This window comes from Dendrobates tinctorius, unplaced genomic scaffold (assembly GCF_039654945.1).
Source record: "Dendrobates tinctorius isolate UK_male_01 unplaced genomic scaffold, ASM3965494v1 ptg000204l, whole genome shotgun sequence".
NCBI lineage: Eukaryota > Metazoa > Chordata > Amphibia > Anura > Dendrobatidae > Dendrobates > Dendrobates tinctorius.
This window is the reverse complement of record NW_027361871.1, coordinates 2,060,017-2,188,744: the sequence shown is the minus strand read 5'-3', so window position 1 is coordinate 2,188,744 and position 128,728 is coordinate 2,060,017. Positions and strand designations below refer to the sequence as shown.

General features: G+C 38.0%; 38 non-coding genes across 38 annotated transcripts; 14 read left to right on the top strand and 24 right to left on the bottom strand.

The window, feature by feature from the left end:
• Positions 1-8,391: 8,391 nt before the first annotated feature.
• TRNAS-GCU (transfer RNA serine (anticodon GCU)) lies at positions 8,392-8,473 on the bottom strand. Its single transcript has one exon. It is a non-coding gene; the product is annotated as a tRNA-Ser (tRNA).
• A 17,609-nt stretch (positions 8,474-26,082) lies between these two features.
• On the bottom strand, positions 26,083-26,164 carry TRNAS-GCU (transfer RNA serine (anticodon GCU)). The gene has a single exon. It is a non-coding gene; the product is annotated as a tRNA-Ser (tRNA).
• A 3,460-nt stretch (positions 26,165-29,624) lies between these two features.
• Positions 29,625-29,706, bottom strand: TRNAS-GCU (transfer RNA serine (anticodon GCU)). The gene has a single exon. It is a non-coding gene; the product is annotated as a tRNA-Ser (tRNA).
• Positions 29,707-33,166: 3,460 nt separating this feature from the next.
• Positions 33,167-33,248, bottom strand: TRNAS-GCU (transfer RNA serine (anticodon GCU)). The gene has a single exon. It is a non-coding gene; the product is annotated as a tRNA-Ser (tRNA).
• A 3,460-nt stretch (positions 33,249-36,708) lies between these two features.
• On the bottom strand, positions 36,709-36,790 carry TRNAS-GCU (transfer RNA serine (anticodon GCU)). Its single transcript has one exon. It is a non-coding gene; the product is annotated as a tRNA-Ser (tRNA).
• A 1,689-nt stretch (positions 36,791-38,479) lies between these two features.
• TRNAS-GCU (transfer RNA serine (anticodon GCU)) lies at positions 38,480-38,561 on the bottom strand. The gene has a single exon. It is a non-coding gene; the product is annotated as a tRNA-Ser (tRNA).
• A 4,097-nt stretch (positions 38,562-42,658) lies between these two features.
• On the top strand, positions 42,659-42,732 carry TRNAT-AGU (transfer RNA threonine (anticodon AGU)). Its single transcript has one exon. It is a non-coding gene; the product is annotated as a tRNA-Thr (tRNA).
• A 1,690-nt stretch (positions 42,733-44,422) lies between these two features.
• On the top strand, positions 44,423-44,496 carry TRNAT-AGU (transfer RNA threonine (anticodon AGU)). The gene has a single exon. It is a non-coding gene; the product is annotated as a tRNA-Thr (tRNA).
• Positions 44,497-47,326: 2,830 nt separating this feature from the next.
• TRNAS-GCU (transfer RNA serine (anticodon GCU)) lies at positions 47,327-47,408 on the bottom strand. Its single transcript has one exon. It is a non-coding gene; the product is annotated as a tRNA-Ser (tRNA).
• Positions 47,409-52,603: 5,195 nt separating this feature from the next.
• TRNAS-ACU (transfer RNA serine (anticodon ACU)) lies at positions 52,604-52,686 on the bottom strand. The gene has a single exon. It is a non-coding gene; the product is annotated as a tRNA-Ser (tRNA).
• Positions 52,687-66,178: 13,492 nt separating this feature from the next.
• TRNAS-GCU (transfer RNA serine (anticodon GCU)) lies at positions 66,179-66,260 on the bottom strand. The gene has a single exon. It is a non-coding gene; the product is annotated as a tRNA-Ser (tRNA).
• Positions 66,261-71,310: 5,050 nt separating this feature from the next.
• On the bottom strand, positions 71,311-71,392 carry TRNAS-GCU (transfer RNA serine (anticodon GCU)). The gene has a single exon. It is a non-coding gene; the product is annotated as a tRNA-Ser (tRNA).
• A 2,327-nt stretch (positions 71,393-73,719) lies between these two features.
• TRNAT-AGU (transfer RNA threonine (anticodon AGU)) lies at positions 73,720-73,793 on the top strand. Its single transcript has one exon. It is a non-coding gene; the product is annotated as a tRNA-Thr (tRNA).
• Positions 73,794-74,853: 1,060 nt separating this feature from the next.
• Positions 74,854-74,935, bottom strand: TRNAS-GCU (transfer RNA serine (anticodon GCU)). Its single transcript has one exon. It is a non-coding gene; the product is annotated as a tRNA-Ser (tRNA).
• A 1,687-nt stretch (positions 74,936-76,622) lies between these two features.
• On the bottom strand, positions 76,623-76,704 carry TRNAS-GCU (transfer RNA serine (anticodon GCU)). Its single transcript has one exon. It is a non-coding gene; the product is annotated as a tRNA-Ser (tRNA).
• Positions 76,705-79,031: 2,327 nt separating this feature from the next.
• Positions 79,032-79,105, top strand: TRNAT-AGU (transfer RNA threonine (anticodon AGU)). The gene has a single exon. It is a non-coding gene; the product is annotated as a tRNA-Thr (tRNA).
• A 1,051-nt stretch (positions 79,106-80,156) lies between these two features.
• On the bottom strand, positions 80,157-80,238 carry TRNAS-GCU (transfer RNA serine (anticodon GCU)). Its single transcript has one exon. It is a non-coding gene; the product is annotated as a tRNA-Ser (tRNA).
• A 2,318-nt stretch (positions 80,239-82,556) lies between these two features.
• TRNAT-AGU (transfer RNA threonine (anticodon AGU)) lies at positions 82,557-82,630 on the top strand. Its single transcript has one exon. It is a non-coding gene; the product is annotated as a tRNA-Thr (tRNA).
• Positions 82,631-87,966: 5,336 nt separating this feature from the next.
• Positions 87,967-88,040, top strand: TRNAT-AGU (transfer RNA threonine (anticodon AGU)). Its single transcript has one exon. It is a non-coding gene; the product is annotated as a tRNA-Thr (tRNA).
• Positions 88,041-89,228: 1,188 nt separating this feature from the next.
• On the bottom strand, positions 89,229-89,310 carry TRNAR-GCG (transfer RNA arginine (anticodon GCG)). Its single transcript has one exon. It is a non-coding gene; the product is annotated as a tRNA-Arg (tRNA).
• A 2,309-nt stretch (positions 89,311-91,619) lies between these two features.
• On the top strand, positions 91,620-91,693 carry TRNAT-AGU (transfer RNA threonine (anticodon AGU)). Its single transcript has one exon. It is a non-coding gene; the product is annotated as a tRNA-Thr (tRNA).
• Positions 91,694-93,519: 1,826 nt separating this feature from the next.
• On the top strand, positions 93,520-93,593 carry TRNAI-AAU (transfer RNA isoleucine (anticodon AAU)). Its single transcript has one exon. It is a non-coding gene; the product is annotated as a tRNA-Ile (tRNA).
• Positions 93,594-95,624: 2,031 nt separating this feature from the next.
• TRNAT-AGU (transfer RNA threonine (anticodon AGU)) lies at positions 95,625-95,698 on the top strand. The gene has a single exon. It is a non-coding gene; the product is annotated as a tRNA-Thr (tRNA).
• Positions 95,699-97,390: 1,692 nt separating this feature from the next.
• TRNAI-AAU (transfer RNA isoleucine (anticodon AAU)) lies at positions 97,391-97,464 on the top strand. Its single transcript has one exon. It is a non-coding gene; the product is annotated as a tRNA-Ile (tRNA).
• A 2,031-nt stretch (positions 97,465-99,495) lies between these two features.
• TRNAT-AGU (transfer RNA threonine (anticodon AGU)) lies at positions 99,496-99,569 on the top strand. Its single transcript has one exon. It is a non-coding gene; the product is annotated as a tRNA-Thr (tRNA).
• Positions 99,570-100,623: 1,054 nt separating this feature from the next.
• TRNAS-GCU (transfer RNA serine (anticodon GCU)) lies at positions 100,624-100,705 on the bottom strand. The gene has a single exon. It is a non-coding gene; the product is annotated as a tRNA-Ser (tRNA).
• A 1,689-nt stretch (positions 100,706-102,394) lies between these two features.
• TRNAR-GCG (transfer RNA arginine (anticodon GCG)) lies at positions 102,395-102,476 on the bottom strand. Its single transcript has one exon. It is a non-coding gene; the product is annotated as a tRNA-Arg (tRNA).
• Positions 102,477-103,032: 556 nt separating this feature from the next.
• TRNAT-AGU (transfer RNA threonine (anticodon AGU)) lies at positions 103,033-103,106 on the top strand. Its single transcript has one exon. It is a non-coding gene; the product is annotated as a tRNA-Thr (tRNA).
• Positions 103,107-104,166: 1,060 nt separating this feature from the next.
• On the bottom strand, positions 104,167-104,248 carry TRNAS-GCU (transfer RNA serine (anticodon GCU)). The gene has a single exon. It is a non-coding gene; the product is annotated as a tRNA-Ser (tRNA).
• A 1,689-nt stretch (positions 104,249-105,937) lies between these two features.
• Positions 105,938-106,019, bottom strand: TRNAS-GCU (transfer RNA serine (anticodon GCU)). The gene has a single exon. It is a non-coding gene; the product is annotated as a tRNA-Ser (tRNA).
• Positions 106,020-106,575: 556 nt separating this feature from the next.
• Positions 106,576-106,649, top strand: TRNAT-AGU (transfer RNA threonine (anticodon AGU)). The gene has a single exon. It is a non-coding gene; the product is annotated as a tRNA-Thr (tRNA).
• A 1,060-nt stretch (positions 106,650-107,709) lies between these two features.
• TRNAS-GCU (transfer RNA serine (anticodon GCU)) lies at positions 107,710-107,791 on the bottom strand. The gene has a single exon. It is a non-coding gene; the product is annotated as a tRNA-Ser (tRNA).
• Positions 107,792-109,338: 1,547 nt separating this feature from the next.
• On the bottom strand, positions 109,339-109,420 carry TRNAS-GCU (transfer RNA serine (anticodon GCU)). The gene has a single exon. It is a non-coding gene; the product is annotated as a tRNA-Ser (tRNA).
• A 1,973-nt stretch (positions 109,421-111,393) lies between these two features.
• TRNAS-GCU (transfer RNA serine (anticodon GCU)) lies at positions 111,394-111,475 on the bottom strand. The gene has a single exon. It is a non-coding gene; the product is annotated as a tRNA-Ser (tRNA).
• Positions 111,476-113,156: 1,681 nt separating this feature from the next.
• Positions 113,157-113,238, bottom strand: TRNAS-GCU (transfer RNA serine (anticodon GCU)). The gene has a single exon. It is a non-coding gene; the product is annotated as a tRNA-Ser (tRNA).
• A 2,309-nt stretch (positions 113,239-115,547) lies between these two features.
• TRNAT-AGU (transfer RNA threonine (anticodon AGU)) lies at positions 115,548-115,621 on the top strand. Its single transcript has one exon. It is a non-coding gene; the product is annotated as a tRNA-Thr (tRNA).
• A 3,212-nt stretch (positions 115,622-118,833) lies between these two features.
• TRNAS-GCU (transfer RNA serine (anticodon GCU)) lies at positions 118,834-118,915 on the bottom strand. The gene has a single exon. It is a non-coding gene; the product is annotated as a tRNA-Ser (tRNA).
• A 7,552-nt stretch (positions 118,916-126,467) lies between these two features.
• Positions 126,468-126,549, bottom strand: TRNAS-GCU (transfer RNA serine (anticodon GCU)). Its single transcript has one exon. It is a non-coding gene; the product is annotated as a tRNA-Ser (tRNA).
• Between the last annotated feature and the right edge of the window lie 2,179 nt (positions 126,550-128,728).

Sequence of the window (128,728 nt, the reverse complement as noted above, 5' to 3'; positions counted from 1 at the left end):
GGCATTTCTTCAATCTGTCTATTCTGTGTCATAACTTGGAAGCAAAACAAGTCCCAAATTTCAGCTGTGCTAAAAGATGGCTCATTCAATTGCAAAACTTCAAAGCCTTTGTCCTCGATACAGCTTCTGTAAATTTGTCAGTCTTTTAAATGAATGCTCTTCAAAATTTACTTGGCTTCTTAAGTGTTATGACTGAGATTGAAATCTTATTCCATGTTTCTGCTCTACGTGGAATGGAACTCAAGCTCAATATTGTTTTGCTGCGCTAACCAGTTGAATGTTCGATTGGTGCTTCAATCTTCCTTGGATTTCAAATGCATGCCATCTTCAGGTTCTGTGGCTTAGTTGGTTAAAGCGCCTGTCTAGTAAACAGGAGATCCTGAGTTTGAATCTCAGCAGTGCCTTGTTTTCATCTCCTCACAAAGAAGCTTCCTATCTTAAAAATAGGTGTTTCACTTGCGACTGATAGTGCAATTGTGAGATTAAAAATCTCTTCTATCTATGAGATATAAAGGAAGAAAGATGGCTTCAAGCTTGACAATTAGTGTTGAGCATTCCGATACCGCAAGTATCGGGTGTCGGCCGATACTTGCTGTATCGGAATTCCGATACCGACTTCCGATATTTTTTCAATATCGGAATTCGGCATCGGAATCGGAAGTTCAGTTGATTGACGGCCTGACGTCATCATGATGCGCGGTGTGTGCGCATCATGATGCGCCGTCATTTCGGGCCTTCCGGGGGTCTCTGCCGGCCTGCCGGGGGGCTGTGCCGGCCTGCCGGGGGGCTGTGTGGACTGCCCGGGGTCTCTGCCGGCCTGCCGGTGGGCTGTGCCGGCCTGCCGGGGGGCTGTGCACCCTGTGGGGGTCTGTACCGGCCTGCCGGGGGGCTGTGCCGGCCTGCCGGGGGGCTGTGCTGATGTCCGGGGGTCTGTGCAAGCATCGTCCGATGGGACTACAAGTCCCATCGGGCGATGCCTGCTACCATGACAGTGATTGACACATTAGCCAATGATGGGACAGTAGTAGTCCCATCATCCGGCTAATGTGTTAAATGTTAAAAAAAAAAAAAAAAATACTACATACATACTACATGCTACATACATACTACATGCTACATACATACTACATATATACTACATACATACTACATGCATGCTACATACATACTACATGCTACATACATACTACATGCATGCTACATACATACTACATACATACTACATATATACTACATACATACTACATACATGCTACATACATACTGCATGCTACATACATACTACATACATACTACATACATACTACATGCATGCTACATACATACTACATGCATACTACATATATACTACATGCTACATACATACTGCATGCTACATACATACTACATATATACTACATACATACTACATATATACTACATGCTACATACATACTACATGCTACATACATACTACATATATACTACATACATACTACATACATGCTACATACATACTGCATGCTACATACATACTACATACATACTACATACATACTACATGCATGCTACATACATACCACATACATACTACATGCATGCTACATACATACTACATGCTACATACATACCACATACATACTACATACATGCTACATATATACTACATGCATGCTACATACATACTACATATATACTACATGCATGCTACATACATACTACATACATACCACATATATACTACATACATACAATACATACATAGACATACAGTACATATAACATAGAGTAACATACTTACCAATACTTGTCACATTGTTCCCCGAAGCCATTGTCTTTCCGGAATAAATATTAACATAACAAACCACAAAAATACTCACCCACGATCCGAAGCAGTCCACGAGTGTGTCCCACGACGATCTTGGGTAGAGAACTGCAGCATCAGATGATGCTGCCGTTCTCTACGGGCTGCAGGAATCCAATGACGGAAGGTAGGTATCCTTCCGCACTGTATTCCTCCGCCACTTAAAAAAAAAAAAGTCCCTAGTCTCACTTTATGCCATTGCTGCGTGGGAATTTCCCACACAGCAATGGCATAAAGTGAGACTAGGGACTTTTTTTTTTTTTAAGTGGCGGAGGAATACAGTGCGGAAGGATACCTACCTTCCGTCATTGGATTCCTGCAGCCAGTAGAGAACGGCAGCAACAGCTGATGCTGCAGTTCTCTACCCAAGATCGTCGTGGGACACACTCGTGGACTGCTTCGGATCGTGGGTGAGTATTTTTGTGGTTTGTTATGTTAATATTTATTCCGGAAAGACAATGGCTTCGGGGAACAATGTGACAAGTATTGGTAAGTATGTTACTCTATGTTATATGTACTGTATGTCTATGTATGTATTGTATGAATGTATTGTATGTATGTAGTATATATGTGGTATGTATGTAGCATGCATGTAGCATGCATGTAGTATATATGTAGTATGTATGTAGCATGCATGTAGTATATATGTAGTATGTATGTAGCATGTAGTATGTATGTAGCATGCATGTAGTATATATGTAGTATGTATGTAGCATGTAGTATGTATGTAGCATGCATGTAGTATATATGTAGCATGCATGTAGTATGTATGTAGCATGCATGTAGTATGTATATGGTATGTATGTAGTATGTATGTAGCATGCATGTAGTATATATGTGTTATGTATGTGGTATGTATGTAGCATGCATGTAGTATGTATGTTGCATGCATGTAGTATGTATGTAGTATATATGTAGTATGTATGTAGCATGTAGTATGTATGTAGTATGTATGTAGCATGCATGTAGCATGCAGTATGTATGTAGCATGCATGTAGTATATATGTAGTATGTATGTAGCATGTAGTATGTAGCATGCATGTAGTATATATGTAGTATGTAGCATGTAGTATGTATGTAGCATGCATGTAGTATATATGTGTTATGTATGATGCATGTAGCATGCATGTAGTATGTATGTAGTATATATGTAGTATGTATGTAGCATGTAGTATGTAGCATGCATGTAGTATATATGTAGTATGTAGCATGTAGTATGTATGTAGCATGCATGTAGTATATATGTGTTATGTATGATGCATGTAGCATGCATGTAGTATGCATGTAGTATATATGTAGTATGTATGTTGCATGTAGTATGAATGTAGCATGTATGTAGTATGTAGTATGAATGTAGCATGTATGTAGTATGCATGTTGTATGTATGTAGCATGTAATTTTTTTTTTTTTTTTTTTTTTTTTACATTTAACACATTAGCCGGATGATGGGACTACTACTGTCCCATCATTGGCTAATGTGTCAATCACTGTCATGGTAGCAGGCATCGCCCGATGGGACTTGTAGTCCCATCGGACGATGCCTGCACAGCCCCCCGGCAGGCCGGCACAGCCCCCCGGAGCCTGCACAGACCACCGGCAGGCCGGCACAGACCACCGGAGCCTGCACAGACCCCCTGGCAGGCCGGCACAGCCCCCCGAAAGGCCCGTACAGACCCCAGAGAGGCTGTACAAGGGCAGGAAAGGGTTTTTCTTATTCCGATACCGGAAGTCCCATAGACTTGAATGGGACTTCCGGTATCGGAATCGGCGATACCGATACTTTTTTTAAAGATCGGCCGATACCATCCGATACGATACTTTGAAGTATCGGACGGTATCGCTCAACTCTAATGACAATGTAAAACCAGTTGCTTTTGTTTTGAAATGCCTCCTTTCTATGCATCTCTAATCCGTTTATCCAATGTCTCTCACCTTTATGTCCTTTGGCTTAGTTGGTCAAAGAGCCTGTTTAATAAACAGAAAATCTTGAACTTGAATGCCAGCAGTGCTATTCTTTCTTTATGTCAGTTTGGGGCTTCTTAACTCTCTATGCAGGCTTTCTAATGTATCACACCTGTTTGTACTTTGTCTTAGTTGGTCAAAGAGCCTGTTTAGTAAACAGAAAATCTTGAATTTGAATGCCAGCAGTGCTATTCTTTCTTTATGTCAGTTTGGGGCTTCTTAACTCTCTAAGCAGGCTTTCTAATGTATCACACCTGTTTGTCCTTTGTCTTAGTTGGTCAAAGAGCCTGTTTAGTAAACAGAAAATTTTGAATTTGAATGCCAGCAGTCCTCTTCCTTCTTTATCTCATTTTAGGGCTGTTTAACTCTCTAAGCAGGCTTTCTAATGTATCACACCTGTTTGTCCTTTGGCTTAGTTGGTCAAAGAGCCTATTTAGTAAATGGAAAATCTTGATTTTGAATGTCAGCAGTGCTTTCTATTCTTCATCTCATTTTGTGGGTTTTTACCCCAAAAAGAGGACTTTTACTCTTGTTTGTCATCAAATATTAAATTCCCACAGCCCTAATATAGTGCAATTGAGAAAAAAAATTCTCTGCTGTTGAAACACTTTAAAAGGAATTAGAGGATATAATTTTCTTTACAGAATATAGGATGGCATCAACCTTTAAAAATTAAAACCAGTGGATTTACAGATCTGACTCTGCAAAGTTTGATAGCAGCACAGGAGTATTGTAAACTTTCATGCTTGAAGTGTCCACCGCTTGGGTTAAAAATGAAAACCAAACCATTCAGAGCACAATGGATTAGCAGTCCATCGCCTTAACCACTCGGCCACCTCGTCTACATAGCACCTGTGCGTTTAGGTGGGAAGATGTTGAGAGGGTTTTTACCAGTCAGTGTTTTTTCACTGAAGATTGTATGTTGGCTTTTGTCAGAGTTGCCTTATCTCGTCAACTACAGTGCCTGTTGTTTGAAGTTAGCTTGGGGAAAACTCTATCAGAAATGAACCAGTGCTGAGGTTTTTAATATCAATTAGTCATAATTTTTCCTCCTTTTGGTTTTGCCATGGCATTTCTTCAATCTGTCTATTCTGTGTCATAACTTGGAAGCAAAACAAGTCCCAAATTTCAGCTGTGCTAAAAGATGGCTCATTCAATTGCAAAACTTCAAAGCCTTTGTCCTCGATACAGCTTCTGTAAATTTGTCAGTCTTTTAAATGAATGCTCTTCAAAATTTACTTGGCTTCTTAAGTGTTATGACTGAGATTGAAATCTTATTCCATGTTTCTGCTCTACGTGGAATGGAACTCAAGCTCAATATTGTTTTGCTGCGCTAACCAGTTGAATGTTCGATTGGTGCTTCAATCTTCCTTGGATTTCAAATGCATGCCATCTTCAGGTTCTGTGGCTTAGTTGGTTAAAGCGCCTGTCTAGTAAACAGGAGATCCTGAGTTTGAATCTCAGCAGTGCCTTGTTTTCATCTCCTCACAAAGAAGCTTCCTATCTTAAAAATAGGTGTTTCACTTGCGACTGATAGTGCAATTGTGAGATTAAAAATCTCTTCTATCTATGAGATATAAAGGAAGAAAGATGGCTTCAAGCATGACAATGTAAAACCAGTTGCTTTTGTTTTGAAATGCCTCCTTTCTATGCATCTCTAATCCGTTTATCCAATGTCTCTCACCTTTATGTCCTTTGGCTTAGTTGGTCAAAGAGCCTGTTTAGTAAACAGAAAATCTTGAATTTGAATGCCAGCAGTGCTATTCTTTCTTTATGTCAGTTTGGGGCTTCTTAACTCTCTATGCAGGCTTTCTAATGTATCACACCTGTTTGTACTTTGTCTTAGTTGGTCAAAGAGCCTGTTTAGTAAACAGAAAATCTTGAATTTGAATGCCAGCAGTGCTATTCTTTCTTTATGTCAGTTTGGGGCTTCTTAACTCTCTAAGCAGGCTTTCTAATGTATCACACCTGTTTGTCCTTTGTCTTAGTTGGTCAAAGAGCCTGTTTAGTAAACAGAAAATTTTGAATTTGAATGCCAGCAGTCCTCTTCCTTCTTTATCTCATTTTAGGGCTGTTTAACTCTCTAAGCAGGCTTTCTAATGTATCACACCTGTTTTTCCTTTGGCTTAGTTTGTCAAAGAGCCTATTTAGTAAATGGAAAATCTTGATTTTGAATGTCAGCAGTGCTTTCTATTCTTCATCTCATTTTGTGGGTTTTTACCCCAAAAAGAGGACTTTTACTCTTGTTTGTCATCAAATATTAATTTCCCACAGCCCTAATATAGTGCAATTGAGAAAAAAAATTCTCTGCTGTTGAAACACTTTAAAAGGAATTAGAGGATATAATTTTCTTTACAGAATATAGGATGGCATCAAGCTTTACAAATTAAAACAAGTGGATTTACAGATCTGACTCTGCAAAGTTTGATAGCAGCACAGGCGTATTGTAAACTTTCATGCTTGAAGTGTCCACCGCTTGGGTTAAAAATGAAAACCAAACCATTCAACACGAAAGAAGAAGCAGATTAATCCGACGAGGCTGGGATTCGAACCCATGCATTCAGAGCACAATGGATTAGCAGTCCATCGCCTTAACCACTCGGCCACCTCATCTACATAGCACCTGTGCGTTTAGGTGGGAAGATGTTGAGAGGGTTTTTACCAGTCAGTGTTTTTTCACTGAAGATTGTATGTTGGCTTTTGTCAGAGTTGCCTTATCTCGTCAACTACAGTGCCTGTTGTTTGAAGTTAGCTTGGGGAAAACTCTATCAGAAATGAACCAGTGCTGAGGTTTTTAATATCAATTAGTCATAATTTTTCCTCCTTTTGGTTTTGCCATGGCATTTCTTCAATCTGTCTATTCTGTGTCATAACTTGGAAGCAAAACAAGTCCCAAATTTCAGCTGTGCTAAAAGATGGCTCATTCAATTGCAAAACTTCAAAGCCTTTGTCCTCGATACAGCTTCTGTAAATTTGTCAGTCTTTTAAATGAATGCTCTTCAAAATTTACTTGGCTTCTTAAGTGTTATGACTGAGATTGAAATCTTATTCCATGTTTCTGCTCTACGTGGAATGGAACTCAAGCTCAATATCGTTTTGCTGCGCTAACCAGTTGAATGTTCGATTGGTGCTTCAATCTTCCTTGGATTTCAAATGCATGCCATCTTCAGGTTCTGTGGCTTAGTTGGTTAAAGCGCCTGTCTAGTAAACAGGAGATCCTGAGTTTGAATCTCAGCAGTGCCTTGTTTTCATCTCCTCACAAAGAAGCTTCCTATCTTAAAAATAGGTGTTTCACTTGCGACAGATAGTGCAATTGTGAGATTAAAAATCTCTTCTATCTATGAGATATAAAGGAAGAAAGATGGCTTCAAGCATGACAATGTAAAACCAGTTGCTTTTGTTTTGAAATGCCTCCTTTCTATGCATCTCTAATCCGTTTATCCAATGTCTCTCACCTTTATGTCCTTTTGCTTAGTTGGTCAAAGAGCCTGTTTAGTAAACAGAAAATCTTGAATTTGAATGCCAGCAGTGCTATTCTTTCTTTATGTCAGTTTGGGGCTTCTTAACTCTCTAAGCAGGCTTTCTAATGTATCACACCTGTTTGTCCTTTGTCTTAGTTGGTCAAAGAGCCTGTTTAGTAAACAGAAAATCTTGAATTTGAATGCCAGCAGTGCTATTCTTTCTTTATGTCAGTTTGGGGCTTCTTAACTCTCTATGCAGGCTTTCTAATGTATCACACCTGATTGTACTTTGTCTTAGTTGGTCAAAGAGCCTGTTTAGTAAACAGAAAATCTTGAATTTGAATGCCAGCAGTGCTATTCTTTCTTTATGTCAGTTTGGGGCTTCTTAACTCTCTAAGCAGGCTTTCTAATGTATCACACCTGTTTGTCCTTTGTCTTAGTTGGTCAAAGAGCCTGTTTAGTAAACAGAAAATTTTGAATTTGAATGCCAGCAGTCCTTTTCCTTCTTTATCTCATTTTAGGGCTGTTTAACTCTCTAAGCAGGCTTTCTAATGTATCACACCTGTTTGTCCTTTGGCTTAGTTGGTCAAAGAGCCTATTTAGTAAACAGAAAATCTTGAATTTGAATGCCAGCAGTCCTCTTCCTTCTTTATCTCAGTTTAGGGCTGTTTAACTCTCTAAGCAGGCTTTCTAATGTATCACACCTGTTTGTCCTTTGGCTTAGTTGGTCAAAGAGCCTATTTAGTAAATGGAAAATCTTGATTTTGAATGTCAGCAGTGCTTTCTATTCTTCATCTCATTTTGTGGGTTTTTACCCCAAAAAGAGGACTTTTACTCTTGTTTGTCATCAAATATTAATTTCCCACAGCCCTAATATAGTGCAATTGAGAAAAAAAATTCTCTGCTGTTGAAACACTTTAAAAGGAATTAGAGGATATAATTTTCTTTACAGAATATAGGATGGCATCAAGCTTTACAAATTAAAACAAGTGGATTTACAGATCTGACTCTGCAAAGTTTGATAGCAGCACAGGCGTATTGTAAACTTTCATGCTTGAAGTGTCCACCGCTTGGGTTAAAAATGAAAACCAAACCATTCAACACGAAAGAAGAAGCAGATTAATCCGACGAGGATGGGATTCGAACCCATGCATGCAGAGCACAATGGATTAGCAGTCCATCGCCTTAACCACTCGGCCACCTCGTCTACATAGCACCTGTGAGTTTAGGTGGGAAGATGTTGAGAGGGTTTTTACCAGTCAGTGTTTTTTCACTGAAGATTGTATGTTGGCTTTTGTCAGAGTTGCCTTATCTCGTCAACTACAGTGCCTGTTGTTTGAAGTTAGCTTGGGGAAAACTCTATCAGAAATGAACCAGTGCTGAGGTTTTTAATATCAATTAGTCATAATTTTTCCTCCTTTTGGTTTTGCCATGGCATTTCTTCAGTCTGTCTATTCTGTGTCATAACTTGGAAGCAAAACAAGTCCCAAATTTCAGCTGTGCTAAAAGATGGCTCATTCAATTGCAAAACTTCAAAGCCTTTGTCCTCGATACAGCTTCTGTAAATTTGTCAGTCTTTTAAATGAATGCTCTTCAAAATTTACTTGGCTTCTTAAGTGTTATGACTGAGATTGAAATCTTATTCCATGTTTCTGCTCTACGTGGAATGGAACTCAAGCTCAATATTGTTTTGCTGCGCTAACCAGTTGAATGTTCGATTGGTGCTTCAATCTTCCTTGGATTTCAAATGCATGCCATCTTCAGGTGCTGTGGCTTAGTTGGTTAAAGCGCCTGTCTAGTAAACAGGAGATCCTGAGTTTGAATCTCAGCAGTGCCTTGTTTTCATCTCCTCACAAAGAAGCTTCCTATCTTAAAAATAGGTGTTTCACTTGCGACTGATAGTGCAATTGTGAGATTAAAAATCTCTTCTATCTATGAGATATAAAGGAAGAAAGATGGCTTCAAGCATGACAATGTAAAACCAGTTGCTTTTGTTTTGAAATGCCTCCTTTCTATGCATCTCTAATCCGTTTATCCAATGTCTCTCACCTTTATGTCCTTTGGCTTAGTTGGTCAAAGAGCCTGTTTAGTAAACAGAAAATCTTGAATTTGAATGCCAGCAGTGCTATTCTTTCTTTATGTCAGTTTGGGGCTTCTTAACTCTCTATGCAGGCTTTCTAATGTATCACACCTGTTTGTACTTTGTCTTAGTTGGTCAAAGAGCCTGTTTAGTAAACAGAAAATCTTGAATTTGAATGCCAGCAGTGCTATTCTTTCTTTATGTCAGTTTGGGGCTTCTTAACTCTCTAAGCAGGCTTTCTAATGTATCACACCTGTTTGTCCTTTGTCTTAGTTGGTCAAAGAGCCTGTTTAGTAAACAGAAAATTTTGAATTTGAATGCCAGCAGTCCTCTTCCTTCTTTATCTCATTTTAGGGCTGTTTAACTCTCTAAGCAGGCTTTCTAATGTATCACACCTGTTTGTCCTTTGGCTTAGTTTGTCAAAGAGCCTATTTAGTAAATGGAAAATCTTGATTTTGAATGTCAGCAGTGCTTTCTATTCTTCATCTCATTTTGTGGGTTTTTACCCCAAAAAGAGGACTTTTACTCTTGTTTGTCATCAAATATTAATTTCCCACAGCCCTAATATAGTGCAATTGAGAAAAAAAATTCTCTGCTGTTGAAACACTTTAAAAGGAATTAGAGGATATAATTTTCTTTACAGAATATAGGATGGCATCAACCTTTACAAATTAAAACAAGTGGATTTACAGATCTGACTCTGCAAAGTTTGATAGCAGCACAGGCGTATTGTAAACTTTCATGCTTGAAGTGTCCACCGCTTGGGTTAAAAATGAAAACCAAACCATTCAACACGAAAGAAGAAACAGATTAATCCGACGAGGATGCAGAGCACAATGGATTAGCAGTCCATCGCCTTAACCACTCGGCCACCTCGTCTACATAGCACCTGTGCGTTTAGGTGGGAAGATGTTGAGAGGGTTTTTACCAGTCAGTGTTTTTTCACTGAAGATTGTATGTTGGCTTTTGTCAGAGTTGCCTTATCTCGTCAACTACAGTGCCTGTTGTTTGAAGTTAGCTTGGGGAAAACTCTATCAGAAATGAACCAGTGCTGAGGTTTTTAATATCAATTAGTCATAATTTTTCCTCCTTTTGGTTTTGCCATGGCATTTCTTCAGTCTGTCTATTCTGTGTCATAACTTGGAAGCAAAACAAGTCCCAAATTTCAGCTGTGCTAAAAGATGGCTCATTCAATTGCAAAACTTCAAAGCCTTTGTCCTCGATACAGCTTCTGTAAATTTGTCAGTCTTTTAAATGAATGCTCTTCAAAATTTACTTGGCTTCTTAAGTGTTATGACTGAGATTGAAATCTTATTCCATGTTTCTGCTCTACGTGGAATGGAACTCAAGCTCAATATTGTTTTGCTGCGCTAACCAGTTGAATGTTCGATTGGTGCTTCAATCTTCCTTTGATTTCAAGTGCATGCCATCTTCAGGTGCTGTGGCTTAGTTGGTTAAAGCGCCTGTCTAGTAAACAGGAGATCCTGAGTTTGAATCTCAGCAGTGCCTTGTTTTCATCTCCTCACAAAGAAGCTTCCTATCTTAAAAATAGGTGTTTCACTTGCGACTGATAGTGCAATTGTGAGATTAAAAATCTCTTCTATCTATGAGATATAAAGGAAGAAAGATGGCTTCAAGCATGACAATGTAAAACCAGTTGCTTTTGTTTTGAAATGCCTCCTTTCTATGCATCTCTAATCCGTTTATCCAATGTCTCTCACCTTTATGTCCTTTGGCTTAGTTGGTCAAAGAGCCTGTTTAGTAAACAGAAAATCTTGAATTTGAATGCCAGCAGTGCTATTCTTTCTTTATGTCAGTTTGGGGCTTCTTAACTCTCTATGCAGGCTTTCTAATGTATCACACCTGTTTGTACTTTGTCTTAGTTGGTCAAAGAGCCTGTTTAGTAAACAGAAAATCTTGAATTTGAATGCCAGCAGTGCTATTCTTTCTTTATGTCAGTTTGGGGCTTCTTAACTCTCTAAGCAGGCTTTCTAATGTATCACACCTGTTTGTCCTTTGTCTTAGTTGGTCAAAGAGCCTGTTTAGTAAACAGAAAATTTTGAATTTGAATGCCAGCAGTCCTCTTCCTTCTTTATCTCATTTTAGGGCTGTTTAACTCTCTAAGCAGGCTTTCTAATGTATCACACCTGTTTGTCCTTTGGCTTAGTTTGTCAAAGAGACTATTTAGTAAATGGAAAATCTTGATTTTGAATGTCAGCAGTGCTTTCTATTCTTCATCTCATTTTGTGGGTTTTTACCCCAAAAAGAGGACTTTTACTCTTGTTTGTCATCAAATATTAATTTCCCACAGCCCTAATATAGTGCAATTGAGAAAAAAAATTCTCTGCTGTTGAAACACTTTAAAAGGAATTAGAGGATATAATTTTCTTTACAGAATATAGGATGGCATCAACCTTTACAAATTAAAACAAGTGGATTTACAGATCTGACTCTGCAAAGTTTGATAGCAGCACAGGCGTATTGTAAACTTTCATGCTTGAAGTGTCCACCGCTTGGGTTAAAAATGAAAACCAAACCATTCAACACGAAAGAAGAAACAGATTAATCCGATGAGGATGGGATTCGAACCCATGCATGCAGAGCACAATGGATTAGCAGTCCATCGCCTTAACCACTCGGCCACCTCGTCTACATAGCACCTGTGCGTTTAGGTGGGAAGATGTTGAGAGGGTTTTTACCAGTCAGTGTTTTTTCACTGAAGATTGTATGTTGGCTTTTGTCAGAGTTGCCTTATCTCGTCAACTACAGTGCCTGTTGTTTGAAGTTAGCTTGGGGAAAACTCTATCAGAAATGAACCAGTGCTGAGGTTTTTAATATCAATTAGTCATAATTTTTCCTCCTTTTGGTTTTGCCATGGCATTTCTTCAGTCTGTCTATTCTGTGTCATAACTTGGAAGCAAAACAAGTCCCAAATTTCAGCTGTGCTAAAAGATGGCTCATTCAATTGCAAAACTTCAAAGCCTTTGTCCTCGATACAGCTTCTGTAAATTTGTCAGTCTTTTAAATGAATGCTCTTCAAAATTTACTTGGCTTCTTAAGTGTTATGACTGAGATTGAAATCTTATTCCATGTTTCTGCTCTACGTGGAATGGAACTCAAGCTCAATATTGTTTTGCTGCGCTAACCAGTTGAATGTTCGATTGGTGCTTCAATCTTCCTTGGATTTCAAATGCATGCCATCTTCAGGTGCTGTGGCTTAGTTGGTTAAAGCGCCTGTCTAGTAAACAGGAGATCCTGAGTTTGAATCTCAGCAGTGCCTTGTTTTCATCTCCTCACAAAGAAGCTTCCTATCTTAAAAATAGGTGTTTCACTTGCGACTGATAGTGCAATTGTGAGATTAAAAATCTCTTCTATCTATGAGATATAAAGGAAGAAAGATGGCTTCAAGCATGACAATGTAAAACCAGTTGCTTTTGTTTTGAAATGCCTCCTTTCTATGCATCTCTAATCCGTTTATCCAATGTCTCTCACCTTTATGTCCTTTGGCTTAGTTGGTCAAAGAGCCTGTTTAGTAAACAGAAAATCTTGAATTTGAATGCCAGCAGTGCTATTCTTTCTTTATGTCAGTTTGGGGCTTCTTAACTCTCTATGCAGGCTTTCTAATGTATCACACCTGTTTGTACTTTGTCTTAGTTGGTCAAAGAGCCTGTTTAGTAAACAGAAAATCTTGAATTTGAATGCCAGCAGTGCTATTCTTTCTTTATGTCAGTTTGGGGCTTCTTAACTCTCTAAGCAGGCTTTCTAATGTATCACACCTGTTTGTCCTTTGTCTTAGTTGGTCAAAGAGCCTGTTTAGTAAACAGAAAATTTTGAATTTGAATGCCAGCAGTCCTCTTCCTTCTTTATCTCATTTTAGGGCTGTTTAACTCTCTAAGCAGGCTTTCTAATGTATCACACCTGTTTGTCCTTTGGCTTAGTTTGTCAAAGAGCCTATTTAGTAAATGGAAAATCTTGATTTTGAATGTCAGCAGTGCTTTCTATTCTTCATCTCATTTTGTGGGTTTTTACCCCAAAAAGAGGACTTTTACTCTTGTTTGTCATCAAATATTAATTTCCCACAGCCCTAATATAGTGCAATTGAGAAAAAAAAATCTCTGCTGTTGAAACACTTTAAAAGGAATTAGAGGATATAATTTTCTTTACAGAATATAGGATGGCATCAACCTTTACAAATTAAAACCAGTGGATTTACAGATCTGACTCTGCAAAGTTTGATAGCAGCACAGGCGTATTGTAAACTTTCATGCTTGAAGTGTCCACCGCTTGGGTTAAAAATGAAAACCAAACCATTCAACACGAAAGAAGAAACAGATTAATCCGATGAGGATGGGATTCGAACCCATGCATGCAGAGCACAATGGATTAGCAGTCCATCGCCTTAACCACTCGGCCACCTCGTCTACATAGCACCTGTGCGTTTAGGTGGGAAGATGTTGAGAGGGTTTTTACCAGTCAGTGTTTTTTCACTGAAGATTGTATGTTGGCTTTTGTCAGAGTTGCCTTATCTCGTCAACTACAGTGCCTGTTGTTTGAAGTTAGCTTGGGGAAAACTCTATCAGAAATGAACCAGTGCTGAGGTTTTTAATATCAATTAGTCATAATTTTTCCTCCTTTTGGTTTTGCCATGGCATTTCTTCAGTCTGTCTATTCTGTGTCATAACTTGGAAGCAAAACAAGTCCCAAATTTCAGCTGTGCTAAAAGATGGCTCATTCAATTGCAAAACTTCAAAGCCTTTGTCCTCGATACAGCTTCTGTAAATTTGTCAGTCTTTTAAATGAATGCTCTTCAAAATTTACTTGGCTTCTTAAGTGTTATGACTGAGATTGAAATCTTATTCCATGTTTCTGCTCTACGTGGAATGGAACTCAAGCTCAATATTGTTTTGCTGCGCTAACCAGTTGAATGTTCGATTGGTGCTTCAATCTTCCTTGGATTTCAAATGCATGCCATCTTCAGGTGCTGTGGCTTAGTTGGTTAAAGCGCCTGTCTAGTAAACAGGAGATCCTGAGTTTGAATCTCAGCAGTGCCTTGTTTTCATCTCCTCACAAAGAAGCTTCCTATCTTAAAAATAGGTGTTTCACTTGCGACTGATAGTGCAATTGTGAGATTAAAAATCTCTTCTATCTATGAGATATAAAGGAAGAAAGATGGCTTCAAGCATGACAATGTAAAACCAGTTGCTTTTGTTTTGAAATGCCTCCTTTCTATGCATCTCTAATCCGTTTATCCAATGTCTCTCACCTTTATGTCCTTTGGCTTAGTTGGTCAAAGAGCCTGTTTAGTAAACAGAAAATCTTGAATTTGAATGCCAGCAGTGCTATTCTTTCTTTATGTCAGTTTGGGGCTTCTTAACTCTCTATGCAGGCTTTCTAATGTATCACACCTGTTTGTACTTTGTCTTAGTTGGTCAAAGAGCCTGTTTAGTAAACAGAAAATCTTGAATTTGAATGCCAGCAGTGCTATTCTTTCTTTATGTCAGTTTGGGGCTTCTTAACTCTCTAAGCAGGCTTTCTAATGTATCACACCTGTTTGTCCTTTGTCTTAGTTGGTCAAAGAGCCTGTTTAGTAAACAGAAAATTTTGAATTTGAATGCCAGCAGTCCTCTTCCTTCTTTATCTCATTTTAGGGCTGTTTAACTCTCTAAGCAGGCTTTCTAATGTATCACACCTGTTTGTCCTTTGGCTTAGTTTGTCAAAGAGCCTATTTAGTAAATGGAAAATCTTGATTTTGAATGTCAGCAGTGCTTTCTATTCTTCATCTCATTTTGTGGGTTTTTACCCCAAAAAGAGGACTTTTACTCTTGTTTGTCATCAAATATTAATTTCCCACAGCCCTAATATAGTGCAATTGAGAAAAAAAAATCTCTGCTGTTGAAACACTTTAAAAGGAATTAGAGGATATAATTTTCTTTACAGAATATAGGATGGCATCAACCTTTACAAATTAAAACCAGTGGATTTACAGATCTGACTCTGCAAAGTTTGATAGCAGCACAGGCGTATTGTAAACTTTCATGCTTGAAGTGTCCACCGCTTGGGTTAAAAATGAAAACCAAACCATTCAACACGAAAGAAGAAACAGATTAATCCGATGAGGATGGGATTCGAACCCATGCATGCAGAGCACAATGGATTAGCAGTCCATCGCCTTAACCACTCGGCCACCTCGTCTACATAGCACCTGTGCGTTTAGGTGGGAAGATGTTGAGAGGGTTTTTACCAGTCAGTGTTTTTTCACTGAAGATTGTATGTTGGCTTTTGTCAGAGTTGCCTTATCTCGTCAACTACAGTGCCTGTTGTTTGAAGTTAGCTTGGGGAAAACTCTATCAGAAATGAACCAGTGCTGAGGTTTTTAATATCAATTAGTCATAATTTTTCCTCCTTTTGGTTTTGCCATGGCATTTCTTCAGTCTGTCTATTCTGTGTCATAACTTGGAAGCAAAACAAGTCCCAAATTTCAGCTGTGCTAAAAGATGGCTCATTCAATTGCAAAACTTCAAAGCCTTTGTCCTCGATACAGCTTCTGTAAATTTGTCAGTCTTTTAAATGAATGCTCTTCAAAATTTACTTGGCTTCTTAAGTGTTATGACTGAGATTGAAATCTTATTCCATGTTTCTGCTCTACGTGGAATGGAACTCAAGCTCAATATTGTTTTGCTGCGCTAACCAGTTGAATGTTCGATTGGTGCTTCAATCTTCCTTTGATTTCAAGTGCATGCCATCTTCAGGTGCTGTGGCTTAGTTGGTTAAAGCGCCTGTCTAGTAAACAGGAGATCCTGAGTTTGAATCTCAGCAGTGCCTTGTTTTCATCTCCTCACAAAGAAGCTTCCTATCTTAAAAATAGGTGTTTCACTTGCGACTGATAGTGCAATTGTGAGATTAAAAATCTCTTCTATCTATGAGATATAAAGGAAGAAAGATGGCTTCAAGCATGACAATGTAAAACCAGTTGCTTTTGTTTTGAAATGCCTCCTTTCTATGCATCTCTAATCCGTTTATCCAATGTCTCTCACCTTTATGTCCTTTGGCTTAGTTGGTCAAAGAGCCTGTTTAGTAAACAGAAAATCTTGAATTTGAATGCCAGCAGTGCTATTCTTTCTTTATGTCAGTTTGGGGCTTCTTAACTCTCTATGCAGGCTTTCTAATGTATCACACCTGTTTGTACTTTGTCTTAGTTGGTCAAAGAGCCTGTTTAGTAAACAGAAAATCTTGAATTTGAATGCCAGCAGTGCTATTCTTTCTTTATGTCAGTTTGGGGCTTCTTAACTCTCTAAGCAGGCTTTCTAATGTATCACACCTGTTTGTCCTTTGTCTTAGTTGGTCAAAGAGCCTGTTTAGTAAACAGAAAATTTTGAATTTGAATGCCAGCAGTCCTCTTCCTTCTTTATCTCATTTTAGGGCTGTTTAACTCTCTAAGCAGGCTTTCTAATGTATCACACCTGTTTGTCCTTTGGCTTAGTTTGTCAAAGAGACTATTTAGTAAATGGAAAATCTTGATTTTGAATGTCAGCAGTGCTTTCTATTCTTCATCTCATTTTGTGGGTTTTTACCCCAAAAAGAGGACTTTTACTCTTGTTTGTCATCAAATATTAATTTCCCACAGCCCTAATATAGTGCAATTGAGAAAAAAAATTCTCTGCTGTTGAAACACTTTAAAAGGAATTAGAGGATATAATTTTCTTTACAGAATATAGGATGGCATCAACCTTTACAAATTAAAACAAGTGGATTTACAGATCTGACTCTGCAAAGTTTGATAGCAGCACAGGCGTATTGTAAACTTTCATGCTTGAAGTGTCCACCGCTTGGGTTAAAAATGAAAACCAAACCATTCAACACGAAAGAAGAAACAGATTAATCCGATGAGGATGGGATTCGAACCCATGCATGCAGAGCACAATGGATTAGCAGTCCATCGCCTTAACCACTCGGCCACCTCGTCTACATAGCACCTGTGCGTTTAGGTGGGAAGATGTTGAGAGGGTTTTTACCAGTCAGTGTTTTTTCACTGAAGATTGTATGTTGGCTTTTGTCAGAGTTGCCTTATCTCGTCAACTACAGTGCCTGTTGTTTGAAGTTAGCTTGGGGAAAACTCTATCAGAAATGAACCAGTGCTGAGGTTTTTAATATCAATTAGTCATAATTTTTCCTCCTTTTGGTTTTGCCATGGCATTTCTTCAGTCTGTCTATTCTGTGTCATAACTTGGAAGCAAAACAAGTCCCAAATTTCAGCTGTGCTAAAAGATGGCTCATTCAATTGCAAAACTTCAAAGCCTTTGTCCTCGATACAGCTTCTGTAAATTTGTCAGTCTTTTAAATGAATGCTCTTCAAAATTTACTTGGCTTCTTAAGTGTTATGACTGAGATTGAAATCTTATTCCATGTTTCTGCTCTACGTGGAATGGAACTCAAGCTCAATATTGTTTTGCTGCGCTAACCAGTTGAATGTTCGATTGGTGCTTCAATCTTCCTTGGATTTCAAATGCATGCCATCTTCAGGTGCTGTGGCTTAGTTGGTTAAAGCGCCTGTCTAGTAAACAGGAGATCCTGAGTTTGAATCTCAGCAGTGCCTTGTTTTCATCTCCTCACAAAGAAGCTTCCTATCTTAAAAATAGGTGTTTCACTTGCGACTGATAGTGCAATTGTGAGATTAAAAATCTCTTCTATCTATGAGATATAAAGGAAGAAAGATGGCTTCAAGCATGACAATGTAAAACCAGTTGCTTTTGTTTTGAAATGCCTCCTTTCTATGCATCTCTAATCCGTTTATCCAATGTCTCTCACCTTTATGTCCTTTGGCTTAGTTGGTCAAAGAGCCTGTTTAGTAAACAGAAAATCTTGAATTTGAATGCCAGCAGTGCTATTCTTTCTTTATGTCAGTTTGGGGCTTCTTAACTCTCTATGCAGGCTTTCTAATGTATCACACCTGTTTGTACTTTGTCTTAGTTGGTCAAAGAGCCTGTTTAGTAAACAGAAAATCTTGAATTTGAATGCCAGCAGTGCTATTCTTTCTTTATGTCAGTTTGGGGCTTCTTAACTCTCTAAGCAGGCTTTCTAATGTATCACACCTGTTTGTCCTTTGTCTTAGTTGGTCAAAGAGCCTGTTTAGTAAACAGAAAATTTTGAATTTGAATGCCAGCAGTCCTCTTCCTTCTTTATCTCATTTTAGGGCTGTTTAACTCTCTAAGCAGGCTTTCTAATGTATCACACCTGTTTGTCCTTTGGCTTAGTTTGTCAAAGAGCCTATTTAGTAAATGGAAAATCTTGATTTTGAATGTCAGCAGTGCTTTCTATTCTTCATCTCATTTTGTGGGTTTTTACCCCAAAAAGAGGACTTTTACTCTTGTTTGTCATCAAATATTAATTTCCCACAGCCCTAATATAGTGCAATTGAGAAAAAAAAATCTCTGCTGTTGAAACACTTTAAAAGGAATTAGAGGATATAATTTTCTTTACAGAATATAGGATGGCATCAACCTTTACAAATTAAAACCAGTGGATTTACAGATCTGACTCTGCAAAGTTTGATAGCAGCACAGGCGTATTGTAAACTTTCATGCTTGAAGTGTCCACCGCTTGGGTTAAAAATGAAAACCAAACCATTCAACACGAAAGAAGAAACAGATTAATCCGATGAGGATGGGATTCGAACCCATGCATGCAGAGCACAATGGATTAGCAGTCCATCGCCTTAACCACTCGGCCACCTCGTCTACATAGCACCTGTGCGTTTAGGTGGGAAGATGTTGAGAGGGTTTTTACCAGTCAGTGTTTTTTCACTGAAGATTGTATGTTGGCTTTTGTCAGAGTTGCCTTATCTCGTCAACTACAGTGCCTGTTGTTTGAAGTTAGCTTGGGGAAAACTCTATCAGAAATGAACCAGTGCTGAGGTTTTTAATATCAATTAGTCATAATTTTTCCTCCTTTTGGTTTTGCCATGGCATTTCTTCAGTCTGTCTATTCTGTGTCATAACTTGGAAGCAAAACAAGTCCCAAATTTCAGCTGTGCTAAAAGATGGCTCATTCAATTGCAAAACTTCAAAGCCTTTGTCCTCGATACAGCTTCTGTAAATTTGTCAGTCTTTTAAATGAATGCTCTTCAAAATTTACTTGGCTTCTTAAGTGTTATGACTGAGATTGAAATCTTATTCCATGTTTCTGCTCTACGTGGAATGGAACTCAAGCTCAATATTGTTTTGCTGCGCTAACCAGTTGAATGTTCGATTGGTGCTTCAATCTTCCTTTGATTTCAAGTGCATGCCATCTTCAGGTGCTGTGGCTTAGTTGGTTAAAGCGCCTGTCTAGTAAACAGGAGATCCTGAGTTTGAATCTCAGCAGTGCCTTGTTTTCATCTCCTCACAAAGAAGCTTCCTATCTTAAAAATAGGTGTTTCACTTGCGACTGATAGTGCAATTGTGAGATTAAAAATCTCTTCTATCTATGAGATATAAAGGAAGAAAGATGGCTTCAAGCATGACAATGTAAAACCAGTTGCTTTTGTTTTGAAATGCCTCCTTTCTATGCATCTCTAATCCGTTTATCCAATGTCTCTCACCTTTATGTCCTTTGGCTTAGTTGGTCAAAGAGCCTGTTTAGTAAACAGAAAATCTTGAATTTGAATGCCAGCAGTGCTATTCTTTCTTTATGTCAGTTTGGGGCTTCTTAACTCTCTATGCAGGCTTTCTAATGTATCACACCTGTTTGTACTTTGTCTTAGTTGGTCAAAGAGCCTGTTTAGTAAACAGAAAATCTTGAATTTGAATGCCAGCAGTGCTATTCTTTCTTTATGTCAGTTTGGGGCTTCTTAACTCTCTAAGCAGGCTTTCTAATGTATCACACCTGTTTGTCCTTTGTCTTAGTTGGTCAAAGAGCCTGTTTAGTAAACAGAAAATTTTGAATTTGAATGCCAGCAGTCCTCTTCCTTCTTTATCTCATTTTAGGGCTGTTTAACTCTCTAAGCAGGCTTTCTAATGTATCACACCTGTTTGTCCTTTGGCTTAGTTTGTCAAAGAGACTATTTAGTAAATGGAAAATCTTGATTTTGAATGTCAGCAGTGCTTTCTATTCTTCATCTCATTTTGTGGGTTTTTACCCCAAAAAGAGGACTTTTACTCTTGTTTGTCATCAAATATTAATTTCCCACAGCCCTAATATAGTGCAATTGAGAAAAAAAATTCTCTGCTGTTGAAACACTTTAAAAGGAATTAGAGGATATAATTTTCTTTACAGAATATAGGATGGCATCAACCTTTACAAATTAAAACAAGTGGATTTACAGATCTGACTCTGCAAAGTTTGATAGCAGCACAGGCGTATTGTAAACTTTCATGCTTGAAGTGTCCACCGCTTGGGTTAAAAATGAAAACCAAACCATTCAACACGAAAGAAGAAACAGATTAATCCGATGAGGATGGGATTCGAACCCATGCATGCAGAGCACAATGGATTAGCAGTCCATCGCCTTAACCACTCGGCCACCTCGTCTACATAGCACCTGTGCGTTTAGGTGGGAAGATGTTGAGAGGGTTTTTACCAGTCAGTGTTTTTTCACTGAAGATTGTATGTTGGCTTTTGTCAGAGTTGCCTTATCTCGTCAACTACAGTGCCTGTTGTTTGAAGTTAGCTTGGGGAAAACTCTATCAGAAATGAACCAGTGCTGAGGTTTTTAATATCAATTAGTCATAATTTTTCCTCCTTTTGGTTTTGCCATGGCATTTCTTCAGTCTGTCTATTCTGTGTCATAACTTGGAAGCAAAACAAGTCCCAAATTTCAGCTGTGCTAAAAGATGGCTCATTCAATTGCAAAACTTCAAAGCCTTTGTCCTCGATACAGCTTCTGTAAATTTGTCAGTCTTTTAAATGAATGCTCTTCAAAATTTACTTGGCTTCTTAAGTGTTATGACTGAGATTGAAATCTTATTCCATGTTTCTGCTCTACGTGGAATGGAACTCAAGCTCAATATTGTTTTGCTGCGCTAACCAGTTGAATGTTCGATTGGTGCTTCAATCTTCCTTGGATTTCAAATGCATGACATCTTCAGGTGCTGTGGCTTAGTTGGTTAAAGCGCCTGTCTAGTAAACAGGAGATCCTGAGTTTGAATCTCAGCAGTGCCTTGTTTTCATCTCCTCACAAAGAAGCTTCCTATCTTAAAAATAGGTGTTTCACTTGCGACTGATAGTGCAATTGTGAGATTAAAAATCTCTTCTATCTATGAGATATAAAGGAAGAAAGATGGCTTCAAGCATGACAATGTAAAACCAGTTGCTTTTGTTTTGAAATGCCTCCTTTCTATGCATCTCTAATCCGTTTATCCAATGTCTCTCACCTTTATGTCCTTTGGCTTAGTTGGTCAAAGAGCCTGTTTAGTAAACAGAAAATCTTGAATTTGAATGCCAGCAGTGCTATTCTTTCTTTATGTCAGTTTGGGGCTTCTTAACTCTCTATGCAGGCTTTCTAATGTATCACACCTGTTTGTACTTTGTCTTAGTTGGTCAAAGAGCCTGTTTAGTAAACAGAAAATCTTGAATTTGAATGCCAGCAGTGCTATTCTTTCTTTATGTCAGTTTGGGGCTTCTTAACTCTCTAAGCAGGCTTTCTAATGTATCACACCTGTTTGTCCTTTGTCTTAGTTGGTCAAAGAGCCTGTTTAGTAAACAGAAAATTTTGAATTTGAATGCCAGCAGTCCTCTTCCTTCTTTATCTCATTTTAGGGCTGTTTAACTCTCTAAGCAGGCTTTCTAATGTATCACACCTGTTTGTCCTTTGGCTTAGTTTGTCAAAGAGCCTATTTAGTAAATGGAAAATCTTGATTTTGAATGTCAGCAGTGCTTTCTATTCTTCATCTCATTTTGTGGGTTTTTACCCCAAAAAGAGGACTTTTACTCTTGTTTGTCATCAAATATTAATTTCCCACAGCCCTAATATAGTGCAATTGAGAAAAAAAAATCTCTGCTGTTGAAACACTTTAAAAGGAATTAGAGGATATAATTTTCTTTACAGAATATAGGATGGCATCAACCTTTACAAATTAAAACAAGTGGATTTACAGATGTGACTCTGCAAAGTTTGATAGCAGCACAGGCGTATTGTAAACTTTCATGCTTGAAGTGTCCACCGCTTGGGTTAAAAATGAAAACCAAACCATTCAACACGAAAGAAGAAACAGATTAATCCGATGAGGATGGGATTCGAACCCATGCATGCAGAGCACAATGGATTAGCAGTCCATCGCCTTAACCACTCGGCCACCTCGTCTACATAGCACCTGTGCGTTTAGGTGGGAAGATGTTGAGAGGGTTTTTACCAGTCAGTGTTTTTTCACTGAAGATTGTATGTTGGCTTTTGTCAGAGTTGCCTTATCTCGTCAACTACAGTGCCTGTTGTTTGAAGTTAGCTTGGGGAAAACTCTATCAGAAATGAACCAGTGCTGAGGTTTTTAATATCAATTAGTCATAATTTTTCCTCCTTTTGGTTTTGCCATGGCATTTCTTCAGTCTGTCTATTCTGTGTCATAACTTGGAAGCAAAACAAGTCCCAAATTTCAGCTGTGCTAAAAGATGGCTCATTCAATTGCAAAACTTCAAAGCCTTTGTCCTCGATACAGCTTCTGTAAATTTGTCAGTCTTTTAAATGAATGCTCTTCAAAATTTACTTGGCTTCTTAAGTGTTATGACTGAGATTGAAATCTTATTCCATGTTTCTGCTCTACGTGGAATGGAACTCAAGCTCAATATTGTTTTGCTGCGCTAACCAGTTGAATGTTCGATTGGTGCTTCAATCTTCCTTGGATTTCAAATGCATGCCATCTTCAGGTCCTGTGGCTTAGTTGGTTAAAGCGCCTGTCTAGTAAACAGGAGATCCTGAGTTTGAATCTCAGCAGTGCCTTGTTTTCATCTCCTCACAAAGAAGCTTCCTATCTTAAAAATAGGTGTTTCACTTGCGACTGATAGTGCAATTGTGAGATTAAAAATCTCTTCTATCTATGAGATATAAAGGAAGAAAGATGGCTTCAAGCATGACAATGTAAAACCAGTTGCTTTTGTTTTGAAATGCCTCCTTTCTATGCATCTCTAATCCGTTTATCCAATGTCTCTCACCTTTATGTCCTTTGGCTTAGTTGGTCAAAGAGCCTGTTTAGTAAACAGAAAATCTTGAATTTGAATGCCAGCAGTGCTATTCTTTCTTTATGTCAGTTTGGGGCTTCTTAACTCTCTATGCAGGCTTTCTAATGTATCACACCTGTTTGTACTTTGTCTTAGTTGGTCAAAGAGCCTGTTTAGTAAACAGAAAATCTTGAATTTGAATGCCAGCAGTGCTATTCTTTCTTTATGTCAGTTTGGGGCTTCTTAACTCTCTAAGCAGGCTTTCTAATGTATCACACCTGTTTGTCCTTTGTCTTAGTTGGTCAAAGAGCCTGTTTAGTAAACAGAAAATTTTGAATTTGAATGCCAGCAGTCCTCTTCCTTCTTTATCTCATTTTAGGGCTGTTTAACTCTCTAAGCAGGCTTTCTAATGTATCACACCTGTTTGTCCTTTGGCTTAGTTTGTCAAAGAGCCTATTTAGTAAATGGAAAATCTTGATTTTGAATGTCAGCAGTGCTTTCTATTCTTCATCTCATTTTGTGGGTTTTTACCCCAAAAAGAGGACTTTTACTCTTGTTTGTCATCAAATATTAATTTCCCACAGCCCTAATATAGTGCAATTGAGAAAAAAAATTCTCTGCTGTTGAAACACTTTAAAAGGAATTAGAGGATATAATTTTCTTTACAGAATATAGGATGGCATCAACCTTTACAAATTAAAACAAGTGGATTTACAGATCTGACTCTGCAAAGTTTGATAGCAGCACAGGCGTATTGTAAACTTTCATGCTTGAAGTGTCCACCGCTTGGGTTAAAAATGAAAACCAAACCATTCAACACAAAAGAAGAAACAGATTAATCCGATGAGGATGGGATTCGAACCCATGCATGCAGAGCACAATGGATTAGCAGTCCATCGCCTTAACCACTCGGCCACCTCGTCTACATAGCACCTGTGCGTTTAGGTGGGAAGATGTTGAGAGGGTTTTTACCAGTCAGTGTTTTTTCACTGAAGATTGTATGTTGGCTTTTGTCAGAGTTGCCTTATCTCGTCAACTACAGTGCCTGTTGTTTGAAGTTAGCTTGGGGAAAACTCTATCAGAAATGAACCAGTGCTGAGGTTTTTAATATCAATTAGTCATAATTTTTCCTCCTTTTGGTTTTGCCATGGCATTTCTTCAGTCTGTCTATTCTGTGTCATAACTTGGAAGCAAAACAAGTCCCAAACTTCAGCTGTGCTAAAAGATGGCTCATTCAATTGCAAAACTTCAAAGCCTTTGTCCTCGATACAGCTTCTGTAAATTTGTCAGTCTTTTAAATGAATGCTCTTCAAAATTTACTTGGCTTCTTAAGTGTTATGACTGAGATTGAAATCTTATTCCATGTTTCTGCTCTACGTGGAATGGAACTCAAGCTCAATATTGTTTTGCTGCGCTAACCAGTTGAATGTTCGATTGGTGCTTCAATCTTCCTTGGATTTCAAATGCATGCCATCTTCAGGTCCTGTGGCTTAGTTGGTTAAAGCGCCTGTCTAGTAAACAGGAGATCCTGAGTTTGAATCTCAGCAGTGCCTTGTTTTCATCTCCTCACAAAGAAGCTTCCTATCTTAAAAATAGGTGTTTCACTTGCGACTGATAGTGCAATTGTGAGATTAAAAATCTCTTCTATCTATGAGATATAAAGGAAGAAAGATGGCTTCAAGCATGACAATGTAAAACCAGTTGCTTTTGTTTTGAAATGCCTCCTTTCTATGCATCTCTAATCCGTTTATCCAATGTCTCTCACCTTTATGTCCTTTGGCTTAGTTGGTCAAAGAGCCTGTTTAGTAAACAGAAAATCTTGAATTTGAATGCCAGCAGTGCTATTCTTTCTTTATGTCAGTTTGGGGCTTCTTAACTCTCTATGCAGGCTTTCTAATGTATCACACCTGTTTGTACTTTGTCTTAGTTGGTCAAAGAGCCTGTTTAGTAAACAGAAAATCTTGAATTTGAATGCCAGCAGTGCTATTCTTTCTTTATGTCAGTTTGGGGCTTCTTAACTCTCTAAGCAGGCTTTCTAATGTATCACACCTGTTTGTCCTTTGTCTTAGTTGGTCAAAGAGCCTGTTTAGTAAACAGAAAATTTTGAATTTGAATGCCAGCAGTCCTCTTCCTTCTTTATCTCATTTTAGGGCTGTTTAACTCTCTAAGCAGGCTTTCTAATGTATCACACCTGTTTGTCCTTTGGCTTAGTTGGTCAAAGAGCCTATTTAGTAAATGGAAAATCTTGATTTTGAATGTCAGCAGTGCTTTCTATTCTTCATCTCATTTTGTGGGTTTTTACCCCAAAAAGAGGACTTTTACTCTTGTTTGTCATCAAATATTAATTTCCCACAGCCCTAATATAGTGCAATTGAGAAAAAAAATTCTCTGCTGTTGAAACACTTTAAAAGGAATTAGAGGATATAATTTTCTTTACAGAATATAGGATGGCATCAACCTTTACAAATTAAAACAAGTGGATTTACAGATCTGACTCTGCAAAGTTTGATAGCAGCACAGGCGTATTGTAAACTTTCATGCTTGAAGTGTCCACCGCTTGGGTTAAAAATGAAAACCAAACCATTCAACACGAAAGAAGAAGCAGATTAATCCGACGAGGATGGGATTCGAACCCATGCATGCAGAGCACAATGGATTAGCAGTCCATCGCCTTAACCACTCGGCCACCTCGTCTACATAGCACCTGTGCGTTTAGGTGGGAAGATGTTGAGAGGGTTTTTACCAGTCAGTGTTTTTTCACTGAAGATTGTATGTTGGCTTTTGTCAGAGTTGCCTTATCTCGTCAACTACAGTGCCTGTTGTTTGAAGTTAGCTTGGGGAAAACTCTATCAGAAATGAACCAGTGCTGAGGTTTTTAATATCAATTAGTCATAATTTTTCCTCCTTTTGGTTTTGCCATGGCATTTCTTCAGTCTGTCTATTCTGTGTCATAACTTGGAAGCAAAACAAGTCCCAAATTTCAGCTGTGCTAAAAGATGGCTCATTCAATTGCAAAACTTCAAAGCCTTTGTCCTCGATACAGCTTCTGTAAATTTGTCAGTCTTTTAAATGAATGCTCTTCAAAATTTACTTGGCTTCTTAAGTGTTATGACTGAGATTGAAATCTTATTCCATGTTTCTGCTCTACGTGGAATGGAACTCAAGCTCAATATTGTTTTGCTGCGCTAACCAGTTGAATGTTCGATTGGTGCTTCAATCTTCCTTGGATTTCAAATGCATGCCATCTTCAGGTGCTGTGGCTTAGTTGGTTAAAGCGCCTGTCTAGTAAACAGGAGATCCTGAGTTTGAATCTCAGCAGTGCCTTGTTTTCATCTCCTCACAAAGAAGCTTCCTATCTTAAAAATAGGTGTTTCACTTGCGACTGATAGTGCAATTGTGAGATTAAAAATCTCTTCTATCTATGAGATATAAAGGAAGAAAGATGGCTTCAAGCATGACAATGTAAAACCAGTTGCTTTTGTTTTGAAATGCCTCCTTTCTATGCATCTCTAATCCGTTTATCCAATGTCTCTCACCTTTATGTCCTTTGGCTTAGTTGGTCAAAGAGCCTGTTTAGTAAACAGAAAATCTTGAATTTGAATGCCAGCAGTGCTATTCTTTCTTTATGTCAGTTTGGGGCTTCTTAACTCTCTATGCAGGCTTTCTAATGTATCACACCTGTTTGTACTTTGTCTTAGTTGGTCAAAGAGCCTGTTTAGTAAACAGAAAATCTTGAATTTGAATGCCAGCAGTGCTATTCTTTCTTTATGTCAGTTTGGGGCTTCTTAACTCTCTAAGCAGGCTTTCTAATGTATCACACCTGTTTGTCCTTTGTCTTAGTTGGTCAAAGAGCCTGTTTAGTAAACAGAAAATTTTGAATTTGAATGCCAGCAGTCCTCTTCCTTCTTTATCTCATTTTAGGGCTGTTTAACTCTCTAAGCAGGCTTTCTAATGTATCACACCTGTTTGTCCTTTGGCTTAGTTTGTCAAAGAGCCTATTTAGTAAATGGAAAATCTTGATTTTGAATGTCAGCAGTGCTTTCTATTCTTCATCTCATTTTGTGGGTTTTTACCCCAAAAAGAGGACTTTTACTCTTGTTTGTCATCAAATATTAATTTCCCACAGCCCTAATATAGTGCAATTGAGAAAAAAAAATCTCTGCTGTTGAAACACTTTAAAAGGAATTAGAGGATATAATTTTCTTTACAGAATATAGGATGGCATCAACCTTTACAAATTAAAACAAGTGGATTTACAGATCTGACTCTGCAAAGTTTGATAGCAGCACAGGCGTATTGTAAACTTTCATGCTTGAAGTGTCCACCGCTTGGGTTAAAAATGAAAACCAAACCATTCAACACGAAAGAAGAAACAGATTAATCCGATGAGGATGGGATTCGAACCCATGCATGCAGAGCACAATGGATTAGCAGTCCATCGCCTTAACCACTCGGCCACCTCGTCTACATAGCACCTGTGCGTTTAGGTGGGAAGATGTTGAGAGGGTTTTTACCAGTCAGTGTTTTTTCACTGAAGATTGTATGTTGGCTTTTGTCAGAGTTGCCTTATCTCGTCAACTACAGTGCCTGTTGTTTGAAGTTAGCTTGGGGAAAACTCTATCAGAAATGAACCAGTGCTGAGGTTTTTAATATCAATTAGTCATAATTTTTCCTCCTTTTGGTTTTGCCATGGCATTTCTTCAGTCTGTCTATTCTGTGTCATAACTTGGAAGCAAAACAAGTCCCAAATTTCAGCTGTGCTAAAAGATGGCTCATTCAATTGCAAAACTTCAAAGCCTTTGTCCTCGATACAGCTTCTGTAAATTTGTCAGTCTTTTAAATGAATGCTCTTCAAAATTTACTTGGCTTCTTAAGTGTTATGACTGAGATTGAAATCTTATTCCATGTTTCTGCTCTACGTGGAATGGAACTCAAGCTCAATATTGTTTTGCTGCGCTAACCAGTTGAATGTTCGATTGGTGCTTCAATCTTCCTTGGATTTCAAATGCATGCCATCTTCAGGTGCTGTGGCTTAGTTGGTTAAAGCGCCTGTCTAGTAAACAGGAGATCCTGAGTTTGAATCTCAGCAGTGCCTTGTTTTCATCTCCTCACAAAGAAGCTTCCTATCTTAAAAATAGGTGTTTCACTTGCGACTGATAGTGCAATTGTGAGATTAAAAATCTCTTCTATCTATGAGATATAAAGGAAGAAAGATGGCTTCAAGCATGACAATGTAAAACCAGTTGCTTTTGTTTTGAAATGCCTCCTTTCTATGCATCTCTAATCCGTTTATCCAATGTCTCTCACCTTTATGTCCTTTGGCTTAGTTGGTCAAAGAGCCTGTTTAGTAAACAGAAAATCTTGAATTTGAATGCCAGCAGTGCTATTCTTTCTTTATGTCAGTTTGGGGCTTCTTAACTCTCTATGCAGGCTTTCTAATGTATCACACCTGTTTGTACTTTGTCTTAGTTGGTCAAAGAGCCTGTTTAGTAAACAGAAAATCTTGAATTTGAATGCCAGCAGTGCTATTCTTTCTTTATGTCAGTTTGGGGCTTCTTAACTCTCTAAGCAGGCTTTCTAATGTATCACACCTGTTTGTCCTTTGTCTTAGTTGGTCAAAGAGCCTGTTTAGTAAACAGAAAATTTTGAATTTGAATGCCAGCAGTCCTCTTCCTTCTTTATCTCATTTTAGGGCTGTTTAACTCTCTAAGCAGGCTTTCTAATGTATCACACCTGTTTGTCCTTTGGCTTAGTTTGTCAAAGAGCCTATTTAGTAAATGGAAAATCTTGATTTTGAATGTCAGCAGTGCTTTCTATTCTTCATCTCATTTTGTGGGTTTTTACCCCAAAAAGAGGACTTTTACTCTTGTTTGTCATCAAATATTAATTTCCCACAGCCCTAATATAGTGCAATTGAGAAAAAAAATTCTCTGCTGTTGAAACACTTTAAAAGGAATTAGAGGATATAATTTTCTTTACAGAATATAGGATGGCATCAACCTTTACAAATTAAAACAAGTGGATTTACAGATCTGACTCTGCAAAGTTTGATAGCAGCACAGGCGTATTGTAAACTTTCATGCTTGAATTGTCCACCGCTTGGGTTAAAAATGAAAACCAAACCATTCAACACGAAAGAAGAAGCAGATTAATCCGACGAGGATGGGATTCGAACCCATGCATGCAGAGCACAATGGATTAGCAGTCCATCGCCTTAACCACTCGGCCACCTCGTCTACATAGCACCTGTGCGTTTAGGTGGGAAGATGTTGAGAGGGTTTTTACCAGTCAGTGTTTTTTCACTGAAGATTGTATGTTGGCTTTTGTCAGAGTTGCCTTATCTCGTCAACTACAGTGCCTGTTGTTTGAAGTTAGCTTGGGGAAAACTCTATCAGAAATGAACCAGTGCTGAGGTTTTTAATATCAATTAGTCATAATTTTTCCTCCTTTTGGTTTTGCCATGGCATTTCTTCAGTCTGTCTATTCTGTGTCATAACTTGGAAGCAAAACAAGTCCCAAATTTCAGCTGTGCTAAAAGATGGCTCATTCAATTGCAAAACTTCAAAGCCTTTGTCCTCGATACAGCTTCTGTAAATTTGTCAGTCTTTTAAATGAATGCTCTTCAAAATTTACTTGGCTTCTTAAGTGTTATGACTGAGATTGAAATCTTATTCCATGTTTCTGCTCTACGTGGAATGGAACTCAAGCTCAATATTGTTTTGCTGCGCTAACCAGTTGAATGTTCGATTGGTGCTTCAATCTTCCTTGGATTTCAAATGCATGCCATCTTCAGGTGCTGTGGCTTAGTTGGTTAAAGCGCCTGTCTAGTAAACAGGAGATCCTGAGTTTGAATCTCAGCAGTGCCTTGTTTTCATCTCCTCACAAAGAAGCTTCCTATCTTAAAAATAGGTGTTTCACTTGCGACTGATAGTGCAATTGTGAGATTAAAAATCTCTTCTATCTATGAGATATAAAGGACGAAAGATGGCTTCAAGCATGACAATGTAAAACCAGTTGCTTTTGTTTTGAAATGCCTCCTTTCTATGCATCTCTAATCCGTTTATCCAATGTCTCTCACCTTTATGTCCTTTGGCTTAGTTGGTCAAAGAGCCTGTTTAGTAAACAGAAAATCTTGAATTTGAATGCCAGCAGTGCTATTCTTTCTTTATGTCAGTTTGGGGCTTCTTAACTCTCTATGCAGGCTTTCTAATGTATCACACCTGTTTGTACTTTGTCTTAGTTGGTCAAAGAGCCTGTTTAGTAAACAGAAAATCTTGAATTTGAATGCCAGCAGTGCTATTCTTTCTTTATGTCAGTTTGGGGCTTCTTAACTCTCTAAGCAGGCTTTCTAATGTATCACACCTGTTTGTCCTTTGTCTTAGTTGGTCAAAGAGCCTGTTTAGTAAACAGAAAATTTTGAATTTGAATGCCAGCAGTCCTCTTCCTTCTTTATCTCATTTTAGGGCTGTTTAACTCTCTAAGCAGGCTTTCTAATGTATCACACCTGTTTGTCCTTTGGCTTAGTTTGTCAAAGAGCCTATTTAGTAAATGGAAAATCTTGATTTTGAATGTCAGCAGTGCTTTCTATTCTTCATCTCATTTTGTGGGTTTTTACCCCAAAAAGAGGACTTTTACTCTTGTTTGTCATCAAATATTAATTTCCCACAGCCCTAATATAGTGCAATTGAGAAAAAAAATTCTCTGCTGTTGAAACACTTTAAAAGGAATTAGAGGATATAATTTTCTTTACAGAATATAGGATGGCATCAACCTTTACAAATTAAAACAAGTGGATTTACAGATCTGACTCTGCAAAGTTTGATAGCAGCACAGGCGTATTGTAAACTTTCATGCTTGAAGTGTCCACCGCTTGGGTTAAAAATGAAAACCAAACCATTCAACACAAAAGAAGAAACAGATTAATCCGATGAGGATGGGATTCGAACCCATGCATGCAGAGCACAATGGATTAGCAGTCCATCGCCTTAACCACTCGGCCACCTCGTCTACATAGCACCTGTGCGTTTAGGTGGGAAGATGTTGAGAGGGTTTTTACCAGTCAGTGTTTTTTCACTGAAGATTGTATGTTGGCTTTTGTCAGAGTTGCCTTATCTCGTCAACTACAGTGCCTGTTGTTTGAAGTTAGCTTGGGGAAAACTCTATCAGAAATGAACCAGTGCTGAGGTTTTTAATATCAATTAGTCATAATTTTTCCTCCTTTTGGTTTTGCCATGGCATTTCTTCAGTCTGTCTATTCTGTGTCATAACTTGGAAGCAAAACAAGTCCCAAACTTCAGCTGTGCTAAAAGATGGCTCATTCAATTGCAAAACTTCAAAGCCTTTGTCCTCGATACAGCTTCTGTAAATTTGTCAGTCTTTTAAATGAATGCTCTTCAAAATTTACTTGGCTTCTTAAGTGTTATGACTGAGATTGAAATCTTATTCCATGTTTCTGCTCTACGTGGAATGGAACTCAAGCTCAATATTGTTTTGCTGCGCTAACCAGTTGAATGTTCGATTGGTGCTTCAATCTTCCTTGGATTTCAAATGCATGCCATCTTCAGGTCCTGTGGCTTAGTTGGTTAAAGCGCCTGTCTAGTAAACAGGAGATCCTGAGTTTGAATCTCAGCAGTGCCTTGTTTTCATCTCCTCACAAAGAAGCTTCCTATCTTAAAAATAGGTGTTTCACTTGCGACTGATAGTGCAATTGTGAGATTAAAAATCTCTTCTATCTATGAGATATAAAGGAAGAAAGATGGCTTCAAGCATGACAATGTAAAACCAGTTGCTTTTGTTTTGAAATGCCTCCTTTCTATGCATCTCTAATCCGTTTATCCAATGTCTCTCACCTTTATGTCCTTTGGCTTAGTTGGTCAAAGAGCCTGTTTAGTAAACAGAAAATCTTGAATTTGAATGCCAGCAGTGCTATTCTTTCTTTATGTCAGTTTGGGGCTTCTTAACTCTCTATGCAGGCTTTCTAATGTATCACACCTGTTTGTACTTTGTCTTAGTTGGTCAAAGAGCCTGTTTAGTAAACAGAAAATCTTGAATTTGAATGCCAGCAGTGCTATTCTTTCTTTATGTCAGTTTGGGGCTTCTTAACTCTCTAAGCAGGCTTTCTAATGTATCACACCTGTTTGTCCTTTGTCTTAGTTGGTCAAAGAGCCTGTTTAGTAAACAGAAAATTTTGAATTTGAATGCCAGCAGTCCTCTTCCTTCTTTATCTCATTTTAGGGCTGTTTAACTCTCTAAGCAGGCTTTCTAATGTATCACACCTGTTTGTCCTTTGGCTTAGTTGGTCAAAGAGCCTATTTAGTAAATGGAAAATCTTGATTTTGAATGTCAGCAGTGCTTTCTATTCTTCATCTCATTTTGTGGGTTTTTACCCCAAAAAGAGGACTTTTACTCTTGTTTGTCATCAAATATTAATTTCCCACAGCCCTAATATAGTGCAATTGAGAAAAAAAATTCTCTGCTGTTGAAACACTTTAAAAGGAATTAGAGGATATAATTTTCTTTACAGAATATAGGATGGCATCAACCTTTACAAATTAAAACAAGTGGATTTACAGATCTGACTCTGCAAAGTTTGATAGCAGCACAGGCGTATTGTAAACTTTCATGCTTGAAGTGTCCACCGCTTGGGTTAAAAATGAAAACCAAACCATTCAACACGAAAGAAGAAGCAGATTAATCCGACGAGGATGGGATTCGAACCCATGCATGCAGAGCACAATGGATTAGCAGTCCATCGCCTTAACCACTCGGCCACCTCGTCTACATAGCACCTGTGCGTTTAGGTGGGAAGATGTTGAGAGGGTTTTTACCAGTCAGTGTTTTTTCACTGAAGATTGTATGTTGGCTTTTGTCAGAGTTGCCTTATCTCGTCAACTACAGTGCCTGTTGTTTGAAGTTAGCTTGGGGAAAACTCTATCAGAAATGAACCAGTGCTGAGGTTTTTAATATCAATTAGTCATAATTTTTCCTCCTTTTGGTTTTGCCATGGCATTTCTTCAGTCTGTCTATTCTGTGTCATAACTTGGAAGCAAAACAAGTCCCAAATTTCAGCTGTGCTAAAAGATGGCTCATTCAATTGCAAAACTTCAAAGCCTTTGTCCTCGATACAGCTTCTGTAAATTTGTCAGTCTTTTAAATGAATGCTCTTCAAAATTTACTTGGCTTCTTAAGTGTTATGACTGAGATTGAAATCTTATTCCATGTTTCTGCTCTACGTGGAATGGAACTCAAGCTCAATATTGTTTTGCTGCGCTAACCAGTTGAATGTTCGATTGGTGCTTCAATCTTCCTTGGATTTCAAATGCATGCCATCTTCAGGTGCTGTGGCTTAGTTGGTTAAAGCGCCTGTCTAGTAAACAGGAGATCCTGAGTTTGAATCTCAGCAGTGCCTTGTTTTCATCTCCTCACAAAGAAGCTTCCTATCTTAAAAATAGGTGTTTCACTTGCGACTGATAGTGCAATTGTGAGATTAAAAATCTCTTCTATCTATGAGATATAAAGGAAGAAAGATGGCTTCAAGCATGACAATGTAAAACCAGTTGCTTTTGTTTTGAAATGCCTCCTTTCTATGCATCTCTAATCCGTTTATCCAATGTCTCTCACCTTTATGTCCTTTGGCTTAGTTGGTCAAAGAGCCTGTTTAGTAAACAGAAAATCTTGAATTTGAATGCCAGCAGTGCTATTCTTTCTTTATGTCAGTTTGGGGCTTCTTAACTCTCTATGCAGGCTTTCTAATGTATCACACCTGTTTGTACTTTGTCTTAGTTGGTCAAAGAGCCTGTTTAGTAAACAGAAAATCTTGAATTTGAATGCCAGCAGTGCTATTCTTTCTTTATGTCAGTTTGGGGCTTCTTAACTCTCTAAGCAGGCTTTCTAATGTATCACACCTGTTTGTCCTTTGTCTTAGTTGGTCAAAGAGCCTGTTTAGTAAACAGAAAATTTTGAATTTGAATGCCAGCAGTCCTCTTCCTTCTTTATCTCATTTTAGGGCTGTTTAACTCTCTAAGCAGGCTTTCTAATGTATCACACCTGTTTGTCCTTTGGCTTAGTTTGTCAAAGAGCCTATTTAGTAAATGGAAAATCTTGATTTTGAATGTCAGCAGTGCTTTCTATTCTTCATCTCATTTTGTGGGTTTTTACCCCAAAAAGAGGACTTTTACTCTTGTTTGTCATCAAATATTAATTTCCCACAGCCCTAATATAGTGCAATTGAGAAAAAAAAATCTCTGCTGTTGAAACACTTTAAAAGGAATTAGAGGATATAATTTTCTTTACAGAATATAGGATGGCATCAACCTTTACAAATTAAAACAAGTGGATTTACAGATCTGACTCTGCAAAGTTTGATAGCAGCACAGGCGTATTGTAAACTTTCATGCTTGAAGTGTCCACCGCTTGGGTTAAAAATGAAAACCAAACCATTCAACACGAAAGAAGAAACAGATTAATCCGATGAGGATGGGATTCGAACCCATGCATGCAGAGCACAATGGATTAGCAGTCCATCGCCTTAACCACTCGGCCACCTCGTCTACATAGCACCTGTGCGTTTAGGTGGGAAGATGTTGAGAGGGTTTTTACCAGTCAGTGTTTTTTCACTGAAGATTGTATGTTGGCTTTTGTCAGAGTTGCCTTATCTCGTCAACTACAGTGCCTGTTGTTTGAAGTTAGCTTGGGGAAAACTCTATCAGAAATGAACCAGTGCTGAGGTTTTTAATATCAATTAGTCATAATTTTTCCTCCTTTTGGTTTTGCCATGGCATTTCTTCAGTCTGTCTATTCTGTGTCATAACTTGGAAGCAAAACAAGTCCCAAATTTCAGCTGTGCTAAAAGATGGCTCATTCAATTGCAAAACTTCAAAGCCTTTGTCCTCGATACAGCTTCTGTAAATTTGTCAGTCTTTTAAATGAATGCTCTTCAAAATTTACTTGGCTTCTTAAGTGTTATGACTGAGATTGAAATCTTATTCCATGTTTCTGCTCTACGTGGAATGGAACTCAAGCTCAATATTGTTTTGCTGCGCTAACCAGTTGAATGTTCGATTGGTGCTTCAATCTTCCTTGGATTTCAAATGCATGCCATCTTCAGGTGCTGTGGCTTAGTTGGTTAAAGCGCCTGTCTAGTAAACAGGAGATCCTGAGTTTGAATCTCAGCAGTGCCTTGTTTTCATCTCCTCACAAAGAAGCTTCCTATCTTAAAAATAGGTGTTTCACTTGCGACTGATAGTGCAATTGTGAGATTAAAAATCTCTTCTATCTATGAGATATAAAGGAAGAAAGATGGCTTCAAGCATGACAATGTAAAACCAGTTGCTTTTGTTTTGAAATGCCTCCTTTCTATGCATCTCTAATCCGTTTATCCAATGTCTCTCACCTTTATGTCCTTTGGCTTAGTTGGTCAAAGAGCCTGTTTAGTAAACAGAAAATCTTGAATTTGAATGCCAGCAGTGCTATTCTTTCTTTATGTCAGTTTGGGGCTTCTTAACTCTCTATGCAGGCTTTCTAATGTATCACACCTGTTTGTACTTTGTCTTAGTTGGTCAAAGAGCCTGTTTAGTAAACAGAAAATCTTGAATTTGAATGCCAGCAGTGCTATTCTTTCTTTATGTCAGTTTGGGGCTTCTTAACTCTCTAAGCAGGCTTTCTAATGTATCACACCTGTTTGTCCTTTGTCTTAGTTGGTCAAAGAGCCTGTTTAGTAAACAGAAAATTTTGAATTTGAATGCCAGCAGTCCTCTTCCTTCTTTATCTCATTTTAGGGCTGTTTAACTCTCTAAGCAGGCTTTCTAATGTATCACACCTGTTTGTCCTTTGGCTTAGTTTGTCAAAGAGCCTATTTAGTAAATGGAAAATCTTGATTTTGAATGTCAGCAGTGCTTTCTATTCTTCATCTCATTTTGTGGGTTTTTACCCCAAAAAGAGGACTTTTACTCTTGTTTGTCATCAAATATTAATTTCCCACAGCCCTAATATAGTGCAATTGAGAAAAAAAATTCTCTGCTGTTGAAACACTTTAAAAGGAATTAGAGGATATAATTTTCTTTACAGAATATAGGATGGCATCAACCTTTACAAATTAAAACAAGTGGATTTACAGATCTGACTCTGCAAAGTTTGATAGCAGCACAGGCGTATTGTAAACTTTCATGCTTGAATTGTCCACCGCTTGGGTTAAAAATGAAAACCAAACCATTCAACACGAAAGAAGAAGCAGATTAATCCGACGAGGATGGGATTCGAACCCATGCATGCAGAGCACAATGGATTAGCAGTCCATCGCCTTAACCACTCGGCCACCTCGTCTACATAGCACCTGTGCGTTTAGGTGGGAAGATGTTGAGAGGGTTTTTACCAGTCAGTGTTTTTTCACTGAAGATTGTATGTTGGCTTTTGTCAGAGTTGCCTTATCTCGTCAACTACAGTGCCTGTTGTTTGAAGTTAGCTTGGGGAAAACTCTATCAGAAATGAACCAGTGCTGAGGTTTTTAATATCAATTAGTCATAATTTTTCCTCCTTTTGGTTTTGCCATGGCATTTCTTCAGTCTGTCTATTCTGTGTCATAACTTGGAAGCAAAACAAGTCCCAAATTTCAGCTGTGCTAAAAGATGGCTCATTCAATTGCAAAACTTCAAAGCCTTTGTCCTCGATACAGCTTCTGTAAATTTGTCAGTCTTTTAAATGAATGCTCTTCAAAATTTACTTGGCTTCTTAAGTGTTATGACTGAGATTGAAATCTTATTCCATGTTTCTGCTCTACGTGGAATGGAACTCAAGCTCAATATTGTTTTGCTGCGCTAACCAGTTGAATGTTCGATTGGTGCTTCAATCTTCCTTGGATTTCAAATGCATGCCATCTTCAGGTGCTGTGGCTTAGTTGGTTAAAGCGCCTGTCTAGTAAACAGGAGATCCTGAGTTTGAATCTCAGCAGTGCCTTGTTTTCATCTCCTCACAAAGAAGCTTCCTATCTTAAAAATAGGTGTTTCACTTGCGACTGATAGTGCAATTGTGAGATTAAAAATCTCTTCTATCTATGAGATATAAAGGACGAAAGATGGCTTCAAGCATGACAATGTAAAACCAGTTGCTTTTGTTTTGAAATGCCTCCTTTCTATGCATCTCTAATCCGTTTATCCAATGTCTCTCACCTTTATGTCCTTTGGCTTAGTTGGTCAAAGAGCCTGTTTAGTAAACAGAAAATCTTGAATTTGAATGCCAGCAGTGCTATTCTTTCTTTATGTCAGTTTGGGGCTTCTTAACTCTCTATGCAGGCTTTCTAATGTATCACACCTGTTTGTACTTTGTCTTAGTTGGTCAAAGAGCCTGTTTAGTAAACAGAAAATCTTGAATTTGAATGCCAGCAGTGCTATTCTTTCTTTATGTCAGTTTGGGGCTTCTTAACTCTCTAAGCAGGCTTTCTAATGTATCACACCTGTTTGTCCTTTGTCTTAGTTGGTCAAAGAGCCTGTTTAGTAAACAGAAAATTTTGAATTTGAATGCCAGCAGTCCTCTTCCTTCTTTATCTCATTTTAGGGCTGTTTAACTCTCTAAGCAGGCTTTCTAATGTATCACACCTGTTTGTCCTTTGGCTTAGTTGGTCAAAGAGCCTATTTAGTAAATGGAAAATCTTGATTTTGAATGTCAGCAGTGCTTTCTATTCTTCATCTCATTTTGTGGGTTTTTACCCCAAAAAGAGGACTTTTACTCTTGTTTGTCATCAAATATTAATTTCCCACAGCCCTAATATAGTGCAATTGAGAAAAAAAATTCTCTGCTGTTGAAACACTTTAAAAGGAATTAGAGGATATAATTTTCTTTACAGAATATAGGATGGCATCAACCTTTACAAATTAAAACAAGTGGATTTACAGATCTGACTCTGCAAAGTTTGATAGCAGCACAGGCGTATTGTAAACTTTCATGCTTGAAGTGTCCACCGCTTGGGTTAAAAATGAAAACCAAACCATTCAACACGAAAGAAGAAACAGATTAATCCGACGAGGATGGGATTCGAACCCATGCATGCAGAGCACAATGAATTAGCAGTCCATCGCCTTAACCACTCGGCCACCTCGTCTACATAGCACCTGTGCGTTTAGGTGGGAAGATGTTGAGAGGGTTTTTACCAGTCAGTGTTTTTTCACTGAAGATTGTATGTTGGCTTTTGTCAGAGTTGCCTTATCTCGTCAACTACAGTGCCTGTTGTTTGAAGTTAGCTTGGGGAAAACTCTATCAGAAATGAACCAGTGCTGAGGTTTTTAATATCAATTAGTCATAATTTTTCCTCCTTTTGGTTTTGCCATGGCATTTCTTCAGTCTGTCTATTCTGTGTCATAACTTGGAAGCAAAACAAGTCCCAAATTTCAGCTGTGCTAAAAGATGGCTCATTCAATTGCAAAACTTCAAAGCCTTTGTCCTCGATACAGCTTCTGTAAATTTGTCAGTCTTTTAAATGAATGCTCTTCAAAATTTACTTGGCTTCTTAAGTGTTATGACTGAGATTGAAATCTTATTCCATGTTTCTGCTCTACGTGGAATGGAACTCAAGCTCAATATTGTTTTGCTGCGCTAACCAGTTGAATGTTCGATTGGTGCTTCAATCTTCCTTGGATTTCAAATGCATGCCATCTTCAGGTGCTGTGGCTTAGTTGGTTAAAGCGCCTGTCTAATAAACAGGTAGATCCTGAGTTTGAATCGCAGCAGTGCCTTGTTTTCATCTCCGCACAAAGAAGCTTCCTATCTTAAAAATAGGTGTTTCACTTGAGACTGATAGTGCAATTGTGAGATTAAAAATCTCTTCTATCTAAGAGATATAAAGGAAGAAAGATGGCTTCAAGCATGACAATGTAAAACCAGTTGCTTTTGTTTTGAAATGCCTCCTTTCTATGCATCTCTAATCCGTTTATCCAATGTCTCTCACCTTTATGTCCTTTGGCTTAGTTGGTCAAAGAGCCTGTTTAGTAAACAGAAAATCTTGAATTTGAATGCCAGCAGTGCTATTCTTTCTTTATGTCAGTTTGGGGCTTCTTAACTCTCTATGCAGGCTTTCTAATGTATCACACCTGTTTGTACTTTGTCTTAGTTGGTCAAAGAGCCTGTTTAGTAAACAGAAAATCTTGAATTTGAATGCCAGCAGTGCTATTCTTTCTTTATGTCAGTTTGGGGCTTCTTAACTCTCTAAGCAGGCTTTCTAATGTATCACACCTGTTTGTCCTTTGTCTTAGTTGGTCAAAGAGCCTGTTTAGTAAACAGAAAATTTTGAATTTGAATGCCAGCAGTCCTCTTCCTTCTTTATCTCATTTTAGGGCTGTTTAACTCTCTAAGCAGGCTTTCTAATGTATCACACCTGTTTGTCCTTTGGCTTAGTTGGTCAAAGAGCCTATTTAGTAAATGGAAAATCTTGATTTTGAATGTCAGCAGTGCTTTCTATTCTTCATCTCATTTTGTGGGTTTTTACCCCAAAAAGAGGACTTTTACTCTTGTTTGTCATCAAATATTAATTTCCCACAGCCCTAATATAGTGCAATTGAGAAAAAAAATTCTCTGCTGTTGAAACACTTTAAAAGGAATTAGAGGATATAATTTTCTTTACAGAATATAGGATGGCATCAACCTTTACAAATTAAAACAAGTGGATTTACAGATCTGACTCTGCAAAGTTTGATAGCAGCACAGGCGTATTGTAAACTTTCATGCTTGAAGTGTCCACCGCTTGGGTTAAAAATGAAAACCAAACCATTCAACACGAAAGAAGAAACAGATTAATCCGACGAGGATGGGATTCGAACACATGCATGCAGAGCACAATGGATTAGCAGTCCATCGCCTTAACCACTCGGCCACCTCGTCAACATAGCACCTGTGCGTTTAGGTGGGAAGATGTTGAGAGGGTTTTTACCAGTCAGTGTTTTTTCACTGAAGATTGTATGTTGGCTTTTGTCAGAGTTACCTTATCTCGTCAACTACAGTGCCTGTTGTTTGAAGTTAGCTTGGGGAAAACTCTATCAGAAATGAACCAGTGCTGAGGTTTTTAATATCAATTAGTCATAATTTTTCCTCCTTTTGGTTTTGCCATGGCATTTCTTCAGTCTGTCTATTCTGTGTCATAACTTGGAAGCAAAACAAGTCCCAAATTTCAGCTGTGCTAAAAGATGGCTCATTCAATTGCAAAACTTCAAAGCCTTTGTCCTCGATACACCTTCTGTAAATTTGTCAGTCTTTTAAATGAATGCTCTTCAAAATTTACTTGGCTTCTTAAGTGTTATGACTGAGATTGAAATCTTATTCCATGTTTCTGCTCTACGTGGAATGGAACTCAAGCTCAATATTGTTTTGCTGCGCTAACCAGTTGAATGTTCGATTGGTGCTTCAATCTTCCTTGGATTTCAAATGCATGCCATCTTCAGGTGCTGTGGCTTAGTTGGTTAAAGCGCCTGTCTAGTAAACAGGAGATCCTGAGTTTGAATCTCAGCAGTCCCTTGTTTTCATCTCCTCACAAAGAAGCTTCCTATCTTAAAAATAGGTGTTTCACTTGCGACTGATAGTGCAATTGTTAGATTAAAAATCTCTTCTATCTAAGAGATATAAAGGAAGAAAGATGGCTTCAAGCCATCAATTGCACTATCAAGCCAGTTGATTTAGTTTTGAAATGCCTCCTTTCTATGCATCTCTAATCCGTTTATCCAATGTATCTCACCTTTATGTCCTTTGGCTTAGTTGGTCAAAGAGCCTGTTTAGTAAACAGAAAATCTTGAATTTGAATGCCAGCAGTGCTATTCTTTCTTTATGTCAGTTTGGGGCTTCTTAACTCTCTAAGCAGGCTTTCTAATGTATCACACCTGTTTGTCCTTTGTCTTAGTTGGTCAAAGAGCCTGTTTAGTAAACAGAAAATCTTGAATTTGAATGCCAGCAGTCCTCTTCCTTCTTTATCTCAGTTTAGGGCTGTTTAACTCTCTAAGCAGGCTTTCTAATGTATCACACCTGTTTGTCCTTTGTCTTAGTTGGTCAAAGAGCCTATTTAGTAAATGCAAAATCTTGAATTTGAATGTCAGCAGTCCTTTTCCTTCTTTATCTCAGTTTAGGGCTGTTTAACTCTCTAAGCAGGCTTTTTAATGTTTCGCACCTGTTTGTCCTTTGGCTTAGTTGGTCAAAGAGCCTATTTAGTAAAAGGAAAATCTTGATTTTGAATGTCAGCAGTGCTTTCTATTCTTCATCTCATTTTGTGGGTTTTTACCCCAAAAAGAGGACTTTTACTCTTGTTTGTCATCAAATATTAATTTCCCACAGCCCTAATATAGTGCAATTGAGAAAAAAAATTCTCTGCTGTTGAAACACTTTAAAAGGAATTTGAGGATATAATTTTCTTTACAGAATATAGGATGGCAACAAGCTTTACAAATTAAAACCAGTGGATTTACAGATCTGACTCTGCAAAGTTAGATAGCAGCACAGGAGTATTGTAAACTTTCATGCTTGAAGTGTCAACCGCTTGGGTTAAAAATGGAAACCAAACCATTCAACACGAAAGAAGAAGCAGATTAATCCGACGAGAATGGATTAATGCATGCAGAGCACAATTGATTAGCAGTCCATCACCTTAACCACTCGGCCACCTCGTCTACATAATGCCTTTGCGTTTAGGTGGGAAGATGTTGAGAGGGTTATTACCAGTCAGTGTTTTTTCACTGAAGATTGTATGTTGGCTTTTGTCAGATTTGACTTATCTCGTCAACTACAGTGCCTGTTGTTTGAAGTTAGCTTGGGGAATACTCTATCAGAAATGAACCAGTGCTGAGGTTTTTAATATCAATTAGTCATAATTTTTCCTCCTTTTGGTTTTGCCATGGCATTTCCTCAATCTGTCTATTCTGTGTCATAACTTGGAAGCAAAACAAGTCCCAAATTTCAGCTGTGCTAAAAGATGGCTCATTCAATTGCAAAACTTCAAAGCCTTTGTCCTCGATACAGCTTCTGTAAATTTGTCAGTCTTTTAAATGAATGCTCTTCAAAATTTACTTGGCTTCTTAAGTGTTATGACTGAGATTGAAATATTATTCCATGTTTCTGCTCTACGTGGAATGGAACTCAAGCTCAATATTGTTTTGCTGCACTAATCAGTTGAATGTTCGATTGGTGCTTCAATCTTCCTTGGATTTCAAATGCATGCCATTTTCTGGTGCTGTGGCTTAGTTGGTTAAAGCGCCTGTCTAGTAAACAGGAGATCCTGAGTTCGAATCTCAGCAGTGCCTTGTTTTCATCTCCTCACAAAGAAGCTTCCTATCTTAAAAATAGGTGTTTCACTTGCGACTGATAGTGCAATTGTGAGATTAAAAATCTCTTCTATCTAAGAGATATAAAGGAAGAAAGATGGCTTCAAGCATGACAATGTAAAACCAGTTGATTTAGTTTTGAAATGCCTCCTTTCTATGCATCTCTAATCCGTTTTTCCAATGTATCTCACCTTTATGTCCTTTGGCTTAGTTGGTAAAAGAGCCTGTTTAGTAAACAGAAAATCTTGAATTTGAATGCCAGCAGTGCTATTCTTTCTTTATGTCAGTTTGGGGCTTCTTAACTCTCTAAGCAGGCTTTCTAATGTATCACACCTGTTTGTCCTTTGTCTTAGTTGGTCAAAGAGCCTGTTTAGTAAACAGAAAATCTTGAATTTGAATGCCAGCAGTCCTCTTCCTTCTTTATCTCAGTTTAGGGCTGTTTAACTCTCTAAGCAGGCTTTCTAATGTATCACACCTGTTTGTCCTTTGTCTTAGTTGGTCAAAGAGCCTATTTAGTAAATGCAAAATCTTGAATTTGAATGCCAGCAGTCCTTTTCCTTCTTTATCTCAGTTTAGGGCTGTTTAACTCTCTAAGCAGGCTTTTTAATGTTTCGCACCTGTTTGTCCTTTGGCTTAGTTGGTCAAAGAGCCTATTTAGTAAAAGGAAAATCTTGATTTTGAATGTCAGCAGTGCTTTCTATTCTTCATCTCATTTTGTGGGTTTTTACCCCAAAAAGAGGACTTTTACTCTTGTTTGTCATCAAATATTAATTTCCCACAGCCCTAATATAGTGCAATTGAGAAAAAAAATTCTCTGCTGTTGAAACACTTTAAAAGGAATTAGAGGATATGATTTTCTTTACAGAATATAGGATGGCAACAAGCTTTACAAATTAAAACCAGTGGATTTACAGATCTGACTCTGCAAAGTTTGATAGCAGCACAGGAGTATTGTAAACTTTCATGCTTGAAGTGTCAACAGCTTGGGTTAAAAATGAAAACCAAACCATTCAACACGAAAGAAGAAGCAGATTAATCCGACGAGAATGGATTAATGCATGCAGAGAACAATTGATTAGCAGTCCATCACCTTAACCACTCGGCCACCTCGTCTACATAATGCCTGTGCGTTTAGGTGGGAAGATGTTGAGAGGGTTTTTACCAGTCAGTGTTTTTTCACTGAAGATTGTATGTTGGCTTTTGTCAGATTTGACTTATCTCGTCAACTACAGTGCCTGTTGTTTGAAGTTAGCTTTGGGAATACTCTATCAGAAATGAACCAGTGCTGAGGTTTTTAATATCAATTAGTCATAATTTTTCCTCCTTTTGGTTTTGCCATGGCATTTCCTCAATCTGTCTATTCTGTGTCATAACTTGGAAGCAAAACAAGTCCCAAATTTCAGCTGTGCTAAAAGATGGCTCATTCAATTGCAAAACTTCAAAGCCTTTGTCCTCGATACAGCTTCTGTAAATTTGTCAGTCTTTTAAATGAATGCTCTTCAAAATTTACTTGGCTTCTTAAGTGTTATGACTGAGATTGAAATATTATTCCATGTTTCTGCTCTACGTGGAATGGAACTCAAGCTCAATATTGTTTTGCTGCACTAATCAGTTGAATGTTCGATTGGTGCTTCAATCTTCCTTGAATTTCAAATGCATGCTATTTTCTGGTGCTGTGGCTTAGTTGGTTAAAGCGCCTGTCTAGTAAACAGGAGATCCTGAGTTCGAATCTCAGCAGTGCCTTGTTTTCATCTCCTCACAAAGAAGCTTCCTATCTTAAAAATAGGTGTTTCACTTGCGACTGATAGTGCAATTGTGAGATTAAAAATCTCTTCTATCTAAGAGATATAAAGGAAGAAAGATGGCTTCAAGCATGACAATGTAAAACCAGTTGATTTAGTTTTGAAATGCCTCCTTTCTATGCATCTCTAATCCGTTTTTCCAATGTATCTCACCTTTATGTCCTTTGGCTTAGTTGGTAAAAGAGCCTGTTTAGTAAACAGAAAATCTTGAATTTGAATGCCAGCAGTGCTATTCTTTCTTTATGTCAGTTTGGGGCTTCTTAACTCTCTAAGCAGGCTTTCTAATGTATCACACCTGTTTGTCCTTTGTCTTAGTTGGTCAAAGAGCCTGTTTAGTAAACAGAAAATCTTGAATTTGAATGCCAGCAGTCCTCTTCCTTCTTTATCTCAGTTTAGGGCTGTTTAACTCTCTAAGCAGGCTTTCTAATGTATCACACCTGTTTGTCCTTTGTCTTAGTTGGTCAAAGAGCCTATTTAGTAAATGCAAAATCTTGAATTTGAATGCCAGCAGTCCTTTTCCTTCTTTATCTCAGTTTAGGGCTGTTTAACTCTCTAAGCAGGCTTTTTAATGTTTCGCACCTGTTTGTCCTTTGGCTTAGTTGGTCAAAGAGCCTATTTAGTAAAAGGAAAATCTTGATTTTGAATGTCAGCAGTGCTTTCTATTCTTCATCTCATTTTGTGGGTTTTTACCCCAAAAAGAGGACTTTTACTCTTGTTTGTCATCAAATATTAATTTCCCACAGCCCTAATATAGTGCAATTGAGAAAAAAAATTCTCTGCTGTTGAAACACTTTAAAAGGAATTAGAGAATATAATTTTCTTTACAGAATATAGGATGGCAACAAGCTTTACAAATTAAAACCAGTGGATTTACAGATCTGACTCTGCAAAGTTTGATAGCAGCACAGGAGTATTGTAAACTTTCATGCTTGAAGTGTCAACCGCTTGGGTTAAAAATGAAAACCAAACCATTCATCACGAAAGAAGAAGCAGATTAATCCGACGAGAATGGGATTCGAACCCATGCATGCAAAGCACAATGGATTAGCAGTCCATCGCCTTAACCACTCGGCAACCTCATCTACATAGCTCCTGTGCGTTTAGGTGGGAAGATGTTGAGAGGGTTTTTACCAGTCAGTGTTTTTTCACTGAAGATTGTATGTTGGCTTTTGTCAGAGTTGCCTTATCTCGTCAACTACAGTGCCTGTTGTTTGAAGTTAGCTTGGGGAAAACTCTATCAGAAATGAACCAGTGCTGAGGTTTTTAATATCAATTAGTCATAATTTTTCCTCCTTTTGGTTTTGCCATGGCATTTCTTCAATCTGTCTATTCTGTGTCATAACTTGGAAGCAAAACAAGTCCCAAATTTCAGCTGTGCTAAAAGATGGCTCATTCAATTGAAAAACTTCAAAGCCTTTGTCCTCGATACAGCTTCTGTAAATTTGTCAGTCTTTTAAATGAATGCTCTTCAAAATTTACTTGGCTTCTTAAGTGTTATGACTGAGATTGAAATCTTATTCCATGTTTCTGCTCTACGTGGAATGGAACTAAAGCTCAATATTGTTTTGCTGCACTAATCAGTTGAATGTTCGATTGGTGCTTCAATCTACCTTGGATTTCAAATGCATGCCATCTTCTGGTGCTGTGGCTTAGTTGGTTAAATCGCCTGTCTAATAAACAGGAGATCCTGAGTTCGAATCTCAACAGTGCCTTGTTTTCATCTCCTCACAAAGAAGCTTCCTATCTTAAAAATAGGTGTTTCACTTGCGACTGATAGTGCAATTGTGAGATTAAAAATCTCTTCTATCTAAGAGATATAAAGGAAGAAAGATGGCTTCAAGCATGACAATGTAAAACCAGTTGATTTAGTTTTGAAATGCCTCCTTTCTATGCATCTCTAATCCGTTTATCCAATGTATCTCACCTTTATGTCCTTTGGCTTAGTTCGTCAAAGAGCCTGTTTAGTAAACAGAAAATCTAGAATTTGAATGCCAGCAGTGCTATTCTTTCTTTATGTCAGTTTGGGGCTTCTTAACTCTCTAAGCAGGCTTTCTAATGTATCACACCTGTTTGTCCTTTGTCTTAGTTGGTCAAAGAGCCTGTTTAGTAAACAGAAAATCTTGAATTTGAATGCCAGCAGTCCTCTTCCTTCTTTATCTCAGTTTAGGGCTGTTTAACTCTCTAAGCAGGCTTTCTAATGTATCACACCTGTTTGTCCTTTGCCTTAGTTGGTCAAAGAGCCTATTTAGTAAATGGAAAATCTTGAATTTGAATGCCAGCAGTCCTTTTCCTTCTTTATCTCAGTTTAGGGCTGTTTAACTCTCTAAGCAGGCTTTTTAATGTTTCGCACCTGTTTGTCCTTTGGCTTAGTTGGTCAAAGAGCCTATTTAGTAAAAGGAAAATCTTGATTTTGAATGTCAGCAGTGCTTTCTATTCTTCATCTCATTTTGTGGGTTTTTACCCCAAAAAGAGGACTTTTACTCTTGTTTGTCATCAAATATTAATTTCCCACAGCCCTAATATAGTGCAATTGAGAAAAAAAATTATCTGCTGTTGAAACACTTTAAAAGGAATTAGAGGATATAATTTTCTTTACAGAATATAGGATGGCAACAAGCTTTACAAATTAAAACCAGTGGATTTACAGATCTGACTCTGCAAAGTTTGATAGCAGCACAGGAGTATTGTAAACTTTCATGCTTGAAGTGTCAACCGCTTGGGTTAAAAATGAAAACCAAACCATTCAACACGAAAGAAGAAGCAGATTAATCCGACGAGAATGGGATTCGAACCCATGCATGCAAAGCACAATGGATTAGCAGTCCATCGCCTTAACCACTCGGCCACCTCATCTACATAGCGCCTGTGCGTTTAGGTGGGAAGATGTTGAGAGGGTTTTTACCAGTCAGTGTTTTTTCACTGAAGATTGTATGTTGGCTTTTGTCAGAGTTGCCTTATCTCGTCAACTACAGTGCCTGTTGTTTGAAGTTAGCTTGGGGTAAACTCTATCAGAAATGAACCAGTGCTGAGGTTTTTAATATCAATTAGTCATAATTTTTCTTCTTTTTGGTTTTGCCATGGCATTTCTTCAATCTGTCTATTCTGTGTCATAACTTGGAAGCAAAACAAGTCCCAAATTTCAGCTGTGCTAAAAGATGGCTCATTCAATTGCAAAACTTCAAAGCCTTTGTCCTCGATACAGCTTCTGTAAATTTGTCAGTCTTTTAAATGAATGCTCTTCAAAATTTACTTGGCTTCTTAAGTGTTATGACTGAGATTGAAATCTTATTCCATGTTTCTGCTCTACGTGGAATGGAACTAAAGCTCAATATTGTTTTGCTGCACTAATCAGTTGAATGTTCGATTGGTGCTTCAATCTACCTTGGATTTCAAATGCATGCCATCTTCTGGTGCTGTGGCTTAGTTGGTTAAATCGCCTGTCTAATAAACAGGAGATCCTGAGTTCGAATCTCAACAGTGCCTTGTTTTCATCTCCTCACAAAGAAGCTTCCTATCTTAAAAATAGGTGTTTCACTTGCGACTGATAGTGCAATTGTGAGATTAAAAATCTCTTCTATCTAAGAGATATAAAGGAAGAAAGATGGCTTCAAGCATGACAATGTAAAACCAGTTGATTTAGTTTTGAAATGCCTCCTTTCTATGCATCTCTAATCCGTTTATCCAATGTATCTCACCTTTATGTCCTTTGGCTTAGTTCGTCAAAGAGCCTGTTTAGTAAACAGAAAAATTTGAATGCCAGCAGTGCTATTCTTTCTTTATGTCAGTTTGGGGCTTCTTAACTCTCTAAGCAGGCTTTCTAATGTATCACACCTGTTTGTCCTTTGTCTTAGATGGTCAAAGAGCCTGTTTAGTAAACAGAAAATCTTGAATTTGAATGCCAGCAGTCCTCTTCCTTCTTTATCTCAGTTTAGGGCTGTTTAACTCTCTAAGCAGGCTTTTTAATGTATCACACCTGTTTGTCCTTTGCCTTAGTTGGTCAAAGAGCCTATTTAGTAAATGGAAAATCTTGAATTTGAATGCCAGCAGTCCTTTTCCTTCTTTATCTCAGTTTAGGGCTGTTTAACTCTCTAAGCAGGCTTTTTAATGTTTCGCACCTGTTTGTCCTTTGGCTTAGTTGGTCAAAGAGCCTATTTAGTAAAAGGAAAATCTTGATTTTGAATGTCAGCAGTGCTTTCTATTCTTCATCTCATTTTGTGGGTTTTTACCCCAAAAAGAGGACTTTTACTCTTGTTTGTCATCAAATATTAATTTCCCACAGCCCTAATATAGTGCAATTGAGAAAAAAAATTCTCTGCTGTTGAAACACTTTAAAAGGAATTAGAGGATATAATTTTCTTTACAGAATATAGGATGGCAACAAGCTTTACAAATTAAAACCAGTGGATTTACAGATCTGACTCTGCAAAGTTTGATAGCAGCACAGGAGTATTGTAAACTTTCATGCTTGAAGTGTCAACCGCTTGGGTTAAAAATGAAAACCAAACCATTCAACACGAAAGAAGAAGCAGATTAATCCGACGAGAATGGGATTCGAACCCAATGCATGCAAAGCACAATGGATTAGCAGTCCATCGCCTTAACCACTCGGCCACCTCATCTACGTTCAGGTGGGAAGATGTTGAGAGGGTTTTTACCAGTCAGTGTTTTTTCACTGAAGATTGTATGTTGGCTTTTGTCAGAGTTGTCTTATCTCGTCAACTACAGTGCCTGTTGTTTGAAGTTAGCTTGGGGTAAATTCTATCAGAAATGAACCAGTGCTGAGGTTTTTAATATCAATTAGTCATAATTTTTCCTCCTTTTGGTTTTGCCATGGCATTTCTTCAATCTGTCTATTCTGTGTCATAACTTGGAAGCAAAACAAGTCGCAAATTTCAGCTGTGCTAAAAGATGGCTCATTCAATTGAAAAACTTCAAAGCCTTTGTCCTCGATACAGCTTCTGTAAATTTGTCAGTCTTTTAAATGAATGCTCTTCAAAATTTACTTGGCTTCTTAAGTGTTATGACTGAGATTGAAATCTTATTCCATGTTTCTGCTCTACGTGGAATGGAACTAAAGCTCAATATTGTTTTGCTGCACTAATCAGTTGAATGTTCGATTGGTGCTTCAATCTACCTTGGATTTCAAATGCATGCCATCTTCTGGTGCTGTGGCTTAGTTGGTTAAATCGCCTGTCTAGTAAACAGGAGATCCTGAGTTCGAATCTCAGCAGTGCCTTGTTTTCATCTCCTCACAAAAAAGCTTCCTATCTTAAAAATAGGTGTTTCACTTGCGACTGATAGTGCAATTGTGAGATTAAAAATCTCTTCTATCTAAGAGATATAAAGGAAGAAAGATGGCTTCAAGCATGACAATGTAAAACCAGTTGATTTAGTTTTGAAATGCCTCCTTTCTATGCATCTCTAATCCGTTTATCCAATGTATCTCACCTTTATGTCCTTTGGCTTAGTTGGTCAAAGAGCCTGTTTAGTAAACAGAAAAATTTGAATGCCAGCAGTGCTATTCTTTCTTTATGTCAGTTTGGGGCTTCTTAACTCTCTAAGCAGGCTTTCTAATGTATCACACCTGTTTGTCCTTTGTCTTAGATGGTCAAAGAGCCTGTTTAGTAAACAGAAAATCTTGAATTTGAATGCCAGCAGTCCTCTTCCTTCTTTATCTCAGTTTAGGGCTGTTTAACTCTCTAAGCAGGCTTTTTAATGTATCACACCTGTTTGTCCTTTGCCTTAGTTGGTCAAAGAGCCTATTTAGTAAATGGAAAATCTTGAATTTGAATGCCAGCAGTCCTTTTCCTTCTTTATCTCAGTTTAGGGCTGTTTAACTCTCTAAGCAGGCTTTTTAATGTTTCGCACCTGTTTGTCCTTTGGCTTAGTTGGTCAAAGAGCCTATTTAGTAAAAGGAAAATCTTGATTTTGAATGTCAGCAGTGCTTTCTATTCTTCATCTCATTTTGTGGGTTTTTACCCCAAAAAGAGGACTTTTACTCTTGTTTGTCATCAAATATTAATTTCCCACAGCCCTAATATAGTGCAATTGAGAAAAAAAATTCTCTGCTGTTGAAACACTTTAAAAGGAATTAGAGGATATAATTTTCTTTACAGAATATAGGATGGCAACAAGCTTTACAAATTAAAACCAGTGGATTTACAGATCTGACTCTGCAAAGTTTGATAGCAGCACAGGAGTATTGTAAACTTTCATGCTTGAAGTGTCAACCGCTTGGGTTAAAAATGAAAACCAAACCATTCAACACGAAAGATGAAGCAGATTAATCCGACGAGAATGGGATTCGAACCCAATGCATGCAAAGCACAATGGATTAGCAGTCCATCGCCTTAACCACTCGGCCACCTCATCTACGTTTAGGTGGGAAGATGTTGAGAGGGTTTTTACCAGTCAGTGTTTTTTCACTGAAGATTGTATGTTGGCTTTTGTCAGAGTTGTCTTATCTCGTCAACTACAGTGCCTGTTGTTTGAAGTTAGCTTGGGGTAAATTCTATCAGAAATGAACCAGTGCTGAGGTTTTTAATATCAATTAGTCATAATTTTTCCTCCTTTTGGTTTTGCCATGGCATTTCTTCAATCTGTCTATTCTGTGTCATAACTTGGAAGCAAAACAAGTCGCAAATTTCAGCTGTGCTAAAAGATGGCTCATTCAATTGAAAAACTTCAAAGCCTTTGTCCTCGATACAGCTTCTGTAAATTTGTCAGTCTTTTAAATGAATGCTCTTCAAAATTTACTTGGCTTCTTAAGTGTTATGACTGAGATTGAAATCTTATTCCATGTTTCTGCTCTACGTGGAATGGAACTAAAGCTCAATATTGTTTTGCTGCACTAATCAGTTGAATGTTCGATTGGTGCTTCAATCTACCTTGGATTTCAAATGCATGCCATCTTCTGGTGCTGTGGCTTAGTTGGTTAAATCGCCTGTCTAGTAAACAGGAGATCCTGAGTTCGAATCTCAGCAGTGCCTTGTTTTCATCTCCTCACAAAAAAGCTTCCTATCTTAAAAATAGGTGTTTCACTTGCGACTGATAGTGCAATTGTGAGATTAAAAATCTCTTCTATCTAAGAGATATAAAGGAAGAAAGATGGCTTCAAGCATGACAATGTAAAACCAGTTGATTTAGTTTTGAAATGCCTCCTTTCTATGCATCTCTAATCCGTTTATCCAATGTATCTCACCTTTATGTCCTTTGGCTTAGTTGGTCAAAGAGCCTGTTTAGTAAACAGAAAATCTTGAATTTGAATGCCAGCAGTGCTATTCTTTCTTTATGTCAGTTTGGGGCTTCTTAACTCTCTAAGCAGGCTTTCTAATGTATCACACCTGTTTGTCCTTTGTCTTAGTTGGTCAAAGAGCCTGTTTAGTAAACAGAAAATCTTGAATTTGAATGCCAGCAGTCCTCTTCCTTCTTTATCTCAGTTTAGGGCTGTTTAACTCTCTAAGCAGGCTTTCTAATGTATCACACCTGTTTGTCCTTTGCCTTAGTTGGTCAAAGAGCCTATTTAGTAAATGGAAAATCTTGAATTTGAATGCCAGCAGTCCTTTTCCTTCTTTATCTCAGTTTAGGGCTGTTTAACTCTCTAAGCAGGCTTTTTAATGTTTCGCACCTGTTTGTCCTTTGGCTTAGTTGGTCAAAGAGCCTATATAGTAAAAGGAAAATCTTGATTTTGAATGTCAGCAGTGCTTTCTATTCTTCATCTCATTTTGTGGGTTTTTACCCCAAAAAGAGGACTTTTACTCTTGTTTGTCATCAAATATTAATTTCCCACAGCCCTAATATAGTGCAATTGAGAAAAAAAATTCTCTGCTGTTGAAACACTTTAAAAGGAATTAGAGGATATAATTTTCTTTACAGAATATAGGATGGCAACAAGCTTTACAAATTAAAACCAGTGGATTTACAGATCTGACTCTGCAAAGTTTGATAGCAGCACAGGAGTATTGTAAACTTTCATGCTTGAAGTGTCAACCGCTTGGGTTAAAAATGAAAACCAAACCATTCAACACGAAAGAAGAAGCAGATTAATCCGACGAGAATGGGATTCGAAGCCAATGCATGCAAAGCACAATGGATTAGTAGTCCATCGCCTTAACCACTCGGCCACCTCATCTACGTTTAGGTGGGAAGATGTTGAGAGGGTTTTTACCAGTCAGTGTTTTTTCACTGAAGATTGTATGTTGGCTTTTGTCAGAGTTGTCTTATCTCGTCAACTACAGTGCCTGTTGTTTGAAGTTAGCTTGGGGTAAATTCTATCAGAAATGAACCAGTGCTGAGGTTTTTAATATCAATTAGTCATAATTTTTCCTCCTTTTGGTTTTGCCATGGCATTTCTTCAATCTGTCTATTCTGTGTCATAACTTGGAAGCAAAACAAGTCCCAAATTTCAGCTGTGCTAAAAGATGGCTCATTCAATTGCAAAACTTCAAAGCCTTTGTCCTCGATACAGCTTCTGTAAATTTGTCAGTCTTTTAAATGAATGCTCTTCAAAATTTACTTGGCTTCTTAAGTGTTATGACTGAGATTGAAATCTTATTCCATGTTTCTGCTCTACGTGGAATGGAACTCAAGCTCAATATTGTTTTGCTGCACTAACCAGTTGAATGTTCGATTGGTGCTTCAATCTTCCTTGGATTTCAAATGCGTGCCATCTTCTGGTGCTGTGGCTTAGTTTGTTAAAGCGCCTGTCTAGTAAACAGGAGATCCTGAGTTCGAATCTCAGCAGTGCCTTGTTTTCGTCTCCTCACAAAGAAGCTTCCTATCTTAAAAATAGGTGTTTCACTTGCGACTGATAGTGGAATTATGAGATTAAAAATCTCTTCTATCTACGAGATATAAAGGAAGAAAGATGGCTTCAAGCATGACAATGTAAAACCAGTTGATTTAGTTTTGAAATGCCTCCTTTCTATGCATCTCTAATCCGTTTATCCAATGTATCTCACCTTTATGTCCTTTGGCTTAGTTGGTCAAAGAGCCTGTTTAGTAAACAGAAAATCTTGAATTTGAATGCCAGCAGTGCTATTCTTTCTTTATGTCAGTTTGGGGCTTCTTAACTCTCTAAGCAGGCTTTCTAATGTATCACACCTGTTTGTCCTTTGTCTTAGTTGGTCAAAGAGCCTGTTTAGTAAACAGAAAATCTTGAATTTGAATGCCAGCAGTCCTCTTCCTTCTTTATCTCAGTTTAGGGCTGTTTAACTCTCTAAGCAGGCTTTCTAATGTATCACACCTGTTTGTCCTTTGTCTTAGTTGGTCAAAGAGCCTATTTAGTAAATGGAAAATCTTGAATTTGAATGCCAGCAGTCCTTTTCCTTCTTTATCTCAGTTTAGGGCTGTTTAACTCTCTAAGCAGGCTTTTTAATGTTTCGCACCTGTTTGTCCTTTGGCTTAGTTGGTCAAAGAGCCTATTTAGTAAAAGGAAAATCTTGATTTTGAATGTCAGCAGTGCTTTCTATTCTTCATCTCATTTTGTGGGTTTTTACCCCAAAAAGAGGACTTTTACTCTTGTTTGTCATCAAATATTAATTTCCCACAGCCCTAATATAGTGCAATTGAGAAAAAAAATTCTCTGCTGTTGAAACACTTTAAAAGGAATTAGAGGATATAATTTTCTTTACAGAATATAGGATGGCAACAAGCTTTACAAATTAAAACCAGTGGATTTACAGATCTGACTCTGCAAAGTTTGATAGCAGCGCAGGAGTATTGTAAACTTTCATGCATGAAGTGTCCACCGCTTGGGTTAAAAATGAAAACCAAACAATTCAACATGAAAGAAGAAGCAGATTAATCCGACGAGGATGGTATTCGAACCCATGCATGCAGAGGACAATGGATTAGCAGTCCATCCCCTTAACCACTCGGCCACCTCGTCTACATAGCGCACATGCATTTAGGTGGGAAGATGTTGAGAGGGTTTTTACCAGTCAGTGTTTTTTCACTGAAGATTGTATGTTGGCTTTTGTCAGAGTTGCCTTATCTCGTCAACTACAGTGCCTGTTGTTTGAAGTTAGCTTGGGGAAAACTCTATCAGAAATGAACCAGTGCTGAGGTTTTTAATATCAATTAGTCATAATTTTTCCTCCTTTTGGTTTTGCCATGGCATTTCTTCAATCTGTCTATTCTGTGTCACAACTTGGAAGCAAAACAAGTCCCAAATTTCAGCTGTGCTAAAAGATGGCTCATTCAATTGCAAAACTTCAAAGCCTTTGTCCACGATACAGCTTCTGTAAATTTGTCAGTCTTTTAAATGAATGCTCTTCAAAATTTACTTGGCTTCTTAAGTGTTATGACTGAGATTGAAATCTTATTCCATGTTTCTGCTCTACTTGGAATGGAACTAAAGCTCAATATTGTTTTGCTGCGCTAACCAGTTGAATGTTCGATTGGTGCTTCAATCTTCCTTATGCAAATTGCCTCTTCAGAAAGAAAGAGGACTTTTACTCTACAGCGCCACCTATTGGTAGTAGCGATCCTACAAGTCACAATCAACCCTTTAACGAGTCTTGTAGTATGACTTAGGATACAAGCCAAATCAGAATCTCAATTTGCAGACACGGTGTTTCGAGCTGTTGGCTCTCGTCAGTGCAAAGTATGAGATCTGATTTGGCAAGGTGAGAGGCTCTGGACTAGGGTCTAAGAAGTAAGGTTTCTCCTTGCGGAGAGTGACATGCCAGCTGTGGCTTGTCAAGGTAAGGAGACTTATTCGCCGTACAATGCTCCTCTGGGAAAATAATATGCAAATTGCCTCTTCAGAAAGAAAGAGGACTTTTACTCTACAGCGCCACCTATTGGTAGTAGCGATCCTACAAGTCACAATCAACCCTTTAACGAGTCTTGTAGTATGACTTAGGATACAAGCCAAATCAGAATCTCAATTTGCAGACACGGTGTTTCGAGCTGTTGGCTCTCGTCAGTGCAAAGTATGAGATCTGATTTGGCAAGGTGAGAGGCTCTGGACTAGGGTCTAAGAAGTAAGGTTTCTCCTTGCGGAGAGTGACATGCCAGCTGTGGCTTGTCAAGGTAAGGAGACTTATTCGCCGTACAATGCTCCTCTGGGAAAATAATATGCAAATTGCCTCTTCAGAAAGAAAGAGGACTTTTACTCTACAGCGCCACCTATTGGTAGTAGCGATCCTACAAGTCACAATCAACCCTTTAACGAGTCTTGTAGTATGACTTAGGATACAAGCCAAATCAGAATCTCAATTTGCATACACGGTGTTTCGAGCTGTTGGCTCTCGTCAGTGCAAAGTATGAGATCTGATTTTGCAAGGTGAGAGGCTCTGGACTAGGGTCTAAGAAGTAAGGTTTCTCCTTGCGGAGAGTGACATGCCAGCTGTGGCTTGTCAAGGTAAGGAGACTTATTCGCCGTACAATGCTCCTCTGGGAAAATAATATGCAAATTGCCTCTTCAGAAAGAAAGAGGACTTTTACTCTACAGCGCCACCTATTGGTAGTAGCGATCCTACAAGTCACAATCAACCCTTTAACGAGTCTTGTAGTATGACTTAGGATACAAGCCAAATCAGAATCTCAATTTGCATACACGGTGTTTCGAGCTGTTGGCTCTCGTCAGTGCAAAGTATGAGATCTGATTTGGCAAGGTGAGAGGCTCTGGACTAGGGTCTAAGAAGTAAGGTTTCTCCTTGCGGAGAGTGACATGCCAGCTGTGGCTTGTCAAGGTAAGGAGACTTATTCGCCGTACAATGCTCCTCTGGGAAAATAATATGCAAATTGCCTCTTCAGAAAGAAAGAGGACTTTTACTCTACAGCGCCACCTATTGGTAGTAGCGATCCTACAAGTCACAATCAACCCTTTAACGAGTCTTGTAGTATGACTTAGGATACAAGCCAAATCAGAATCTCAATTTGCAGACACGGTGTTTCGAGCTGTTGGCTCTCGTCAGTGCAAAGTATGAGATCTGATTTGGCAAGGTGAGAGGCTCTGGACTAGGGTCTAAGAAGTAAGGTTTCTCCTTGCGGAGAGTGACATGCCAGCTGTGGCTTGTCAAGGTAAGGAGACTTATTCGCCGTACAATGCTCCTCTGGGAAAATAATATGCAAATTGCCTCTTCAGAAAGAAAGAGGACTTTTACTCTACAGCGCCACCTATTGGTAGTAGCGATCCTACAAGTCACAATCAACCCTTTAACGAGTCTTGTAGTATGACTTAGGATACAAGCCAAATCAGAATCTCAATTTGCAGACACGGTGTTTCGAGCTGTTGGCTCTCGTCAGTGCAAAGTATGAGATCTGATTTGGCAAGGTGAGAGGCTCTGGACTAGGGTCTAAGAAGTAAGGTTTCTCCTTGCGGAGAGTGACATGCCAGCTGTGGCTTGTCAAGGTAAGGAGACTTATTCGCCGTACAATGCTCCTCTGGGAAAATAATATGCAAATTGCCTCTTCAGAAAGAAAGAGGACTTTTACTCTACAGCGCCACCTATTGGTAGTAGCGATCCTACAAGTCACAATCAACCCTTTAACGAGTCTTGTAGTATGACTTAGGATACAAGCCAAATCAGAATCTCAATTTGCAGACACGGTGTTTCGAGCTGTTGGCTCTCGTCAGTGCAAAGTATGAGATCTGTTTTGGCAAGGTGAGAGGCTCTGGACTAGGGTCTAAGAAGTAAGGTTTCTCCTTGCGGAGAGTGACATGCCAGCTGTGGCTTGTCAAGGTAAGGAGACTTATTCGCCGTACAATGCTCCTCTGGGAAAATAATATGCAAATTGCCTCTTCAGAAAGAAAGAGGACTTTTACTCTACAGCGCCACCTATTGGTAGTAGCGATCCTACAAGTCACAATCAACCCTTTAACGAGTCTTGTAGTATGACTTAGGATACAAGCCAAATCAGAATCTCAATTTGCAGACACGGTGTATTTAACCCTTTTTTTAAACATAGTTCGGCGCAGAAAGAAATGACAGACAACCATTGTAAAACGATAATTTAACTTTTATTTAACTCTTCAGAAAGAAAGAGGACTTTTACTCTACAGCGCCACCTATTGGTAGTAGCGATCCTACAAGTCACAATCAACCCTTTAACGAGTCTTGTAGTATGACTTAGGATACAAGCCAAATCAGAATCTCAATTTGCAGACACGGTGTTTCGAGCTGTTGGCTCTCGTCAGTGCAAAGTATGAAATCTGATTTGGCAAGGTGAGAGGCTCTGGACTAGGGTCTAAGAAGTAAGGTTTCTCCTTGCGGAGAGTGACATGCCAGCTGTGGCTTGTCAAGGTAAGGAGACTTATTCGCCGTGCAATGCTCCTCTGGGAAAATAATATGCAAATTGCCTCTTCAGAAAGAAAGAGGACTTTTACTCTACAGCGCCACCTATTGGTAGTAGCGATCCTACAAGTCACAATCAACCCTTTAACGAGTCTTGTAGTATGACTTAGGATACAATCTTCCTTGGATTTCAAATGCATGCCATCTTCTGGTGCTGTGGCTTAGTTTGTTAAAGCGCCTGTCTAGTAAACAGGAGATCCTGAGTTTGATTCTCAGCAGTGCCTTGTTTTCATCTCCTCACAAAGAAGCTTCCTATCTAAAAATAGGTGTTTCACTTGCGACTGATAGTGCAATTATGAGATTAAAAATCTCTTCTATCTAAGAGATATAAAGGAAGAAAGATGGCTTCAAGCATGACAATGTAAAACCAGTTGATTTAGTTTTGAAATGCCTCCTTTCTATGCATCTCTAATCCGTTTATCCAATGTATCTCACCTTTATGTCCTTTGGCTTAGTTGGTCAAAGAGCCTGTTTAGTAAACAGAAAATCTTGAATTTGAATGCCAGCAGTGCTATTCTTTCTTTATGTCAGTTTGGGGCTTCTTAACTCTCTATGCAGGCTTTCTAATGTATCACACCTGTTTGTCCTTTGTCTTAGTTGGTCAAAGAGCCTGTTTAGTAAACAGAAAATCTTGAATTTGAATGCCAGCAATCCTCTTCCTTCTTTATCTCAGTTTAGGGCTGTTTAACTCTCTAAGCAGGCTTTCTAATGTATCACACCTGTTTGTCCTTTGTCTTAGTTGGTCAAAGAGCCTATTTAGTAAATGGAAAATCTTGAATTTGAATGCCAGCAGTCCTTTTCCTTCTTTATCTTAGTTTAGGGCTGTTTAACTTTCTAAGCAGGCTTTTTAATGTTTCGCACCTGTTTGTCCTTTGGCTTAGTTGGTCAAAGAGCCTATTTAGTAAAAGGAAAATCTTGATTTTGAATGTCAGCAGTGCTTTCTATTCTTCATCTCATTTTGTGGGTTTTTACCCCAAAAAGAGGACTTTTACTCTTGTTTGTCATCAAATATTAATTTCCCACAGCCCTAATATAGTGCAATTGAGAAAAAAAATTCTCTGCTGTTGAAACACTTTAAAAGGAATTAGAGGATATAATTTTCTTTACAGAATATAGGATGGCATCAAGCTTTACCAATTAAAACCAGTGGATTTACAGGTCTGACTCTGCAAAGTTTGATAGCAGCACAGGAGTATTGTAAACTTTCATGCTTGAAGGGTTCCACTGCTTGGGTTAAAAATGAAAACCAAACCATTCAACATGAAAGAAGAAGCAGATTAATCCGACGAGGATGGGATTCGAACCCATGCATGCAGAGAACAATGGATTAGCAGTCCATCCCCTTAACCACTCGGCCACCTCGTCTACATAGCGCCCGTGCGTTTAGGTGGGAAGATGTTGAGAGGGTTTTTACCAGTCAGTGTTTTTTCACTGAAGATTGTATGTTGGCTTTTGTCAGAGTTGCCTTATCTCGTCAACTACAGTGCCTGTTGTTTGAAGTTAGCTTGGGGAAAACTCTATCAGAAATGAACCAGTGCTGAGGTTTTTAATATCAATTAGTTATAATTTTTCCTCCTTTTGGTTTTGCCATGGCATTTCTTCAATCTGTCTATTCTGTGTCATAACTTGGAAGCAAAACAAGTCCCAAATTTCAGCTGTGCTAAAAGATGGCTCATTCAATTGCAAAACTTCAAAGCCTTTGTCCTCGATACAGCTTCTGTAAATTTGTCAGTCTTTTAAATGAATGCTCTTCAAAATGTACTTGGCTTCTTAAGTGTTATGACTGAGATTGAAATCTTATTCCATGTTTCTGCTCTACGTGGAATGGAACTCAAGCTCAATATTGTTTTGCTGCGCTAACCAGTTGAATGTTCGATTGGTGCTTCAATCTTCCTTGGATTTCAAATGCATGCCATCTTCTTGTGCTGTGGCTTAGTTTGTTAAAGCGCCTGTCTAGTAAACAGGAGATCCTGAGTTTGAATCTCAGCAGTGCCTTGTTTTCATCTCCTCACAAAGAAGCTTCCTATCTTAAAAATAGGTGTTTCACTTGCGACTGATAGTGGAATTATGAGATTAAAAATCTCTTCTATCTAAGAGATATAAAGGAAGAAAGATGGCTTCAAGCATGACAATGTAAAACCAGTTGATTTAGTTTTGAAATGCCTCCTTTCTATGCATCTCTAATCCGTTTATCCAATGTATCTCACCTTTATGCCCTTTGGCTTAGTTGGTCAAAGAGCCTGTTTAGTAAACAGAAAATCTTGAATTTGAATGCCAGCAGTGCTATTCTTTCTTTATGTCAGTTTGGGGCTTCTTAACTCTCTAAGCAGACTTTCTAATGTATCACACCTGTTTGTCCTTTGTCTTAGTTGGTCAAAGAGCCTGTTTAGTAAACAGAAAATCTTGAATTTGAATGCCAGCAGTCCTCTTCCTTCTTTATCTCAGTTTAGGGCTGTTTAACTCTCTAAGCAGGCTTTCTAATGTATCAAACCTGTTTGTCCTTTGTCTTAGTTGGTCAAAGAGCCTATTTAGTAAATGGAAAATCTTGAATTTGAATGCCAGCAGTCCTTTTCCTTCTTTATCTCAGTTTAGGGCTGTTTAACTCTCTAAGCAGGCTTTTTAATGTTTTGCACCTGTTTGTCCTTTGGCTTAGTTGGTCAAAGAGCCTATTTAGTAAAAGGAAAATCTTGATTTTGAATGTCAGCAGTGCTTTCTATTCTTCATCTCATTTTGTGGGTTTTTACCCCAAAAAGAGGACTTTTACTCTTGTTTGTCATCAAATATTAATTTCCCACAGCCCTAATATAGTGCAATTGAGAAAAAAAATTCTCTGCTGTTGAAACACTTTAAAAGGAATTAGAGGATATAATTTTCTTTACAGAATATAGGATGGCAACAAGCTTTACAAATTAAAACCAGTGGATTTACAGATCTGACTCTGCAAAGTTTGATAGCAGCACAGGAGTATTGTAAACTTTCATGCTTGAAGTGTCAACCGCTTGGGTTAAAAATGAAAACCAAACCATTCAACACGAAAGAAGAAGCAGATTAATCCGACGAGAATGGGATTCGAACCCAATGCATGCAACGCACAATGGATTAGCAGTCCATCGCCTTAACCACTCGGCCACCTCATCTACGTTTAGGTGGGAAGATGTTGAGAGGGTTTTTACCAGTCAGTGTTTTTTCACTGAAGATTGTATGTTGGCTTTTGTCAGAGTTGTCTTATCTCGTCAACTACAGTGCCTGTTGTTTGAAGTTAGCTTGGGGTAAATTCTATCAGAAATGAACCAGTGCTGAGGTTTTTAATATCAATTAGTCATAATTTTTCCTCCTTTTGGTTTTGCCATGGCATTTCTTCAATCTGTCTATTCTGTGTCATAACTTGGAAGCAAAACAAGTCGCAAATTTCAGCTGTGCTAAAAGATGGCTCATTCAATTGAAAAACTTCAAAGCCTTTGTCCACGATACAGCTTCTGTAAATTTGTCAGTCTTTTAAATGAATGCTCTTCAAAATTTACTTGGCTTCTTAAGTGTTATGACTGAGATTGAAATCTTATTCCATGTTTCTGCTCTACGTGGAATGGAACTAAAGCTCAATATTGTTTTGCTGCACTAATCAGTTGAATGTTCGATTGGTGCTTCAATCTACCTTGGATTTCAAATGCATGCCATCTTCTGGTGCTGTGGCTTAGTTGGTTAAATCGCCTGTCTAGTAAACAGGAGATCCTGAGTTCGAATCTCAGCAGTGCCTTGTTTTCATCTCCTCACAAAAAAGCTTCCTATCTTAAAAATAGGTGTTTCACTTGCGACTGATAGTGCAATTGTGAGATTAAAAATCTCTTCTATCTAAGAGATATAAAGGAAGAAAGATGGCTTCAAGCATGACAATGTAAAACCAGTTGATTTAGTTTTGAAATGCCTCCTTTCTATGCATCTCTAATCCGTTTATCCAATGTATCTCACCTTTATGTCCTTTGGCTTAGTTGGTCAAAGAGCCTGTTTAGTAAACAGAAAAATTTGAATGCCAGCAGTGATATTCTTTCTTTATGTCAGTTTGGGGCTTCTTAACTCTCTAAGCAGGCTTTCTAATGTATCACACCTGTTTGTCCTTTGTCTTAGATGGTCAAAGAGCCTGTTTAGTAAACAGAAAATCTTGAATTTGAATGCCAGCAGTCCTCTTCCTTCTTTATCTCAGTTTAGGGCTGTTTAACTCTCTAAGCAGGCTTTCTAATGTATCACACCTGTTTGTCCTTTGCCTTAGTTGGTCAAAGAGCCTATTTAGTAAATGCAAAATCTTGAATTTGAATGCCAGCAGTCCTTTTCCTTCTTTATCTCAGTTTAGGGCTGTTTAACTCTCTAAGCAGGCTTTTTAATGTTTCGCACCTGTTTGTCCTTTGGCTTAGTTGGTCAAAGAGCCTATTTAGTAAAAGGAAAATCTTGATTTTGAATGTCAGCAGTGCTTTCTATTCTTCATCTCATTTTGTGGGTTTTTACCCCAAAAAGAGGACTTTTACTCTTGTTTGTCATCAAATATTAATTTCCCACAGCCCTAATATAGTGCAATTGAGAAAAAAAATTCTCTGCTGTTGAAACACTTTAAAAGGAATTAGAGGATATAATTTTCTTTACAGAATATAGGATGGCAACAAGCTTTACAAATTAAAACCAGTGGATTTACAGATCTGACTCTGCAAAGTTTGATAGCAGCACAGGAGTATTGTAAACTTTCATGCTTGAAGTGTCAACCGCTTGGGTTAAAAATGAAAACCAAACCATTCAACACGAAAGAAGAAGCAGATTAATCCGACGAGAATGGGATTCGAACCCAATGCATGCAAAGCACAATGGATTAGCAGTCCATCGCCTTAACCACTCGGCCACCTCATCTACGTTTAGGTGGGAAGATGTTGAGAGGGTTTTTACCAGTCAGTGTTTTTTCACTGAAGATTGTATGTTGGCTTTTGTCAGAGTTGCCTTATCTCGTCAACTACAGTGCCTGTTGTTTGAAGTTAGCTTGGGGAAAACTCTATCAGAAATGAACCAGTGCTGAGGTTTTTAATATCAATTAGTCATAATTTTTCCTCCTTTTGGTTTTGCCATGGCATTTCTTCAATCTGTCTATTCTGTGTCATAACTTGGAAGCAAAACAAGTTGCAAATTTCAGCTGTGCTAAAAGATGGCTCATTCAATTGAAAAACTTCAAAGCCTTTGTCCTCGATACAGCTTCTGTAAATTTGTCAGTCTTTTAAATGAATGCTCTTCAAAATTTACTTGGCTTCTTAAGTGTTATGACTGAGATTGAAATCTTATTCCATGTTTCTGCTCTACGTGGAATGGAACTAAAGCTCAATATTGTTTTGCTGCACTAATCAGTTGAATGTTCGATTGGTGCTTCAATCTACCTTGGATTTCAAATGCATGCCATCTTCTGGTGCTGTGGCTTAGTTGGTTAAATCGACTGTCTAGTAAACAGGAGATCCTGAGTTCGAATCTCAGCAGTGCCTTGTTTTCATCTCCTCACAAAAAAGCTTCCTATCTTAAAAATAGGTGTTTCACTTGCGACTGATAGTGCAATTGTGAGATTAAAAATCTCTTCTATCTAAGAGATATAAAGGAAGAAAGATGGCTTCAAGCATGACAATGTAAAACCAGTTGATTTAGTTTTGAAATGCCTCCTTTCTATGCATCTCTAATCCGTTTATCCAATGTATCTCACCTTTATGTCCTTTGGCTTAGTTGGTCAAAGAGCCTGTTTAGTAAACAGAAAAATTTGAATGCCAGCAGTGCTATTCTTTCTTTATGTCAGTTTGGGGCTTCTTAACTCTCTAAGCAGGCTTTCTAATGTATCACACCTGTTTGTCCTTTGTCTTAGATGGTCAAAGAGCCTGTTTAGTAAACAGAAAATCTTGAATTTGAATGCCAGCAGTCCTCTTCCTTCTTTATCTCAGTTTAGGGCTGTTTAACTCTCTAAGCAGGCTTTCTAATGTATCACACCTGTTTGTCTTTTGCCTTAGTTGGTCAAAGAGCCTATTTAGTAAATGGAAAATCTTGAATTTGAATGCCAGCAGTCCTTTTCCTTCTTTATCTCAGTTTAGGGCTGTTTAACTCTCTAAGCAGGCTTTTTAATGTTTTGCACCTGTTTGTCCTTTGGCTTAGTTGGTCAAAGAGCCTATTTAGTAAAAGGAAAATCTTGATTTTGAATGTCAGCAGTGCTTTCTATTCTTCATCTCATTTTGTGGGTTTTTACCCCAAAAAGAGGACTTTTACTCTTGTTTGTCATCAAATATTAATTTCCCACAGCCCTAATATAGTGCAATTGAGAAAAAAAATTCTCTGCTGTTGAAACACTTTAAAAGGAATTAGAGGATATAATTTTCTTTACAGAATATAGGATGGCAACAAGCTTTACAAATTAAAACCAGTGGATTTACAGATCTGACTCTGCAAAGTTTGATAGCAGCACAGGAGTATTGTAAACTTTCATGCTTGAAGTGTCAACCGCTTGGGTTAAAAATGAAAACCAAACCATTCAACACGAAAGAAGAAGCAGATTAATCCGACGAGAATGGGATTCAAACCCAATGCATGCAAAGCACAATGGATTAGCAGTCCATCTCCTTAACCACTCGGCCACCTCATCTACATTTAGGTGGGAAGATGTTGAGAGGGTTTTTACCAGTCAGTGTTTTTTCACTGAAGATTGTATGTTGGCTTTTGTCAGAGTTGTCTTATCTCGTCAACTACAGTGCCTGTTGTTTGAAGTTAGCTTGGGGTAAATTCTATCAGAAATGAACCAGTGCTGAGGTTTTTAATATCAATTAGTCATAATTTTTCCTCCTTTTGGTTTTGCCATGGCATTTCTTCAATCTGTCTATTCTGTGTCATAACTTGGAAGCAAAACAAGTCGCAAATTTCAGCTGTGCTAAAAGATGGCTCATTCAATTGAAAAACTTCAAAGCCTTTGTCCACGATACAGCTTCTGTAAATTTGTCAGTCTTTTAAATGAATGCTCTTCAAAATTTACTTGGCTTCTTAAGTGTTATGACTGAGATTGAAAATTTATTCCATGTTTCTGCTTTACGTGGAATGGAACTAAAGCTCAATATTGTTTTGCTGCACTAATCAGTTGAATGTTCGATTGGTGCTTCAATCTACCTTGGATTTCAAATGCATGCCATCTTCTGGTGCTGTGGCTTAGTTGGTTAAATCGCCTGTCTAGTAAACAGGAGATCCTGAGTTCGAATCTCAGCAGTGCCTTGTTTTCATCTCCTCACAAAAAAGCTTCCTATCTTAAAAATAGGTGTTTCACTTGCGACTGATAGTGCAATTGTGAGATTAAAAATCTCTTGTATCTAAGAGATATAAAGGAAGAAAGATGGCTTCAAGCATGACAATGTAAAACCAGTTGATTTAGTTTTGAAATGCCTCCTTTCTATGCATCTCTAATCCGTTTATCCAATGTATCTCACCTTTATGTCCTTTGGCTTAGTTGGTCAAAGAGCCTGTTTAGTAAACAGAAAATCTTGAATTTGAATGCCAGCAGTGCTATTCTTTCTTTATGTCAGTTTGGGGCTTCTTAACTCTCTAAGCAGGCTTTCTAATGTATCACACCTGTTTGTCCTTTGTCTTAGTTGGTCAAAGAGCCTGTTTAGTAAACAGAAAATCTTGAATTTGAATGCCAGCAGTCCTCTTCCTTCTTTATCTCAGTTTAGGGCTGTTTAACTCTCTAAGCAGGCTTTCTAATGTATCACACCTGTTTGTCCTTTGCCTTAGTTGGTCAAAGAGCCTATTTAGTAAATGGAAAATCTTGAATTTGAATGCCAGCAGTCCTTTTCCTTCTTTATCTCAGTTTAGGGCTGTTTAACTCTCTAAGCAGGCTTTTTAATGTTTCGCACCTGTTTGTCCTTTGGCTTAGTTGGTCAAAGAGCCTATTTAGTAAAAGGAAAATCTTGATTTTGAATGTCAGCAGTGCTTTCTATTCTTCATCTCATTTTGTGGGTTTTTACCCCAAAAAGAGGACTTTTACTCTTGTTTGTCATCAAATATTAATTTCCCACAGCCCTAATATAGTGCAATTGAGAAAAAAAATTCTCTGCTGTTGAAACACTTTAAAAGGAATTAGAGGATATAATTTTCTTTACAGAATATAGGATGGCAACAAGCTTTACAAATTAAAACCAGTGGATTTACAGATCTGACTCTGCAAAGTTTGATAGCAGCACAGGAGTATTGTAAACTTTCATGCTTGAAGTGTCAACCGCTTGGGTTAAAAATGAAAACCAAACCATTCAACACGAAAGAAGAAGCAGACTAATCCGACGAGAATGGGATTCGAACCCATGCATGCAAAGCACAATGGATTAGCAGTCCATCGCCTTAACCACTCGGCCACCTCATCTACATAGCGCCTGTGCGTTTAGGTGGGAAGATGTTGAGAGGGTTTTTACCAGTCAGTGTTTTTTCACTGAAGATTGTATGTTGGCTTTTGTCAGAGTTGCCTTATCTCGTCAACTACAGTGCCTGTTGTTTGAAGTTAGCTTAGGGAAAACTCTATCAGAAATGAACCAGTGCTGAGGTTTTTAATATCAATTAGTCATAATTTTTCCTCCTTTTGGTTTTGCCATGGCATTTCTTCAATCTGTCTATTCTGTGTCATAACTTGGAAGCAAAACAAGTCGCAAATTTCAGCTGTGCTAAAAGATGGCTCATTCAATTGAAAAACTTCAAAGCCTTTGTCCTCGATACAGCTTCTGTAAATTTGTCAGTCTTTTAAATGAATGCTCTTCAAAATTTACTTGGCTTCTTAAGTGTTATGACTGAGATTGAAATCTTATTCCATGTTTCTGCTCTACGTGGAATGGAACTAAAGCTCAATATTGTTTTGCTGCACTAATCAGTTGAATGTTCGATTGGTGCTTCAATCTACCTTGGATTTCAAATGCATGCCATCTTCTGGTGCTGTGGCTTAGTTGGTTAAATCGCCTGTCTAGTAAACAGGAGATCCTGAGTTCGAATCTCAGCAGTGCCTTGTTTTCATCTCCTCACAAAAAAGCTTCCTATCTTAAAAATAGGTGTTTCACTTGCGACTGATAGTGCAATTGTGAGATTAAAAATCTCTTCTATCTAAGAGATATAAAGGAAGAAAGATGGCTTCAAGCATGACAATGTAAAACCAGTTGATTTAGTTTTGAAATGCCTCCTTTCTATGCATCTCTAATCCGTTTATCCAATGTATCTCACCTTTATGTCCTTTGGCTTAGTTGGTCAAAGAGCCTGTTTAGTAAACAGAAAAATTTGAATGCCAGCAGTGCTATTCTTTCTTTATGTCAGTTTGGGGCTTCTTAACTCTCTAAGCAGGCTTTCTAATGTATCACACCTGTTTGTCCTTTGTCTTAGATGGTCAAAGAGCCTGTTTAGTAAACAGAAAATCTTGAATTTGAATGCCAGCAGTCCTCTTCCTTCTTTATCTCAGTTTAGGGCTGTTTAACTCTCTAAGCAGGCTTTCTAATGTATCACACCTGTTTGTCCTTTGCCTTAGTTGGTCAAAGAGCCTATTTAGTAAATGGAAAATCTTGAATTTGAATGCCAGCAGTCCTTTTCCTTCTTTATCTCAGTTTAGGGCTGTTTAACTCTCTAAGCAGGCTTTTTAATGTTTCGCACCTGTTTGTCCTTTGGCTTAGTTGGTCAAAGAGCCTATTTAGTAAAAGGAAAATCTTGATTTTGAATGTCAGCAGTGCTTTCTATTCTTCATCTCATTTTGTGGGTTTTTACCCCAAAAAGAGGACTTTTACTCTTGTTTGTCATCAAATATTAATTTCCCACAGCCCTAATATAGTGCAATTGAGAAAAAAATTCTCTGCTGTTGAAACACTTTAAAAGGAATTAGAGGATATAATTTTCTTTACAGAATATAGGATGGCAACAAGCTTTACAAATTAAAACCAGTGGATTTACAGATCTGACTCTGCAAAGTTTGATAGCAGCACAGGAGTATTGTAAACTTTCATGCTTGAAGTGTCAACCGCTTGGGTTAAAAATGAAAACCAAACCATTCAACACGAAAGAAGAAGCAGATTAATCCGACGAGAATGGGATTCGAACCCAATGCATGCAACGCACAATGGATTAGCAGTCCATCGCCTTAACCACTCGGCCACCTCATCTACGTTTAGGTGGGAAGATGTTGAGAGGGTTTTTACCAGTCAGTGTTTTTTCACTGAAGATTGTATGTTGGCTTTTGTCAGAGTTGTCTTATCTCGTCAACTACAGTGCCTGTTGTTTGAAGTTAGCTTGGGGTAAATTCTATCAGAAATGAACCAGTGCTGAGGTTTTTAATATCAATTAGTCATAATTTTTCCTCCTTTTGGTTTTGCCATGGCATTTCTTCAATCTGTCTATTCTGTGTCATAACTTGGAAGCAAAACAAGTCGCAAATTTCAGCTGTGCTAAAAGATGGCTCATTCAATTGAAAAACTTCAAAGCCTTTGTCCACGATACAGCTTCTGTAAATTTGTCAGTCTTTTAAATGAATGCTCTTCAAAATTTACTTGGCTTCTTAAGTGTTATGACTGAGATTGAAATCTTATTCCATGTTTCTGCTCTACGTGGAATGGAACTAAAGCTCAATATTGTTTTGCTGCACTAATCAGTTGAATGTTCGATTGGTGCTTCAATCTACCTTGGATTTCAAATGCATGCCATCTTCTGGTGCTGTGGCTTAGTTGGTTAAATCGCCTGTCTAGTAAACAGGAGATCCTGAGTTCGAATCTCAGCAGTGCCTTGTTTTCATCTCCTCACAAAAAAGCTTCCTATCTTAAAAATAGGTGTTTCACTTGCGACTGATAGTGCAATTGTGAGATTAAAAATCTCTTCTATCTAAGAGATATAAAGGAAGAAAGATGGCTTCAAGCATGACAATGTAAAACCAGTTGATTTAGTTTTGAAATGCCTCCTTTCTATGCATCTCTAATCCGTTTATCCAATGTATCTCACCTTTATGTCCTTTGGCTTAGTTGGTCAAAGAGCCTGTTTAGTAAACAGAAAAATTTGAATGCCAGCAGTGCTATTCTTTCTTTATGTCAGTTTGGGGCTTCTTAACTCTCTAAGCAGGCTTTCTAATGTATCACACCTGTTTGTCCTTTGTCTTAGATGGTCAAAGAGCCTGTTTAGTAAACAGAAAATCTTGAATTTGAATGCCAGCAGTCCTCTTCCTTCTTTATCTCAGTTTAGGGCTGTTTAACTCTCTAAGCAGGCTTTCTAATGTATCACACCTGTTTGTCCTTTGCCTTAGTTGGTCAAAGAGCCTATTTAGTAAATGGAAAATCTTGAATTTGAATGCCAGCAGTCCTTTTCCTTCTTTATCTCAGTTTAGGGCTGTTTAACTCTCTAAGCAGGCTTTTTAATGTTTCGCACCTGTTTGTCCTTTGGCTTAGTTGGTCAAAGAGCCTATTTAGTAAAAGGAAAATCTTGATTTTGAATGTCAGCAGTGCTTTCTATTCTTCATCTCATTTTGTGGGTTTTTACCCCAAAAAGAGGACTTTTACTCTTGTTTGTCATCAAATATTAATTTCCCACAGCCCTAATATAGTGCAATTGAGAAAAAAAATTCTCTGCTGTTGAAACACTTTAAAAGGAATTAGAGGATATAATTTTCTTTACAGAATATAGGATGGCAACAAGCTTTACAAATTAAAACCAGTGGATTTACAGATCTGACTCTGCAAAGTTTGATAGCAGCACAGGAGTATTGTAAACTTTCATGCTTGAAGTGTCAACCGCTTGGGTTAAAAATGAAAACCAAACCATTCAACACGAAAAAAGAAGCAGATTAATCCGACGAGAATGGGATTCGAAGCCAATGCATGCAAAGCACAATGGATTAGCAGTCCATCGCCTTAACCACTCGGCCACCTCATCTACGTTTAGGTGGGAAGATGTTGAGAGGGTTTTTACCAGTCAGTGTTTTTTCACTGAAGATTGTATGTTGGCTTTTGTCAGAGTTGTCTTATCTCGTCAACTACAGTGCCTGTTGTTTGAAGTTAGCTTGGGGTAAATTCTATCAGAAATGAACCAGTGCTGAGGTTTTTAATATCAATTAGTCATAATTTTTCCTCCTTTTGGTTTTGCCATGGCATTTCTTCAATCTGTCTATTCTGTGTCATAACTTGGAAGCAAAACAAGTCGCAAATTTCAGCTGTGCTAAAAGATGGCTCATTCAATTGAAAAACTTCAAAGCCTTTGTCCTCGATACAGCTTCTGTAAATTTGTCAGTCTTTTAAATGAATGCTCTTCAAAATTTACTTGGCTTCTTAAGTGTTATGACTGAGATTGAAATCTTATTCCATGTTTCTGCTCTACGTGGAATGGAACTAAAGCTCAATATTGTTTTGCTGCACTAATCAGTTGAATGTTCGATTGGTGCTTCAATCTACCTTGGATTTCAAATGCATGCCATCTTCTGGTGCTGTGGCTTAGTTGGTTAAATCGCCTGTCTAGTAAACAGGAGATCCTGAGTTCGAATCTCAGCAGTGCCTTGTTTTCGTCTCCTCACAAAGAAGCTTCCTATCTTAAAAATAGGTGTTTCACTTGCGACTGATAGTGGAATTATGAGATTAAAAATCTCTTCTATCTACGAGATATAAAGGAAGAAAGATGGCTTCAAGCATGACAATGTAAAACCAGTTGATTTAGTTTTGAAATGCCTCCTTTCTATGCATCTCTAATCCGTTTATTCAATGTATCTCACCTGTATGTCCTTTGGCTTAGTTGGTCAAAGAGCCTGTTTAGTAAACAGAAAATCTTGAATTTGAATGCCAGCAGTGCTATTCTTTCTTTATGTCAGTTTGGGGCTTCTTAACTCTCTAAGCAGGCTTTCTAATGTATCACACCTGTTTGTCCTTTGTCTTAGTTGGTCAAAGAGCCTGTTTAGTAAACAAAATCTTGAATTTGAATGCCAGCAGTCCTTTTCCTTCTTTATCTCAGTTTAGGGCTGTTTAACTCTCTAAGCAGGCTTTCTAATGTATCACACCTGTTTGTCCTTTGGCTTAGTTGGTCAAAGAGCCTATTTAGTAAAAGGAAAATCTTGATTTTGAATGTCAGCAGTGCTTTCTATTCTTCATCTCATTTTGTGGGTTTTTACCCCAAAAAGAGGACTTTTACTCTTGTTTGTCATCAAATATTAATTTCCCACAGCCCTAATATAGTGCAATTGAGAAAAAAAATTCTCTGCTGTTGAAACACTTTAAAAGGAATTAGAGGATATAATTTTCTTTACAGAATATAGGATGGCATCAAGCTTTACCAATTAAAACCAGTGGATTTACAGGTCTGACTCTGCAAAGTTTGATAGCAGCACAGGAGTATTGTAAACTTTCATGCTTGAAGTGTCCACTGCTTGGGTTAAAAATGAAAACCAAACCATTCAACACAAAAGAAGAAGCAGATTAATACGACGAGGATGGGATTCGAACCCATGCATGCAGAGCACAATGGATTAGCAGTCCATCGCCTTAACCACTCGGCCACCTCGTCTACATGGTGCCCGTGCGTTTAGGTGGGAAGATGTTGAGAGGGTTTTTACCAGTCAGTGTTTTTTCACTGAAGATTGTATGTTGGCTTTTGTCAGAGTTGCCTTATCTCGTCAACTACAGTGCCTGTTGTTTGAAGTTAGCTTGGGGAAAACTCTATCAGAAATGAACCAGTGCTGAGGTTTTTAATATCAATTAGTCATAATTTTTCCTCCTTTTGGTTTTGCCATGGCATTTCTTCAATCTGTCTATTCTGTGTCATAACTTGGAAGCAAAACAAGTCCCAAATTTCAGCTGTGCTAAAAGATGGCTCATTCAATTGCAAAACTTCAAAGCCTTTGTCCTCGATACAGCTTCTGTAAATTTGTCAGTCTTTTAAATGAATGCTCTTCAAAATTTACTTGGCTTCTTAAGTGTTATGACTGAGATTGAAATCTTATTCCATGTTTCTGCTCTACGTGGAATGGAACTCAAGCTCAATATTGTTTTGCTGCGCTAACCAGTTGAATGTTCGATTGGTGCTTCAATCTTCCTTGGATTTCAAATGCATGCCATCTTCTGGTTATGTGGCTTAGTTTGTTAAAGCGCCTGTCTAGTAAACAGGAGATCCTTAGTTCGAATCTCAGCAGTGCCTTGTTTTCGTCTCCTCACAAAGAAGCTTCCTATCTTAAAAATAGGTGTTTCACTTGCGACTGATAGTGGAATTATGAGATTAAAAATCTCTTCTATCTACGAGATATAAAGGAAGAAAGATGGCTTCAAGCATGACAATGTAAAACCAGTTGATTTAGTTTTGAAATGCCTCCTTTCTATGCATCTCTAATCCGTTTATCCAATGTATCTCACCTTTATGTCGTTTGGCTTAGTTGGTCAAAGAGCCTGTTTAGTAAACAGAAAATCTTGAATTTGAATGCCAGCAGTGCTATTCTTTCTTTATGTCAGTTTGGGGCTTCTTAACTCTCTAAGCAGGCTTTCTAATGTATCACACCTGTTTGTCCTTTGTCTTAGTTGGTCAAAGAGCCTGTTTAGTAAACAGAAAATCTTGAATTTGAATGCCAGCAGTCCTCTTCCTTCTTTATCTCAGTTTAGGGCTGTTTAACTTTCTAAGCAGGCTTTCTAATGTATCACACCTGTTTGTCCTTTGTCTTAGTTGGTCAAAGAGCCTATTTAGTAAATGGATAATCTTGAATTTGAATGCCAGCAGTCCTTTTCCTTCTTTATCTCAGTTTAGGGCTGTTTAACTCTCTAAGCAGGCTTTTTAATGTTTTGCACCTGTTTGTCCTTTGGCTTAGTTGGTCAAAGAGCCTATTTAGTAAAAGGAAAATCTTGATTTTGAATGTCAGCAGTGCTTTCTATTCTTCATCTCATTTTGTGGGTTTTTACCCCAAAAAGAGGACTTTTACTCTTGTTTGTCATCAAATATTAATTTCCCACAGCCCTAATATAGTGCAATTGAGAAAAAAAATTCTCTGCTGTTGAAACACTTTAAAAGGAATTAGAGGATATAATTTTCTTTACAGAATATAGGATGGCATCAAGCTTTACAAATTAAAACCAGTGGATTTAGAGATCTGACTCTGCAAAGTTTGATAGCAGCACAGGAGTATTGTAAACTTTCATGCATGAATTGTCCACCGCTTGGGTTAAAAATGAAAACCAAACAATTCAACATGAAAGAAGAAGCAGATTAATCCGACGAGGATGGTATTCGAACCCATGCATGCAGAGCACAATGGATTAGCAGTCCATCCCCTTAACCACTCGGCCACCTCGTCTACATAGCGCACGTGCGTTTAGGTGGGAAGATGTTGAGAGGGTTTTTACCAGTCAGTGTTTTTTCACTGAAGATTGGATGTTGGCTTTTGTCAGAGTTGCCTTATCTCGTCAACTACAGTGCCTGTTGTTTGAAGTTAGCTTGGGGAAAACTCTATCAGAAATGAACCAGTGCTGAGGTTTTTAATATCAATTAGTCATAATTTTTCCTCATTTTGGTTTTGCCATGGCATTTCTTCAATCTGTCTATTCTGTGTCATAACTTGGAAGCAAAACAAGTCCCAAATTTCAGCTGTGCTAAAAGATGGCTCATTCAATTGCAAAACTTCAAAGCCTTTGTCCTCGATACAGCTTCTGTAAATTTGTCAGTCTTTTAAATGAATGCTCTTCAAAATTTACTTGGCTTCTTAAGTGTTATGACTGAGATTGAAATCTTATTCCATGTTTCTGCTCTATGTGGAATGGAACTCAAGCTCAATATTGTTTTGCTGCGCTAACCAGTTGAATGTTCGATTGGTGCTTCAATCTTCCTTGGATTTCAAATACATGCCATCTTCTGGTGCTGTGGCTTAGTTGGTTAAAGCGCCTGTCTAGTAAACAGGAGATCCTGAGTTCGAATCTCAGCAGTGCCTTCTTTTCGTCTCCTCACAAAGAAGCTTCTTATCTTAAAAATAGCTGTTTCACTTGCGACTGATAGTGGAATTATGAGATTTAAAATCTCTTCTATCTAAGAGATATAAAGGAAGAAAGATGGCTTCAAGCATGACAATGTAAAACCAGTTGATTTAGTTTTGAAATGCCTCCTTTCTATGCATCTCCAATCCGTTTATCCAATGTATCTCACCTTTATGTCCTTTGGCTTAGTTGGTCAAAGAGCCTGTTTAGTAAACAGAAAATCTTGAATTTGAATGCCAGCAGTGCTATTCTTTCTTTATGTCAGTTTGGGGCTTCTTAACTCTCTAAGCAGGCTTTCTAATGTATCACACCTGTTTGTCCTTTGTCTTAGTTGGTCAAAAAGCCTGTTTAGTAAACAGAAAATCTTGAATTTGAATGCCAGCAGTCCTCTTTCTTCTTTATCTCAGTTTAGGGCTGTTTAACTCTCTAAGCAGGCTTTCTAATGTATCACACCTGTTTGTCCTTTGTCTTAGTTGGTCAAAGAGCCTATTTAGTAAATGGAAAATCTTGAATTTGAATGCCAGCAGTCCTTTTCCTTCTTTATCTCAGTTTAGGGCTGTTTAACTCTCTAAGCAGGCTTTTTAATGTTTCGCACCTGTTTGTCCTTTGGCTTAGTTGGTCAAAGAGCCTATTTAGTAAAAGGAAAATCTTGATTTTGAATGTCAGCAGTGCTTTCTATTCTTCATCTCATTTTGTGGGTTTTTACCCCAAAAAGAGGACTTTTACTCTTGTTTGTCATCAAATATTAATTTCCCACAGCCCTAATATAGAGCAATTGAGAAAAAAAATTCTCTGCTGTTGAAACACTTTAAAAGGAATTAGAGGATATAATTTTCTTTACAGAATATAGGATGGCATCAAGCTTTACCAATTAAAACCAGTGGATTTACAGGTCTGACTCTGCAAAGTTTGATAGCAGCACAGGAGTATTGTAAACTTTCATGCTTGAAGGGTTCCACTGCTTGGGTTAAAAATGAAAACCAAACCATTCAACATGAAAGATGAAGCAGATTAATCTGACGAGGATGGGATTTGAACCCATGCATGCAGAGCACAATGGATTAGCAGTCCATCGCCTTAACCACTCGGCCACCTCGTCTACATAGCGCCCGTGCGTTTAGGTGGGAAGATGTTGAGAGGGTTTTTACCAGTCAGTGTTTTTTCACTGAAGATTGTATGTTGGCTTTTGTCAGAGTTGCCTTATCTCGTCAACTACAGTGCCTGTTGTTTGAAGTTAGCTTGGGGAAAACTATCAGAAATGAACCAGTGCTGAGGTTTTTAATATCAATTAGTCATAATTTTTCCTCCTTTTGGTTTTGCCATGGCATTTCTTCAATCTGTCTATTCTGTGTCATAACTTGGAAGCAAAACAAGTCCCAAATTTCAGCTGTGCTTAAAGATGGCTCATTCAATTGCAAAACTTCAAAGCCTTTGTCCTCGATACAGCTTCTGTAAATTTGTCAGTCTTTTAAATGAATGCTCTTCAAAATTTACTTGGCTTCTTAAGTGTTATGACTGAGATTGAAATCTTATTCCGTGTTTCTGCTCTACGTGGAATGGAACTCAAGCTCAATATTGTTTTGCTGCGCTAACCAGTTGAATGTTCGATTGGTGCTTCAATCTTCCTTGGATTTCAAATGCATGCCATCTTCTGGTGCTGTGGCTTAGTTGGTTAAAGCGCCTGTCTAGTAAACACGAGATCCTGAGTTCGAATCTCAGCAGTGCCTTGTTTTCGTCTCCTCACAAAGAAGCTTCCTATCTTAAAAATAGGTGTTTCACTTGCGACTGATAGTGGAATTATGAGATTAAAAATCTCTTCTATCTACGAGATATAAAGGAAGAAAGATGGCTTCAAGCATGACAATGTAAAACCAGTTGATTTAGTTTTGAAATGCCTCCTTTCTATGCATCTCTAATCCGTTTATCCAATGTATCTCACCTTTATGTCCTTTGGCTTAGTTGGTCAAAGAGCCTGTTTAGTAAACAGAAAATCTTGAATTTGAATGCCAGCAGTGCTATTCTTTCTTTATGTCAGTTTGGGGCTTCTTAACTCTCTAAGCAGGCTTTCTAATGTATCACACCTGTTTGTCCTTTGTCTTAGTTGGTCAAAGAGCCTGTTTAGTAAACAGAAAATCTTGAATTTGAATGCCAGCAGTCCTCTTCCTTCTTTATCTCAGTTTAGGGCTGTTTAACTCTCTAAGCAGGCTTTCTAATGTATCACACCTGTTTGTCCTTTGTCTTAGTTGGTCAAAGAGCCTATTTAGGAAATGGAAAATCTTGAATTTGAATGCCAGCAGTCCTTTTCCTTCTTTATCTCAGTTTAGGGCTGTTTAACTCTCTAAGCAGGCTTTTTAATGTTTCGCACCTGTTTGTCCTTTGGCTTAGTTGGTCAAAGAGCCTATTTAGTAAAAGGAAAATCTTGATTTTGAATGTCAGCAGTGCTTTCTATTCTTCATCTCATTTTGTGGGTTTTTACCCCAAAAAGAGGACTTTTACTCTTGTTTGTCATCAAATATTAATTTCCCACAGCCCTAATATAGTGCAATTGAGAAAAAAAATTCTCTGCTGTTGAAACACTTTAAAAGGAATTAGAGGATATAATTTTCTTTACAGAATATAGGATGGCATCAAGCTTTACCAATTAAAACCAGTGGATTTACAGGTCTGACTCTCCAAAGTTTGATAGCAGCACAGGAGTATTGTAAACTTTCATGCTTGAAGTGTCCACTGCTTGGGTTAAAAATGAAAACCAAACCATTCAACATGAAAGAAGAAGCAGCTTAATCCGACGAGGATGGGATTCGAACCCATGCATGCAGAGCACAATGGATTAGCAGTCCATCACCTTAACCACTCGGCCACCTCGTCTACATAGCGCCCGTGCGTTTAGGTGGGAAGATGTTGAGAGGGTTTTTACCAGTCAGTGTTTTTTCACTGAAGATTGTATGTTGGCTTTTGTCAGAGTTGCCTTATCTCGTCAACTACAGTGCCTGTTGTTTGAAGTTAGCTTGGGGAAAACTCTATCAGAAATGAACCAGTGCTGAGGTTTTTAATATCAATTAGTCATAATTTTTCCTCCTTTTGGTTTTGCCATGGCATTTCTTCAATCTGTCTATTCTGTGTCATAACTTGGAAGCAAAACAAGTCCCAAATTTCAGCTGTGCTAAAAGATGGCTCATTCAATTGCAAAACTTCAAAGCCTTTGTCCTCGATACAGCTTCTGTAAATTTGTCAGTCTTTTAAATGAATGCTCTTCAAAATTTACTTGGCTTCTTAAGTGTTATGACTGAGATTGAAATCTTATTCCATGTTTCTGCTCTACGTGGAATGGAACTCAAGCTCAATATTGTTTTGCTGCGCTAACCAGTTGAATGTTCGATTGGTGCTTCAATCTTCCTTGGATTTCAAATGCATGCCATCTTTTGGTGCTGTGGCTTAGTTTGTTAAAGCGCCTGTCTAGTAAACAGGAGATCCTGAGTTTGAATCTCAGCAGTGCCTTGTTTTCGTCTCCTCACAAAGAAGCTTCTTATCTTAAAAATAGGTGTTTCACTTGCGACTGATAGTGGAATTATGAGATTTAAAATCTCTTCTATCTAAGAGATATAAAGGAAGAAAGATGGCTTCAAGCATGACAATGTAAAACCAGTTGATTTAGTTTTGAAATGCCTCCTTTCTATGCATCTCTAATCCGTTTATCCAATGTATCTCACCTTTATGTCCTTTGGCTTAGTTGGTCAAAGAGCCTGTTTAGTAAACAGAAAATCTTGAATTTGAATGCCAGCAGTGCTATTCTTTCTTTATGTCAGTTTGGGGCTTCTTAACTCTCTAAGCAGGCTTTCTAATGTATCACACCTGTTTGTCCTTTGTCTTAGTTGGTCAAAGAGCCTGTTTAGTAAACAGAAAATCTTGAATTTGAATGCCAGCAGTCCTCTTCCTTCTTTATCTCAGTTTAGGGCTGTTTAACTCTCTAAGCAGGCTTTCTAATGTATCACACCTGTTTGTCCTTTGTCTTAGTTGGTCAAAGAGCCTATTTAGTAAATGGAAAATCTTGACTTTGAATGCCAGCAGTCCTTTTCCTTCTTTATCTCAGTTTAGGGCTGTTTAACTCTCTAAGCAGGCTTTTTAATGTTTCGCACCTGTTTGTCCTTTGGCTTAGTTGGTCAAAGAGCCTATTTAGTAAAAGGAAAATCTTGATTTTGAATGTCAGCAGTGCTTTCTATTCTTCATCTCATTTTGTGGGTTTTTACCCCAAAAAGAGGACTTTTACTCTTGTTTGTCATCAAATATTAATTTCCCACAGCCCTAATATAGTGCAATTGAGAAAAAAAATTCTCTGCTGTTGAAACACTTTAAAAGGAATTAGAGGATATAATTTTCTTTACAGAATATAGAATGGCATCAAGCTTTACCAATTAAAACCAGTGGATTTACAGGTCTGACTCTGCAAAGTTTGATAGCAGCACAGGAGTATTGTAAACTTTCATGCTTGAAGTGTCCACTGCTTGGGTTAAAAATGAAAACCAAACCATTCAACATGAAAGAAGAAGCAGATTAATCCGACGAGGATGGGATTCGAACCCATGCATGCAGAGCACAATGGATTAGCAGTCCATCGCCTTAACCACTCGGCCACCTCTTCTACATAGAGCCTGTGCGTTTAGGTGGGAAGATGTTGAGAGGGTTTTTACCAGTCAGTGTTTTTTCACTGAAGATTGTATGTTGGCTTTTGTCAGAGTTGCCTTATCTCGTCAACTACAGTGCCTGTTGTTTGAAGTTAGCTTGGGGAAAACTCTATCAGAAATGAACCAGTGCTGAGGTTTTTAATATCAATTAGTCATAATTTTTCCTCCTTTTGGTTTTGCCATGGCATTTCTTCAATCTGTCTATTCTGTGTCATAACTTGGAAGCAAAACAAGTCCCAAATTTCAGCTGTGCTAAAAGATGGCTCATTCAATTGCAAAACTTCAAAGCCTTTGTCCTCGATACAGCTTCTGTAAATTTGTCAGTCTTTTAAATGAATGCTCTTCAAAATTTACTTGGCTTCTTAAGTGTTATGACTGAGATTGAAATCTTATTCCATGTTTCTGCTCTACGTCGAATGGAACTCAAGCTCAATATTGTTTTGCTGCGCTAACCAGTTGAATGTTCGATTGGTGCTTCAATCTTCCTTGGATTTCAAATGCATGCCATCTTCTGGTGCTGTGGCTTAGTTGGTTAAAGCGCCTGTCTAGTAAACAGGAGATCCTGAGTTCGAATCTCAGCAGTACCTTGTTTTCGTCTCCTCACAAAGAATCTTAAAAATAGGTGTTTCACTTGCGACTGATAGTGGAATTATGAGATTAAAAATCTCTTCTATCTACGAGATATAAAGGAAGAAAGATGGCTTCAAGCATGACAATGTAAAACCAGTTGATTTAGTTTTGAAATCCCTCCTTTCTATGCATCTCTAATCCGTTTATCCAATGTATCTCACCTTTATGTCCTTTGGCTTAGTTGGTCAAAGAGCCTGTTTAGTAAACAGAAAATCTTGAATTTGAATGCCAGCAGTGCTATTCTTTCTTTATGTCAGTTTGGGGCTTCTTAACTCTCTAAGCAGGCTTTCTAATGTATCACACCTGTTTGTCCTTTGTCTTAGTTGGTCAAAGAGCCTGTTTAGTAAACAGAAAATCTTGAATTTGAATGCCAGCAGTCCTCTTCCTTCTTTATCTCAGTTTAGGGCTGTTTAACTCTCTAAGCAGGCTTTCTAATGTATCACACCTGTTTGTCCTTTGTCTTAGTTGGTCAAAGAGCCTATTTAGTAAATGGAAAATCTTGAATTTGAATGCCAGCAGTCCTTTTCCTTCTTTATCTCAGTTTAGGGCTGTTTAACTCTCTAAGCAGGCTTTTTAATGTTTCGCACCTGTTTGTCCTTTGGCTTAGTTGGTCAAAGAGCCTATTTAGTAAAAGGAAAATCTTGATTTTGAATGTCAGCAGTGCTTTCTATTCTTCATCTCATTTTGTGGGTTTTTACCCCAAAAAGAGGACTTTTACTCTTGTTTGTCATCAAATATTAATTTCCCACAGCCCTAATCTAGTGCAATTGAGAAAAAAAATTCTCTGCTGTTGAAACACTTTAAAAGGAATTAGAGGATATAATTTTCTTTACAGAATATAGGATGGCATCAAGCTTTACCATTTAAAACCAGTGGATTTACAGGTCTGACTCTGCAAAGTTTGATAGCAGCACAGGAGTATTGTAAACTTTCATGCTTGAAGTGTCCACTGCTTGGGTTAAAAATGAAAACCAAACCATTCAACATGAAAGAAGAAGCAGATTAATCCGACGAGGATGGGATTCGAACCCATGCATGCAGAGCACAATGGATTAGCAGTCCATCGCCTTAACCACTCGGCCACCTCGTCTACATAGCGCCCGTGCGTTTAGGGGGGAAGATGTTGAGAGGGTTTTTACCAGTCAGTGTTTTTTCACTGAAGATTGTATGTTGGCTTTTGTCAGAGTTGCCTTATCTCGTCAACTACAGTGCCTGTTGTTTGAAGTTAGCTTGGGGAAAACTCTATCAGAAATGAACCAGTGCTGAGGTTTTTAATATCAATTAGTCATAATTTTTCCTCCTTTTGGTTTTGCCATGGCATTTCTTCAATCTGTCTATTCTGTGTCATAACTTGGAAGCAAAACAAGTCCCAAATTTCAGCTGTGCTAAAAGATGGCTCATTCAATTGCAAAACTTCAAAGCCTTTGTCCTCGATACAGCTTCTGTAAATTTGTCAGTCTTTTAAATGAATGCTCTTCAAAATTTACTTGGCTTCTTAAGTGTTATGACTGAGATTGAAATCTTATTCCATGTTTCTGCTCTACGTGGAATGGAACTCAAGCTCAATATTGTTTTGCTGCGCTAACCAGTTGAATGTTCGATTGGTGCTTCAATCTTCCTTGGATTTCAATTGCACGACATCTTCTGGTGCAGTGGCTTAGTTGGTTAAAGTGCCTGTCTAGTAAACAGGAGATCCTGAGTTCGAATCTCAGCAGTACCTTGTTTTCGTCTCCTCACAAAGAATCTTAAAAATAGGTGTTTCACTTGCGAATGATAGTGGAATTATGAGATTAAAAATCTCTTCTATCTACGAGATATAAAGGAAGAAAGATGGCTTCAAGCATGACAATGTAAAACCAGTTGATTTAGTTTTGAAATGCCTCCTTTCTATGCATCTCTAATCCGTTTATCCAATGTATCTCACCTTTATGTCCTTTGGCTTAGTTGGTCAAAGAGCCTGTTTAGTAAACAGAAAATCTTGAATTTGAATGCCAGCAGTGCTATTCTTTCTTTATGTCAGTTTGGGGCTTCTTATCTCTCTAAGCAGGCTTTCTAATGTATCACACCTGTTTGTCCTTTGTCTTAGTTGGTCAAAGAGCCTGTTTAGTAAACAGAAAATCTTGAATTTGAATGCCAGCAGTCCTCTTCCTTCTTTATCTCAGTTTAGGGCTGTTTAACTCTCTAAGCAGGCTTTCTAATGTATCACACCTGTTTGTCCTTTGTTTTAGTTGGTCAAAGAGCCTATTTAGTAAATGGAAAATCTTGAATTTGAATGCCAGCAGTCCTTTTCCTTCTTTATCTCAGTTTAGGGCTGTTTAACTCTCTAAGCAGGCTTTTTAATGTTTCGCACCTGTTTGTCCTTTGGCTTAGTTGGTCAAAGAGCCTATTTAGTAAAAGGAAAATCTTGATTTTGAATGTCAGCAGTGCTTTCTATTCTTCATCTCATTTTGTGGGTTTTTACCCCAAAAAGAGGACTTTTACTCTTGTTTGTCATCAAATATTAATTTCCCACAGCCCTAATATAGTGCAATTGAGAAAAAAATTCTCTGCTGTTGAAACACTTTAAAAGGAATTAGAGGATATAATTTTCTTTACAGAATATAGGATGGCATCAAGCTTTACAAATTAAAACCAGTGGATTTACAGATCTGACTCTGCAAAGTTTGATAGCAGCACAGGAGTATTGTAAACTTTCATGCTTGAAGTGTCCACCACTTGGGTTAAAAATGAAAACCAAACCATTCAACACGAAAGAAGAAGCAGATTAATCCGACGACGATGGGATTCGAACCCATGCATGCAGAGCACAATGGATTAGCAGTCCATCACCTTAACCACTCGGCCACCTCATCTACATAGCGCCCGTGCGTTTAGGTGGGAAGATGTTGAGAGGGTTTTTACCAGTCAGTGTTTTTTCACTGAAGATTGTATGTTGGCTTTTGTCAGAGTTGCCTTATCTCGTCAACTACAGTGTCTGTTGTTTGAAGTTAGCTTGGGGAAAACTCTATCAGAAATGAACCAGTGCTGAGGTTTTTAATATCAATTAGTCATAATTTTTCCTCCTTTTGGTTTTGCCATGGCATTTCTTCAATCTGTCTATTCTGTGTCATAACTTGGAAGCAAAACAAGTCCCAAATTTCAGCTGTGCTAAAAGATGGCTCATTCAATTGCAAAACTTCAAAGCCTTTGTCCTCGATACAGCTTCTGTAAATTTGTCAGTCTTTTAAATGAATGCTCTTCAAAATTTACTTGGCTTCTTAAGTGTCATGACTGAGATTGAAATCTTACTCCATGTTTCTGCTCTACGTGGAATGGAACTCAAGCTCAATATTATTTTGCTGCGCTAACCAGTTGAATGTTCGATTGGTGCTTCAATCTTCCTTGGATTTCAAATGCATTCCATCTTCTGGTGCTGTGGCTTAGTTGGTTAAAGCGCCTGTCTAGTAAACAGGAGATCCTGAGTTCGAATCTCAGCAGTGCCTTGTTTTCATCTCCTCACAAAGAAGCTTCCTATCTTAAAAATAGTGCAACTATAGTGCAATTGTGAGATTAAAAATCTCTTCTACCTAAGAGATATAAAGGAAGAAAGATGGCTTCAAGCATGACAATGTAAAACCAGTTGATTTAGTTTTGAAATGCATCCTTTCTATGCATCTCTAATCCGTTTATCCAATGTATCTCACCTTTATGTCCTTTGGCTTAGTCGGTCAAAGAGCCTGTTTAGTAAACAGAAAATCTTGAATTTGAATGCCAGCTATTCTTTCTTTATGTCAGTTTGGGGCTTCTTAACTCTCTAAGCAGGCTTTCTAATGTATCACACCTATTTGTCCTTTGTCTTAGTTGGTCAAAGAGCCTGTTTAGTAAACAGAAAATCTTGAATTTGAATGCCAGCAGTGCTATTCTTTCTTTATGTCAGTTTGGGGCTTCTTATCTCTCTAAGCAGGCTTTCTAATGTATCACACCTGTTTGTCCTTTGTCTTAGTTGGTCAAAGAGCCTGTTTAGTAAACAGAAAATCTTGAATTTGAATGCCAGCAGTCCTCTTCCTTCTTTATCTCAGTTTAGGGCTGTTTAACTCTCTAAGCAGGCTTTCTAATGTATCACACCTGTTTGTCCTTTGTCTTAGTTGGTCAAAGAGCCTATTTAGTAAATGGAAAATCTTGAATTTGAATGCCAGCAGTCCTTTTCCTTCTTTATCTCAGTTTAGGGCTGTTTAACTCTCTAAGCAGGCTTTTTAATGTTTCGCACCTGTTTGTCCTTTGGCTTAGTTGGTCAAAGAGCCTATTTAGTAAAAGGAAAATCTTGATTTTGAATGTCAGCAGTGCTTTCTATTCTTCATCTCATTTTGTGGGTTTTTACCCCAAAAAGAGGACTTTTACTCTTGTTTGTCATCAAATATTAATTTCCCACAGCCCTAATATAGTGCAATTGAGAAAAAAAATTGTCTGCTGTTGAAACACTTTAAAAGGAATTAGAGGATATAATTTTCTTTACAGAATATAGGATGGCATCAAGCTTTACAAATTAAAACCAGTGGATTTACAGATCTGACTCTGCAAAGTTTGATAGCAGCACAGGAGTATTGTAAACTTTCATGCTTGAAGTGTCCACCGCTTGGGTTAAAAATGAAAACCAAACCATTCAACACGAAAGAAGAAGCAGATTAATCAGACGACGATGGGATTCGAACCCATGCATGCAGAGCACAATGGATTAGCAGTCCATCACCTTAACCACTCGGCCACCTCGTCTACATAGCGCCCGTGTGTTTAGGTGGGAAGATGTTGAGAGGGTTTTTACCAGTCAGTGTTTTTTCACTGAAGATTGTATGTTGGCTTTTGTCAGAGTTGCCTTATCTCGTCAACTACAGTGCCTGTTGTTTGAAGTTAGCTTGGGGAAAACTCTATCAGAAATGAACCAGTGCTGAGGTTTTTAATATCAATTAGTCATAATTTTTCCTCCTTTTGGTTTTGCCATGGCATTTCTTCAATCTGTCTATTCTGTGTCATAACTTGGAAGCAAAACAAGTCCCAAATTTCAGCTGTGCTAAAAGATGGCTCATTCAATTGCAAAACTTCAAAGCCTTTGTCCTCGATACAGCTTCTGTAAATTTGTCAGTCTTTTAAATGAATGCTCTTCAAAATTTACTTGGCTTCTTAAGTGTTATGACTGAGATTGAAATCTTACTCCATGTTTCTGCTCTACGTGGAATGGAACTCAAGCTCAATATTATTTTGCTGCGCTAACCAGTTGAATGTTCAATTGGTGCTTCAATCTTCCTTGGATTTCAAATGCATGCCATCTTCTGGTGCTGTGGCTTAGTTGGTTAAAGCGCCTGTCTAGTAAACAGGAGAACTTGAGTTCGAATCTCAGCAGTGCTTTGTTTTCAACTCCTCACAAAGAAGCTTCCTATCTTAAAAATAGGTGTTTCACTTGCCACTGATAGTGCAATTGTGAGATTAAAAATCTCTTCTATCTAAGAGATATAAAGGAAGAAATATGGCTTCAAGCATGGCAATGTAAAACCAGTAGATTTATTTTTGAAATGCCTCCTTTCTATGCATCTCTAATCCGTTTATCCAATGTATCTCACCTTTATGTCCTTTGGCTTAGTTGGTCAAAGAGCCTGTTTAGCAAACAGAAAATCTTGAATTTGAATGCCAGCAGTGCTATTCTTTCTTTATGTCAGTTTGGGGCTTCTTAACTCTCTAAGCAGGCTTTCTAATGTATCACACCTGTTTGTCCTTTGTCTTAGTTGGTAAAAGAGCCTGTTTAGTAAACAGAAAATCTTGAATTTGAATGCCAGCAGTCCTCTTCCTTCTTTATCTCAGTTTAGGGCTGTTTAACTCTCTAAGCAGGCTTTCTAATGTATCACACCTGTTTGTCCTTTGTCTTAGTTGGTCAAAGAGCCTATTTAGTAAATGGAAAATCTTGAATTTGAATGCCAGCAGTCCTTTTCCTTCTTTATCTCAGTTTAGGGCTGTTTAACTCTCTAAGCAGGCTTTTTAATGTTTCGCACCTGTTTGTCCTTTGGCTTAGTTGGTCAAAGAGCCTATTTAGTAAAAGGAAAATCTTGATTTTGAATGTCAGCAGTGCTTTCTATTCTTCATCTCATTTTGTGGGTTTTTACCCCCAAAAGAGGACTTTTACTCTTGTTTGTAATCAAATATTAATTTCCCACAGCCCTAATATAATGCAATTGAGAAAAAAAATTGTCTGCTGTTGAAACACTTTAAAAGGAATTAGAGGATATAATTTTCTTTACAGAATATAGGATGGCATCAAGCTTTACAAATTAAAACGAGTGGATTTACAGATCTGACTCTGCAAAGTTTGATAGCAGCACAGGAGTATTGTAAACTTTCATGCTTGAAGTGTCCACCACTTGGGTTAAAAATGAAAACCAAACCATTCAACACGAAAGAAGAAGCAGATTAATCCGACGAGGATGGGATTCGAACCCATGCATGCAGAGCACAATGGATCGCCTTAACCACTCGGCCACCTCATCTACATAGCACCCGTGTGTTTAGGTGGGAAGATGTTGAGAGGGTTTTTACCAGTCAGTGTTTTTTCACTGAAGATTGGATGTTGGCTTTTGTCAGAGTTGCCTTATCTCGTCAACTACAGTGCCTGTTGTTTGAAGTTAGCTTGGGGAAAACTCTATCAGAAATGAACCAGTGCTGAGGTTTTTAATATCAATTAGTCATAATTTTTCCTCCTTTTGGTTTTGCCATGGCATTTCTTCAATCTGTCTATTCTGTGTCATAACTTGGAAGCAAAACAAGTCCCAAATTTCAGCTGTGCTAAAAGATGGCTCATTCAATTGCAAAACTTCAAAGCCTTTGTCCTCGATACAGCTTCTGTAAATTTGTCAGTCTTTTAAATGAATGCTCTTCAAAATTTACTTGGCTTCTTAAGTGTTATGACTGAGATTGAAATCTTATTCCATGTTTCTGCTCTACGTGGAATGGAACTCAAGCTCAATATTGTTTTGCTGCGCTAACCAGTTGAATGTTCGATTGGTGCTTCAATCTTCCTTGGATTTCAAATGCATTCCATCTTCTGGTGCTGTGGCTTAGTTGGTTAACTCAGATCCTGAGTTCGAATCTCAGCAGTGCCTTGTTTTCATATCCTCACAAAGAAGCTTCCTATCTTAAAAATAGGTGTTTCACTTGCGACTGATAGTGCAATTGTGAGATTAAAAATCTCTTCTATCTAAGCGATATAAAGGAAGAAAGATGGCTTCAAGCATGACAATGTAAAACCAGTTGATTTAGTTTTGAAATGCCTCCTTTCTATGTATCTCTAATCCGTTTATCCAATGTATCTCACGTTTATGTCCTTTGGCTTAGTTGGTCAAAGAGCCTGTTTAGCAAACAGAAAATCTTGAATTTGAATGCCAGCAGTGCTATTCTTTCTTTATGTCAGTTTGGGGCTTCTTAACTCTCTAAGCAGGCTTTCTAATGTATCACACCTGTTTGTCCTTTGTCTTAGTTGGTCAAAGAGCCTGTTTAGTAAACAGAAAATCTTGAATTTGAATGCCAGCAGTCCTCTTCCTTCTTTATCTCAGTTTAGGGCTGTTTAACTCTCTAAGCAGGCTTTCTAATGTATCACACCTGTTTGACCTTTGTCTTAGTTGGTCAAAGAGCCTATTTAGTAAATGGAAAATCTTGAATTTGAATGCCAGCAGTCCTTCTCCTTCTTTATCTCAGTTTAGGGCTGTTTAACTCTCTAAGCAGGCTTTTTAATGCTTCGCACCTGTTTGTCCTTTGGCTTAGTTGGTCAAAGAGCCTATTTAGTAAAAGGAAAATCTTGATTTTGAATGTCAGCAGTGCTTTCTATTCTTCATCTCATTTTGTGGGTTTTTACCCCAAAAAGAGGACTTTTACTCTTGTTTGTCATCAAATATTAATTTCCCACAGCCCTAATATAGTGCAATTGAGAAAAAAAATTATCTGCTGTTGAAACACTTTAAAAGGAATTAGAGGATATAATTTTCTTTACAGAATATAGGATGGCATCAAGCTTTACAAATTAAAACCAGTGGATTTACAGATCTGACTCTGCAAAGTTTGATAGCAGCACAGGAGTATTGTATACTTTCATGCTTGAAGTGTCCACCGCTTGGGTTAAAAATGAAAACCAAACCATTCAACACGAAAGATGAAGCAGATTAATCCGACGACGATGGGATTCGAACCCATGCATGCAGAGCACAATGGATTAGCAGTCCATCACCTTAACCACTCGGCCACCTCGTCTACATAGCGCCCGTGCGTTTAGGTGGGAAGATGTTGAGAGGGTTTTTACCAGTCAGTGTTTTTTCACTGAAGATTGTATTTTGGCTTTTGTCAGAGTTGCCTTATCTCGTCAACTACAGGGCCTGTTGTTTGAAGTTAGCTTGGGGAAAACTCTATCAGAAATGAACCAGTGCTGAGGTTTTTAATATCAATTAGTCATAATTTTTCCTCCTTTTGGTTTTGCCATGGCATTTCTTCAATCTGTCTATTCTGTGTCATAACTTGGAAGCAAAACAAGTCCCAAATTTCAGCTGTGCTAAAAGATGGCTCATTCAATTGCAAAACTTCAAAGCCTTTGTCCTCGATACAGCTTCTGTAAATTTGTCAGTCTTTTAAATGAATGCTCTTCAAAATTTACTTGGCTTCTTAAGTGTTATGACTGAGATTGAAATCTTACTCCATGTTTCTGCTCTACGTGGAATGGAACTCAAGCTCAATATTATTTTGCTGCGCTAACCAGTTGAATGTTCGATTGGTGCTTCAATCTTCCTTGGATTTCAAATGCATTCCATCTTCTGGTGCTGTGGCTTAGTTGGTTAAAGCGCCTGTCTAGTAAACAGGAGATCCTGAGTTCGAATCTCAGCAGTGCCTTGTTTTCATCTCCTCACAAAGAAGCTTCCTATTTTAAAAATAGGTGTTTCACTTGCGACTGATTGTGAGATTAAAAATCTCTTCTACCTAAGAGATATAAAGGATGAAAGATGGCTTCAAGCATGACAATGTAAAACCAGTTGATTTAGTTTTGAAATGCATCCTTTCTATGCATCTCTAATCCGTTTATCCAATGTATCTCACCTTTATGTCCTTTGGCTTAGTTGGTCAAAGAGCCTGTTTAGTAAACAGAAAATCTTGAATTTGAATGCCAGCTATTCTTTCTTTATGTCAGTTTGGGGCTTCTTAACTCTCTAAGCAGGCTTTCTAATGTATCACACCTATTTGTCCTTTGTCTTAGTTGGTCAAAGAGCCTGTTTAGTAAACAGAAAATCTTGAATTTGAATGCCAGCAGTGCTATTCTTTCTTTATGTCAGTTTGGGGCTTCTTAACTCTCTAAGCAGGCTTTCTAATGTATCACACCTGTTTGTCCTTTGTCTTAGTTGGTCAAAGAGCCTGTTTAGTAAACAGAAAATCTTGAATTTGAATGCCAGCAGTCCTCTTCCTTCTTTATCTCAGTTTAGGGCTGTTTAACTCTCTAAGCAGGCTTTCTAATGTATCACACCTGTTTGTCCTTTGTCTTAGTTGGTCAAAGAGCCTATTTAGTAAATGGAAAATCTTGAATTTGAATGCCAGCAGTCCTTTTCCTTCTTTATCTCAGTTTAGGGCTGTTTAACTCTCTAAGCAGGCTTTTTAATGTTTCGCACCTGTTTGTCCTTTGGCTTAGTTGGTCAAAGAGCCTATTTAGTAAAAGGAAAATCTTGATTTTGAATGTCAGCAGTGCTTTCTATTCTTCATCTCATTTTGTGGGTTTTTACCCCAAAAAGAGGACTTTTACTCTTGTTTGTCATCAAATATTAATTTCCCACAGCCCTAATATAGTGCAATTGAGAAAAAAAATTCTCTGCTGTTGAAACACTTTAAAAGGAATTAGAGGATATAATTTTCTTTACAGAATATAGGATGGCATCAAGCTTTACAAATTAAAACCAGTGGATTTAGAGATCTGACTCTGCAAAGTTTGATAGCAGCACAGGAGTATTGTAAACTTTCATGCATGAATTGTCCACCGCTTGGGTTAAAAATGAAAACCAAACAATTCAACATGAAAGAAGAAGCAGATTAATCCGACGAGGATGGTATTCGAACCCATGCATGCAGAGCACAATGGATTCGCAGTCCATCCCCTTAACCACTCGGCCACCTCGTCTACATAGCGCACATGCGTTTAGGTGGGAAGATGTTGAGAGGGTTTTTACCAGTCAGTGTTTTTTCACTGAAGATTGTATGTTGGCTTTTGTCAGAGTTGCCTTATCTCGTCAACTACAGTGCCTGTTGTTTGAAGTTAGCTTGGGGAAAACTCTATCAGAAATGAACCAGTGCTGAGGTTTTTAATATCAATTAGTCATAATTTTTCCTCCTTTTGGTTTTGCCATGGCATTTCTTCAATCTGTCTATTCTGTGTCATAACTTGGAAGCAAAACAAGTCCCAAATTTCAGCTGTGCTAAAAGATGGCTCATTCAATTGAAAAACTTCAAAGCCTTTGTCCTCGATACAGCTTCTGTAAATTTGTCAGTCTTTTAAATGAATGCTCTTCAAAATTTACTTGGCTTCTTAAGTGTTATGACTGAGATTGAAATCTTATTCCATGTTTCTGCTCTACGTGGAATGGAACTCAAGCTCAATATTGTTTTGCTGCGCTAACCAGTTGAATGTTCGATTGGTGCTTCAATCTTCCTTGGATTTCAAATGCATTCCATCTTCTGGTGCTGTGGCTTAGTTGGTTAACTCAGATCCTGAGTTCGAATCTCAGCAGTGCCTTGTTTTCATATCCTCACAAAGAAGCTTCCTATCTTAAAAATAGGTGTTTCACTTGCGACTGATAGTGCAATTGTGAGATTAAAAATCTCTTCTATCTAAGCGATATAAAGGAAGAAAGATGGCTTCAAGCATGACAATGTAAAACCAGTTGATTTAGTTTTGAAATGCCTCCTTTCTATGCATCTCTAATCCGTTTATCCAATGTATCTCACGTTTATGTCCTTTGGCTTAGTTGGTCAAAGAGCCTGTTTAGCAAACAGAAAATCTTGAATTTGAATGCCAGCAGTGCTATTCTTTCTTTATGTCAGTTTGGGGCTTCTTAACTCTCTAAGCAGGCTTTCTAATGTATCACACCTGTTTGTCCTTTGTCTTAGTTGGTCAAAGAGCCTGTTTAGTAAACAGAAAATCTTGAATTTGAATGCCAGCAGTCCTCTTCCTTCTTTATCTCAGTTTAGGGCTGTTTAACTCTCTAAGCAGGCTTTCTAATGTATCACACCTGTTTGACCTTTGTCTTAGTTGGTCAAAGAGCCTATTTAGTAAATGGAAAATCTTGAATTTGAATGCCAGCAGTCCTTCTCCTTCTTTATCTCAGTTTAGGGCTGTTTAACTCTCTAAGCAGGCTTTTTAATGCTTCGCACCTGTTTGTCCTTTGGCTTAGTTGGTCAAAGAGCCTATTTAGTAAAAGGAAAATCTTGATTTTGAATGTCAGCAGTGCTTTCTATTCTTCATCTCATTTTGTGGGTTTTTACCCCAAAAAGAGGACTTTTACTCTTGTTTGTCATCAAATATTAATTTCCCACAGCCCTAATATAGTGCAATTGAGAAAAAAAATTATCTGCTGTTGAAACACTTTAAAAGGAATTAGAGGATATAATTTTCTTTACAGAATATAGGATGGCATCAAGCTTTACAAATTAAAACCAGTGGATTTACAGATCTGACTCTGCAAAGTTTGATAGCAGCACAGGAGTATTGTATACTTTCATGCTTGAAGTGTCCACCGCTTGGGTTAAAAATGAAAACCAAACCATTCAACACGAAAGATGAAGCAGATTAATCCGACGACGATGGAATTAGAACCCATGCATGCAGAGCACAATGGATTAGCAGTCCATCACCTTAACCACTCGGCCACCTCATCTACATAGCGCCCGTGCGTTTAGGTGGGAAGATGTTGAGAGGGTTTTTACCAGTCAGTGTTTTTTCACTGAAGATTGTATTTTGGCTTTTGGCAGAGTTGCCTTATCTCGTCAACTACAGTGCCTGTTGTTTGAAGTTAGCTTGGGGAAAACTCTATCAGAAATGAACCAGTGCTGAGGTTTTTAATATCAATTAGTCATAATTTTTCCTCCTTTTGGTTTTGCCATGGCATTTCTTCAATCTGTCTATTCTGTGTCATAACTTGGAAGCAAAACAAGTCCCAAATTTCAGCTGTGCTAAAAGATGGCTCATTCAACTGCAAAACTTCAAAGCCTTTGTCCTCGATACAGCTTCTGTAAATTTGTCAGTCTTTTAAATGAATGCTCTTCAAAATTTACTTGGCTTCTTAAGTGTTATGACTGAGATTGAAATCTTACTCCATGTTTCTGCTCTACGTGGAATGGAACTCAAGCTCAATATTATTTTGCTGCGCTAACCAGTTGAATGTTCGATTGGTGCTTCAATCTTCCTTGGATTTCAAATGCATTCAATCTTCTGGTGCTGTGGCTTAGTTGGTTAAAGCGCCTGTCTAGTAAACAGGAGATCCTGAGTTCGAATCTCAGCAGTGCCTTGTTTTCATCTCCTCACAAAGAAGCTTCCTATTTTAAAAATAGGTGTTTCACTTGCGACTGATTGTGAGATTAAAAATCTCTTCTACCTAAGAGATATAAAGGATGAAAGATGGCTTCAAGCATGACAATGTAAAACCAGTTGATTTAGTTTTGAAATGCATCCTTTCTATGCATCTCTAATCCGTTTATCCAATGTATCTCACCTTTATGTCCTTTGGCTTAGTTGGTCAAAGAGCCTGTTTAGTAAACAGAAAATCTTGAATTTGAATGCCAGCTATTCTTTCTTTATGTCAGTTTGGGGCTTCTTAACTCTCTAAGCAGGCTTTCTAATGTATCACACCTATTTGTCCTTTGTCTTAGTTGGTCAAAGAGCCTGTTTAGTAAACAGAAAATCTTGAATTTGAATGCCAGCAGTGCTATTCTTTCTTTATGTCAGTTTGGGGCTTCTTAACTCTCTAAGCAGGCTTTCTAATGTATCACACCTGTTTGTCCTTTGTCTTAGTTGGTCAAAGAGCCTGTTTAGTAAACAGAAAATCTTGAATTTGAATGCCAGCAGTCCTCTTCCTTCTTTATCTCAGTTTAGGGCTGTTTAACTCTCTAAGCAGGCTTTCTAATGTATCACACCTGTTTGTCCTTTGTCTTAGTTGGTCAAAGAGCCTATTTAGTAAATGGAAAATCTTGAATTTGAATGCCAGCAGTCCTTTTCCTTCTTTATCTCAGTTTAGGGCTGTTTAACTCTCTAAGCAGGCTTTTTAATGTTTCGCACCTGTTTGTCCTTTGGCTTAGTTGGTCAAAGAGCCTATTTAGTAAAAGGAAAATCTTGATTTTGAATGTCAGCAGTGCTTTCTATTCTTCATCTCATTTTGTGGGTTTTTACCCCAAAAAGAGGACTTTTACTCTTGTTTGTCATCAAATATTAATTTCCCACAGCCCTAATATAGTGCAATTGAGAAAAAAAATTCTCTGCTGTTGAAACACTTTAAAAGGAATTAGAGGATATAATTTTCTTTACAGAATATAGGATGGCATCAAGCTTTACAAATTAAAACCAGTGGATTTACAGATCTGAATCTGCAAAGTTTGATAGCAGCACAGGAGTATTGTAAACTTTCATGCTTGAAGTGTCCACCGCTTGGGTTAAAAATGAAAACCAAACCATTCAACACAAAAGAAGAAGCAGATTAATCCGACGACGATGGGATTCGAACCCATGCATGCAGAGCACAATGGATTAGCAGTCCATCACCTTAACCACTCGGCCACCTCGTCTACATAGCGGCCGTGCGTTTAGGTGGGAAGATGTTGAGAGGGTTTTTACCAGTCAGTGTTTTTTCACTGAAGATTGTATGTTGGCTTTTGTCAGAGTTGCCTTATCTCGTCAACTACAGTGCCTGTTGTTTGAAGTTAGCTTGGGGAAAACTCTATCAGAAATGAACCAGTGCTGAGGTTTTTAATATCAATTAGTCATAATTTTTCCTCCTTTTGGTTTTGCCATGGCATTTCTTCAATCTGTCTATTCTGTGTCATAACTTGGAAGCAAAACAAGTCCCAAATTTCAGCTGTGCTAAAAGATGGCTCATTCAATTGCAAAACTTCAAAGCCTTTGTCCTCGATACAGCTTCTGTAAATTTGTCAGTCTTTTAAATGAATGCTCTTCAAAATTTACTTGGCTTCTTAAGTGTTATGACTGAGATTGAAATCTTACTCCATGTTTCTGCTCTACGTGGAATGGAACTCAAGCTCAATATTATTTTGCTGCGCTAACCAGTTGAATGTTCGATTGGTGCTTCAATCTTCCTTGGATTTCAAATGCATTCCATCTTCTGGTGCTGTGGCTTAGTTGGTTAAAGCGCCTGTCTAATAAACAGGAGATCCTGAGTTCGAATCTCAGCAGTGCCTTGTTTTCATCTCCTCACAAAGAAGCTTCCTATCTTAAAAATAGGTGTTTCACTTGCGACTGATAGTGCAATTGTGAGATTAAATATCTCTTCTACCTAAGAGATATAAAGGAAGAAAGATGGCTTCAAGCATGACAATGTAAAACCAGTTGATTTTGTTTTGAAATGCATCCTTTCTATGCATCTCTAATCCGTTTATCCAATGTATCTCACCTTTATGTCCTTTGGCTTAGTTGGTCAAAGAGCCTGTTTAGTAAACAGAAAATCTTGAATTTGAATGCCAGCTATTCTTTCTTTATGTCAGTTTGGGGCTTCTTAACTCTCTAAGCAGGCTTTCTAATGTATCACACCTATTTGTCCTTTGTCTTAGTTGGTCAAAGAGCCTGTTTAGTAAACAGAAAATCTTGAATTTGAATGCCAGCAGCGCTATTCTTTCTTTATGTCAGTTTGGGGCTTCTTAACTCTCTAAGCAGGCTTTCTCATGTATCACACCTGTTTGTCCTTTGTCTTAGTTGGTCAAAGAGCCTGTTTAGTAAACAGAAAATCTTGAATTTGAATGCCAGCAGTCCTCTTCCTTCTTTATCTCAGTTTAGGGCTGTTTAACTCTCTAAGCAGGCTTTCTAATGTATCACACCTGTTTGTCCTTTGTCTTAGTTGGTCAAAGAGCCTATTTAGTAAATGGAAAATCTTGAATTTGAATGCCAGCAGTCCTTTTCCTTCTTTATCTCAGTTTAGGGCTGTTTAACTCTCTAAGCAGGCTTTTTAATGTTTCGCACGTGTTTGTCCTTTGGCTTAGTTGGTCAAAGAGCCTATTTAGTAAAAGGAAAATCTTGATTTTGAATGTCAGCAGTGCTTTCTATTCTTCATCTCATTTTGTGGGTTTTTACCCCAAAAAGAGGACTTTTACTCTTATTTGTCATCAAATATTAATTTCCCACAGCCCTAATATAGTGCAATTGAGAAAAAAAATTGTCTGCTGTTGAAACACTTTAAAAGGAATTAGAGGATATAATTTTCTTTACAGAATATAGGATGGCATCAAGCTTTACAAATTAAAACCAGTGGATTTACAGATCTGACTCTGCAAAGTTTGATAGCAGCACAGGAGTATTGTAAACTTTCATGCTTGAAGTGTCCACCGCTTGGGTTAAAAATGAAAACCAAACCATTCAACATGAAAGAAGAAGCAGATTAATTAGAGGATATAATTTTCTTTACAGAATATAGGATGGCATCAAGCTTTACAAATTAAAACCAGTGGATTTACAGATCTGACTCTGCAAAGTTTGATAGCAGCACAGGAGTATTGTAAACTTTCATGCTTGAAGTGTCCACCGCTTGGGTTAAAAATGAAAACCAAACCATTCAACACGAAAGAAGAAGCAGATTAATCCGACGACGATGGGATTCGAACCCATGCATGCAGAGCACAATGGATTAGCAGTCAATCACCTTAACCACTCAGCCACCTCGTCTACATAGCGCCTGTGCGTTTAGGTGGGAAGATGTTGAGAGGGTTTTTACCAGTCAGTGTTTTTTCACTGAAGATTGTATGTTGGCTTTTGTCAGAGTTGCCTTATCTCGTCAACTACAGTGCCTGTTGTTTGAAGTTAGCTTGGGGAAAACTCTATCAGAAATGAACCAGTGCTGAGGTTTTTAATATCAATTAGTCATAATTTTTCCTCCTTTTGGTTTTGTAATTGGCATTTCTTCAATCTGTCTATTCTGTGTCATAACTTGGAAGCAAAACAAGTCCCAAATTTCAGCTGTGCTAAAAGATGGCTCATTCAATTGCAAAACTTCAAAGCCTTTGTCCTCGATACAGCTTCTGTAAATTTGTCAGTCTTTTAAATGAATGCTCTTCAAAATTTACTTGGCTTCTTAAGTGTTATGACTGAGATTGAAATCTTACTCCATGTTTCTGCTCTACGTGGAATGGAACTCAAGCTCAATATTATTTTGCTGCGCTAACCAGTTGAATGTTCGATTGGTGCTTCAATCTTCCTTGGATTTCAAATGCATTCCATCTTCTGGTGCTGTGGCTTAGTTGGTTAAAGCGCCTGTCTAGTAAACAGGAGATCCTGAGTTCGAATCTCAGCAGTGCCTTGTTTTCATCTCCTCACAAAGAAGCTTTCTATCTTAAACATAGGTGTTTCACTTGCGACTGATAGTGCAATTGTGAGATTAAAAATCTCTTCTACCTAAGAGATATAAAGGAAGAAAGATGGCTTCAAGCATGACAATGTAAAACCAGTTGATTTAGTTTTGAAATGCATCCTTTCTATGCATCTCTAATCCGTTTATCCAATGTATCTCACCTTTATGTCCTTTGGCTTAGTTGGTCAAAGAGCCTGTTTAGTAAACAGAAAATCTTGAATTTGAATGCCAGCTATTCTTTCTTTATGTCAGTTTGGGGCTTCTTAACTCTCTAAGCAGGCTTTCTAATGTATCACACCTATTTGTCCTTTGTCTTAGTTGGTCAAAGAGCCTGTTTAGTAAACAGAAAATCTTGAATTTGAATGCCAGCAGTGCTATTCTTTCTTTATGTCAGTTTGGGGCTTCTTAACTCTCTAAGCAGGCTTTCTAATGTATCACACCTGTTTGTCCTTTGTCTTAGTTGGTCAAAGAGCCTGTTTAGTTAACAGAAAATCTTGAATTTGAATGCCAGCAGTCCTCTTCCTTCTTTATCTCAGTTTAGGGCTGTTTAACTCTCTAAGCAGGCTTTTTAATGTTTCGCACCTGTTTGTCCTTTGGCTTAGTTGGTCAAAGAGCCTATTTAGTAAAAGGAAAATCTTGATTTTGAATGTCAGCAGTGCTTTCTATTCTTCATCTCATTTTGTGGGTTTTTACCCCAAAAAGAGGACTTTTACTCTTGTTTGTCATCAAATATTAATTTCCCACAGCCCTAATATAGTGCAATTGAGAAAAAAAATTCTCTGCTGTTGAAACACTTTAAAAGGAATTAGAGGATATAATTTTCTTTACAGAATATAGGATGGCATCAAGCTTTACAAATTAAAACCAGTGGATTTACAGATCTGAATCTGCAAAGTTTGATAGCAGCACAGGAGTATTGTAAACTTTCATGCTTGAAGTGTCCACCGCTTGGGTTAAAAATGAAAACCAAACCATTCAACACAAAAGAAGAAGCAGATTAATCCGACGACGATGGGATTCGAACCCATGCATGCAGAGCACAATGGATTAGCAGTCCATCACCTTAACCACTCGGCCACCTCGTCTACATAGCGGCCGTGCGTTTAGGTGGGAAGATGTTGAGAGGGTTTTTACCAGTCAGTGTTTTTTCACTGAAGATTGTATGTTGGCTTTTGTCAGAGTTGCCTTATCTCGTCAACTACAGTGCCTGTTGTTTGAAGTTAGCTTGGGGAAAACTCTCTCAGAAATGAACCAGTGCTGAGGTTTTTAATATCAATTAGTCATAATTTTTCCTCCTTTTGGTTTTGCCATGGCATTTCTTCAATCTGTCTATTCTGTGTCATAACTTGGAAGCAAAACAAGTCCCAAATTTCAGCTGTGCTAAAAGATGGCTCATTCAATTGCAAAACTTCAAAGCCTTTGTCCTCGATACAGCTTCTGTAAATTTGTCAGTCTTTTAAATGAATGCTCTTCAAAATTTACTTGGCTTCTTAAGTGTTATGACTGAGATTGAAATCTTACTCCATGTTTCTGCTCTACGTGGAATGGAACTCAAGCTCAATATTATTTTGCTGCGCTAACCAGTTGAATGTTCGATTGGTGCTTCAATCTTCCTTGGATTTCAAATGCATTCCATCTTCTGGTGCTGTGGCTTAGTTGGTTAAAGCGCCTGTCTAATAAACAGGAGATCCTGAGTTCGAATCTCAGCAGTGCCTTGTTTTCATCTCCTCACAAAGAAGCTTCCTATCTTAAAAATAGGTGTTTCACTTGCGACTGATAGTGCAATTGTGAGATTAAATATCTCTTCTACCTAAGAGATATAAAGGAAGAAAGATGGCTTCAAGCATGACAATGTAAAACCAGTTGATTTTGTTTTGAAATGCATCCTTTCTATGCATCTCTAATCCGTTTATCCAATGTATCTCACCTTTATGTCCTTTGGCTTAGTTGGTCAAAGAGCCTGTTTAGTAAACAGAAAATCTTGAATTTGAATGCCAGCTATTCTTTCTTTATGTCAGTTTGGGGCTTCTTAACTCTCTAAGCAGGCTTTCTAATGTATCACACCTATTTGTCCTTTGTCTTAGTTGGTCAAAGAGCCTGTTTAGTAAACAGAAAATCTTGAATTTGAATGCCAGCAGCGCTATTCTTTCTTTATGTCAGTTTGGGGCTTCTTAACTCTCTAAGCAGGCTTTCTCATGTATCACACCTGTTTGTCCTTTGTCTTAGTTGGTCAAAGAGCCTGTTTAGTAAACAGAAAATCTTGAATTTGAATGCCAGCAGTCCTCTTCCTTCTTTATCTCAGTTTAGGGCTGTTTAACTCTCTAAGCAGGCTTTCTAATGTATCACACCTGTTTGTCCTTTGTCTTAGTTGGTCAAAGAGCCTATTTAGTAAATGGAAAATCTTGAATTTGAATGCCAGCAGTCCTTTTCCTTCTTTATCTCAGTTTAGGGCTGTTTAACTCTCTAAGCAGGCTTTTTAATGTTTCGCACGTGTTTGTCCTTTGGCTTAGTTGGTCAAAGAGCCTATTTAGTAAAAGGAAAATCTTGATTTTGAATGTCAGCAGTGCTTTCTATTCTTCATCTCATTTTGTGGGTTTTTACCCCAAAAAGAGGACTTTTACTCTTATTTGTCATCAAATATTAATTTCCCACAGCCCTAATATAGTGCAATTGAGAAAAAAAATTGTCTGCTGTTGAAACACTTTAAAAGGAATTAGAGGATATAATTTTCTTTACAGAATATAGGATGGCATCAAGCTTTACAAATTAAAACCAGTGGATTTACAGATCTGACTCTGCAAAGTTTGATAGCAGCACAGGAGTATTGTAAACTTTCATGCTTGAAGTGTCCACCGCTTGGGTTAAAAATGAAAACCAAACCATTCAACACGAAAGAAGAAGCAGATTAATTAGAGGATATAATTTTCTTTACAGAATATAGGATGGCATCAAGCTTTACAAATTAAAACCAGTGGATTTACAGATCTGACTCTGCAAAGTTTGATAGCAGCACAGGAGTATTGTAAACTTTCATGCTTGAAGTGTCCACCGCTTGGGTTAAAAATGAAAACCAAACCATTCAACACGAAAGAAGAAGCAGATTAATCCGACGACGATGGGATTCGAACCCATGCATGCAGAGCACAATGGATTAGCAGTCAATCACCTTAACCACTCAGCCACCTCGTCTACATAGCGCCTGTGCGTTTAGGTGGGAAGATGTTGAGAGGGTTTTTACCAGTCAGTGTTTTTTCACTGAAGATTGTATGTTGGCTTTTGTCAGAGTTGCCTTATCTCGTCAACTACAGTGCCTGTTGTTTGAAGTTAGCTTGGGGAAAACTCTATCAGAAATGAACCAGTGCTGAGGTTTTTAATATCAATTAGTCATAATTTTTCCTCCTTTTGGTTTTGTAATTGGCATTTCTTCAATCTGTCTATTCTGTGTCATAACTTGGAAGCAAAACAAGTCCCAAATTTCAGCTGTGCTAAAAGATGGCTCATTCAATTGCAAAACTTCAAAGCCTTTGTCCTCGATACAGCTTCTGTAAATTTGTCAGTCTTTTAAATGAATGCTCTTCAAAATTTACTTGGCTTCTTAAGTGTTATGACTGAGATTGAAATCTTACTCCATGTTTCTGCTCTACGTGGAATGGAACTCAAGCTCAATATTATTTTGCTGCGCTAACCAGTTGAATGTTCGATTGGTGCTTCAATCTTCCTTGGATTTCAAATGCATTCCATCTTCTGGTGCTGTGGCTTAGTTGGTTAAAGCGCCTGTCTAGTAAACAGGAGATCCTGAGTTCGAATCTCAGCAGTGCCTTGTTTTCATCTCCTCACAAAGAAGCTTTCTATCTTAAACATAGGTGTTTCACTTGCGACTGATAGTGCAATTGTGAGATTAAAAATCTCTTCTACCTAAGAGATATAAAGGAAGAAAGATGGCTTCAAGCATGACAATGTAAAACCAGTTGATTTAGTTTTGAAATGCATCCTTTCTATGCATCTCTAATCCGTTTATCCAATGTATCTCACCTTTATGTCCTTTGGCTTAGTTGGTCAAAGAGCCTGTTTAGTAAACAGAAAATCTTGAATTTGAATGCCAGCTATTCTTTCTTTATGTCAGTTTGGGGCTTCTTAACTCTCTAAGCAGGCTTTCTAATGTATCACACCTATTTGTCCTTTGTCTTAGTTGGTCAAAGAGCCTGTTTAGTAAACAGAAAATCTTGAATTTGAATGCCAGCAGTGCTATTCTTTCTTTATGTCAGTTTGGGGCTTCTTAACTCTCTAAGCAGGCTTTCTAATGTATCACACCTGTTTGTCCTTTGTCTTAGTTGGTCAAAGAGCCTGTTTAGTTAACAGAAAATCTTGAATTTGAATGCCAGCAGTCCTCTTCCTTCTTTATCTCAGTTTAGGGCTGTTTAACTCTCTAAGCAGGCTTTTTAATGTTTCGCACCTGTTTGTCCTTTGGCTTAGTTGGTCAAAGAGCCTATTTAGTAAAAGGAAAATCTTGATTTTGAATGTCAGCAGTGCTTTCTATTCTTCATCTCATTTTGTGGGTTTTTACCCCAAAAAGAGGACTTTTACTCTTGTTTGTCATCAAATATTAATTTCCCACAGCCCTAATATAGTGCAATTGAGAAAAAAAATTGTCTGCTGTTGAAACACTTTAAAAGGAATTAGAGGATATAATTTTCTTTACAGAATATAGGATGGCATCAAGCTTTACAAATTAAAACCAGTGGATTTACAGATCTGACTCTGCAAAGTTTGATAGCAGCACATGAGTATTGTAAACTTTCATGCTTGAAGTGTCCACCGCTTGGGTTAAAAATGAAAACCAAACCATTCAACACGAAAGAAGAAGCAGATTAATCCGACAACGATGGGATTCGAACCCATGCATGCAGAGCACAATGGATTAGCAGTCCATCACCTTAACCACTCGGCCACGTCGTCTACATAGCGCCTGTGCGTTTAGGTGGGAAGATGTTGAAAGGGTTTTTACCAGTCAGTGTTTTTTCACTGAAGATTGTATGTTGGCTTTTGTCAGAGTTGCCTTATCTCGTCAACTACAGTGCCTGTTGTTAGAAGTTAGCTTGGGGAAAACTCTATCAGAAATGAACCAGTGCTGAGGTTTTTAATATCAATTAGTCATAATTTTTCCTCCTTTTGGTTTTGCCATGGCATTTCTTCAATCTGTCTATTCTGTGTCATAACTTGGAAGCAAAACAAGTCCCAAATTTCAGCTGTGCTAAAAGATGGCTCATTCAATTGCAAAACTTCAAAGCCTTTGTCCTCGATACAGCTTCTGTAAATTTGTCAGTCTTTTAAATGAATGCTCTTCAAAATTTACTTGGCTTCTTAAGTGTTATGACTGAGATTGAAATCTTACTCCATGTTTCTGCTCTACGTGGAATGGAACTCAAGCTCAATATTATTTTGCTGCGCTAACCAGTTGAATGTTCGATTGGTGCTTCAATCTTCCTTGGATTTCAAATGCATGCCATCTGCTGGTGCTGTGGCTTAGTTTGTTAAAGCGCCTGTCTAGTAAACAGGAGATCCTGAGTTCGAATCTCAGCAGTGCCTTGTTTTCGTCTCCTCACAAAGAAGCTTCCTATCTTAAAAATAGGTGTTTCACTTGCGACTGATAGTGGAATTATGAGATTAAAAATCTCTTCTATCTACGAGATATAAAGGAAGAAAGATGGCTTCAAGCATGACAATGTAAAACCAGTTGATTTAGTTTTGAAATGCCTCCTTTCTATGCATCTCTAATCCGTTTATCCAATGTATCTCACCTTTATGTCGTTTGGCTTAGTTGGTCAAAGAGCCTGTTTAGTAAACAGAAAATCTTGAATTTGAATGCCAGCAGTGCTATTCTTTCTTTATGTCAGTTTGGGGCTTCTTAACTCTCTAAGCAGGCTTTCTAATGTATCACACCTGTTTGTCCTTTGTCTTAGTTGGTCAAAGAGCCTGTTTAGTAAACAGAAAATCTTGAGTTTGAATGCCAGCAGTGCTATTCTTTCTTTATGTCAGTTTGGGGCTTCTTAACTCTCTAAGCAGGCTTTCTAATGTATCACACCTGTTTGTCCTTTGTCTTAGTTGGTCAAAGAGCCTATTTAGTAAATGGAAAATCTTGAATTTGAATGCCAGCAGTCCTTTTCCTTCTTTATCTCAGTTTAGGGCTGTTTAACTCTCTAAGCAGGCTTTTTAATGTTTCGCACCTGTTTGTCCTTTGGCTTAGTTGGTCAAAGAGCCTATTTAGTAAAAGGAAAATCTTGATTTTGAATGTCAGCAGTGCTTTCTATTCTTCATCTCATTTTGTGGGTTTTTACCCCAAACAGAGGACTTTTACTCTTGTTTGTCATCAAATATTAATTTCCCACAGCCCTAATATAGTGCAATTGAGAAAAAAAATTGTCTGCTGTTGAAACACTTTAAAAGGAATTAGAGGATATAATTTTCTTTACAGAATATAGGATGGCATCAAGCTTTACAAATTAAAACCAGTGGATTTAGAGATCTGACTCTGCAAAGTTTGATAGCAGCACAGGAGTATTGTAAACTTTCATGCATGAATTGTCCACCGCTTGGGTTAAAAATGAAAACCAAACAATTCAACATGAAAGAAGAAGCAGATTAATCCGACGAGGATGGTATTCGAACCCATGCATGCAGAGCACAATGGATTCGCAGTCCATCCCCTTAACCACTCGGCCACCTCGTCTACATAGCGCTCGTGCGTTTAGGTGGGAAGATGTTGAGAGGGTTTTTACCAGTCAGTGTTTTTTCACTGAAGATTGTATGTTGGCTTTTGTCAGAGTTGCCTTATCTCGTCAACTACAGTGCCTGTTGTTTGAAGTTAGCTTGGGGAAAACTCTATCAGAAATGAACCAGTGCTGAGGTTTTTAATATCAATTAGTCATAATTTTTCCTCATTTTGGTTTTGCCATGGCATTTCTTCAATCTGTCTATTCTGTGTCATAACTTGGAAGCAAAACAAGTCCCAAATTTCAGCTGTGCTAAAAGATGGCTCATTCAATTGCAAAACTTCAAAGCCTTTGTCCTCGATACAGCTTCTGTAAATTTGTCAGTCTTTTAAATGAATGCTCTTCAAAATTTACTTGGCTTCTTAAGTGTTATGACTGAGATTGAAATCTTATTCCATGTTTCTGCTCTATGTGGAATGGAACTCAAGCTCAATATTGTTTTGCTGCGCTAACCAGTTGAATGTTCGATTGGTGCTTCAATCTTCCTTGGATTTCAAATACATGCCATCTTCTGGTGCTGTGGCTTAGTTGGTTAAAGCGCCTGTCTAGTAAACAGGAGATCCTGAGTTCGAATCTCAGCAGTGCCTTCTTTTCGTCTCCTCACAAAGAAGCTTCTTATCTTAAAAATAGCTGTTTCACTTGCGACTGATAGTGGAATTATGAGATTTAAAATCTCTTCTATCTAAGAGATATAAAGGAAGAAAGATGGCTTCAAGCATGACAATGTAAAACCAGTTGATTTAGTTTTGAAATGCCTCCTTTCTATGCATCTCCAATCCGTTTATCCAATGTATCTCACCTTTATGTCCTTTGGCTTAGTTGGTCAAAGAGCCTGTTTAGTAAACAGAAAATCTTGAATTTGAATGCCAGCAGTGCTATTCTTTCTTTATGTCAGTTTGGGGCTTCTTAACTCTCTAAGCAGGCTTTCTAATGTATCACACCTGTTTGTCCTTTGTCTTAGTTGGTCAAAAAGCCTGTTTAGTAAACAGAAAATCTTGAATTTGAATGCCAGCAGTCCTCTTCCTTCTTTATCTCAGTTTAGGGCTGTTTAACTCTCTAAGCAGGCTTTCTAATGTATCACACCTGTTTGTCCTTTGTCTTAGTTGGTCAAAGAGCCTATTTAGTAAATGGAAAATCTTGAATTTGAATGCCAGCAGTCCTTTTCCTTCTTTATCTCAGTTTAGGGCTGTTTAACTCTCTAAGCAGGCTTTTTAATGTTTCGCACCTGTTTGTCCTTTGGCTTAGTTGGTCAAAGAGCCTATTTAGTAAAAGGAAAATCTTGATTTTGAATGTCAGCAGTGCTTTCTATTCTTCATCTCATTTTGTGGGTTTTTACCCCAAAAAGAGGACTTTTACTCTTGTTTGTCATCAAATATTAATTTCCCACAGCCCTAATATAGTGCAATTGAGAAAAAAAATTCTCTGCTGTTGAAACACTTTAAAAGGAATTAGAGGATATAATTTTCTTTACAGAATATAGGATGGCATCAAGCTTTACCAATTAAAACCAGTGGATTTACAGGTCTGACTCTGCAAAGTTTGATAGCAGCACAGGAGTATTGTAAACTTTCATGCTTGAAGGGTTCCACTGCTTGGGTTAAAAATGAAAACCAAACCATTCAACATGAAAGAAGAAGCAGATTAATCTGACGAGGATGGGATTCGAACCCATGCATGCAGAGCACAATGGATTAGCAGTCCATCGCCTTAACCACTCTGCCACCTCGTCTACATAGCGCCCGTGCGTTTAGGTGGGAAGATGTTGAGAGGGTTTTTACCAGTCAGTGTTTTTTCACTGAAGATTGTATGTTGGCTTTTGTCAGAGTTGCCTTATCTCGTCAACTACAGTGCCTGTTGTTTGAAGTTAGCTTGGGGAAAACTCTATCAGAAATGAACCAGTGCTGAGGTTTTTAATATCAATTAGTCATAATTTTTCCTCCTTTTGGTTTTGCCATGGCATTTCTTCAATCTGTCTATTCTGTGTCATAACTTGGAAGCAAAACAAGTCCCAAATTTCAGCTGTGCTAAAAGATGGCTCATTCAATTGCAAAACTTCAAAGCCTTTGTCCTCGATACAGCTTCTGTAAATTTGTCAGTCTTTTAAATGAATGCTCTTCAAAATTTACTTGGCTTCTTAAGTGTTATGACTGAGATTGAAATCTTATTCCGTGTTTCTGCTCTACGTGGAATGGAACTCAAGCTCAATATTGTTTTGCTGCGCTAACCAGTTGAATGTTCGATTGGTGCTTCAATCTTCCTTGGATTTCAAATGCATGCCATCTTCTGGTGCTGTGGCTTAGTTGGTTAAAGCTCCTGTCTAGTAAACAGGAGATCCTGAGTTCGAATCTCAGCAGTGCCTTGTTTTCGTCTCCTCACAAAGAAGCTTCCTATCTTAAAAATAGGTGTTTCACTTGCGACTGATAGTGGAATTATGAGATTAAAAATCTCTTCTATCTACGAGATATAAAGGAAGAAAGATGGCTTCAAGCATGACAATGTAAAACCAGTTGATTTAGTTTTGAAATGCCTCCTTTCTATGCATCTCTAATCCGTTTATCCAATGTATCTCACCTTTATGTCCTTTGGCTTAGTTGGTCAAAGAGCCTGTTTAGTAAACAGAAAATCTTGAATTTGAATGCCAGCAGTGCTATTCTTTCTTTATGTCAGTTTGGGGCTTCTTAACTCTCTAAGCAGGCTTTCTAATGTATCACACCTGTTTGTCCTTTGTCTTAGTTGGTCAAAGAGCCTGTTTAGTAAACAGAAAATCTTGAATTTGAATGCCAGCAGTCCTCTTCCTTCTTTATCTCAGTTTAGGGCTGTTTAACTCTCTAAGCAGGCTTTCTAATGTATCACACCTGTTTGTCCTTTGTCTTAGTTGGTCAAAGAGCCTATTTAGGAAATGGAACATCTTGAATTTGAATGCCAGCAGTCCTTTTCCTTCTTTATCTCAGTTTAGGGCTGTTTAACTCTCTAAGCAGGCTTTTTAATGTTTCGCACCTGTTTGTCCTTTGGCTTAGTTGGTCAAAGAGCCTATTTAGTAAAAGGAAAATCTTGATTTTGAATGTCAGCAGTGCTTTCTATTCTTCATCTCATTTTGTGGGTTTTTACCCCAAAAAGAGGACTTTTACTCTTGTTTGTCATCAAATATTAATTTCCCACAGCCCTAATATAGTGCAATTGAGAAAAAAAATTCTCTGCTGTTGAAACACTTTAAAAGGAATTAGAGGATATAATTTTCTTTACAGAATATAGGATGGCATCAAGCTTTACCAATTAAAACCAGTGGATTTACAGGTCTGACTCTGCAAAGTTTGATAGCAGCACAGGAGTATTGTAAACTTTCATGCTTGAAGTGTCCACTGCTTGGGTTAAAAATGAATACCAAACCATTCAACATGAAAGAAGAAGCAGCTTAATCCGACGAGGATGGGATTCGAACCCATGCATGCAGAGCACAATGGATTAGCAGTCCATCGCCTTAACCACTCGGCCACCTCGTCTACATAGCGCCCGTGCGTTTAGGTGGGAAGATGTTGAGAGGGTTTTTACCAGTCAGTGTTTTTTCACTGAAGATTGTATGTTGGCTTTTGTCAGAGTTGCCTTATCTCGTCAACTACAGTGCCTGTTGTTTGAAGTTAGCTTGGGGAAAACTCTATCAGAAATGAACCAGTGCTGAGGTTTTTAATATCAATTAGTCATAATTTTTCCTCCTTTTGGTTTTGCCATGGCATTTCTTCAATCTGTCTATTCTGTGTCATAACTTGGAAGCAAAACAAGTCCCAAATTTCAGCTGTGCTAAAAGATGGCTCATTCAATTGCAAAACTTCAAAGCCTTTGTCCTCGATACAGCTTCTGTAAATTTGTCAGTCTTTTAAATGAATGCTCTTCAAAATTTACTTGGCTTCTTAAGTGTTATGACTGAGATTGAAATCTTATTCCATGTTTCTGCTCTACGTGGAATGGAACTCAAGCTCAATATTGTTTTGCTGCGCAAACCAGTTGAATGTTTGATTGGTGCTTCAATCTTCCTTAGATTTCAAATGCATGCCATCTTCTGGTGCTGTGGCTTAGTTGGTTAAAGCGCCTGTCTAGTAAACAGGAGATCCTGAGTTCAAATCTCAGCAGTGCCTTGTTTTCGTCTCCTCACAAAGAAGCTTCCTATCTTTAAAATAGGTGTTTCACTTGCGACTGATAGTGGAATTATGAGATTAAAAATCTCTTCTATCTAAGATATATAAAGGAAGAAAGAAGGCTTCAAGCATGACAATGTAAAACCAGTTGATTTAGTTTTGAAATGCCTCCTTTCTATGCATCTCTAATCCGTTTATTCAATGTATCTCACCTTTATGTCCTTTGGCTTAGTTGGTCAAAGAACCTGTTTAGTAAACAGAAAATCTTGAATTTGAATGCCAGCAGTGCTATTCTTTCTTTATGTCAGTTTGGGGCTTCTTAACTCTCTAAGCAGGCTTTCTAATGTATCACACCTGTTTGTCCTTTGTCTTAGTTGGTCAAAGAGCCTGTTTAGTAAACAGAAAATCTTGAATTTGAATGCCAGCAGTCCTCTTCCTTCTTTATCTCAGTTTAGGGCTGTTTAACTCTCTAAGCAGGCTTTCTAATGTATCACACCTGTTTGTCCTTTGTCTTAGTTGGTCAAAGAGCCTATTTAGTAAATGGAAAATCTTGAATTTGAATGCCAGCAGTCCTTTTCCTTCTTTATCTCAGTTTAGGGCTGTTTAACTCTCTAAGCAGGCTTTTTAATGTTTCGCACCTGTTTGTCCTTTGGCTTAGTTGGTCAAAGAGCCTATTTAGTAAAAGGAAAATCTTGATTTTGAATGTCAGCAGTGCTTTCTATTCTTCATCTCATTTTGTGGGTTTTTACCCCAAAAAGAGGACTTTTACTCTTGTTTGTCATCAAATATTAATTTCCCACAGCCCTAATATAGTGCAATTGAGAAAAAAAATTCTCTGCTGTTGAAACACTTTAAAAGGAATTAGAGGATATAATTTTCTTTACAGAATATAGGATGGCATCAAGCTTTACCAATTAAAACCAGTGGATTTACAGGTCTGACTCTGCAAAGTTTGATAGCAGCACAGGAGTATTGTAAACTTTCATGCTTGAAGGGTTCCACTGCTTGGGTTAAAAATGAAAACCAAACCATTCAACATGAAAGAAGAAGCAGATGAATCCGACGAGGATGGGATTCGAACCCATGCATGCAGAGCACAATGGATTAGCAGTCCATCGCCTTAACCACTCGGCCACCTCGTCTACATAGCGCCTGTGCGTTTAGGTGGGAAGATGTTGAGAGGGTTTTTACCAGTCAGTGTTTTTTCACTGAAGATTGTATGTTGGCTTTTGTCAGAGTTGCCTTATCTCGTCAACTACAGTGCCTGTTGTTTGAAGTTAGCTTGGGGAAAACTCTATCAGAAATGAACCAGTGCTGAGGTTTTTAATATCAATTAGTCATAATTTTTCCTCCTTTTGGTTTTGCCATGGCATTTCTTCAATCTGTCTATTCTGTGTCATAAATTGGAAGCAAAACAAGTCCCAAATTTCAGCTGTGCTAAAAGATTGCTCATTCAATTGCAAAACTTCAAAGCCTTTGTCCTCGATACAGCTTCTGTAAATTTGTCAGTCTTTTAAATGAATGCTCTTCAAAATTTACTTGGCTTCTTAAGTGTTATGACTGAGATTGAAATCTTATTCCATGTTTCTGCTCTACGTGGAATGGAACTCAAGCTCAATATTGTTTTGCTGCGCTAACCAGTTGAATGTTCGATTGGTGCTTCAATCTTCCTTGGATTTCAAATGCATGCCATCTTCTGGTGCTGTGGCTTAGTTTGTTAAAGCGCCTGTCTAGTAAACAGGAGATTCTGAGTTTGAATCTCAGCAGTGCCTTGTTTTCGTCTCCTCACAAAGAAGCTTCTTATCTTAAAAATAGGTGTTTCACTTGCGACTGATAGTGGAATTATGAGATTTAAAATCTCTTCTATCTAAGAGATATAAAGGAAGAAAGATGGCTTCAAGCATGACAATGTAAAACCAGTTGATTTAGTTTTGAAATGCCTCCTTTCTATGCATCTCTAATCCGTTTATCCAATGTATCTCACCTTTATGTCCTTTGGCTTAGTTGGTCAAAGAGCCTGTTTAGTAAACAGAAAATCTTGAATTTGAATGCCAGCAGTCCTCTTCCTTCTTTATCTCAGTTTAGGGCTGTTTAACTCTCTAAGCAGGCTTTCTAATGTATCACACCTGTTTGTCCTTTGTCTTAGTTGGTCAAAGAGCCTATTTAGTAAATGGAAAATCTTGAATTTGAATGCCAGCAGTCCTTTTCCTTCTTTATCTCAGTTTAGGGCTGTTTAACTCTCTAAGCAGGCTTTTTAATGTTTCGCACCTGTTTGTCCTTTGGCTTAGTTGGTCAAAGAGCCTATTTAGTAAAAGGAAAATCTTGATTTTGAATGTCAGCAGTGCTTTCTATTCTTCATCTCATTTTGTGGGTTTTTACCCCAAAAAGAGGACTTTTACTCTTGTTTGTCATCAAATATTAATTTCCCACAGCCCTAATATAGTGCAATTGAGAAAAAAAATTCTCTGCTGTTGAAACACTTTAAAAGGAATTAGAGGATATAATTTTCTTTACAGTATATAGAATGGCATCAAGCTTTACCAATTAAAACCAGTGGATTTACAGGTCTGACTCTGCAAAGTTTGATAGCAGCACAGGAGTATTGTAAACTTTCATGCTTGAAGTGTCCACTGCTTGGGTTAAAAATGAAAACCAAACCATTCAACATGAAAGAAGAAGCAGATTAATCCGACGAGGATGGGATTCGAACCCATGCATGCAGAGCACAATGGATTAGCAGTCCATCGCCTTAACCACTCGGCCACCTCGTCTACATAGAGCCCGTGCGTTTAGGTGGGAAGATGTTGAGAGGGTTTTTACCAGTCAGTGTTTTTTCACTGAAGATTGGATGTTGGCTTTTGTCAGAGTTGCCTTATCTCGTCAACTACAGTGCCTGTTGTTTGAAGTTAGCTTGGGGAAAACTCTATCAGAAATGAACCAGTGCTGAGGTTTTTAATATCAATTAGTCATAATTTTTCCTCCTTTTGGTTTTGCCATGGCATTTCTTCAATCTGTCTATTCTGTGTCATAACTTGGAAGCAAAACAAGTCCCAAATTTCAGCTGTGCTAAAAGATGGCTCATTCAATTGCAAAACTTCAAAGCCTTTGTCCTCGATACAGCTTCTGTAAATTTGTCAGTCTTTTAAATGAATGCTCTTCAAAATTTACTTGGCTTCTTAAGTGTTATGACTGAGATTGAAATCTTATTCCATGTTTCTGCTCTACGTCGAATGGAACTCAAGCTCAATATTGTTTTGCTGCGCTAACCAGTTGAATGTTCGATTGGTGCTTCAATCTTCCTTGGATTTCAAATGCATGCCATCTTCTGGTGCTGTGGCTTAGTTTGTTAAAGCGCCTGTCTAGTAAACAGGAGATCCTGAGTTTGAATCTCAGCAGTGCCTTGTTTTCATCTCCTCACAAAGAAGCTTCCTATCTTAAAAATAGGTGTTTCACTTGCGACTGATAGTGCAATTATGAGATTAAAAATCTCTTCTATCTAAGAGATATAAAGGAAGAAAGATGGCTTCAAGCATGACAATGTAAAACCAGTTGATTTAGTTTTGAAATGCCTCCTTTCTATGCATCTCTAATCCGTTTATCCAATGTATCTCACCTTTATGTCCTTTGGCTTAGTTGGTCAAAGAGCCTGTTTAGTAAACAGAAAATCTTGAATTTGAATGCCAGCATTGCTATTCTTTCTTTATGTCAGTTTGGGGCTTCTTAACTCTCTATGCAGGCTTTCTAATGTATCACACCTGTTTGTCCTTTGTCTTAGTTGGTCAAAGAGCCTGTTTAGTAAACAGAAAATCTTGAATTTGAATGCCAGCAGTGCTATTCTTTCTTTATGTCAGTTTGGGGCTTCTTAACTCTCTATGCAGGCTTTCTAATGTATCACACCTGTTTGTCCTTTGTCTTAGTTGGTCAAAGAGCCTGTTTAGTAAACAGAAAATCTTGAATTTGAATGCCAGCAGTCCTCTTCCTTCTTTATCTCAGTTTAGGGCTGTTTAACTCTCTATGCAGGCTTTCTAATGTATCACACCTGTTTGTCCTTTGTCTTAGTTGGTCAAAGAGCCTGTTTAGTAAACAGAAAATCTTGAATTTGAATGCCAGCAGTCCTCTTCCTTCTTTATCTCAGTTTAGGGCTGTTTAACTCTCTAAGCAGGTTTTCTAATGTATCACACCTGTTTGTCCTTTGTCTTAGTTGATCAAAGAGCCTATTTAGTAAATGGAAAATCTTGAATTTGAATGCCAGCAGTCCTTTTCCTTCTTTATCTCAGTTTAGGGCTGTTTAACTCTCTAAGCAGGCTTTTTAATGTTTCGCACCTGTTTGTCCTTTGGCTTAGTTGGTCAAAGAGCCTATTTAGTAAAAGGAAAATCTTGATTTTGAATGTCAGCAGTGCTTTCTATTCTTCATCTCATTTTGTGGGTTTTTACCCCAAAAAGAGGACTTTTACTCTTGTTTGTCATCAAATATTAATTTCCCACAGCCCTAATATAGTGCAATTGAGAAAAAAAATTCTCTGCTGTTGAAACACTTTAAAAGGAATTAGAGGATATAATTTTCTTTACAGAATATAGGATGGCATCAATCTTTACCAATTAAAACAAGTGGATTTACAGATCTGACTCTGCAAAGTTTGATAGCAGCACAGGAGTATTGTAAACTTTCATGCTTGAAGTGTCCACTGCTTGGGTTAAAAATGAAAACCAAACCATTCAACATGAAAGAAGAAGCAGATTAATCCGACGAGGATGGGATTCGAACCCATGCATGCAGAGCACAATGGATTAGCAGTCCATCGCCTTAACCACTCGGCCACCTCGTCTACATAGTGCCCGTGTGTTTAGGTGGGAAGATGTTGAGAGGGTTTTTACCAGTCAGTTTTTTTTCACTGAAGATTGTATGTTGGCTTTTGTCAGAGTTGCCTTATCTCGTCAACTACAGTGCCTGTTGTTTGAAGTTAGCTTGGGGAAAACTCTATCAGAAATGAACCAGTGCTGAGGTTTTTAATATCAATTAGTCATAATTTTTCCTCCTTTTGGTTTTGCCATGGCATTTCTTCAATCTGTCTATTCTGTGTCATAACTTGGAAGCAAAACAAGTCCCAAATTTCAGCTGTGCTAAAAGATGGCTCATTCAATTGCAAAACTTCAAAGCCTTTGTCCTCGATACAGCTTCTGTAAATTTGTCAGTCTTTTAAATGAATGCTCTTCAAAATTTACTTGGCTTCTTAAGTGTTATGACTGAGATTGAAATCTTATTCCATGTTTCTGCTCTACGTGGAATGGAACTCAAGCTCAATATTGTTTTGCTGCGCTAACCAGTTGAATGTTCGATTGGTGCTTCAATCTTCCTTGGATTTCAAATGCATGACATCTTCTGGTGCAGTGGCTTAGTTGGTTAAAGTGCCTGTCTAGTAAACAGGAGATCCTGAGTTCGAATCTCAGCAGTACCTTGTTTTCGTCTCCTCACAAAGAATCTTAAAAATAGGTGTTTCACTTGCGACTGATAGTGGAATTATGAGATTAAAAATCTCTTCTATCTACGAGATATAAAGGAAGAAAGATGGCTTCAAGCATGACAATGTAAAACCAGTTGATTTAGTTTTGAAATGCCTCCTTTCTATGCATCTCTAATCCGTTTATCCAATGTATCTCACCTTTATGTCCTTTGGCTTAGTTGGTCAAAGAGCCTGTTTAGTAAACAGAAAATCTTGAATTTGAATGCCAGCAGTGCTATTCTTTCTTTATGTCAGTTTGGGGCTTCTTAACTCTCTAAGCAGGCTTTCTAATGTATCACACCTGTTTGTCCTTTGTCTTAGTTGGTCAAAGAGCCTGTTTAGTAAACAGAAAATCTTGAATTTGAATGCCAGCAGTCCTCTTCCTTCTTTATCTCAGTTTAGGGCTGTTTAACTCTCTAAGCAGGCTTTCTAATGTATCACACCTGTTTGTCCTTTGTCTTAGTTGGTCAAAGAGCCTATTTAGTAAATGGAAAATCTTGAATTTGAATGCCAGCAGTCCTTTTCCTTCTTTATCTCAGTTTAGGGCTGTTTAACTCTCTAAGCAGGCTTTTTAATGTTTCGCACCTGTTTGTCCTTTGGCTTAGTTGGTCAAAGAGCCTATTTAGTAAAAGGAAAATCTTGATTTTGAATGTCAGCAGTGCTTTCTATTCTTCATCTCATTTTGTGGGTTTTTACCCCAAAAAGAGGACTTTTACTCTTGTTTGTCATCAAATATTAATTTCCCACAGCCCTAATATAGTGCAATTGAGAAAAAAAATTCTCTGCTGTTGAAACACTTTAAAAGGAATTAGAGGATATAATTTTCTTTACAGAATATAGGATGGCATCAAGCTTTACCATTTAAAACCAGTGGATTTACAGGTCTGACTCTGCAAAGTTTGATAGCAGCACAGGAGTATTGTAAACTTTCATGCTTGAAGTGTCCACTGCTTGGGTTAAAAATGAAAACCAAACCATTCAACATGAAAGAAGAAGCAGATTAATCCGACGAGGATGGGATTCGAACCCATGCATGCAGAGCACAATGGATTAGCAGTCCATCGCCTTAACCACTCGGCCACCTCATCTACATAGCGCCCGTGCGTTTAGGGGGGAAGATGTTGAGAGGGTTTTTACCAGTCAGTGTTTTTTCACTGAAGATTGTATGTTGGCTTTTGTCAGAGTTGCCTTATCTCGTCAACTACAGTGCCTGTTGTTTGAAGTTAGCTTGGGGAAAACTCTATCAGAAATGAACCAGTGCTGAGGTTTTTAATATCAATTAGTCATAATTTTTCCTCCTTTTGGTTTTGCCATGGCATTTCTTCAATCTGTCTATTCTGTGTCATAACTTGGAAGCAAAACAAGTCCCAAATTTCAGCTGTGCTAAAAGATGGCTCATTCAATTGCAAAACTTCAAAGCCTTTGTCCTCGATACAGCTTCTGTAAATTTGTCAGTCTTTTAAATGAATGCTCTTCAAAATTTACTTGGCTTCTTAAGTGTTATGACTGAGATTGAAATCTTATTCCATGTTTCTGCTCTACGTGGAATGGAACTCAAGCTCAATATTGTTTTGCTGCGCTAACCAGTTGAATGTTCGATTGGTGCTTCAATCTTCCTTGGATTTCAATTGCACGACATCTTCTGGTGCAGTGGCTTAGTTGGTTAACTCAGATCCTGAGTTCGAATCTCAGCAGTGCCTTGTTTTCATATCCTCACAAAGAAGCTTCCTATCTTAAAAATAGGTGTTTCACTTGCGACTGATAGTGCAATTGTGAGATTAAAAATCTCTTCTATCTAAGCGATATAAAGGAAGAAAGATGGCTTCAAGCATGACAATGTAAAACCAGTTGATTTAGTTTTGAAATGCCTCCTTTCTATGCATCTCTAATCCGTTTATCCAATGTATCTCACGTTTATGTCCTTTGGCTTAGTTGGTCAAAGAGCCTGTTTAGCAAACAGAAAATCTTGAATTTGAATGCCAGCAGTGCTATTCTTTCTTTATGTCAGTTTGGGGCTTCTTAACTCTCTAAGCAGGCTTTCTAATGTATCACACCTGTTTGTCCTTTGTCTTAGTTGGTCAAAGAGCCTGTTTAGTAAACAGAAAATCTTGAATTTGAATGCCAGCAGTCCTCTTCCTTCTTTATCTCAGTTTAGGGCTGTTTAACTCTCTAAGCAGGCTTTCTAATGTATCACACCTGTTTGACCTTTGTCTTAGTTGGTCAAAGAGCCTATTTAGTAAATGGAAAATCTTGAATTTGAATGCCAGCAGTCCTTCTCCTTCTTTATCTCAGTTTAGGGCTGTTTAACTCTCTAAGCAGGCTTTTTAATGCTTCGCACCTGTTTGTCCTTTGGCTTAGTTGGTCAAAGAGCGTATTTAGTAAAAGGAAAATCTTGATTTTGAATGTCAGCAGTGCTTTCTATTCTTCATCTCATTTTGTGGGTTTTTACCCCAAAAAGAGGACTTTTACTCTTGTTTGTCATCAAATATTAATTTCCCACAGCCCTAATATAGTGCAATTGAGAAAAAAAATTATCTGCTGTTGAAACACTTTAAAAGGAATTAGAGGATATAATTTTCTTTACAGAATATAGGATGGCATCAAGCTTTACAAATTAAAACCAGTGGATTTACAGATCTGACTCTGCAAAGTTTGATAGCAGCACAGGAGTATTGTATACTTTCATGCTTGAAGTGTCCACCGCTTGGGTTAAAAATGAAAACCAAACCATTCAACACGAAAGATGAAGCAGATTAATCCGACGACGATGGGATTCGAACCCATGCATGCAGAGCACAATGGATTAGCAGTCCATCACCTTAACCACTCGGCCACCTCGTCTACATAGCGCCCGTGCGTTTAGGTGGGAAGATGTTGAGAGGGTTTTTACCAGTCAGTGTTTTTTCACTGAAGATTGTATTTTGGCTTTTGTCAGAGTTGCCTTATCTCGTCAACTACAGTGCCTGTTGTTTGAAGTTAGCTTGGGGAAAACTCTATCAGAAATGAACCAGTGCTGAGGTTTTTAATATCAATTAGTCATAATTTTTCCTCCTTTTGGTTTTGCCATGGCATTTCTTCAATCTGTCTATTCTGTGTCATAACTTGGAAGCAAAACAAGTCCCAAATTTCAGCTGTGCTAAAAGATGGCTCATTCAATTGCAAAACTTCAAAGCCTTTGTCCTCGATACAGCTTCTGTAAATTTGTCAGTCTTTTAAATGAATGCTCTTCAAAATTTACTTGGCTTCTTAAGTGTTATGACTGAGATTGAAATCTTATTCCATGTTTCTGCTCTACGTGGAATGGAACTCAAGCTCAATATTATTTTGCTGCGCTAACCAGTTGAATGTTCGATTGGTGCTTCAATCTTCCTTGGATTTCAAATGCATTCCATCTTCTGGTGCTGTGGCTTAGTTGGTTAAAGCGCCTGTCTAGTAAACAGGAGATCCTGAGTTCGAATCTCAGCAGTGCCTTGTTTTCATCTCCTCACAAAGAAGCTTCCTATTTTAAAAATAGGTGTTTCACTTGCGACTGATTGTGAGATTAAAAATCTCTTCTACCTAAGAGATATAAAGGATGAAAGATGGCTTCAAGCATGACAATGTAAAACCAGTTGATTTAGTTTTGAAATGCATCCTTTCTATGCATCTCTAATCCGTTTATCCAATGTATCTCACCTTTATGTCCTTTGGCTTAGTTGGTCAAAGAGCCTGTTTAGTAAACAGAAAATCTTGAATTTGAATGCCAGCTATTCTTTCTTTATGTCAGTTTGGGGCTTCTTAACTCTCTAAGCAGGCTTTCTAATGTATCACACCTATTTGTCCTTTGTCTTAGTTGGTCAAAGAGCCTGTTTAGTAAACAGAAAATCTTGAATTTGAATGCCAGCAGTGCTATTCTTTCTTTATGTCAGTTTGGGGCTTCTTAACTCTCTAAGCAGGCTTTCTAATGTATCACACCTGTTTGTCCTTTGTCTTAGTTGGTCAAAGAGCCTGTTTAGTAAACAGAAAATCTTGAATTTGAATGGCAGCAGTCCTCTTCCTTCTTTATCTCAGTTTAGGGCTGTTTAACTCTTTAAGCAGGCTTTCTAATGTATCACACCTGTTTGTCCTTTGTCTTAGTTGGTCAAAGAGCCTATTTAGTAAATGGAAAATCTTGAATTTGAATGCCAGCAGTCCTTTTCCTTCTTTATCTCAGTTTAGGGCTGTTTAACTCTCTAAGCAGGCTTTTTAATGTTTCACACCTGTTTGTCCTTTGGCTTAGTTGGTCAAAGAGCCTATTTAGTAAAAGGAAAATCTTGATTTTGAATGTCAGCAGTGCTTTCTATTCTTCATCTCATTTTGTGGGTTTTTACCCCAAAAAGAGGACTTTTACTCTTGTTTGTCATCAAATATTAATTTCCCACAGCCCTAATATAGTGCAATTGAGAAAAAAAATTCTCTGCTGTTGAAACACTTTAAAAGGAATTAGAGGATATAATTTTCTTTACAGAATATAGGATGGCATCAAGCTTTACAAATTAAAACCAGTGGATTTACAGGTCTGACTCTGCAAAGTTTGATAGCAGCACAGGAGTATTGTAAACTTTCATGCTTGAAGTGTCCACTGCTTGGGTTAAAAATGAAAACCAATCCATTCAACATGAAAGAAGAAGCAGATTAATCCGACGAGGATGGGATTCAAACCCATGCATGCAGAGAACAATGGATTAGCAGTCCATCGCCTTAACCACTCGGCCACCTCATCTACATAGCGCCCGTGCTAAACGGGGGGAAGATGTTGAGAGGGTTTTTACCAGTCAGTGTTTTTTCACTGAAGATTGTATGTTGGCTTTTGTCAGAGTTGCCTTATCTCGTCAACTACAGTGCCTGTTGTTTGAAGTTAGCTTGGGGAAAACTCTATCAGAAATGAACCAGTGCTGAGGTTTTTAATATCAATTAGTCATAATTTTTCCTCCTTTTGGTTTTGCCATGGCATTTCTTCAATCTGTCTATTCTGTGTCATAACTTGGAAGCAAAACAAGTCCCAAATTTCAGCTGTGCTAAAAGATGGCTCATTCAATTGCAAAACTTCAAAGCCTTTGTCCTCGATACAGCTTCTGTAAATTTGTCAGTCTTTTAAATGAATGCTCTTCAAAATTTACTTGGCTTCTTAAGTGTTATGACTGAGATTGAAATCTTATTCCATGTTTCTGCTCTACGTGGAATGGAACTCAAGCTCAATATTGTTTTGCTGCGCTAACCAGTTGAATGTTCGATTGGTGCTTCAATCTTCCTTGGATTTCAAATGCATGACATCTTAAAGTGCCTGTCTAGTAAACAGGAGATCCTGAGTTCGAATCTCAGCAGTACCTTGTTTTCGTCTCCTCACAAAGAATCTTAAAAATAGGTGTTTCACTTGCGACTGATAGTGGAATTATGAGATTAAAAATCTCTTCTATCTACGAGATATAAAGGAAGAAAGATGGCTTCAAGCATGACAATGTAAAACCAGTTGATTTAGTTTTGAAATGCCTCCTTTCTATGCATCTCTAATCCGTTTATCCAATGTATCTCACCTTTATGTCCTTTGGCTTAGTTGGTCAAAGAGCCTGTTTAGTAAACAGAAAATCTTGAATTTGAATGCCAGCAGTGCTATTCTTTCTTTATGTCAGTTTGGGGCTTCTTAACTCTCTATGCAGGCTTTCTAATGTATCACACCTGTTTGTCCTTTGTCTTAGTTGGTCAAAGAGCCTGTTTAGTAAACAGAAAATCTTGAATTTGAATGCCAGCAGTGCTATTCTTTCTTTATGTCAGTTTGGGGCTTCTTAACTCTCTATGCAGGCTTTCTAATGTATCACACCTGTTTGTCCTTTGTCTTAGTTGGTCAAAGAGCCTGTTTAGTAAACAGAAAATCTTGAATTTGAATGCCAGCAGTCCTCTTCCTTCTTTATCTCAGTTTAGGGCTGTTTAACTCTCTATGCAGGCTTTCTAATGTATCACACCTGTTTGTCCTTTGTCTTAGTTGGTCAAAGAGCCTGTTTAGTAAACAGAAAATCTTGAATTTGAATGCCAGCAGTCCTCTTCCTTCTTTATCTCAGTTTAGGGCTGTTTAACTCTCTAAGCAGGTTTTCTAATGTATCACACCTGTTTGTCCTTTGTCTTAGTTGATCAAAGAGCCTATTTAGTAAATGGAAAATCTTGAATTTGAATGCCAGCAGTCCTTTTCCTTCTTTATCTCAGTTTAGGGCTGTTTAACTCTCTAAGCAGGCTTTTTAATGTTTCGCACCTGTTTGTCCTTTGGCTTAGTTGGTCAAAGAGCCTATTTAGTAAAAGGAAAATCTTGATTTTGAATGTCAGCAGTGCTTTCTATTCTTCATCTCATTTTGTGGGTTTTTACCCCAAAAAGAGGACTTTTACTCTTGTTTGTCATCAAATATTAATTTCCCACAGCCCTAATATAGTGCAATTGAGAAAAAAAATTCTCTGCTGTTGAAACACTTTAAAAGGAATTAGAGGATATAATTTTCTTTACAGAATATAGGATGGCATCAATCTTTACCAATTAAAACAAGTGGATTTACAGATCTGACTCTGCAAAGTTTGATAGCAGCACAGGAGTATTGTAAACTTTCATGCTTGAAGTGTCCACTGCTTGGGTTAAAAATGAAAACCAAACCATTCAACATGAAAGAAGAAGCAGATTAATCCGACGAGGATGGGATTCGAACCCATGCATGCAGAGCACAATGGATTAGCAGTCCATCGCCTTAACCACTCAGCCACCTCGTCTACATAGTGCCCGTGTGTTTAGGTGGGAAGATGTTGAGAGGGTTTTTACCAGTCAGTTTTTTTTCACTGAAGATTGTATGTTGGCTTTTGTCAGAGTTGCCTTATCTCGTCAACTACAGTGCCTGTTGTTTGAAGTTAGCTTGGGGAAAACTCTATCAGAAATGAACCAGTGCTGAGGTTTTTAATATCAATTAGTCATAATTTTTCCTCCTTTTGGTTTTGCCATGGCATTTCTTCAATCTGTCTATTCTGTGTCATAACTTGGAAGCAAAACAAGTCCCAAATTTCAGCTGTGCTAAAAGATGGCTCATTCAATTGCAAAACTTCAAAGCCTTTGTCCTCGATACAGCTTCTGTAAATTTGTCAGTCTTTTAAATGAATGCTCTTCAAAATTTACTTGGCTTCTTAAGTGTTATGACTGAGATTGAAATCTTATTCCATGTTTCTGCTCTACGTGGAATGGAACTCAAGCTCAATATTGTTTTGCTGCGCTAACCAGTTGAATGTTCGATTGGTGCTTCAATCTTCCTTGGATTTCAAATGCATGACATCTTCTGGTGCAGTGGCTTAGTTGGTTAAAGTGCCTGTCTAGTAAACAGGAGATCCTGAGTTCGAATCTCAGCAGTACCTTGTTTTCGTCTCCTCACAAAGAATCTTAAAAATAGGTGTTTCACTTGCGACTGATAGTGGAATTATGAGATTAAAAATCTCTTCTATCTACGAGATATAAAGGAAGAAAGATGGCTTCAAGCATGACAATGTAAAACCAGTTGATTTAGTTTTGAAATGCCTCCTTTCTATGCATCTCTAATCCGTTTATCCAATGTATCTCACGTTTATGTCCTTTGGCTTAGTTGGTCAAAGAGCCTGTTTAGCAAACAGAAAATCTTGAATTTGAATGCCAGCAGTGCTATTCTTTCTTTATGTCAGTTTGGGGCTTCTTAACTCTCTAAGCAGGCTTTCTAATGTATCACACCTGTTTGTCCTTTGTCTTAGTTGGTCAAAGAGCCTGTTTAGTAAACAGAAAATCTTGAATTTGAATGCCAGCAGTCCTCTTCCTTCTTTATCTCAGTTTAGGGCTGTTTAACTCTCTAAGCAGGCTTTCTAATGTATCACACCTGTTTGACCTTTGTCTTAGTTGGTCAAAGAGCCTATTTAGTAAATGGAAAATCTTGAATTTGAATGCCAGCAGTCCTTCTCCTTCTTTATCTCAGTTTAGGGCTGTTTAACTCTCTAAGCAGGCTTTTTAATGCTTCGCACCTGTTTGTCCTTTGGCTTAGTTGGTCAAAGAGCGTATTTAGTAAAAGGAAAATCTTGATTTTGAATGTCAGCAGTGCTTTCTATTCTTCATCTCATTTTGTGGGTTTTTACCCCAAAAAGAGGACTTTTACTCTTGTTTGTCATCAAATATTAATTTCCCACAGCCCTAATATAGTGCAATTGAGAAAAAAAATTATCTGCTGTTGAAACACTTTAAAAGGAATTAGAGGATATAATTTTCTTTACAGAATATAGGATGGCATCAAGCTTTACAAATTAAAACCAGTGGATTTACAGATCTGACTCTGCAAAGTTTGATAGCAGCACAGGAGTATTGTATACTTTCATGCTTGAAGTGTCCACCGCTTGGGTTAAAAATGAAAACCAAACCATTCAACACGAAAGATGAAGCAGATTAATCCGACAACGATGGGATTCGAACCCATGCATGCAGAGCACAATGGATTAGCAGTCCATCACCTTAACCACTCGGCCACCTCGTCTACATAGCGCCCGTGCGTTTAGGTGGGAAGATGTTGAGAGGGTTTTTACCAGTCAGTGTTTTTTCACTGAAGATTGTATTTTGGCTTTTGTCAGAGTTGCCTTATCTCGTCAACTACAGTGCCTGTTGTTTGAAGTTAGCTTGGGGAAAACTCTATCAGAAATGAACCAGTGCTGAGGTTTTTAATATCAATTAGTCATAATTTTTCCTCCTTTTGGTTTTGCCATGGCATTTCTTCAATCTGTCTATTCTGTGTCATAACTTGGAAGCAAAACAAGTCCCAAATTTCAGCTGTGCTAAAAGATGGCTCATTCAATTGCAAAACTTCAAAGCCTTTGTCCTCGATACAGCTTCTGTAAATTTGTCAGTCTTTTAAATGAATGCTCTTCAAAATTTACTTGGCTTCTTAAGTGTTATGACTGAGATTGAAATCTTATTCCATGTTTCTGCTCTACGTGGAATGGAACTCAAGCTCAATATTGTTTTGCTGCGCTAACCAGTTGAATGTTCGATTGGTGCTTCAATCTTCCTTGGATTTCAAATGCATGACATCTTCTGGTGCTGTGGATTAGTTGGTTAAAGTCCCTGTCAAGTAAACAGGAGATCCTGAGTTCGAATCTCAGCAGTGCCTTGCTTTCATCTCCTCACAAAGAAGCTTCCTATCTTAAAAATAGGTGTTTCACTTGCGACTGATAGTGCAATTGTGAGATTAAAAATCTCTTCTACCTAAGAGATATAAAGGAAGAAAGATGGCTTCAAGCATGACAATGTAAAACCAGTTGATTTAGTTTCGAAATGCCTCCTTTCTATGCATCTCTAATCCGTTTATCCAATGTATCTCACCTTTATGTCCTTTGGCTTAGTTGGTCAAAGAGCCTGTTTAGCAAACAGAAAATCTTGAATTTGAATGCCAGCAGTGCTATTCTTTCTTTATGTCAGTTTGGGGCTTCTTAACTCTCTAAGCAGGCTTTCTAATGTATCACACCTGTTTGTCCTTTGTCTTAGTTGGTCAAAGAGCCTGTTTAGTAAACAGAAAATCTTGAATTTGAATGCCAGCAGTGCTATTCTTTCTTTATGTCAGTTTGGGGCTTCTTAACTCTCTAAGCAGGCTTTCTAATGTATCACACCTGTTTGTCCTTTGTCTTAGTTGGTCAAAGAGCCTGTTTAGTAAACAGAAAATCTTGAATTTGAATGCCAGCAGTCCTCTTCCTTCTTTATCTCAGTTTAGGGCTGTTTAACTCTCTAAGCAGGCTTTCTAATGTATCACACCTGTTTGTCCTTTGTCTTAGTTGGTCAAAGAGCCTATTTAGTAAATGGAAAATCTTGAATTTGAATGCCAGCAGTCCTTTTCCTTCTTTATCTCAGTTTAGGGCTGTTTAACTCTCTAAGCAGGCTTTTTAATGTTTCGCACCTGTTTGTCCTTTGGCTTAGTTGGTCAAAGAGCCTATTTAGTAAAAGGAAAATCTTGATTTTGAATGTCAGCAGTGCTTTCTATTCTTCATCTCATTTTGTGGGTTTTTACCCCCAAAAGAGGACTTTTACTCTTGTTTGTAATCAAATATTAATTTCCCACAGCCCTAATATAATGCAATTGAGAAAAAAAATTGTCTGCTGTTGAAACACTTTAAAAGGAATTAGAGGATATAATTTTCTTTACAGAATATAGGATGGCATCAAGCTTTACAAATTAAAACGAGTGGATTTACAGATCTGACTCTGCAAAGTTTGATAGCAGCACAGGAGTATTGTAAACTTTCATGCTTGAAGTGTCCACCACTTGGGTTAAAAATGAAAACCAAACCATTCAACACGAAAGAAGAAGCAGATTAATACGACGAGGATGGGATTCGAAACCATGCATGCAGAGCACAATGGATTAGCAGTCCATCGCCTTAACCACTCGGCCACCTCATCTACCTAGCACACGTGCGTTTAGGTGGGAAGATGTTGAGAGGGTTTTTACCAGTCAGTGTTTTTTCACTGAAGATTGGATGTTGGCTTTTGTCAGAGTTGCCTTATCTCGTCAACTACAGTGCCTGTTGTTTGAAGTTAGCTTGGGGAAAACTCTATCAGAAATGAACCAGTGCTGATGTTTTTAATATCAATTAGTCATAATTTTTCCTCCTTTTGGTTTTGCCATGGCATTTCTTCAATCTGTCTATTCTGTGTCATAACTTGGAAGCAAAACAAGTCCCAAATTTCAGCTGTGCTAAAAGATGGCTCATTCAATTGCAAAACTTCAAAGCCTTTGTCCTCGATACAGCTTCTGTAAATTTGTCAGTCTTTTAAATGAATGCTCTTCAAAATTTACTTGGCTTCTTAAGTGTTATGACTGAGATTGAAATGTTATTCCATGTTTCTGCTCTACGTGGAATGGAACTCAAGCTCAATATTGTTTTGCTGCGCTAACCAGTTGAATGTTCGATTGGTGCTTCAATCTTCCTTGGATTTCAAATGCATGCCATCTTCTGGTGCTGTGGATTAGTTGGTTAAAGTGTCTGTCAAGTAAACAGGAGATCTTGAGTTCGAATCTCAGCAGTGCCTTGCTTTCATCTCCTCACAAAGAAGCTTCCTATCTTAAAAATAGGTGTTTCACTTGCGACTGATAGTGCAATTGTGAGATTAAAAATCTCTTCTACCTAAGAGATATAAAGGAAGAAAGATGGCTTCAAGCATGACAATGTAAAACCAGTTGATTTAGTTTTGAAATGCATCCTTTCTATGCATCTCTAATCCGTTTATCCAATGTATCTCACCTTTATGTCCTTTGGCTTAGTTGGTCAAAGAGCCTGTTTAGTAAACAGAAAATCTTGAATTTGAATGCCAGCTATTCTTTCTTTATGTCAGTTTGGGGCTTCTTAACTCTCTAAGCAGGCTTTCTAATGTATCACACCTATTTGTCCTTTGTCTTAGTTGGTCAAAGAGCCTGTTTAGTAAACAGAAAATCTTGAATTTGAATGCCAGCAGAGCTATTCTTTCATTATGTAAGTTTGGGGCTTCTTAACTCTCTAAGCAGGCTTTCTAATGTATCACACCTGTTTGTCCTTTGTCTTAGTTGGTCAAAGAGCCTGTTTAGTAAACAGAAAATCTTGAATTTGAATGCCAGCAGTCCTCTTCCTTCTTTATCTCAGTTTAGGGCTGTTTAACTCTCTAAGCAGGCTTTCTAATGTATCACACCTGTTTGTCCTTTGTCTTAGTTGGTCAAAGAGCCTATTTAGTAAATGGAAAATCTTGAATTTGAATGCCAGCAGTCCTTTTCCTTCTTTATCTCAGTTTAGGGCTGTTTAACGCTCTAAGCAGGCTTGTTAATGTTTCGCACCTGTTTGTCCTTTGGCTTAGTTGGTCAAAGAGCCTATTTAGTAAAAGGAAAATCTTGATTTTGAATGTCAGCAGTCCTTTTCCTTCTTTATCTCAGTTTAGGGCTGTTTAACTCTCTAAGCAGGCTTTTTAATGTTTCGCACCTGTTTGTCCTTTGGCTTAGTTGGTCAAAGAGCCTATTTAGTAAAAGGAAAATCTTGATTTTGAATGTCAGCAGTGCTTTCTATTCTTCATCTCATTTTGTGGGTTTTTACCCCCAAAAGAGGACTTTTACTCTTGTTTGTAATCAAATATTAATTTCCCACAGCCCTAATATAATGCAATTGAGAAAAAAAATTGTCTGCTGTTGAAACACTTTAAAAGGAATTAGAGGATATAATTTTCTTTACAGAATATAGGATGGCATCAAGCTTTACAAATTAAAACGAGTGGATTTACAGATCTGACTCTGCAAAGTTTGATAGCAGCACAGGAGTATTGTAAACTTTCATGCTTGAAGTGTCCACCACTTGGGTTCAAAATGAAAACCAAACCATTCAACACGAAAGAAGAAGCAGATTAATACGACGAGGATGGGATTCGAAACCATGCATGCAGAGCACAATGGATTAGCAGTCCATCGCCTTAACCACTCGGCCACCTCATCTACCTAGCACACGTGCGTTTAGGTGGGAAGATGTTGAGAGGGTTTTTACCAGTAAGTGTTTTTTCACTGAAGATTGGATGTTGGCTTTTGTCAGAGTTGCCTTATCTCGTCAACTACAGTGCCTGTTGTTTGAAGTTAGCTTGGGGAAAACTCTATCAGAAATGAACCAGTGCTGAGGTTTTTAATATCAATTAGTCATAATTTTTCCTCCTTTTGGTTTTGCCATGGCATTTCTTCAATCTGTCTATTCTGTGTCATAACTTGGAAGCAAAACAAGTCCCAAATTTCAGCTGTGCTAAAAGATGGCTCATTCAATTGCAAAACTTCAAAGCCTTTGTCCTCGATACAGCTTCTGTAAATTTGTCAGTCTTTTAAATGAATGCTCTTCAAAATTTACTTGGCTTCTTAAGTGTTATGACTGAGATTGAAATCTTATTCCATGTTTCTGCTCTACGTGGAATGGAACTCAAGCTCAATATTGTTTTGCTGCGCTAACCAGTTGAATGTTCGATTGGTGCTTCAATCTTCCTTGGATTTCAAATGCATGCCATCTTCTGGTGCTGTGGATTAGTTGGTTAAAGTCCCTGTCAAGTAAACAGGAGATCCTGAGTTCGAATCTCAGCAGTGCCTTGCTTTCATCTCCTCACAAAGAAGCTTCCTATCTTAAAAATAGGTGTTTCACTTGCGACTGATAGTGCAATTGTGAGATTAAAAATCTCTTCTACCTAAGAGATATAAAGGAAGAAAGATGGCTTCAAGCATGACAATGTAAAACCAGTTGATTTAGTTTTGAAATGCCTCCTTTCTATGCATCTCTAATCCGTTTATCCAATGTATCTCACCTTTATGTCCTTTGGCTTAGTTGGTCAAAGAGCCTGTTTAGTAAACAGAAAATCTTGAATTTGAATGCCAGCTATTCTTTCTTTATGTCAGTTTGGGGCTTCTTAACTCTCTAAGCAGGCTTTCTAATGTATCACACCTGTTTGTCCTTTGTCTTAGTTGGTCAAAGAGCCTGTTTAGTAAACAGAAAATCTTGAATTTGAATGCCAGCAGTGCTATTCTTTCATTATGTAAGTTTGGGGCTTCTTAACTCTCTAAGCAGGCTTTCTAATGTATCACACCTGTTTGTCCTTTGTCTTAGTTGGTCAAAGAGCCTGTTTAGTAAACAGAAAATCTTGAATTTGAATGCCAGCAGTCCTCTTCCTTCTTTATCTCAGTTTAGGGCTGTTTAACTCTCTAAGCAGGCTTTCTAATGTATCACACCTGTTTGTCCTTTGTCTTAGTTGGTCAAAGAGCCTATTTAGTAAATGGAAAATCTTGAATTTGAATGCCAGCAGTCCTTTTCCTTCTTTATCTCAGTTTAGGGCTGTTTAACTCTCTAAGCAGGCTTTTTAATGTTTCGCACCTGTTTGTCCTTTGGCTTAGTTGGTCAAAGAGCCTATTTAGTAAAAGGAAAATCTTGATTTTGAATGTCAGCAGTGCTTTCTATTCTTCATCTCATTTTGTGGGTTTTTACCCCCAAAAGAGGACTTTTACTCTTGTTTGTAATCAAATATTAATTTCCCACAGCCCTAATATAATGCAATTGAGAAAAAAAATTGTCTGCTGTTGAAACACTTTAAAAGGAATTAGAGGATATAATTTTCTTTACAGAATATAGGATGGCATCAAGCTTTACAAATTAAAACGAGTGGATTTACAGATCTGACTCTGCAAAGTTTGATAGCAGCACAGGAGTATTGTAAACTTTCATGCTTGAAGTGTCCACCACTTGGGTTAAAAATGAAAACCAAACCGTTCAACACGAAAGAAGAAGCAGATTAATCCGACGAGGATGGGATTCGAACCCATGCATGCAGAGCACAATGGATTAGCAGTCCATCGCCTTAACCACTCGGCCACCTCATCTACATAGCACCCGTGCGTTTAGGTGGGAAGATGTTGAGAGGGTTTTTACCAGTCAGTGTTTTTTCACTGAAGATTGGATGTTGGCTTTTGTCAGAGTTGCCTTATCTCGTCAACTACAGTGCCTGTTGTTTGAAGTTAGCTTGGGGAAAACTCTATCAGAAATGAACCAGTGCTGAGGTTTTTAATATCAATTAGTCATAATTTTTCCTCCTTTTGGTTTTGCCATGGCATTTCTTCAATCTGTCTATTCTGTGTCATAACTTGGAAGCAAAACAAGTCCAAAATTTCAGCTGTGCTAAAAGATGGCTCATTCAATTGCAAAACTTCAAAGCCTTTGTCCTCGATACAGCTTCTGTAAATTTGTCAGTCTTTTAAATGAATGCTCTTCAAAATTTACTTGGCTTCTTAAGTGTTATGACTGAGATTGAAATCTTATTCCATGTTTCTGCTCTACGTGGAATGGAACTCAAGCTCAATATTGTTTTGCTGCGCTAACCAGTTGAATGTTCGATTGGTGCTTCAATCTTCCTTGGATTTCAAATGCATTCCATCTTCTGGTGCTGTGGCTTAGTTCTTTAAAGTGCCTGTCTAGTAAACAGGAGATCCTGAGTTCGAATCTCTGCAGTGCCTTGTTTTCATATCCTCACAAAGAAGCTTCCTATCTTAAAAATAGGTGTTTCACTTACGACTGATAGTGCAATTGTGAGATTAAAAATCTCTTCTATCTAAGCGATATAAAGGAAGAAAGATGTCTTCAAGCATGACAATGTAAAACCAGTTGATTTGTTTTTGAAATGCCTCCTTTCTATGCATCTCTAATCCGTTTATCCAATGTATCTCACCTTTATGTCCTTTGGCTTAGTTGGTCAAAGAGCCTGTTTAGCAAACAGAAAATCTTGAATTTGAATGCCAGCAGTGCTATTCTTTCTTTATGTCAGTTTGGGGCTTCTTAACTCTCTAAGCAGGCTTTCTAATGTATCACACCTGTTTGTCCTTTGTCTTAGTTGGTCAAAGAGCCTGTTTAGTAAACAGAAAATCTTGAATTTGAATGCCAGCAGTCCTCTTCCTTCTTTATCTCAGTTTAGGGCTGTTTAACTCTCTAAGCAGGCTTTCTAATGTATCACACCTGTTTGTCCTTTGTCTTAGTTGGTCAAAGAGCCTATTTAGTAAATGGAAAATCTTGAATTTGAATGCCAGCAGTCCTTTTCCTTCTTTATCTCAGTTTAGGGCTGTTTAACTCTCTAAGCAGGCTTTTTAATGTTTCGCACCTGTTTGTCCTTTGGCTTAGTTGGTCAAAGAGCCTATTTAGTAAAAGGAAAATCTTGATTTTGAATGTCAGCAGTGCTTTCTATTCTTCATCTCATTTTGTGGGTTTTTACCCCCAAAAGAGGACTTTTACTCTTGTTTGTAATCAAATATTAATTTCCCACAGCCCTAATATAATGCAATTGAGAAAAAAAATTGTCTGCTGTTGAAACATTTTAAAAGGAATTAGAGGATATAATTTTCTTTACAGAATATAGGATGGCATCAAGCTTTACAAATTAAAACGAGTGGATTTACAGATCTGACTCTGCAAAGTTTGATAGCAGCACAGGAGTATTGTAAACTTTCATGCTTGAAGTGTCCACCACTTGGGTTAAAAATGAAAACCAAACCGTTCAACACGAAAGAAGAAGCAGATTAATCCAACGAGGATGGGATTCGAACCCATGCATGCAGAGCACAATGGATTAGCAGTCCATCGCCTTAACCACTCGGCCACCTCATCTACATAGCACCCGTGCGTTTAGGTGGGAAGATGTTGAGAGGGTTTTTACCAGTCAGTGTTTTTTCACTGAAGATTGGATGTTGGCTTTTGTCAGAGTTGCCTTATCTCGTCAACTACAGTGCCTGTTGTTTGAAGTTAGCTTGGGGAAAACTCTATCAGAAATGAACCAGTGCTGAGGTTTTTAATATCAATTAGTCATAATTTTTCCTCCTTTTGGTTTTGCCATGGCATTTCTTCAATCTGTCTATTCTGTGTCATAACTTGGAAGCAAAACAAGTCCAAAATTTCAGCTGTGCTAAAAGATGGCTCATTCAATTGCAAAACTTCAAAGCCTTTGTCCTCGATACAGCTTCTGTAAATTTGTCAGTCTTTTAAATGAATGCTCTTCAAAATTTACTTGGCTTCTTA